At 34.8% G+C, this 121,896-nt stretch overlaps 1 protein-coding gene and 1 long non-coding RNA gene across 2 annotated transcripts; both read left to right on the forward strand.

Annotated features, from left to right (window-relative positions):
- Window positions 1-25,398: 25,398 nt before the first annotated feature.
- LOC117134938 lies at window positions 25,399-26,094 on the forward strand. The gene is made up of 5 exons (XR_004458924.1): window positions 25,399-25,568; window positions 25,624-25,669; window positions 25,720-25,784; window positions 25,842-25,936; window positions 25,996-26,094. It is a non-coding gene; the product is annotated as an uncharacterized LOC117134938 (long non-coding RNA).
- Window positions 26,095-57,030: 30,936 nt separating this feature from the next.
- Window positions 57,031-115,220, forward strand: LOC108604969 (AF4/FMR2 family member 4). The gene is made up of 6 exons (XM_033294502.1): window positions 57,031-57,439; window positions 104,623-104,922; window positions 104,976-105,092; window positions 105,866-106,183; window positions 112,121-112,977; window positions 113,014-115,220. The coding sequence occupies exons 1-6, from the start codon at window positions 57,403-57,405 to the stop codon at window positions 114,883-114,885; spliced, it is 3,501 nt and encodes a 1,166-aa protein (XP_033150393.1). The 5' UTR covers window positions 57,031-57,402; the 3' UTR covers window positions 114,886-115,220.
- Window positions 115,221-121,896: the final 6,676 nt, after the last annotated feature.

Here is a 121,896-nt window from a genome sequence, read left to right on the forward strand (position 1 = left end):
AGTTAATACACAGTTTTGTTAGATTTACTATGCGCACATTTATACATTAAATTAAATATTATACATAATTTTATTAAATTTAATATACAAACATTTATACATTTAATTAAACATAAACACAATTTTATTAAATTTAATGTACATATACATTTAATTATAATAATTTTGTTAAATTTAATTTTTTAAATTATTTTAGACTGAAGTTTATGATCAATTGCTTACGCATAACTATTGCTCAATATTTTTTTTAATAAACTAATTCAAAGCAAAGAGCCAAAAGCAGAACTTTGATTAATTTAATGCAATATATGCAATTATTTTAGCATAGCCGCTAAAACAATAAACCAAAGCTAACTTTAACTATATAAAAATATCATTGAATGCGAATAACGGCGCTTGGGTCTTCATTATGTGGGCGCTTGAGTGAGCGTTGCAACAATTTCTAGTGGCCACAAATGGAGTCTTGGGCGCACACACATGACTTGATTGAGTCTATATACATATATGTATCTACATGTGTGTGTGTGCGCATGTACCAAAAGCATGCATGTGTGTGTCTCTGTGTGTGTGTGTGTGTGTGTATCTAACGAAAAATACCATTTTCATACTCAACTGTACTGCGCTGGAATTTGAAATTGGCAAACCAAAAGCATTTCAAGCAAAAAGTGTTCAAATTGGCGCTAACTGTGGATGCCACACGCAAGCGAGCGACCAGCAGCAGCGTGGCAAGTGGCAAGTGGCAGTGGCAAGTGGCAAAGTTAGCTATGTGTGTGTGTTTTGTTGTTTTTGTTGTTGGGTGGTTGGCAAAAGTATAAAAAAGAAATAAACGCAACACGCAGAAAAAAGCTAAAATAAAAAAATATGTATAGCGAAGCGTTTGGCTGTGTGTGTGTGTGTGTGTGTGTGTAGTGCTTGAAATATATGTGAGCTTTGCCTTCATGAAATCAGTTGGAACGAGCTGTCGAATTTCAAATAAAGCACAAAGCAGCAGCCAAAGGACGATTCGAACTGCAAGCTAGCCACACTCACTAGGCTAAGTGTATGTATGTATGTGTGTGTGTATATGTGTGTGTGTGTGTGTGTGTGAGAGCGCGGCGCGTTGGTCTTATGCCAAGTGATTTATATTTTTGATATGCAAAACATCTCCGTACACATCGTTCTGCTTTTCAGGGGCGTGGACAAGCCCAAGCGTCGCATTTGCATTTACACACACACACACACACACACACACATATATATACATGCATGTATGTGTGTATAAGAGAGCGCGCGCGCACATTGGGATTTGTGCAAAAATAAAATAAAATTGGTTTTCGTTTTCTTTTTTTTTTTTGCTTGCTTTCTTTTTTGCCATCGCCATCGCCATTCAAATGACAAATATGCAAAGGACATAAGCATAAGCAATGCATAAAGGACAGCCCCTTCCCGCTCCCAACCCCCCTTAGTCTCCACCACGACTTGAGGTGCGTCGTGGCTTGATGCTTTTGTATGCCGGATGTGGTCGTTAGATTAATGCGCTTTGGATGCTTGCCAGCCAGTATATAAAATCCATATAGACTACTATATATACGGCCACACATATATGCTACCAATGTGTGTGTGTGTGTGTGTGTGTGTGTGCGTGTGTTTGTATTTGGCTTAGCTTGTCGCTCACTTGAGAGCGCAGTTTGCCTATTGATTGATGTTGATTGAAAATATTCACTACGCTAACTAATAAACATTAACCAAGCTTAATCTATTAGTTTGCAATAAAATAAATTAATATAATATAATAGCAAAAGTTATATATGTCTATATAAAATTTTACAAATTTCTATTATTTAATATAATACGTGAATTTTTAGCGACATATTTGCTTAATATAATTAACCGCATTAAAAAATTGAAAAATATTATTCTATATCTCTGAAAAATATTATTTTATTAACAAATAATAACAAAAAATAAAATACAAAAATAGTTTTTTATTTCTTTTATTTTTTATTTTATATTTTAAATTTTATTTGACTTTCAAATAATAATAAAAAAAAATTTGACTCTTCAAAAAATTACAAAGCTTTTATTTTATTTTGAAAATATTTATATAAATACTATAATCATATTTATGCAAATTATCAAAACAAGATTTCTTAAGATTACAACATTAAAAAAAAAAAACTAAAAAGCTCAAAAATATATTTTTATATTTCAATGTTATACTAATATATTTTAAATTTCATTTTGAAAATATTTTTTTTATATATTATTTTACTATCAAATAATAAAAAAAAATACAAAAATAATTGCTAAGATTCTTCAAAAAAATTACATAGCTATATATATTTTTATATTTTTTTGATATTTTAAAAATATTTCAAAAAGATATTTATTTTGTTTTAGCTCACACAAAAAAGAAAAACAGCAACGCTTGAAATATACGAAAAATATTTGAGGTTATTCAAAGCAGCAATTAAATGAATAACACAAATAAAAATAAATCAATTAATTAAGTATTTGTACATTTGAATAAAACGACTGAGCAATATTAAATCGAATAACTGCACTAAGCAAACTGTATACAAAAATATTTGTTGCAATTGATGTTTGCAGCCTAAGCCAATCAAAATATAAATAAAAGTGCTTGCTATCTACATTTGTCGCTCGCAGTGCAGTCGCCGTAGTTCAATAACCTATTTGCCAAATCCCATTTATTGGATTTTTGGAAAATGTTCTCAAATAGCCCAAACAACTCACTCGGGTGGGCATTGATGGGATTTTGGCGTTTCTGCTTTCTATTTTTCTTTTTTGCGCTGCTGCGGCCTGCGCCTCATTTGCATATGGATGCTATCGCGAGGGTGGACACACATATACATATACACAAATACATATATATATATATATATGTATATAAGCAGCAGACTTAAGCTAGCGAGGACATAACGAGCGATAATGCTAATGCCTTTATGGCGCACATATAAAATGTCCTGTTTTTGCTTTTTTGCAAACATTGTTGCTGCTGCTGCTGCAGTCGCCGTCTCAACCCTCTGGGGAGTGCGGGGCAGGCGGCAGGGGGGTTGGCATTGCAGCGGCAAAGTCAAAAGGTAGCGACGGACAAATAAGTAAAAAGGCAGCCAGGGCCGAGAGAGGCAGAGAGAGAGAGAGAGGCGAAAGGACTCTCGGGTGGTTCAACTGCCATTATATATAGTCAACCCCCGCGCACCACTTCCAAACAACACACACCACCCAACAGCACCCGCACCACCCACTCAACGAGCCAGCAACGTTTGAGCTTGTCTGGTCTGGCAAACATTCGCGAAATGAAAACAACCCCACCACACTTGCTCTGCTATGTGTGACCAGTGCGACCAACACACACACACACACACACACACACACAAAATACATGTATATGCGCTTTCGTTTTACTTTCCTTTTTGCCAACATTACTTGCGCCCTCGCCCCCCCCCCAACCAGCAACTTTTGTTCATATGTAAAAGGCAAGGGTGGCTAAGCTTGCTAGCTCTCTCACTCTTTCATTCGCTCTCTTTCACTCTTTGCATGTGCTTGTCATATGTGCAGACTTTGGAGCCGCTCCAAGTTCAAACTTCAGTTGTTGCTGCCACTTTCAGTTCGCTCGATCGGTTGCGATCTTCGCTTAGCTGTTTATAGCAACTTTTTTATAGCAACGATCTGCACATTGCCTACTTCTAGGCGCAGCCGTATGCGCAACTTAAGCTGCAATTTATGCTTAGCACATTTTAGTTTACTTTTATTAATTTTCTAATAATTTGTTTTCTATTTATTATTTTAACGCTTTGAACTACGCAGCGCCATCTGCTGGCCGTCAGCATGTTCCGTCGTTTGGCACTAGATGGCGCCAGCGACTGATTGGACACGCGCACATGTAAATGCCAATTGGAATGCTTGAATTAATCGCCAAACACACACACACACACACACACATGTGCATATATTTGGGGATGGTTTTTGCCTGTGGACACATGTGCTTTGCATGTGTGTGTGTGTCTGTTTGTGTGTGTGTATGCCTAGAACTGCGGCTAAGGCTAAATTCAAACTGAATTCTTTAAGTTTTTGCAGCTAAGCTAATGTTTGTTTTATTTATAAAAAAAAGTTTAGAAATTTTAATAATTCCATGCAAGTTATGCAAATAAAAATCACAATACATTAATAATAATTTTACTATTAAATTATTGATTTGCTATTTGAAGCTTTGCTTACTTACTTCAATTATTCGTATCAATATTCAATAATAATTAATACATAAATATTAGTTGTATAAGCTACAATATTTTATTAGTATTAGGTTTATGTTTTTTGTGCTAGTGGCTATTAATTAAGTCAAAATAAATTGATATATTAAATATACACATTAATTAAACTAATTAAAAAAAAATAGGCAATAATTTATTTAAAAAATGTTAAATTAGTAAGAAGTTTACTAACTAAATTAGATTAGTTTTGTATAGTTATTAAGCTATTAATTAAGAAGTTCAAATTAAAATCAAGTTTAAAACAATTGAAATAAATTGCAACAAATTGAATAAATAAAATATAAATGTTCAGTATTAAAATTAAAACGCAATAGAAATAGAATAGTGCGCCTGGCCCTGGACCAGGGCAGATGAAATTCTATCTGTTGCTGTTGGGATGAGATGAGAGCTCAGTGGGTCCAACGTTGATCAATGTACCGAGCATAACTGTACATTTGTCGGATCCTTCAAAACGAATAGCAAGCAACAAAAAAAAAAACCGAATGAAAGACAAATGCAGAGGAGTGAGGGGAGAGTGAGAGAGAGGCGGAGGAGGAGGGGCAGCATCCAAGCATACGATGAATGAATGCGGTCGGTCGCTCTCGGTTCGCGTTTCTTTAGGTCGCGTTTTTGGATGCCTAAATATAACGGAGCCACTTGCAAAGAGCGAGAGAGAGAGAGAGAGAGAGCGCCGCATATTGTGTGGATCCATTGAATACAAATTTTGTATAGAAGCAAAGAATAAAGAGCTGAGAATAAAGATGCTACGCATTTTGTTTGTCTCTGTCTGCATCTGTATGCGTGCGTGTGCGTGTGTGTGTACACACCCCCGCAAAGAGTGGACGCTCTATAACGGTTTCAACTTGAGCATTCCAATTCAAGTGACAATGATAAACATCCTGGCAGTTGCTTGTGTCCATCAACAACTGGCGCTACATAAAAATCTAACGAACTTGAACTCGAACTCGCGCACATCCTAAAACGATCACTAAGCCCCGCACAGCAAATGTGCCGCAATTTCAAGTGTCTTTCAACAATAACAACACACACACACACATAGAGAGAGAGAGAGAGACATAGATACAATACGCGTGCAATAATATAAACAGAAGTTGTGTCTACAATGAGAAACTCAATTAAATTACACGACCAAATGTTTTGTTTTGAAAAAAAAATTTTTAAAAAAAATACAATTAAATAATAAATTGCATAAAAACTAACTGTATGTAAAAATATTAATTAATGAATAAATCTTTTTGCTATGATTGATAATAAGCTGGATTAAAAACGCTTTAATTAGAGAGCAGAAATATGCTGAAATAATTTACTAAATATAATATAAGTAAAAAATACAAATTACATTATAATATTTTTTTGTTTAATTTGTTTGCTTTATATTTTAATTACATCAAAATTTAATTTAATTAGATTTTAACTCAATTCTAAAATAAAAGGAACACTTTAATAAATATTAATCTTTGATGAACATATTTTATTCCATTGTTCCTTTGGAATTAATTAAAATCTAATTTGAATTCCATACAAATCTACTATCAAAATTAATTTAATTTAATTAGATTTTCGCTCAATTCTAAAATAAAAGAAATAATTTAATATGAATGAATAAAATGCTTATAAATCTTGTTGCTATGATTGTTGATAAAATGGAATAAAAATCCTTTAATTACATTTTCATACAACTTAAATTAGCAGCGAGCAGAAATATACTGAAATTTATTTATTTTTAATTGTAACTTAATTAATTCTATATTACAATAATGTAGCCAGAGCAACAGAGGCTTTCAGGCTATACATATACTGCTATAAATTACTAAATATAAGTAAAAACTGCAAATTACGTTATAATATTTTTTTTGTTACATATTCTGCTTAATTTGTTTGCTTTATATTTGAATTACATACAAAACTGCTATCAAAATTAATTTAATTTAATTGCCATTTTAACTAAATTCTAAAATAAAAGTAACAATTGAATAAATATTAATATCTCATGAACATATTTTATTCAATTGTTCCTTTTATTTTAGAATTGATTAAAATCTTATTTTAAATTCTAAATTCCATACAAATTTACTTACAAAATTAATTTAATTTCATTAAATTTTAACTGAATACTGAAATAAAATTAACAATTGAATAAAATATGTGCATGAAATTTTAAAAAAATAATAAGCAAACAATGTTATTAAAAAAAAAGAAGCGCAGCAATTGTAGCAAAATATGTAAATTAAAAATTCTGTAATTAATTTAATAGTCTTGGGCAAATAAAAAAAAAGTATATCAAATTGTTGCGCTGATTGATTTAGAATTTTATTGTAATAATTTATTTATGTTTGCTTACAAATAATATTTAATTTAATAAGCAAACTTAATTATTAATTAGTTCAGAGCTTAATATATACGTATTTTTTACACAGAAAAGTAAATAAATTAATTCGTAGCTGTTAAAAAATTTCAAACTATTTTTAATAATATAAAAATATGCGAATTTTATTTGAAATGATTGTTATAATTTTTGTTCTAACATGCAAAAGAAAATTAATAACAATTAAAAGAAAAGTATTACAAGTAATTTGTTGGAACTATAACTTTTGTTCTAGAAATTGGCTGCTGCCAATTGCTGTGAGAGAAATATGAAATAATAAATGTAGGGGTGGGTTGGCTGGGCTGGGGTGGGCAAGCATTAAGTGCCTGGGAGCTGCTGCTGGATGAGCCGCTATGACAAATGCGTGCAGGACGACGAATCGCTTGACAAGTGGCTCGTTGTCCGTCACTCAATTGACGACGCTATCGATTTGCATATAGCAAAGACAATGGGCGGTGGCTGGGGCAATTGTGGCAATTGATTGTGCAACATGTCGGTTGTTGCAAGCGTCAAAGTGTGGGCAACGCTGCGTTTTGCCAATTAGCAGCGGCTGCAGCCACAACGAATGTGCAACAAAAGGCGCAGCTGATTGATTTTGATGTTGGCGAATTTGTATATATATATATGTGTGTGTGTGTGTGTGTAGTACGTGTTGCCGCTGCCAGGACACGCAAGGACCACCCGAGTGATGGGGGAGAGTTCGCTGGCATTGAAACCAATACGTCAAACGTGAGATTACATAAAAAACCGCAAAAAAAACATATATATATATATATATATAAGCGTAAACAAAAGGCAACAAATAACAAGCAAAACACACACGCTCAGGCTGAGAGCGAGCGAGTGCGACTGACCTTTGTCCTGACGCAAATACTCGTAAAAAACTAAGAAACGAGAGCTCAGAACTCAGGACTCAGGCCAGCATGTAATCGACATATAAGGATATTAAGTATTAATGCCAGCATATGCAGGCTCAGCTCACGTACGCACTGCTGCTTCTTCTTCTTCTTCTTATTGTTGTTGGCTGTGCTCTTCTTTATTTAAAAGAACTGGCCACCCAATGCATAAGCAGCGAGCGCTTGGAATGGGTTAAAATTTTGTTTTCGAAACAGCTGCAAGCCACGCAGCTCAATATCGTCATCAATATAGCAATATATCCATATAAATCAAGTGAATTCTGCATACTGCTGCATTTTTATATTTTTTAATAATTTTCATTTAAGCAAAACACATTTTAGTAAATAATTTAAGTGCTATACAAATAAATTTTACACAGCTCTTAAGCTTATAAAATAAATTTCAAACATGCAAATAGCTTGAAAAATCGTTTATATATATTTCTAGAATTTTAGCATATTTATTAACAATTTCTATAAATTTTTATAGTATAATAAAAAACTTTACTAGGCCATTGTCTCAATTTTCGCATAGTAAATAAAAATTATTGCACTACTTATTTAATTCATTTAATTAGCCAGCCAAATATATATTTATTCAAGTTGCTCTCATTTATTTTAGCTTCTGAAGTAATATTAATAATCATGTGAATAATAGACAGCAACTTTCTATAATAATATAAAATAATTCAAATTTATCAAAATAAATAATATTGCCGTACTTATTTAATTTATTTAAGCTCAGGCCACTTGCCACAAACAAAATAAAAGAGTAGCCTAGCCACATATATATTTATTTTTTTTATTGCAATTAATTTATTTATTTCGATTTGCATTCAAGCTGCCTAAATTTATTTTTGCTACTGCAGTAAATATTATATTTTATATTTTAAATTTAAATAACATTAAATAATTTAAATTAATCAAAATACAAAGAAAAATTAACTCATATCTAAGCTTAACATTTATTTGAGTTTAAGAATTTCTTTATTTTAAATTTTTAAAATTCTTTATTTTGTTGCATAACAACTGCGCGCACTAAAAAAATTTTATGTTTATAAAGAAAACTGCAACATGCCGCCGCCTGCCACTTACAGCTCTAGAGCTAACAACAACAACAAATTGCAACAAGGATTTGCAACTGTTCAGACAATTGGCCAAGCCATCGATTGCTCTCGGGGCTTAGGCATTAAACATAAGAGAGGGCGCACATTTTATTGTTAGTTACTTTTATTTTTTTTTTGTGTGGCAATTCAATAAAAATAAATCTGCAGCGCAAACAAATGTTGCATGCAACCTAAAACGGACAGCGGAGGGTGCATTGTCCACTGTGCAGCAAAATTTGAATATGGATTAGATAAATTGTGCGTGCGACGGACGGACGGACGGACGGAAGGACATAAGGCTATGACTTTTATTTTTGCATACGCCATAAACCGCACGCCCCTGCCCCTGCCCCTCTCCCACTCTTAGCCCGTATAGAGAGCGGCGGACGAGCGGGCAGTAAATTGATTTTAACGCCGCAGCGAATGCGCTCGACTGTCAATAAAACAATTTGCCGCTGCGTTGTTATTTCTATTGTTACAAAATAGACATAGACAATAAAATACACACACACACACACACACACCTTGGCACTTTTGTTTGTCCTTTTTTAGTTGAGCAAAGTCAAAATTTGGTTGCACATTTTTTGATGTTTGTGGGCAGCTTAGAACTAAAAATAGTAAAAGTAAGCAATAGTGAATGGGAGTGAGTTTAAAGGGGAGGGTTGGGGGAGCAAAATTTATAAATATGCTCAAATAATTTAGCTAAGACTTGATTTTTATATATCCACACACCGTAAAAGCATAAAAATTACATTGTAATAATTATTTTTCAATTTTCAACATATTTTCAAATATAATTATTATTGTTGAGTAAATTCATAAAGCTTAAAACAAAATCATTATTTTGATCAACAAAAATGAAACTCAAAAACAATGATTTTTATATTTTTCGCACAAAATAGAACTCAATATTAATTTACAGCTTCTGTGTTACATTTTTTCCACTCAAAGCCATTCTTCAGTACTAATTTTTACTTTTAAAAATGATTTATAAATAATTTAAAACCTACGCATTGCATTTTAGCTTATTTAACCAATAATAAGCATATCTAATTTAGTTTTCTCTGCTCAAATTTTTAATTAACCTTAATTTATTTACTTTGCTTTAATTTATTGTCGACTGTCCATAGTTCATATTAAATTATAATTAAAAAATACTTTGATAAATATTAAATAATTCAATTTATACGCAATACTTTTCATTGCTTTCTATTAAAATTTGTTTTACTTTTAAGTTTTATATAATTTTTATAATTTTTTTTGCTTATTTGCTTTCAGCTAGAAACATTTTAGTTAATTTTAATTTATTTAATTTGCTTTCATTTAGTGTCAACTCAAAAAATATAAAAATAATTAAATTTAAGATATACTTTACTTTTAAGTTTTATTTTTTAGCTGAAATTGCGTATTCAACTACAAATATTATAAATTATAATTATAAACTAAAATTCAATTTATACGAAATACTTTTAATTTATTTTTATTAAATTTTGGTTTACTTATAAGTTTTATACAATTTTTTATTTAATTTTTATGATTTTTAATTTTTAATATTTGTTGTAATTTAATTAATTAACTGAATTTGCGTTACTTTTGCAATTTTATGCAGCTATAAATATTTTAAATTATACATTTAATTACTAATGCCTGCTGCTTGATAAATAAAGCAAAGCTAACTAAACCTTACACAAATTGCTTGTCAATAAATGAATGTAAGCAACTGTACTGTAACTGTAAGTACACGCACACCAAAAATAGATCCACAGCCCTCACTCTCTCCCACTCTCTTCGCTCAATATGAATATTGGGATTTGTTTAAGGGGAATGGCAATGGCAATGACGGCTGGGGCGCATCAATGCAATGCCAGGCAGTGGGCCCCAGGGGCCGAGACACTGGACTCACATGCAAGACACACACACACACACACACAGACACACACACATGCTTATAGGCTTGTATATGGAATGACATTAAGTAAACAGACTCTCTAGCTGGCAAGCATGTCAATGTCAAACGCAGCTCGCCACATGGGCGCGCGCATTACTTGCCACACACACACACACACACATGCAACACACACACACATGTTCACTACAATGGCTGCGAGTGTGTGTAACGGGAAATGTTGTGAAAGATATGTTGTGGACAACGCAACAGGACGCAACGCATCCCAAACATTCAAACACACACACACACACACACTTATACAATTATGTTGTATACCCTAAGTTTAAGCAGCAAAGGGTATTTTATTTCTAGCACAGCTTTGTTTTATATTTTTTAAATTTTTATAAATATAATATTCATTAAGTGTAGAGTGAGAGAATAAATTTTAGTCTAACATCAAAGGCATGCCCCTATAATAAATTAAACCTAGGGAGAGTATAGCCTCAGTGAGGTCAACTATTTTTCATAAAATTATGACAAAAAACACGCAGAAGCGTAAAAAAAAACACAAACTCATTATAATGTTCATATAATGTTCATGTTGGGAAAAAAAATAGTCGTACATCTACCGAAATGGATCAAATGCACTCAAAACGCCATAAAAACTATTAAAAAATATGGAAAAAAAATCAAAAATCCATTTACTAAAAAAACCACAGAATTTTTGAGATTTTTTTTCTTATAAAGCGCTTCAAAAATTGTCATCAATCAGTCAAGAAAAAAGCTAAATTGGCAGCGCTGAGCCTCACCGACGTCCAATTGTTTTGCATTAAAATAAACATTGCCTAAAATTTGTAGCATGTTTAAGAAAATGTTGCAAAATATTTTTGCATTTTTTATTAACTAAAAATAAATACAATAGCATTAAAATATTGCAATTTTTTGCTTAGTTTAAAAATGTATGCAAGTCTTTAAAATAACTTTTAGTTTGTTAAATTTTAGTAGTTAAATACTCACAGAATTTATTATAAACATGCAAAAAATCAAAACTTAGCTGCTATTAGAAATAGCTTGAGAGCATTATAAAAAAATTTATCTTAAGCTCCCAATCTATCAAATTGAAAAACAAAAACTTAATTTTTTTAAATACTTTTAACATTTAACTGCAAATATTTTTTGTAATACATTTTCATTTATTCGTCGACTGCTCATAGTTCACATTAAATAAATAAAATAGATAAAATAAATAAATTGTTTAACGCTATTTTATGCATTTTAAATTCATACTCATAATTTTTTGTTATTTGTTTATACTTTGCTACTATAAAATATTAAAAACTCTGGTTTAGTTTACAATTTTTCTTATATTTTTTTTTTAAACTGATTATAATTAATTGTAATTAGTTCTCGTAATTAATAATCAAGCCTATATACCCGCTGCGCTTAGTTTCAAGTGCATAAAATCTTACGGATTTTTTAAACAGACACAAAGACTAAGTCGCGTGTAGCATCCTCACGGTCACTGTAGCATGATTTTTTCATCTTCTTCTGCTGCTGCTTGCTTGATCAGGGGGGGGGGCGGGGCGAGGAGCATTAGCAGTGCCAACGGATGCACATGTTTATTTTAGTCACTCACACACACACACACACAGGCAAAGAGACAAATGCATAACCGAAACGGTTGAGATAGACTCCCCCATATATATTTGAACATTGCCTAGCCTAACCCAGTCCCAAGTTCCAAGTCCCACTGCCAGCCAAAGTAGCAATAATATTTATCTATTTATAGCCCACAATATTTCAAATCGTTTACGTTCGTGTGATTCGTGTGGTTCGCTCATCACATGCGCCTGCCAAAGTCAAGTTCAGCGGCGATCGGAAATGTCAGCGACACTGCCATATATACAGTTAGCTATAAATGTGTGTGAGTGTGCGTGAGGAAAGGACAAAATGGTAGAAGGCATTTCTTTGATTTCAAACTCAAGTTTGATTTAGTATATTCAACTAAATTCCATTCCCAACTGCATTGGAATTTGTATAAAATTGAGTAGAAAATTTATTTTTATGTATAAATAAATTTAGTTAAAAATATATATAACATATCTTGCATTAGCGTATTTTAGTTGATGCTACAGACTTTTGAAAAATAAGCAAAACTTTGAATATTAATTACAATTTTAGCAAATCAACATTTATGATTATATATTATATTATTTTGTTGTTACTGTAAATGTAACTGTAATATTTAATTCCAGTCTTTTTAATAGACTAGCATAGATTCTTTCTACAAACCACAATAAATGTAGAATAAATTTGGAAAATCTTTTTTTTTCATTTATAATAAACATAATTTGAATACAGAAGAATAGCATATATACTTTACTCAAGTCAAATCGTATAACAAAGCCAAAAAAAATATAATAAAAATAAATGCAATAAATTTATAGATTATAAGCAAAGTCTACGCTGTATTTTAATAGAATATAAAAGATTAAATTATAGAATAGAGAAGATTCTTTGTCAAAATTGTATGACCAATTAAAAAATATTATACTATTGTATATTACAATAAGTTCCAATTTAAATACTTGCTCTAACTCAACTTTGCTTGTTTTTTTTAGTTATTATTATAAATATTTACTTACTTCATTTTGCATTAATTCACGATGAGAACCTAAAAGATAAAATATATATTAGTATAGTTTTGTTTCGTTATCAAACAAGTATAAGTAAAAAGTAAATAATGAAAAACAACTTTTACTAATAATAATAATAAGATCTTTGCTCTCATTTTTGTTCAATATTTAGAATTTTATAATATAATATAAATGATTCAATTTCAATTTCAATTTAAATTATTATATAATTTTAGAAGATTCTTTGTCAAAATTGTATGACAAATTAAAAAATATTTTGTATATTAATTAACAAAAAATTCCAATTTTAATTTAAATACTAATTTAACTTTGCTTTTATTATTATATTTATTATTATAAATATATTTACTTATTTAGTTTTGGTTTAATTCACGACGAGTAGCTAAAATAGAAATTGAAATTAAATGAGAAATTTAAATGAAATGAAAGCAACTTTTACGCTTGAGTAATGAATAATAAAAAGAGAAATTCCAGATCTTTGTGCTCAAAATTTAGAACAAGGTCTGTTTGCAATTAGTTTGATCTGCTGCTTTAGCTAGTTGCAAGCTATGCCCCAAAGTAACAGGATATGCAACAGATGCTCAAGGGGGCGAGGGAAGAGGTTGACAACTATATAAGACATGCATATATATATATATATATATATATATAATGCACGTGAGGGTTTCCATATATATTTATAAGTGGCTGGGAGCGTGTGACACATGTGTGTGTGTCCATTTGCTTGTTGTTATCTCCCCGCTCGACTTGGAGTGGAGCTCTGGCTGCATCCGCTTGCTAATGAGGCTGCCCAAGCGGGCGCAACTGCAACATGCAGCAGCAGTTTTGATTTATTTTTGGGCGTCTTACAATTCCCACGACGACAGCGACCAGCAGTTGAGTATATAGCATATATATGTACATACATATATGTAAGTGCAACTTCCTGCGGGATGCGCTTGCTGCTACCCGCGAATATTGAATAACCGAATATTTTATTTCCTCTTTACTTTTTTTTTTTTTAAATATGCATAAAGGTCGCCCAGGCTTGTCCAAAGTGTTGCACTGGGCGCAGTCAAAGGGCTACGCGAATAAAATGGAAAACCATTTACCCCTAATAAACCGGAACTAATAGAAAAAACTATGAGACACACACACACACACACACACACAGAGAAAAAAAGGTCGCAGACAATTTTTTATAAGCATTTGACATGGATCACATTGGCATATTCAATTTTTTTTTCTTTCTTTCCACTTCCCATCGCTTTTCATTAGTTGCCTATAATTTATTAATTTACATGGGTCCTTTGCATATGCAAAAAAGGGCATCAAGGGTTAAGGGTTCACGCCAGAGTTCGCGCATCGCTTGCCCCCACCCCTGGCCGCTGTTTGTTCTGTTTTTTATCAGTCGCACCAGCATCGGCCGCATCTTCAGGGTAACTTTATTGGGCAGCGCAGCTCACCCAGCTGACCCAGGATGCGTTTCCCAAATGCCACGACATTGTCAAAACCAAAACTTTTTCTAACCCCGCTGCGCTGGCCTTTTATTTTTTTATACATATATCCATCCATAGGTAGCAAACGTAGTTTCAAAATTAAACAACAACAATTTAGTGTTTTTTTTTTGAATCGAGGGGTGTTTGTGGTAGTTTGTGATTTATCTATGCATAGCTACAAATATTTCAATTGAAAATCACTTTGGCAGTCATCAAAGTATTTATGCTGGTTTCGTTCTTTGAATAAAAAGTTTTAGACGCAGCAGTGATTAATATTGAAAATAAAAAGCACAATTTATATAATATAAATAAAATAAAATATAAGTCTTTACTTGCTGCTCTTTAGAAATAGTTAGAGCATACTTGAGATTATTCCAAAAAAGTAATTTTAAAAAATTAAATTATTATTTATTTCAAATATATAGCATCGAATTATAAAGTAAATAATTTATAAGCTACCAATAATTTTCTCTTATTTAAATGATTCTAATCAATTATATATTTATTTATTATTTATTTAAATAAAAAGTTTTAAACAAAGCTGTGATTAATATTGAAAATAGCATAAATTCTATTTTTTGTTAGACTATATAATATAAATAAAATAAAATATATAAGCACAAGTCTTTACGTGCTGCTGTTTCGAAAAAATTAGAGCATATTTGAGATTATTGCAAATAAATAAATTGAAAAAAAATTATTATTTTTTAGATTAAACTTACTCATAGGCTACCAATAATTTTCTCAAATTTAAATTCTATATTTATTTATTTCTTAATGCCACTAAAATCATTAAAATCAAACTAAATTGTTAACTAATTTAAGTAAGCAAATTTACAATTACAATTTAAAATGAATTCAAATAGCAGCTTAGCCGTTTTTAGTGCTGCTTTTGTTTATCAAAAATAAAAAAAGGTTAACTCCTTCTCTTTCTCTTTCACTCCTGACTCTCATTGCTCATTAAATTTGTAACTGGCTTTGGCAATTTTCATTTACAAGCAATTGCATTTGGCAAATGTTGAAATCGATTGACTCGCCGGCAATTCATTAACTGACTGCTTAGCCCATTGTCCAGTTGAGTCTCTGGGCTTAAGTCTATTATTATTTTGTTATTGTTGCTTTAGCAGTTTGCAATTAAGGTGTAGATCCGTAGTAGGCTGCGGTTTATTTGATTTTGCTACGGCGTAATTATACGCACCGCCAAAGGACAAAAATATATAAAAAGGATACCTGAGCCTCTAAGGCAATTTGGGCTCATCAACGCACGCAGATTAGTGACGGGCAGAAAAGTGCAGGAAGTCCACTGACCGCAGTCTCATGACACGGAAGCGCTGACTTCTCTTTTTTTTTGGCAGCCAAGTGCTCGACCAGGCACCGCCTAACGCTCTAACGGTACCAGCTGTGCTATGTGGCCGGGCAGGTAGCAAATCCCAGAGACCCTGGCGCTGCCTATACGATGCGATTTGAAACTAAAACTGTGATGTGTTTGTAAACAGACTGCAAATAGAACAATAGGCTGAGGCTGAGGCTGAGGTTGAGTCTAAGGATCAGCAACAGGCACTTGCACTTGCCACTGCCACAGCCACGTCCTAGACTCATCAGTATGCTGTGCTCGGGGGCAGTTGATTAATGCCCTCGGACTTGGACTGTCCTGAACTGTGAGAACCAACCGGATATTGTGTGTGTGTGTGTGTGTGTGGACCAAATTTGTAACACACATGTTGCCTGCCCAGTCGACCAAATGGCATTTCCTTTACAATCAGTGCACACACACACATACACCTATAGATATATAGCCAGGCTATATAATTGGTTTCGGCTTAGATTTTCACACCGTGTCTGCCATATAAACTAATTATTGCTATGGCAACTATGTCAAATAGTAACTTGTTCGAGTCTATGTCCATTTAGTATATTATTGCTATAACTAATATATGACACTATAACCACGATAATTCGATCGACTCATTTATTAATTTGGCATTCGCTGATTTTTTCTACTGCAACCATATTGATCTAGTCTATAAGCTGTTTATTCCTATTTCTAGTCTATATGCATTTATGTGAATAATTTGTTTATTATATTTATAAGCATTAATTAACTTGCTTTAGCTAATTGTTGCTATATGATTTAGTTACTCGATTTATTATTCTCATATTTACTTACTTATTTTTATAATCATTTGTTAATCATTTTTAGACACAATTAATATAAAACACTGGCTTGCATGTTTATTCATGCACAATTACACACACAACACTGCACAATAAAAAATAAAAAAAACAAAAAGGAATTGATAATGTCGCGCGAGCGCATAGCGCAGAAGAGAGAGAGAGAGAGAGAGAGCAAAGGAGCAATACGAAGGAACAGCAGAAAAAAGCCTTAGATTTATGCATTTCGTCAATTTTTTATTTAATTAACACGTGCACTTACTATTCAAACTTTTGCACTAATTATATTACTCACAAACCAAAGAAAAAACAAAAAAAATGACAAGTTGAGCCTTTGGTGACTGCACTTTAAGCTAATATTTATGTATTATTACCTCTGAAAAAACAATAAACAAAACAAATTTGGCTACAATTGCTAAACGTTTACCACTCGCGACAAAGTTAACGGTTAATTACGAAACTATCATCGCGCCTAATCAATATGCAGCTGTTTAACATTCTGGATGACAGTCCATCTACATAAATGACGGCCCTAAAAATTGACGCCCTCGTTTTCGTTAAGTTTGACCGCGTATTTTCGGTTTTTTTTGTGTTAATTACATTAACATAGCGTAATAATTATATTATTATTATAGTGTAAGTTAATATATTTAGTGCAAATGCAAAACAAGTGCTTATATAATTAATAACTAATCAAATGCATTAATATATGTAAATCTAATGCGCAGTTTGCATATTTCCTGCATGCGCCGTTAGTTTAGTTCGGGCTCCTTCATTTCGCTTTTGTTCTGTGCTTTGCTGCTCTCTCTGCTCCTCGCTGTTCGTTGGTGTGGCGCTCGCGCGAATTTATTAATTGATGTCCGTTTCTTGGTTTTGTTTTGTTTTTTATTGTGCATATTGCAAAGTGTTAGTGTAATATTTAAAGTAATAGTGCAACTGCATAAATATGAGCTGCAAATCAAATTCATTCGCAGTCAGTGTTTCTCTTTTTTTTTTTCGTTTTCTTTATTGTGCTGCCGTCAACGCTCTCGCTAACAAACGGTAAGTCCCGTTGAGTTGATTTCTGTTTTATTCCTTTGAGCGCAAGTGTTTATAGAATTAGTCGCGTATGCGCTGAGAATATTTTCTTGCTTGGTTCTTTGCTCTGCTTTTCGCTGCTGCTGCTGCTGCTGCTTTGCTTGCGTCGACTGCAGTCGCTCTCGCTAATAAACGGTAAGTCCCTTTTGCACTTGTATTGGTTGCCATGGGCGCAAAATGCTTGCGCTTCTCAGCTTTTGTCCGCCTTGAGCTAACTATGCGCTCAGCTTTTGTCTGGCTAAGGACTAGGCAGCTTACCTTTTGTTCGCTCTCTCGCTTGCTCCAACTGCAATTGCAGTGTTTATTATTGAAGAAATTTTATACTCTCAGCAATCAGTTTGCTATTTTTAGTGGGAAAACTAATATTAAAAGGTACGCAATATTGCGCAATAATTTATAAGCAGGTAAATGCGCCAAGTAATCAATTGCGTGGGCAATGACCTCAGCAGAGGGTGAGCCGAGCCGACTGAGCAGAGCAGGGGCAGCCGGTAAATCTATAGTATCTGCTTTCTGCGCATTTGAGTTCATTTTTTTTAGTTCATTGTTGTCAAACTAGAAGAAAAGGAAACTTAAGACGCGCAGATATTTTTTTTCTATATATAGCGGTACCAACATCCTGTGCTCCAAGCACAACATTTCTATGGCAAAAAAATGGACCCGCGCTGGACGTGGGATGATGATGAAGAGCCCAGCGCGTCAGCTACTTGTGGCACATAAAAAAAGAAAAAACCTAGCGGTTTTTTTTTTCTCTCTAAATACAATGCACATAGTTCGCTCTCGCTTGCACGCAGGATACGCTATAGAGAGAGAGAGTTTCGCACGCCCCAGGCTGCTGTCGCTCTAAAAAATAGAAAACTAACAAAAAAGAAAGGAAAAGGCCAGGCCAGAGAGATAGAAAGAAAAACCACATGAAGACGCTGCCGATGATGATCATCTATAGCATAATAATGATCAGTTTTCAATGGTTTATCTGCTTAGTCTAGGGGCTGCTGCTGCTCCTCGCTTCGCTGCGCATTTCCAAAAAACACAAAATTGTGATTGATTTTAATTGGAAAGCAGAATGTACTTAAATAATATCGAGGGACATCTCTTCGTCTCTCTCTTTCTCTCTCTCTCTCTCTCTCTCTCTCTGTGCCAAATTGTCAGAATGTTGTAATGTGTGCAAAATCCATTAGACATGTGAGATCTTGTAGATGGGATTAACAGCTAAACAGTTGCTTAGCCTACGGGCCGCCTATACAAATACCCAACACATATCATTGAACTACTCTAAAAAAAATCTAAATAGCAAATATTTGTCAGGACATGTGCAAACATTTAGCTGATCCTTAAGACTGCCAGCTTAGCCCTAATCAAATTAATCTAATAAAATTAAGTAAAAATTCATGAATAACTAAGATAAGAAATACATTTTAGTTTTCTTTTTGTTAATTGCTTGCTTTTAAATTAATATTAGCATAATTACTCTAAATATTTAAAACAATCTGCTTTTATATTCATATGTAATTTGTTTTTTTTTAATTTAATTTTTTTTTAAATTTATTACATATTTTTGTATTTTTAATTTGCTAGAACTTTAAACATTTAGCATCATCTTTCTTTTTTTTTAACTTAACTTGCACATTTTATATAAGCCACAACCTATTTGCAGCTTTTTGGCATTGCTAGCCAACATTTCAGTTTGTTCAGTTTAGGCCAACTACACGTAATGTGACTGCTGTGAAATTCACGATTTCCCAGTTAGCTTAGGCTGACTGTTGCTTCTGCTCTTCTGCTTTAGCTGCTGTTGGTTCTGCTGCTTGTTGTTGTTGTTGTTGTTGCCGTGAGCAATGTGATTTCCATGGTTTTTGGGCGAAAAAGTTCAAATTGCTTGAACTTTATGGTGTACCAAATAGACCAGAGAGCGTTCCAGAGCAGACCCAGACTTTCGTCTTGCCCGCCAATTGCAACTGGACCAAACCAAACACACAGCATTGCAGGTTGTCCCTTCTTGGCACTAAGTTACACTCGGTCCAAATCCTAACTCAAGGGGTACTGCACTTTTTGTATAAGCCTAAACTTTTTATACAAAAATAACTGAAATTTCATAAAAATACTAATAAATATATAAAAACATTTTTTAAAAGGGCAAAACTTAATATTGAATAAAAATTGGATATTTTGTAGCTTTAAATTGCTTTTGAGAAAAGGTAAAAAAATTGGAATTGTATGTTTTTCAATTTAAAATTTTATGCTAGAAAAAAATTTGAAGCTTAATAAGAATTTATAAAATATTAGAGCATTATTAAGAAGAAAAATGCAAACAGCAGAATTTATTTTGAATTTTTAAGACAAACAATAAAAAAAAAATATTTATATATTTTTTTTAATTTTTTCTATTCAATTTTTTATAAATATTTTTATTTTTTTTTAAATTGTAACCTTAAAAAATAAAACACCTTTAAAACAAAAAAAAAAAGTATATATATATATATATATATATTAAAAATGTAAAAGTGTATGAGGAAAAACTTAGGGAAAATTCCGAAACTGAGAATCTTTTATTGGTATTTCTAGCAGCTAAAAGAATATTCCAACATTGAGAATATTTTATTCTTATTTCTAATAGCTAAAAACTCAAATTTGCAACAATACAAATATAATAAAATTACATATTGAAATAGTAAAGTGTGCTAAGAATTTGAAGTCAATTAAAAATTTAGTGTTTAAATTACGAAATTGTAGAAAACTGAATTAAAACAATCGTTTGATTGTTCTGAAAGTTAAGGTATTTGCAGCGTCGACTTGTTTATAATATTTTTTAATTTTAATTTTTATTTATTTAAAATGCATATTAGATATTTCTTCTTCTTCTTCTTTTTTTTTTTTTGGTAGACATGGCCTGTCCACGCTGACCAAGGGCCAGAGACCGACGCTGATGTTTTCGAGCATGAGCTACATTTGTTGTTGTTGTTTTGGTTTTGGTTTTTAGCCAAGTTTGCAATCAAAAGTCAAAATCTGAGGTGGCTAGCCTAAGAAAACGTGATGCAGTAGAAAATGCTGACGATGACTAGTTGTTGCATGCCCCATACGTCCCCCCTGCCCCACCCCACCACGCTCCACTCCGCCACTCTAAGCTGGCATTTAGCTTGGACAAGCTTTTACAGACTGACTGACTCACCAAACCAAATGACTGACTGACTGACTGACTGCAAGAGAGGAGCGTCCTAGTCTCTAACATGGACCTTAGCCATTAGCCAAATGGCACAATTGCTTTTATTGGCGGCAGCAGAAGCTGCCATGTGGCCGCTCCCGTTGACAACTTGAGAATTATGAACATTTTATATAAATTTTTGTTTTGTTTTGGGCTTGTCTTCTGCTGTGGCTGCTGCTGCTTCTTCCGCTGCCAATCGTCGCCTCGAGTCTATTTGTTAGTCTGCAGCTTTAGTCATTGTTGTTGTTGTTATTGTTGTTGCTGGTGTTAGATCTCGCACCCAAAACAGTGGCAATCCCAAACAGCAGTTGTCGCTGTTGCAGCATTTTGTGGCACAAGCTCAGCTGCCACAATCGGCTACATATTTGCTTTTACTTAAGTTATGCATACTTTTGTTGATTGCTTAAATATTCAATATTTTATGCTGAAATATTTTCGTTTTTGTCAGCTGATCTTTCGAAATTCGTTTATAATAATCAAAGCATTTTTTTTTAATTTTTTATAATATTTTTAAATGTGTTTACTTTTTATTTATATATTGGCGCTTTACTTACAATTTTTTATTCACCTTTTTTAAAATTTATTTATTTGTTTTTTATTAAGAACAATAGGCATAATAATTATTTTTGTTGCCTATTTGTTGTTTATGAATTTTTCATTTAACTTTACATTTTTATATAGATTTGTATATATTTTATATATTAATTATACTTATTATATTATATTAATATTCCATTTATTATTGATATTCATTTTATTTATTGATTTAAAGTTAATAATAATAAATAATATATTAGACTACTACTTTTTTAATGTCGTCTTTTGCTATATTCTATACATAAAATTTATTTAAATTGTAGCATTAAAGAAAAATATTATACACAGGCTAATTTTTTTACAGACTTAGAATTTTATATAAAATGATAAAATAAATAGAATCTATATAGTAAATTCAAATGAATAAAAATATTTTTAGTTGGCTTTGACACTTTTTGCGCTCTGTCTTTAAATATAAAATAAAAATAATAATAATAAAGACTTTCTACACCGTCACAGCAATCAGCGTTAACAATTATATTTCAAATTTTATGGCAACTTAACACTTTTGTTAAACATGCTTGGATACATAAATTGTCTACACACACACACACACACACACCTGTTGTTGCAGTTGCATTGGGGGCCACATTAAACAAGTATTTGCTGCTGCTTTTTGTTTCTTTTTATTTATTTTTGCAACTTGACTTGAGTTCAATGCCGCAGCCGCAAATGCAAATGTGTCAATAGCTTCAACTGGACATTTATTGCAATTTTTGGAGATGCTTTGCCATTTGCTTGCTTTGCTGCATGATTCGTTTTTTTTGCGGTCGCTGTTTTTGTTTTTGTTTTTGGCTGGGGCTACGCTCACTCCTAGTTTTGGCATGGCCCATGACCGCGCAGTCGCCGTTGCCGTCGCTGTTGCTGTTGCCGTTGCTGTTGCAGCTGGGAACGTTCAACTCGTGAGTGAATCTGGCATACAATATTTTGACAATTCAAAGGATTCTTCAGCTGCTGCAGCAGAGCTAGCAAAGCCAGCGTTCACCTTTTGGCGAGCGCGAGAGCTGAGCGGCAAGCGTTCCGTTAATGTTGCCAACGCCACCGCCACCGCCACCAACATCATCGTGCACTATGGAGTTGTGCAACCGATTGCTCTGTGTCTGTGTGTGTGCAACATTTGAAGCGGAGCGATTGTCGATTTGCGCGCACTCATCGCACTTGGGTGACGGGCAGCTCCAAAAAAAAAAACAAAAAAAAACCAAATCCTTTTGCCTTTTTCTATTTAAAGAATCTTTTTGTGTTGCTAACTATTTTGGCAACACAGACAGTCTCTTACCTTGGCACCATAATGTCGAGCGGCAGCATCATCATCAACATTTGCTGCATGCAACGGCGGCGGCGTCGGCGGCTTTAACACTTAGATCACTTGCAGCTTTCAGTTTGGGGCAGTCATGACTGAAGCGCAGTTGTTGCTGTTGCTGCCGCCTAAAACACTCATCAACATGTCGAACAAACAAGCTTGTTTCTCTCTCTCTCTCTCTTTCTCTCGCGTCTCGCTGTCTCTCTCTCTTTTTGACTAGCCATTGCTTGCTCGTGGCGCTAATGCTGCTGCTACATTAAAAGCTTGGCTGCTGCTGCTGCTGCTGCCGCTTAAGACAACAACAACAGTTGCAAGCGCATGCGCAACATGTCAGGCCAAGAGTCCAAGCGCTAGAACTGGAGCGCAGCAGATCAAATACTCTAACCAGCAAAAGAGTTGAAAGAAATATTTGAAATATTTATTTATGACATTTGTTGCTTTTCCCTTTTTTTTTTTGAGTACTTTTTCATTTAATTTTTGTTTTTTATTTTGATTAATATATTTAGTTATTTTCTATTTAAATTTTTTATGTTTTAGTAAATATATATTTTTACATTTCTTTTAATAACGAGCATTTTATTAGCACATTAATATTATTTTCTGCTTCTGCCTTTCTTTTTTAATTTGTTTGCATTTTTGTAGTTTTTGTATTTAATTATTATTATATTAAATTATATATGTATTTTATATTTTTAATTTTTCAAAATATTATTTTTTTTTTTTATTTATTTATACAATTTAAATACTTTTAATTGTATTATTATTTTTAATTTTTTGAAGTAAATATATATTTTTAAATCTTTTAAAATTATTTTATATATGTATTTAATATTTCTTTATTTTTTTCATAATTTACACTTATAGTATTTATTTAAATTCTTTAAAAAAAAATTGTTCAGTTTATTTTATAGTAAATACATAATTTTAGATTTTATTTATATATATGTATAACAATTTTTTAGTAATGAGTTTAATTTGTTAGCAAACATACTTTTAATTCTATATATTTATTTCCATAGAAACTTACTTATTATCTTTAAATAAATAGATTGTAAAAAATAATAAAAAAAATATATTTATTTAAATTGTTTTTGTTGCAATCAGCAATTTTTTTTTTTAAATTTAGTTTTGTGTTTTACTAGCATATGCTTACGTAAATAACTAATATATTTATTACAAAAAGCATTTAAAATTTTTAATTATTGTTGATGACCAAAAATTGTGCATTGCTCTAGCATTTTTAGTAGCAGCAACAAGAACAACAACAACAAGAACGAGAGCAACAACATGAGGCTGATGCTTACAATCTTTTAATGATCGTGTATAATTTACAAAGATGTGAGGACGGTTGCAGTCATGGCAGCCTACGTCACCTGACCTCAGAGACTCGAGACTCGACTGGCAATCACTCATTGCCAGCTAAAGAGAGATAGAGAGAGAGTGTGTGTGTGTGTGTGTAAGAGAGAGGCAAGAGGCGTAGCTGCTGCTGCTGCTGCTGCTGTTAGCTTGACTTTCAGTTTGTAAACTTGTGCATCATTCACCCACTAACTGTGGCCTGATCGCATTTCGCAAGCCTTAAAACAACAGCAGCAGCAGCAAAAGCAACAACAGCAACATCAGCGACAATGCGCTGCTCGTTCACATGCCACTCAAGAAATCGTGGCACTAAATTCTCTCAGCAGCAGCAGCAGCAGCAGCAGCAACACTACAGGTAGACTTAAAAGTATTTGCATTGACTTGTTGTTGTTGTTGTTGTTGTTGCTGGCGGAAGATGGATTTGAACGTTTTGGGCAATTACAATAGCTCAATTTGTTTGCCTTTAGTCGTTTGTCAATTGTTGTTGTTGTTGTCGTTACAACTGCAACTGTTGCTGCTGCTGCTGCTGCTGCTGCTAACTGCAGCTCAAACATTTAGTCGTTATATTTATTTAGCAGCTATACGAAAGCTACTTTTTAATTGCTGTATTAGTTACAGTGTTTTTGTTTTAATATTTTATATTATAAAAGAAATGAAATGTTATTCGTTTTATTTAATTTAGTTTAGAAATTATTTAAACTATTTTTTAATTAAATAATTTATAAATAAATAATTAGCAATTATTTAAAATTATGTTAGAATTTATTTTGTAAATTAAATTATTTATTAAGCTTTAAATTTATATTGAAATATTTATTTTAATTTTTAGGCTTGATTAGCTTATTTTTATTATTCGTATTAGTACAAACTAAGCCAACAAATTTTATTTTATCAAGTGATTAAATTTGTAAGGCAGTAAAATTTTGAGCTAAGCAAAAATCTCGCATCTAGTTTGCCTAGACTAACTAGACAAGCAAACATTTCCACATTATGCTGTAGCTCTCTAGAAAAATTCAGTCCGTTCCAGTCGAGAGTCGGAATAACAACACAAAACAAAAATTTCCAGTCGTACTAAAAATATTTATTTTTTTTATTTGGCACAAACAATATTTTTTTTGAACTGATTTGCTAGTAGTATATTCGCTATTCTCAGATGGTACCAATCAATAAATTGATTGCAGTTTGCATCTGCTTATTACTTCAATAATAAACGTAAGTGTATTTTTTGTTTTAATGCAAATTCAGCATTTAAATATTTTTTTCTTAGCGTGCCCATTTTTTTTATTGTGATTTTTGATTTGACTCAAATCAAGGTAAGTGCGTAAATTGATGTAAATTCAATTTAATAATTTTTTTTCTGCAGTTGATGTTTGATGCCAATTGGGGTCTATTTTTATTATGTTTCATTTGTTAAGGACTTAAATAATCGTAAGTGTGGCTTGTAAATTTGTAAATACAAATTTAATAATTTTTCTTCTTCTTAAGGTTGCTCTTGCGATGAAGTTGGCGTCCTAGCTATCAAATGATAGCAATTATATTTTTTGTTATGTTTAATGAATGTCGTTTGGGCTTAAATAATCGTAAGTGTGGTGCGTAGTTTAATGTAAATACAAATTTAATCATTTTTTTTTTACCTAAGGTTGCTCTTGCGATTTGACTGGCGTCCTAGGCTTCAAATGATATTCATTATATATTTTCTGCAAAAATAAATTGATTCAACTTGAATTAAAATCAAAAATAGTCTTGAAATAATTTTAAAAATTAAATAAAATTGCAGTTGCGCATAGGCAATGTTCACTGTGTGCTGCAGGCAAAAGAAAATTCATTTAGCGAATTTTGCAAATGAGGCGATTTCATAAATGCAAAGAGCGCAAAGAGAGAGAGAGCGGTCAGTCAAAGCGCCAATAAAAACAACAGCAGCAGCAACTGTTGTTGTTAGCTGCTGCTGCTGCTGCTGGCTGCATGCAACAGCAGCACGATGCCTGCCAAGGCAGAAGAACTTATTTGGTGTAACAATTATTTCGTGATTTAATTTCGACCTTTAGCGACCAATTTAATCGATACACACACACACACAAACACACATGCATAGAAAGAGAGACTTAGGCAGCAATTGTTGCTGATCTGCTTTGGCCAGGGAGTGGGCAGTCGACAGCCGGCAGGCAGCCAGCAACATGGGGTTGCGAAGGGGGTCGGCGGAGGGGGGGGTTCATAGCTGACCGACTATGCGCTTTGCATTGTTTTTGTTTTTGCACTGCCAGTGGCTGCTCAATCGTGCGCCAAGCCTCTGGCCCCCCAGGGCAAGCAGCCAAACAGCAGCAGCCGAAGCAGCAACAGTCAGCAAATCGCCAGCGTTTGCCCATGGGGTACCAAACATAGTAGTAGACCCAAAGAAGTTCCCACGTCGAAAATGTTGCATGTCCAACGCTGTTGCAAGTGCGCGCGCTGCTGCTGCTGCACCAAAAACTATTGCTATGCCTTTAAGGCGTCCAGCCGCCGCAGCAGCAGCGACAGCAACAGCAGCAGCCAATGTCCCCAGAAGCGTTTCGAGCGAAAAATTTAAATTTCGCACCGCAGCAACATCATCAACTTTGCTTTTGTTCTGCCTTGTCTTTTGTTTTGTTTTTCTCTTCTGCTTTTGCGGCAGGTCAGCAACTCGCTCTCTCTCTCTCACTCTCTCACTCAGTCTTTAACTCTGGTCAGCCGCCGACACGTTTATTGAACGCTAATAATTGCCATTGATGTTGAGCCCACAAAACCAGCTTCAGTTCCAGCCCAAGCTACAAAAGCTTCTTCTTTTGCTTTAGTCAGTGAGCCGCATTACAATTTGTGAAATTACATAAATCAGCTTTTATTTATTTATACATTTGTTACTTGGCCTGTTCTGTTATTTTTTTGTTGTTTTTGCAACGATTTCCCATTCATTGATTACTTATTTTCACAATGGCAAATATGCAATTGCGAAATTGTTGCGCCTTGATTAATGTTAATGCGATTCAATTGTGGTTTGCAGATTGCTCACGGTTATCGTTAATCGATTATTGTTTTGCTAGTAGGCAAAAGTTTGTTTGTGCTTTAGATAATTTATTTTTTATTTAAAATGTCGATCGATAACATCGATTAATGCTAAATATATCGATAATCGAAAATAATAAACAACTTATTTGTTGTAAAATGAAATATGCAATGAAAACTAGTGCACTTGCCTTAAAATTATGTTTAATGCATGTATATCGATATATTATTTATCGTTAATCGAAAATGATTAACAGCTTATTTGTTGTAAAATGAAATATGCAATGAAAACTAGTGCACTTGCCTTAAAATTATGTTTAATGCATGTATATCGATATATTACTTATCGATTGTCAGCAACTTTTTATAGCTACAGCTTAATACTTAGTTAGTTCATAAGCTGCTCTTAAAATTTGTATAATTTTGTGTTCAAATAGTTATCGATAACAACGATTATAAGCAATATGCTTAAAGTTCAACGTATTTATGGCTTAAGCTTAACTAAACTGCAAAATAAATGATGGGAAAAAGTCGTTATACACTAATAAGTAAGCCAGGCTAGCGTTAAAGCATTACAAGTGTGTAAAAGAAAGAGCAAGAGAGTGTGTAAGAGAGAGAGAGAAAGAACAACAAGCGCGTAGCCTTGATGCAATTTATGAACTTGTAGTCGGAAGTGATTAGACTTCAATATGAGGCGTCCAGCTCGCTCTCACTCTCGCCATCTCGCTCGCACTCTCTCTCCATCTCGCTCTTTGTCGTTTACGTGTGCGATTGACACGTTCCATGTGCACACACAGATTGCGATTGAAAGTTCGACTGATTGCAAAGGAGCAGCCAACAAAAAAAAAAAATAAGCCAAGCGAAAATTCATTCATGCAACAAACTATTGGGAAATCTTGTGAGTGCAACTGGGCTGCGGTGGTGGCGGCGGACTGCAGTTTTGGGGGTAATCGTGTCTGCCAAGGAAATTGAATGAGTTGTGCGCGTGAGCCACGATCAGCGGCTCAGGCTCAGGCCAGGCCAAGAGCCAAGAGCCAAGAGCATTTGCTTGTTGACTGCGTACAATGATCGCCGTCGGCTAGCCCCGACAGTTGCACTTGTTGTTGTTGCTGCTGCTGCAACACGAGCGTGTGGCACAACAGCAAAGCAAAAAAAAAAAAAATAAAAGAGCGGACGCATGCATTTGGTAATGAAGAATTATTGTGGCTCATTGTAAATGTCTCTAATTATGGTACATTAATCAATAAAATTGTTGCAACTTGTGTGTGTGTGTGTGTTGCATGCAGCTTAAATTATGTTTGACTGCAGCGTGCCACAGCGTTAGTTATAGTCTCACACAAATATATATATATATATGTTTGGCCAGATCGTGCTAGTTTTTTCGTAGTGGACACACATATGGGCGCCCACTTCTCACCCCACACTCCCCACACTGCTTCATGTCAAAAGCAAAACTGAAGCTTCAAAAACACTCGCAAATGTCGAAAGCTAAACTAAGCCTGAAATTGCGCGCTTCAGTTCCGCTGAACTTTCTTATCGCTCTTTTTTTTTTTGTTTTTTAATGGCCTAATATGTGTGCTCGTTTCTGTTTCTGTGTGTGTGTGTGTTGCGTCGTTTAAGCATTGACAATAGACCTGCGGACCAGGCGACGTTTTTGATAATGGCCAAGTCACTCGTCCAGGGCCTCAGCGACGTTTTGCGCGCTCCACTGACTGAATGAAAGTTCCTCTGCTTGTTCTAGTTGTTACTCTTCTTCTTCTTTCAGTTGTTGTTGCTAGTTACAAGCCGACAGAGATCACTTGAGTGTTTGAGTGCGTATGTGTGTGTGCGTGTGTGTGTGTGTCCAAAAGTGTACGTCATGCACATTTAGCCAGAGAAATAACCACATACTCATTACCAGGGCTGACGCAAATGTCATTTACCATATATCGCAAACATATATATAAATAATTAAATAATAATTTTTTATTAAAAAAAAATTTAAGAGTTTTGGCTAATGCAAATATTATTATTATATTATTATAAAAAATAATACTTTATTTTTAAAATTTTTTTAAACAAATATTTAATTATATTTTTTGACATATGAAAATTAAACAGTTTATTTATTGACTATAAATTATTATTTTATAGTTTATTTTTTTTTATTTTATAATCATTTTTTAATTTTTCTTTTACTAACAATTAATTTATTATTATTTTTGTACATATTAAAATATATTATTTTATTGCATACATTTTTTTAATATTAATTAATTAATAAAAACCCAAAAAATATTTATTTCTAACACTTTTCTCCTCAATGAATTTTTTTTTAATTTTTAAAAATATTTTTCTGTTCATTTTTATGTCAGTTTTTTTAAATTTATTTAAAATACAATTTTTAAAAGATCTTAAATTTTCGCAACTTTTAATATAAACAAGAAAACTCATGCTGAACATGTTTTCATTTTTTTTATAATAAATATTGTTGGTAAATCAGAAAATTAGTTTGTTGTTCGTTAGCCCTGTTGCCTTTTAGCCTAAACATCTTCCCTTTGTGGCAGCATATGCCACAAATACTGAGACACAGACACTGGTGTGTGTGTGCTGCACTCGTTGCTCATGGCCAAGGTAGATGACATGGAGAACCTTCTCTTCAGTGCCCTGATATCGCTTCAAAGTGCTGGGAAGGGGGAGGGCCTGGGGTTGCAACGCTCTTGGCGCTTTACTGGCGTGAAATTGGTTTAACCCACTGGTCACAATTGCACGCACACACACATACACACAAATAGTTTTGGTGCGCATTAACATTCACATTAACTGAGCCGCGAATGCGACAAGAGCAACCGACCAGCAGTTGAAGTCCAAAGCCCCAGCCCCAGACCCAGTCCCAGTCCCAGTCCATGGAAGGTAAAGCATGCACTTTGTTATCTTTGTCTCCATATCTCTCTACACACATGTGTTTACTTTATGGCTGTGTGTGTGTGTGTGTGTGTTTACTAGGCAATGTCCAAGCTCATTTCACATACAAGTTAATTTAAGTAAAGTCCAAATGTCATTGCACTTGCCTTTGCCTCAGCAACAATTATTTAAATACCAACTGCTGAGAGTCTATCACGCTAATTGCGTAGCTACTATATGGCTACTACTTTAATATCAGACTTAATTGGCGTACAATTATTTTGAATTACAATTACAGTTACAAATTTTCACTAGCTTTAGACATTTTCAAAATAATTCCTTTCAGAAATTTGCATTTCCTAACATGTTTATATTTTTATTGAATTTATTTTTTAAATTTTTCAATATTTTACAACAAAAAAATGCAGTTTATTTGCTAATTTTGTCTAATTATTTTTAATTTATTTCCAAAAAATTATCTTTTGTAGTTTTTGTTATTTTTTCAAATAGAAAAAAAAAAAATTTTAATTTCTACGTGCGTTATATTTTATTTAATAATTTTTTGTTGATAAATGCAATAGAAATATTTGAAATTATTGCTGATTTATTTCCAAAAAAAATCTTGTAGTTTTTTTTTTTTTTAATAGAAATAAACACAATTTAATTTCTACGTGCATTTTATTTTATTTAATAATTTTAATTTATTTAATAATTTATTTCATCATATTTAAAATTTTGATATTAATTGTAAACTTTTGTATTTTTTAGCTTTTTGTCATTAACAATGGAAAAAATGTAAGTTATATTTTTATTTATTTTATTTCTTGCATATTATTATAGTTTAAATTATAGACTTTGAAATGAACACTAGAACAAATATTTAAAAATGCTAAAAATATTATAAATTCAATTATTTTTGAAGCTTTATTTTAGCTGCTCTTAATTCTAAAACATTTTGATTTAAAATTTGTTTTATTCACTACAGAGCTGTTTAGCGCTTATTATATTAAAGTGTTTACTTTAATTAATCAATACTAAATTACTAAAGCAAATTAAATTGTTAGAGTCCAAGCCTGAGAGATGCTGGGGCACAGATTGAAGCGCCTTTCGAACTCGCAGCTTGCAGTCTCTGGCTTCAAAGATGAGCGATCAATTGACAAAGCTTCAGAGCGCCTTTTAGAGCAGACGGGCCATGGGCGGGGGGGGTCATGTGTCAGTTGAGATTTTTGGTGTGTGGGCAGCAGAACATTGCAGCCGCATGTGAGGCATATATATATATAGTCTATATATATAATCGTTAGCTAGCATCTGGGATGTGTGCCAAAAGCACTCGGCGGACCAGAGCGGAAGTCATGACTAGCCAAACACGAAGCGCTTGTGATGAGCGCTGAAAAGCCAAAAGTTAACTTAACTTGAGCCTCACAGCGTAACAAGCAGCAGCAGCAGCAGCAACAACAACATTTAAAATAAAAATCATTTCGAATAAGAAAGTTTTGGTAGTTTTTGTTTTAGATTATTTCAAGCAGGGCTGCATAATTTGTGTGCGCGTGAAAGTGAGAAAAGTTCCAATTACTTTTAGGATAAGCGCTTCACCCACATATGAACCGAACCGCTTCCCCGCCCCCCACTAACCAAATTTGTCATAACCACGCTTACGATTACGACTACGGTGATTGTAAAAAAAAAAAAAAAAATATCTTAAACATGACTGTATGACTGACTGAGCGACTGTCTGACTGACGCTCAAAGTGAATGAAGCCTCTGCAGCTTGCAGCACGAGCACGTTGCATGTATGTTGCTGTTGCTGTTGTTGCTGCTGCTGCTGCTGCTGTTGTTGTTGTTTACCGCGTGGCGAATTTCGCGCTTGTGTCCTAATCGTGCCACAGTTAGATTCGTGAGCTTAGGCATACATATGTCGCATGTAAATCATTTGACAATTTCGCAAATGCGAACAACTGCAGCTCCCATTCCCAACTTTCAAGCTTCTCTCACTCGCCCCCGCTCCCGCTCCCACCCCCTCCCCACGGCAATTGCCGGCTTAAATATGAAAAGTATGAAAAATAGCAACACTCACACTTTTGTCAAATTCCACTGCATATATTCGTAAAGTTAAGAATCGATAAGTTATCGATTACAGCAACATTTCTTGTTAAAATTGATGCAGTACTCAAAGTATGTAAAATGGAACTACTTAAACTTTGCTCAAGTTGCATACAATTAACACATAATAAGTAATCGATAGGCATATGTCATATTTATCGATAACTGTATTGTAATTTAAATTTACTAAAATTAAATAAATTCAATAAAATATAATAATAATAATAAATACAATAGCTTAAATATAAAAAGTCCATAAATTATCGATTTTAATAAGATTGCTTAACCAAAGCTGGAAAGCTTGAAGCACTCAAATTTCTGTAAAACTGCAGAGCATTTAAAATGAATAATTTATCGTTAACGATTTGTCATATATAATAATAAATATAATAGCTATTAAGCTATTATATTAATAAAGAATCAATAAATTATCGATTATAATAACATTTTTTGACGGAATAATAATAAGCACATCAATTTATGTAAAACTGCATAGTATTTAAAATAAATAAGTTATCGTTAACGATATGCCATATTTATCGATAACAAAACGGTTACACAGCAAATTCTCAAAATCGATAACTTAACAGCTCTGCTCAATTGCTGGCAATTATTAATTTCAACATTTATGTTGCGTTTGCCAAACGATAACATATCGATAACACGCACAGTTGACCTCTTGACCAAAACTCCAAATGCACAGCAAGAGCAGCCAAAGCTGCTGCCCTCAACTACTTTTCGGCTTTTGGCTTTCCCAGCTAGCGGGGCACACAGTCATCGCTCATTGATTGTCTGGTTAACCGCTTCCGTTTGGACTTTGGCAGGCAGACAGGACTTGGCTTTGACTCTGCATGATACGCTGGGCGCATTATTAATATTGTTGGGCAGCCAGCAGCAGCAGCAGCGAATTTCGATTGTGGTCGTCGTCTGCTCGTTGTTTTTTTTTTTTCTTTTAGTTTTAGGTTTTTTTTTTGGTTTTCTTCGTGATTTATTTTTTAAGCAAATTGTCGCCAGCGAAGCTGCGCCGCAAAACTGTCGCCAAATGGCTGCCATGTAACGGGGCCAATGAATAAACGACCGTGGGAGATATGGCAGGGTATGTACCGTACGGCCAGCGGCTAAGGCTGAGGCTAAGAGCGGGGCGCAGCCAAAGGCGAGAGACAGAGAGAGAGAGAGAGCGCTAGCTACCGTAGAGAGCTTAGCCCTAGCCACACACTGAGCGAAAATTGCATAGTCAAAGTCAGCAAATAAATATAGTTTAATTTTCATTAAATATTTCATCTCTTATTTGAAAATATTTCAAATATTCGCTTTGAATAATTTACATTAGTTTAAGCTTAGTCGCAATTTTTTTTTAAATATTTTTGCAATTCAATTTTGTTTTAAATTTACCAAAATTGATAAACATAAATTTTTGTTGAGCCATTTTTTTTAAATAAATTAAATTTTTATTTTTAAATAATTTACATTTCAAACAAATATTTAATATACTTAAATTTTTTTTAATATTTGATTATAATTATAATATTATCAAAGTATTAAATAATTGTTTTTAAATAATTTACATTTAAAGCAAATATTAAATTAGATTTTCAAATAAAAATCTAAATTATTTGAAAACAAATATTTGAATTATTTTCAATATTGCCACAATTTACATTAATTAAGCGTAACGTTGTTTTATTTTTCTTTTTGAAACTCCATATATTATTAGTATTTTATTAATAGACATTTATATTTGTTAACTATTATTTTTATAATAAATATAAAAATTATTTTCAAATAAAAATGTAAATTAATTGAAAACAAATATTTGAATTATTTTCAATATTGCCACAATTTACATTAATTAAGCGTAACGTTGTTTTATTTTTCTTAATTTTAGTTTTACATTTAAAAGTATTTTTTATAATATTTTTTGAATGCCAAATATTTGAGTATTTTATTAGTTTTACATTTATAATGCTTACTATTAATTTTCTAAGTAATTAATTTGTAGTTACTTTTGCTAAATTTAAAGTAAAGTGTTTTTGCTCAGTGTAGTTGCATCTAGAAAAGATTACCACCTTCCTGGTCGCTTGTTGCTTGGACGACTGCTGCTGCTGCTGCTGCTGCTGCTGCTGCTGCTGAGCAAATGTCGCATGTGATTTCCCAAACTGTTTCCACGCTCGCTGCCCACAACGGCAGTGACAACAACAACAACAACAGCAGCAGCAGCAGCAGCAACTAGCAGCGGGGACAACAGCGCAGGAACGTTGTTGCTACTGCGACTGCGACTGCTGCAGATTATCATCAAAAAGATCGGAACTTTGGCAAAGACAAACGAAGCAGAAGCTCGTAGCGTTAGCTTTGCAGGCAGCCGGCAACATATGTGGAGGAGCCTCCAATCCAAAGCCAAAGCCATTGCCATTGCTACGCTGGGCTGCCTACTAGCAATTGTTGCTGCTGCCGCGTCGCGTCGCCTCGCGTTATGCCCCATAGCTGTTGCAATGTGGCACAGAAACGTCGTCGTCGTCGTTGTTGTTGTTGTTGTTGGTGTTGTTATTTTTATTGTTGCTCTCTAAGCATTTTCGTGGCAAATTAAAGTCCAAGTGCGAGTCAAATTATTTCTTTACAAGTGACTTACTGTTTTCATTGCGTTGTTAACTGCTGGAGGGGAAGGGGGAGTGGGAGTGGGGGCGGCCACCCTCGCTTAATGTAACTTAACTGTTTAGAAATATTTATATATTGCTGTTGTAGGTGACGGTTGCCGCTACTTTTCCATTGTTATTACTACTCGTCTTGGCTGTTCGTTGCTGCTGTTGTTGCCTCGTTTAATCGCACGCCGGCTTTTGATGATGATGGCAGCAGCGGCAGTGGCAACGGTGACGACAATTATTAAAAATCACTCGAAATCTAAGCGAAGAGCGACAGAGACGCGCTTCAAATTTAAACACCGCGGCCAGGCGCATCTAACTACTGCCAGAACCGCCTCACTCCACCACCCCACCCCACCCCACCCCACCCACTCCACTCCACTCATATGCCAAGGCACTTGGCTAGAAAAATTGTTAGAAATTCAAGCAACAAACTTTCGAATTATTAAGTCACATTGAGTCAGGCCAGCAAATAATTACGAAATTGAACTTATTTTTATAATATAATTGAAAATTCAATATTTGAAAAAATAAAATTAGAACTTTGTCTTGTAATTTAATAAAATGAATAACAAAATATATACAAATAAATAAATATCAATAAATACTTTATGCATAAAACATTTCTTTCGGCATTGAACTAAATTCATACAACTCTATTTTGTTCAAACCAAAAAAAGAATAAGCAATTTAATTAAATAAATAAAATAAATGGAAATAAATGATTAATTTCTTTTACATATGCGCTCCACTAGTCAACACAAAAAAATAAATAGAAAGGGAAAAACTTTTTGAGTTGATTAATTAATATTTATAAATATATAAAATAATAGAAAATAAATCAAAATAATTAAATAATGGTAAAAAATTAATAAATAATTAAAAAACTATTTATTAATTTTTAATGCTTATATGTGAGCTTATGCAATATTAAGTAAAAAGCTATTCAAATTTCAATAAATAAAATAAATGGGGAAAGAAAAAAAAGTCAAATAGTGAAAATGATTTAGTAAAAAAATAAATAATAATGGTAAAAATTATAAATATTAAATCTTATAGTTTATATTTTATAGCTTATGCAAAATTAAGTTTATAAATATGTATTGCTTTAAAAAATGTACTCAATTAGAAAAAATAAAATGAATAAAAATTCTAATTTATTTATTCTTGACTTTTGCAAAGCCGGGAAAATATAAAAATTAATACATGTCGACAATATTTGCAAGGGCCCAATAAAATAGAAAAAAATCAAGTAAATAAAAGATAGCGCTCAGTCGAAGGGATCTTTATGGAGACTCATATTTCACAAGGCCTGGTTTGTCATTTGGAGTGTACGCATGCATTCTAAAAGCATTTAGATATTATCATGATTTATAGCTGACTAACTGTGTCTGAGGGTCTATAACTAGGCATACACAAATTATCTACCAGCACCATAAGATCCGTTGCTTTCTTGCATGGCCAGGTTATTATGCCGAGATTTGCGATAATGTGTGTCGTGATAGGGTTACGTCTTAAGATCCAAGAGACAGCACAGAGCCAGAGCGCTTGTGACTGGGCGCGCGTGCTTTAGCCCTCTTAAGAGCCGCAGAGTAGCAGCCGGCCGGTTCTCTTTTTTTCCTGGGTTAATGTTTCGAGCCATCCCTTTTTTTGATCTATCGACTCTGTCTCATGCTTATACGAGTTATGTTGTAGGTAGCTATATTTGTCTGGGCTTTAGGTTTTTACTGTGTTCTTTCTAGGACTGCTGCTGGCGATGCTTATCCCAGCTCAGCGACGCATTCAGGGCTTTTTGATGATAGAGCAACACTTGAGGCGAATACTTCAAAAATAGATGCCGGCTCAACTGCTATAGTTGCACATACACTTTTTTCGCCATTTGTAGACCTGATTGACAGCGACTGCTTAGCTGGCATGGGGGGACAGAGTATCAGAGAGCTAGGTGTCTGGGCTGAGTTATGCTAGCGGGTACGTGCATGATCGAGTATTGAGTTTGGAGTCTTAGACTCGTAGTGTGCACTCCACACCTTTGATGAGCGGTTCAGGGTCCCCATACAGTTCATATTTTCTAAATAATATTCACTTCATGCACAGTCTTTAGCTCATCTTTTTCTATTTCTTTTCCACTACTAGATGCATAACATTGCTCTTGGTCTGAGTTTATGAGTTGTTAGTGTGCTTGTTAATATAATATTGGTACCAGGCCTGTAAGAGATGTTCTCTTTATGGCCACGACCACGTCGTTGGATCAACTACAGACGTGTTAAGGCGCAGGTGAGACACAAGGGTAAAGTAACAGCGAGACATGTCTCAGCGTAGGCATATAAGAACTTGCATGCATTCTTTGCAACCAGCACATCCGTCTTCCGGCTGGTGCCGCTTTTGCAAATAACATATATCACAACCGAGAGAATATTGAATATACTTATTGATATGAGTGATATTTGAGCGAGAAATGCACAGGAATTGAGAGGGACCAGACTGGATATGAGAGAGAATGCGAAGAATAGAAGATTGCGTGGTGGAGTGTTTTAGCCAGAGCCACTCTGCCCCTCCACCCATTAACAGTTAACCAAACTCCATTCACAACACCACACACACACACACTGCAAACTTTTAATTTGCGCATTTTCAAAGGTGCAAAGCGTACAACTTGCTGGCCTATTGAAATATTTATGCCGGACACTCGCCAGCATTAAAAATTATGCTGCGATGGGAGGGGGTGGGGGTTTTAAATTAAATTTGTTGCTGCCCTTTTTAAAGCAGCAGCAGCAGTACTCTAAGCCTATAAAAAATGCAGTCATGCTCAAGCTCAGACACATCACTAGAACTCTTTGATCTACAGTTTTACAATCGATAGTATCGATAACAATTAGCTATGCATGCGAATTCGAACAACAATTAGATCAATTTTGAAAAACAAAAACGAACTTTGCGGCAGTCAATTTTTAATACACATACATATGGTATATACATATATTTTACTTGTCGAAATGCTCAGGTTCACATTAAATAATAAATATAAACGTTGAACTAAACTATTTAGTTAAAAAATTAAAAAAAAATTGAGCAGAAACATAAATTTAGTAATACAAATATATTACGCAATTTAAATAAATAAATAGCAAATATTTAAAATATAATATATGTAAATTGTAATATTAAAATATTATAAAAAATTGAATTAAAAATATATTAAAATATATAAAAAAGTTAAAATGAAATAATTACATTGCGTAAATAACTGTGAATAAGAAAAAATTTAAATATAAATAAAATTATTAAATGCATAGCAAATTTAATGCAACATATAAAACATTAAAATGCAATTTAAATACAAAATAATAAAATATTTAGAGTTTGAGCGCGCGCTCATCTTTTGTTTCAATCAAAGTGCAATATATTTTTTTAAACTCTTATTCCAAATATTCGCTTTAAATAATTTACATTTATTTGCGCTTTGTTGTTGCTGTTTTTAAATAACATGGGAAAAAGTACAATGAATCAATTAGATTTAAGAACAATAAATAACTATGAATGAGGAAAAATCAAAATATTAATACATAATAAAAATGCAATTAAAATACAAAGTCTTAAAATATTCAACTTTTGTTTCAATCACAGTGCTCAATTGAAATTTTATTGTTGATTAATTAAATAAGTTTTGGCAAAGCGCGTTATGTGGCCGATTTACATCTTTATATACGCAGAAATCTTTGCAGTCAATCTGTGACTGCGACGGCGACGGCGACTGCGGATGCTGCTGCTGCTGCTGCTGCTGCTGCTGCCAAGTGCTGCTCCCATATGTCTAAAGCGCTGGTTGGTAGTAGGAGCGTCTCCAGCTGCCTGCCTGCCTGGTGGCCACCCACCCACTCACATTTGCATGCTGGCCCTGGTCTGTGGCTCTGTGGCAATTGCCAAGCCCTGCTGATGATGTTGGTCAGCTGCAGCAGCGACAGCGACCGCGACGTCGACTGCAGCTGCGGCTAGCCCATGTGATTTTTTCTGCTGTTTTGCTGTATTTTTATATTGATGGCTTTTAGCAGTCAAAGCGAGCGTCGTTTAAATAATGAGCCATGGAGCACACAAGTCGAGGCGCAGTCCAGAACGTCCGCATTTTTTTTTTTTTTTATTGCTGCGCCCGCTCCGCGCCGCGCCGCTGCGGCTGCGGCTGCTGTCAGAAGCAAGTCATCGTTGGAAGACTTTGGTGGCTGTGCCTTTGAATATGGATGAGGCCCGACCCAGTTCAGATCTATGCCAGCTGCTCGCTCGCTCAATTGCTCATTTAGTCAGTTGGGCAATGTACAAACATATCGCTCTGGCTATATATGCATTACCTAATGATTGCGTTTGCCATGACTAATTATAAATCTCTGCGGATTCTGGCGAGCGCTCGGCTCTCGCTCTCTCTCGCTTTGCTCCTTGCTACAAAGCAAAGTGCCAAGTCATTGGATCAACAGCAGCAGCAGCAGCAGCAGCATCCATTTGCTCTCTCATACTCTCTGCTCAGTTCTGTTGTTTGTCCAAATTATGTGCGATTTCGCGCACTTTGACCTCTTGAGCTCTATGAATGGCGCAAAAGTCAACCAAAGGCAGCGTTGTCATCGTTGCTCAAGCGAGAAATTGCAAAAGGCAGCTGCTGCTCACACACACACACACACACACACACATACATGCGCATATGTCTTTGCTTTTGGCTTTGTCTGCACTTGAAATTGACCGAACGTAGCAAACGACTGAGCGCAGAACCAAAAGCTGCGTCCAGCTCCGCGATCCTCAAATGCCAAACTACAAATTTCAAGCTCAACTCGTTGTTGTTGTTGTTGTTCTTATTGTTGTTGCTTTTGTTTTTGTTTAACGCTGACGTTGATCGCCTCATTGGGTGACGTTAACAGTCCGAAATCAGCCGCAGGCAGTCGGCGCTTGTTTGACTCTTTTTTTTCTTATATATTTTTTTTCAAGTGTAGCTCTTCGATTCTTCTATATGTCATACTTAATGCTTAAGCTGCATTTTATGCATTTTTAGCAACATATTTAAGTTTACAACTAACTTTTTATTACACTATTTTATTTCTTTGTTAAGCTTAGCTGAAATTATTAAAATTTTAGTTGAGCTTTGCTTGAAAAAATTGCATAACATTTAAAAAAACGAATTTCATTTTTGCAGCTTGAGATTTTTAAATAAAGTGACGCTAAAATGTTTTAAGCATTATATGATTAATTTTAATACTTTTTATAATATTTGCAGTGATGAAAAAAAATATTAATTATTTTAACACTTTGAGCAAACTATGCAATCATTTTTATTGTTAAAGAAAAAATTATATTTATATAAAAAAATATTACATATATATTTTACATATTTTATATTTAGAAAAGATTATTAAAGATATTTTTTTTATATTTAAGATAGTTCATCTGTTTTCATAGTTTACATTTTTAATGTTGAATTTTGCGGCTAACGAATTTATAAATTTCTTAAAAAGCAACGCTAAATAAATAAAATATGCTTGTGTGTACTAAATTAAGCTACAATATAGATGAGCTAACAATTAATGAACTGAACTTATTTAAATTAAAGCGGCTTAAATGTCACAAGCATAAAATGTTATAAAATATTTTAAATTTATTAATAATAAATATAACTAGTTCATTTAATTATTTATTTATAAAAATATTTTTTTTTATTTAAAAATATTGAAAATGGTAAAATTTGCTAAACTGCTTAGCTAAATTAATTGCTAAAGCAAGAAATATAATTTGGCATTGCAGTAGTCAGTTTGCTGTCAAAAAATATAAACTAATTGATTGTGAGCATAAAATTTGAAATAATGAAAATCTTGTAATTGCAACAAAGTCGAAAAGTGTGCGACTTGGCATAAAGTTTTGCATGTGTTGAGGTCACAAAAGCGGCGCACAGACTTGACATATGTAAGCTATATACACATATATATATATATATATATAAATAAATGAGCTCATACAGCGCCAGTCGCTTGTCCAAGTCCAAGGCAAGTCCAAGTGCCCAAAAAGCAGCAAGAAAGAAAGAAGAAGAAGCAGAACACGAAAGCCAAAGCGGGGGGCACGCATATTGGTGCCATATGATTAGTTTTGACGCCGTCGATGCATGACAGACGAACTCGAAAGCGCCAGAGACTTTTCAAACTAAATCTTACGACGGGCGCAAACTCTCGGGCTTGGCAGTCAGACAGACAGACAGACAGAGCTACGAGCGCTTAACATCATTATCATCATCTCTGTGCCCATTGATGACCACGAAGTCAGGGCGTGGATCATGGGGCAGGCCTCGCCGCTTACAAACCAACTTTAGGCATGGGCGCGTGCACACCCAAAAACAAAACAACAAAACCCAAGTAAAGAGCCAAAGCCAGAGCCACCAGAGTCAAGCAATTCCCGCAGACCAAGTGCGATCGCTTACCAACTACAAAATTGTCGCAACCTACGCGCAGCAGTTGCAACAGCACCGCTCCCCCTCCCCCACCACCAGCTTACAAATGATTGCTGGGCGCTGATTTCTCATCCGTTTTGGCGTGTGCGTGAGCCACAGATGCAGAGATAGTTTTTATAGATATAAGCGGCGAATGGGAGCAAGACACATTCATATAAAAAATTATATATAAAAATCTGTAGGAAAAGAAAAAAAAAAAAAAATAAAACGCAAGGTACGCCTTAGCTCATTTGATATTCATTGATGTGGAGCAGCAGTGTGTAGATTATTCCCTGCTCTCCACCTCTCTCTCTCTCTCGCTCGAGCTCTCTTGCTCTCTCATCCATCATAGCATTTCAAACAGGCGCAAAAGGCACGGCCAAGTTCCAAGTTGCGTGTGCGTGTGTAGGACTCTCTTTCTCTCTCTCTCACACACTCAGTCTCTCTCTCTCTCTCTCTCTCTCTCTCTCTGTCTCTGTCTGTTTCTCAATTTAACAATTACCTCACCCACAGGAAATGCTTAAGCAGAGCAAGCCCAAAAACAAACGCACACAAAATTAATGTTAAGCCTCATAAATAATTATCAAAAATATTAAAATAAATTATTATGCGCAAAAAATAATTTTTATAAATTAAATGCATGCTATAATTAAAAAAGCTTGCATTCCAAAAATAAAATATACAATAGTTATAAATATTTATTTACATCTTTTTAATATTTATTTTTTACAAATATATAAAAACATCTGGCTACATAATTGTAATATAAAATTAATTCTAAGTTATAAATAAAATAAATAAATAAAATGACAATTAAAAAAGTGTTGAAATAAAATCAATTATAAAAAAAACATTTAATTGTATATATATTTGTAAAAATAAAAATAAATAATCAAAATAATAAAAAATAAATTGTTTGCCATAAATTATGCCGCAAAAACTTTTGCAATTTGTTACTATAAAAATAACAAAGTTTAAAAATCTTTACACACAAAATATTAAAATTGCATAAATAAAATATTAAAAGTAATGCATATAAATAAATGCTTTTTATACATTAAAATAAAATAAAAAAATTTAACAACAATAATTGAAACTAGTCGCTACTTTTAACTGACAAAACCTAGGCCTTACTACAAAATATATTAATTTATTAATAAACAATTGTTGCTGTTTGTTATCAACAGCTTTTGCTGTTGTTGTTTTAATTTTACTGCATTTTTTTATTTTTCTTGTCATGCGCCACCTTAACAAAAAATTTTTTTTTATTTCTGCCAGCACCCATTTGTCATTTAGCCAGCCAAAACATTCAGTCAAAGGCAGGTCCGTCCGTCCGTCCGTCCGTCCGTCCGTCTGTGCAGCCAGCAATTCATTCATTATGCTCGGGCCTGGCCAGAGAGCTATTCCGATTCATAGACTTTTAACAAAAAGCACTGTGCGTGGGCTGGCACGCTGCTCCTCTAAATAACAACAACAATGCCAGAGCCAAGCCAGCAACAACTCTAAAGAGCTAAAGAGCAAACAACTCAAGCTAACTTCGCTCATAATAGGCGCTGGCATAGCGTTGTTTAAAACTAAAAGAAAAAAATGTCTTTTGGCCGGGCCCTGGCCAAAAAGCAAAAAGACACACAGACTTTAAGCCAAAGGGATCTGCACACTGTGCGAAAAACTGATTAATAATTAATATTGAATGAATTCAATTCAAATCATATACAAAAAAATGTGCACATTTATAAATTACCACTGAATTTTGTGTTGTGTTAGTTCACATATTTATTTCATTTTCATATTTGTTTTTATAATATTTGCTTTTGATTTAATATTAAGTATACTTTAATAGATGTTAACAATTTATGAAAAGCGTGTTTTGAAAAAAGAAAAACAAAAAATGCAGCCATTGCCATTAAAAATACATTTAAATTAATATACAAACATCTTCATATTTATAAATTTGCACAGAATATTTTTTTCCCTTTTATTCTTATATTTTATTTTATTATTAATCGCATAAAAGTTTACATTTATGATGCATTCAGTTTTTATTTATTTATTTATATTTATTTTATTTAATTTTTTTATGATTTTATTTAGGCGTCTGTCAGCTAACTGTCTTTCTTTGCTGCATTTTTCAGCAAGCGCCATATTTATTGTTTTTTATATACGCTTGACACTTATGCATATATTTTTAATATTATTAAACAGCGATTAAAAATTAATAATAAAAAATATTATTATATTAATTATAAACTTGTTGACATAACTTCAATTTATTATAAAATCAGCTATATGAAAATTGTTTAAATATAATTAAAACAGCTAAAGCTAAAAATATTATTTTGCATATGTTTGGCAACAAAATTAGAATTTTCAAAATATTTATTTATAATTAATTCAATTAATTTGGCTGTAATTTGCCAAGTGTAGCTTAGCTTGGTATTTAAGTGAAGAACTGATTAATTGTCTCAGCCAAGCGCTCACCACTACAAGCTCACACACACACACATGCACACGTATAGTGCCCTTTACGCTTAATAGAGCACACACATGACTCTAACTTGGACTTGCATGCAAAGAGCGAGAGAGAGAGAGAGAGAGAGAGAGAGCTAGAGCTACACACATGGCAATGCCTTTGGCAATGCCTGCGCCTTGGAGTTCAGTACTTGATGCACCTCTCAGATTGCAATCAAGCGATATCCAAAGATATTGCAATTAAGATAAACCCACAACTTGAAAGTTGCGACGAGCAGTATTTAACCAAGTGCACTTTAGTTATATATACACCCCACCCCACCCCACCCACTGCTTGCCTAGGGCATACCTCTATTAGTCTACAGCCAAGTCTTGTTTGTTGGTATTTGTTATTGTCTCTGTTTTGGCAACTGTCAACCGTTTGCCTATTGCCAAACGTGACTGCAGTTGTTGCCCCAAAAAAAAAAAAAAAAAAAAAAAAAGAACAATGCCACTTAGCCCACATACCAAACAAATAATTAGTTTACTTTGATTTGAAATGCATTCAATTTATTTCTGCTTCTGAACTATTAAAATATAAACAATTACTTGAACGGCCAGTGTAATCCTGAGAGTTTGCAACTTTCTATTTTTCTGTTTCTGGGGCTGCATTAAATGCATAAATTAATTAAAATTAAACAAAATTCAGCTACACTTACGTTTAATCAACTCTAACTGAACTGAGGTGCAAACTGCAATCACATGCTGGAAATTGGTACCACCTCTGGTAACTGCTATATATATACAGATAATATATATATATATACAACAACGCGTCTGTGTTTTGTTTTGCTCTTTCTTCTCTACTACTATATGATGAACGAATAACAAAATAAATAAAACTTGTTCAAATTTCTTGCCAAATAAAATAAAAAGAAAACAAATATTTTAAGCACGACTAGAAATTTTTTAGACTGAATAAAATGTGTTGTTATTCCGACTCGAGACTGGAGCAGACTGAATTTTTCTAGAGAGCTAGAGCATAATGTGGCAATGTTTGCTTGTCTAAGTTAGTCTAGGCAAACTAGATGCGAGATTTTTGCTTTAGCTTGGAACTTAGTTAAAATTTAACTGCCTTACTTATTTAATATAATAATAAAGCTAATCACTTAAGGGGGGGATTTTAAATTTTACTCAAATATTTAAGAATGCCCACAAAAAGTTTCATTGTCGAATTCCCGATATTTCGGAAGCTATTAGGCAAATTTAAATTTATCATGAAAAAAAAACTACGAAGTGCATTTTCTTCGCTTTAATTAAAAAAAAAACTAAACAATTTTCAAAAATGAATTTTAGCTCATGTTGTTGCAAATTAATAAATCTTCTATAGATAAAAAAAAAAGTTTCAAAAAAATCAATTTAAAGTATCTTTACAGTGGATCAAAATATAATTTTGTGTTCAAAATCGACATCCGACCAAAACATTTTCAAATTTTAATTTTAAAAAATTTTTCAATTTTTGAAAATTTTTCAATTTTTTAAAATTTCAATTTTTTTTTTTTCATATAGATGAAGCACTAATTTCTAATGTAAGGCAATATCATTTTTTTGGTTTCCGATCAAAATTGCGACCTGTAGGCAAATAAGTAACCTCGGCGATACATTAAAAAAAAATTTTTTTTTATTTTGTTTAACCATATTTTAAGGCTCAAAAAAAATTTGGTTATGCTAAACTAATTTAATGCCTATAAAAAATTTTTTCGAAAAAAATAAAATTTTTAGTCTCCCCTCCTTAATAATAATACTCAAAGTTGCTTAATTCATTTAAAGCAAACTCATAAAAACTAAAATGCAATTTTTTATAAATTAAATCTTTATACTCTATATTAATTTTCTATTATTTATATAAATTCAAAAATTACTCAACATTTTGTCAACTGTACTCAGCGCAGTAAGAAAATAAAATGAAAACATTTGACTTGCATTTATGTATAAATAAACACGTGAACAAATTTTCAAGTTCACCCCCCGCTTTGGGGAAAACCAAGCTGTCTAGCGAACTGACGGCGGAGTGAGAGGGAAGATCGAAAAAGAGAGAGAGAGAGAGAGAGAGCGAACAAATGGTCAAAATGCTGGCAGCAACTTCAACTGCAAGCCATAGACAGAGTGTCAAGCGATCTGTTGATCTATGTAAAGATATATACAAGATGCTTAAAAATAACACACACACACACACACACACACATATATGTATATAGCATGTACGTTGGCATTACCATGGCCATTATGCCATACGGCGTGGCTCTTTGGCTGCTGCGCTACTCGGACTGGGACTGCGACTGAGACTGGGCGGGCGGCAGACTTGTACATATGTCTGCCATATGTTTGTCCATGAGCCGCAGCGGACGACTGTCTCCGTCTCCATCTCCATCTCCATCTCAGTTGCGAGCCGTGGGGCTGCTGCTGGCGACTTTGACAAAAACAAAAACAACTTTATGTATAATGTTCCCTTTTTGTTTTTTTCTTTCTTTCTGATTTTAGTTGTAGCAAGACCTCCATCGATCAGGCGACCCCAATCTGCAGTATCCAGCGACTTTTTCTTGTCAATGTTCCATTTGTGGACACACTTGAGTTTCCATTAATACGAAAAATAAATATATATATATATATATGTGCATACAGCTTGTGTATATAATTTTATTTTTTTTTTCCCATTTAGCATGCCATTGCTACTGTTTCCCATTGGCCTTGGTGTTGCTTCTGCTGCTTCTTCTTCTTCTTCTTGCATCTTCAAGTTGACACTTGGACAATTTCTTTGTTCCAGCAGCAAATTTATAAAATTACATTTGATAACAAACATCTTAGATCAACTGATATAACAGCATTTTATGAATCTATATTAGTTGATATTAAATATTGATATTTAAAATTAAATTAATTTGAAACTAAAATAAAACAATTTTGAAAATATAATTCAAATAAATAAATACATAAATTCTATAAATTTAAATTCTACAAATTTCTTAACAACTACAAAAAATTAATAAGTTTGCTAAGGGGTTAGATCAATTTTTTTTAATTACGCTTTAAGTCTTTTTTAATAAATTTAATATTATAGTAAAATATCAAATCGTAATATAAATGTTATATTTTAATATAAATAAATATAGTTTTAAATAATATATAAAAGAAATTTAGGTAAATTAAATAGATCGAATTGTGTGCGAAATAATTATTTATTATTAATTAATTTTTAATTAATTAATTAATTATTAATTATTTAGCTATATTTAATACCAACTATTGGTAGTGAATTTTAAAAAACTATGATTTAAATATAATTAAATTAATTTGATTTAAACTACAACATTTTTGAAAATATAATTCATATCAATTAATCCAACATTTGATACACAAATATAAGTACTATATTCTACAAATTTCTTAAGAACGACAAAAAATTAAAGTAATTGAACGATTTTTCTTAATTACGCTTTAAGGCTTTCTAATAAATGAATGATTCCGGGTATATTTGGCGATTAGTAAAAATTAATAGTAAAATATCAAATCGTAATATAAATGTAAAATAAATAATATTTTAATAAATATATAATAGTATTAAATAATACATAATAGAAATTTAGTTTTGAATATGCAAAATAAATAGATCGAATTGTCTTTGAAATATAAAACAAAATAGTAATAAAAAAATATCCAAAGGTAAACGAATAGTTTACAGATCCCTGCTGCCTACTTCAAAATGTCAATTGACAACAAAAAATTGTACAACTTTATTGTTTTTCATTACAAAAACAAATCTTGGGAACTGCACAAACCACAAAATATGAAAACATGAGAGCTGAGAGCTAAAGGTTTTCGATTTCACTGACGACAGGACATGTGGACATGCAACGGGACCACTTGAGATGTCAAGTGTTGACACTTGTGGCATTTTGGGAGAATTCAATTAGAGAAGCAAAAAACTAGAACAACGCAGCGCCGCCGTCGCCGCTGCCGCTTAGAAGTGCCGACGACTAGCGATGCCAAAGGGTAAGGCTACTTGTAAATTAAAACCACCGCGCAGCGCTCTTGAGGCCACTTGAGGTGCATATACTACTTTGATATAGTCTTAGGGTTTATCTCAAGGATACAAGCGGCGCAATTGTCGCCATGACGAAAATGTAAATCAGCTCAAAATAGCAAAAAGAAAATAAAAAGAATAACAGGCTTGCCTTTTTTTTAGGGTTTATTATTTTTTCTGTGTGTGTGTGTGTGTGTGTGTGTGGCAAGTCTTCAGGGCCATTGAATGTATAATCGATCAGTTGCTTGGGCTGTGCCCTGGGGGGGTGGGGGGTAGCTGGGGTGCGGGTGCCGGCCAACACGAGTTTGTTGGGTCATCTAAACAAAGCTGAGCGTTCGCTCTGGCTCTGGGCTCGAGGTCCTATGAGTTACGTACCCCAAAATGTGGCACTCTCTCGCTCAATGTGGAATATTGTTTGTTAAATCGATAGAGTTTTGTGTTCGCTTTGGTTTTGTTTCTTGTTTAGCGCGCGGCAACAAGCAGCAGCGTCCGCTTTGGCATAATATTTAAGTTAAGGTAATAGCTAACCACATGGCAGCCCGCAATTGGCCAGATGCCATGGCTACGCGGCTCCAGGGCAGAAGGCAAAAGGGCCCCAAGCCCACGGCCCTGGCCAAAAACGGATTGCGTCAATCAGCAATTTGTCAACGCGGCACAGTGGGCAAAAATGTTCAGCAAACAATTAAAATATCAATTTTAAAAAATTGACAAATGAAATGCATCATAAATCATAAAAAAAACTAAACTATTAACACACATTAAGCAAATAAATAGCAACTAAAATAAGCTCGTAAACAAATAATTGAAACTAAATTTTCAGCGAGCCAAAAATATTTTATGCATTTTAATTGAAATTGATTAAAGTTATATTTTTATTTCAACCTCGTGACGAATTTATAAATTTTTTATTTTATGAAAAAAAAAGTAGATTGTGCGTGAATAATACAATATTTTAAAAAATATAATTTTAAAAAATATTCATTGACTATATTTTATTTACTTACTCACTGAGTAACTTAAAATATTTTAAAAATATATTTTTTCAAAATATTTATTATTATTACATTGAATTTTTTTTTTATTTAATTTTTTTAATTTATTTTATTTTTTATTGATTTTTTTAATTTTTTTTTGTATTTATTTATTTAATGTTAACTATGAACAGTCGACGATAAAAATAAAATGATTGCAAAAAATATTTAAAAGTATCTAAAAATTAAATTATAAATTTTAAAGCTGCTAAAAGTATGATTTGCAATTTTATTGTTTTATTTTAAAATTATTATAATAATTTTTTTCTTAATTAAATTAACTTGGACTAAATTTCTGTTGGATTTTAATATTATTTAAATTTGTTAAGTGAAAATAAACTAATTGTGCTGCTTTAAATATTTTTAAAGCAAAATACATGTTTTTTAACTTTCTGCGAATTTTAAAATTCGAATACAATATTAATTACGTAACGTAAACGATTTGTGAGCGACGATTTGAGCTATTTGCTCCACTGTGCGGCGTAAAGCGCGCGGTTTGGTTGGTCGTTGGGCGGTTGCATCCTCTTAGCCGTCGTTTAATCGATCAACGGACAGCTTTTGGTCGCGTTGACATTAGGAGAGAACCTTGTGACCCGCAATCGATCCAACAAGCCAAACCAGCAGTAGCAGCAGCAGCAGCAGCAGCAGAAGAAGAAGCAGAGAAAACTGCTTCACGCGACAATTAATAGCTGGGCAATGCCTGGCACGCTCATAATTTAAGCCATCACTACCCACCCCACCCCACCCCGTTGGCTAAGCTTGGCTACAACGGAACGGTAGCTGTGCTAATGGCCACGCCGCTGACGCCTTTGGGGCATTTCGGCCAATTGCAATTGGTAAATTGGCCAGTCCGCGAGATTGGCGCGCAATCATGGCCTTAGCCTTAATGCTGCCTTTTGGCCCATTGGAGATCGTTTTGAGCGCTCGCTGGCCAATTTGCTTCGACACTTTCAAAGCGCTGGACATGCGCCGCAGGATCTCGCTGCTCTTAAGTTTTCAAAGACCAGTTGCAGTTGCTGCAACTGCCAGCAAACTGCAAGCGCAAAGTGCACTTCAAAAAAAAAAAAAAAGGAGGTAAAAAATAATTGAAGCAGCAGCTAATACTTGTTGTTGTTGTTGTTGTTGTTGTTGCTATACTCTGCCGCCTGCTCTGGCATATGTCACACTAGCAAGCAGCTCGAGTCTTGCCCACCACCCACTCAGCAACTTTGGCCCTTCGGCTGCGCGCTTTGATTTTTTGGTAATTGTCAGCAATTCGGTAATTTTATGTTGCAAGCCCATTGCGGCTGCTGCTGCTGCTTTTTCTACTACTTTTTCTCCAACTTAAAGTTCATGCAGTTTTATATAAAGTTAGGCGCGCTTAAAAATGCTCAAAGCGAGTTACAACTTTTATGCATTTACTTTATTTTAACTTTTATTAATTTTTTTACTTTATTCTATTTTTTATATATTTTATATGCTTTATTTTGATTATCTTTTAGCTTATTTTCTAATAAAAGTTTGAAATCGACTTAAAAAATTGTTGACAATACTTATGTATTTACTTTATTTTATTTTTTTTTACTTTACATTATTTTTTATTTATATAATATGCGCTATTTTATTTATGTTTTAGTTTGTTTTATTTATTTTCATGCTCTTATGCTATTAAAACTCTGAAATGAACTTTGGTTTACATTTTTTTTTTTATTATAATCAGCAGTTGTTAATTAATGTTTTAGCTTGTTTTATTTATTTTCATGCTCTTATGCTCTAAATAATTTTTATATTTATTTTCGTGCTCTAATTTAAATAAACTGACATGAACTTAAAACATTTTTGTATTTACTTTATTTTATTCACCTTAAATGCTTTTTTTTATTTATATGTATTATTATTAATTATTTAACAGCAGTTATTTATTTATGTGCGTAGCTTGTTTTATTTATTTTCATGCTCTTATGCTAATAAATAATTTTTTTTGCAGATTTTGAATTACCGAGATTGCTATGAAAACTAAAAAATTACATATAAAAGGTATGTTTTACTTATAATAATTTTTAATTTATTTGGCTTAAGTTTTTAGTATATTTTTGGAATTTTTATTTTAAACTGCTCATGAAAATTGTTTATATATTTTCTTTTATTTATTTAAAGCAACAACAAGTGCGCCAAAAATCTTTAAATATTTGTATGCCTAGATAAAAAAATTTTGAGCGTATTTAAAGTGCAGCTTTTGCTATTTACTTCAAATTTTTAGTTGTTGTTGTTGCTGCTGCTGTTGGTAGCTCTCGCATATTTTTAGTTTTTGTTTTTTAAATTCTCTCACATCTTGCCGACGACAATTGGCAATAACAACACATATGCATATATTATGCATTATTTATACAAATATATACTATATATATATATATATATGTATATGCAAGTTATACCTTCACACTCATAAGTGCAAACATAACCCCCCTCGTTCGCGTCTTAAGCACGCCGCTGCATAAGGGTAATTACAAGTGCTCCTTTTTTTTTCTCAATGTATTTTTTTATTTGATCTTTACCGCAAACGAATCTTAATACACACACACACACGCACACAGTCAGAGCTACAACTGTTGGCTGCTTAACCTTTTTGGTGGGGACAAACCTTAAAAGATATTTACAAAATATTTTTGCATTATTTATAAGCTGCATGTTTTACTATTTGGCAATCACTATTAAAGCTTATCAGGCATTTTTTCTTTGTTTCAAAATTATTGCATAGTTATTAGTTAAGCTTTGAGGGCAAGCGCACTCTTGTTGCTTGCATAAATAAATAATATTCTATTAAATATATTCCTAGCTTTGGCTTTAAGTTATGCAACTTGAAATTGCAATAATAACAAAAATAATTGCAATTATATAAAACTTTAATTTAAAGCGTTGTTGTTACATTTTGAATTCAGCTAACTATGCATTTATATAATTTTTAAAAAATATTCAGCTGAAATATATATTTTATAACTATTGCCATAGCAAATAATTGAAGTATTAGTAGTATTATTATTGCGACTATTCCAAAATATTATTTATTTTTTTTTACAAAATTAATTATTATACAAACTAATACAATAGCTAAATATGGTAAATGGATATTCAAAATAAATGCAATTAATTTTAGATAAACTTAGTTAAATTATTTTTGGCTTTTTTTCAATATTATTTAAAAGAAATCTTGCAATTAAATAAAAAGCTAAAATTTTTAATTATAAAAATAATGCAGCAATGATTTTTAATTACTTAAAGTAAAAATAAGCTAGCAGCAATAATTTAAATTACTGTTAACTATTTAATATACAATATATAAAAGTTCAAAGTTACTATAAAATAGTAAATAAATTTAAAGTTGATAATTTTTTTTAACGATTTCTTTTTTTTTTTTTCAATATTATTTTGTATTTAAAAAAAAAAAGACTTGCAATTAAAAAATGTACAACAAAATTAAATAAAAATCTAAAATTTTAAATTATAATAATTATGTAGTACTTGAAATAAAAATAGGCTAGCAGCAATAATATAAAATACTGTTAACTATTTAACATTAAAATAAATATAAGCCCAAAGTCAAAGCTAGTACTTAAATGAGTATTGTTTATTTTATATTATTAAGCAGAAATTAAACTTATGCATTTAAAATACATATATACGTATTTATATAATTAATTACTAACTTAAACTTTGCGGCATTGCTGTTCAAAAATTAGTTGAAGCTTTAAATTGAATAAAAATTAGAATGTGAATAGCTATGAGCTGCTCAGCTATAAAAACAATTTGATAGCTGTTTGGCTATATAGCGAGCTTATTATTGTTAATTGCTGCAAATCGAGCGCGACACATGCAGCAGCAATTGGTGATAAAAACATAAACAAATGAATGCGCATACGAATATGTTGGCATATGTAGGCCGCATGGACGGACGGACGGACAAAAATTTCGAAGCGCGCGGCGCGTTGCGCTTTGTCGGCAATGTGAACACGCTGGCGAGTCAAGCGACTGATAAGCGTATGGGGCCAAAGCGAACAAACACACGCACACACACACACATACGCACACGCACATGCACGAAGTTTTGCGCTCACATACGCGCGTCGTGTGACTCTCTTGGCCTATTGCTCTCTCTGTTGCTCTTGCTTAAGAGCTATAAGCGGGGGGGGGGGGAGCGCGCAAGGAGTATTCAGCGCCTCTCGCTTGCTCGCTCTTCTGTGGCTACCTGTGCGCGGAGAGTAAGCAAAGGTGAGAGCGCGTGTATGGGGGGAGCTGCGTGTGTGTGTGTGTGTGAGCGAGAGTGGGAAGTGACGCTAAACTGTCGAAGTGAGAGCAGGCGATGGCCAATCGATGGGACGAACGCGCGTGTGCGACATGTGTGAGATTCCAACTGACTGCGTATGCACATGTGTGTGTGTGTGTGTGCACATAAGCGCCAATACATATGCTATAGCCGTGGGGCAGCTGCTGCTACGTGAATGAGCGCGCGGGGGGGCGGCAATGGGTTAAGCTTGAGGTTAAACAGCGCTGCAGGCGCAACGCTGAGCTGTTTGCTCAGTGGACACTCATAAGCGCTTATGCATGTGTGTGTGTGTGTGTGTGTGTTTGTTGCTATCTCCTTCACACACATGCACAACAATTAACAATAACATTTGCAATAAAAACAATACGCATTCATTTTTGCGCCCAGCATCATCAGCTGCCACCCACACATATGTGCAGCTGCTTAGACTGCGGGCAGCAGCGACGTCGAGCGCTTCGAACATCGAACCGCAACTTGCAACATGCTGCATGTTGCTAAGCTTAACCAATCAAGCAGCCAACCAGCCCACCCACCCCCACAGGCAACAGCAGCGCTGCTTACGTCGCTGCTCGCTGCTGCTGCTGCTGCTGCTGCTGATTAATGTGCATTAGCCGCTGTTGACCGCGCCACCCACCCAAACGTCGCCTACTTAAGCTTAACTATGCATATGTGCAATTCTAATGCCACAGCTCCAATGCTCATATATAGACGCTATATACACACACATATGTATGTGTGTGTGTATGTGTGAGTGTGCCTATTGAACTGCCTGCTCATGTAATTGAAGCTTCATTTATCTGAGCAAAACATATATTAATACCCAACTATATAATTTATGGCAAAACACTTGTCAACAAATTTGAGCTTAGCTCAGTTCTCATTGCAGTTCTAAATATTTTTATTTTATTGCCTTGCGCTCAGTTTGCGCTTTAATATTCTACTTAATACTTTTGAAAGCTTTGTTTTATTTTTATTTATTTATTATTCAAAAATAATAACAATTATTTACAATAATAATAATTATTATTTATTTATGTTTGCTAAAATAAAAATTAGAATGTGAATTGTTATGAAAGTCTCAGCTATAAAAACAATTTGATAGCTGTTTGGCTATTTATTTATGTTTGCTAACTTTCGCTATTAGGCTCTAAAAATTTACATATTATTAGGTTTTTAAATATTTAATAATTAATAATTCATATTATAAATAAGTAATGAAATATATATAAATATATAAGTTCTAAATTTGACAAAAGACATTTTCTATTATCTATCTATAAATTTACATTACATTAGGCTTTTACTTATTTAAAAAAAAATGAGTACAATTTTTTTTAATAATAATAAATAAATATCAAAAAATGTATAAAATTTTATACTTTTACGAAAGTGCTAAATTTGACATAAGAAATTTTTTAAATTATATGACTTAATGCTTTATTTTTCTTTTCTATTTTAATTTTTTTTTTTAAATTAATTTATATGACTTAAGCTACCTAAGTTTCATTTTTGCTCTATTTTGAATTTTTTTTAACTATTTTAATTTTTTTTAATAAATTAATTGTTAAATTATACGACTTAAGCTACTGAACTTTCATTTTTTATTTTTTAATATATTGATTATTAAATTATATGACTTAAGCTTTAATAAAATGCATAACAAATAATATATATAAGTTAAGCGAAATTTTAAAATAGCTTAAAAACTGTAATCAACACATGTATGTGTGTGTGTGTGTGTGTGTCATGCCACATACGAATTGCAGTTGAGGCAGCCGCAACTCGAACTTGCCACAAAACAAGCAGCCGGCTTGGCTTGCTTGCTGCACGACACAACTGAAAGCGTTTTCTGAATGCTGCGGGGGGGTCGGCTTAGCGGGCGGTCGGGCGGGTGGTTGGGTTTGCTGACGCCGACGCTTTAGCGCGCTGACTGCGACTGCGACGCTGGCGAGTGGTTTGGTTGGTTCGGCCAAAGCTAGCGCCGCAGCCAGCGCCGCGCCGTCGACAGTGGCACTGGCAGTGGCCTCTTGTTGAATGGAAGATGGGCATAAACTAAGTTTAGTTTATTAGATGCACACGAGCAGTCGCGTTGCGAGGACGTGCCACAAAATACGCGGGCGCGACACAGAAACACAAAAATTACGTCAAAACTCAATAACAAAAAATACGTAAAATGTGCTAAGCCAAAAACAAAAACAAAATGAAATAAAAACAAAATTTGCAAAAGGTAAAAATGCAAATAAAAATATAAACAAAAAGCAAAAATTTAAAAAAAGAATAAACAAAATAAAATTTAAGTTAGTTGTTATTGCTGTTGCTTCAAATAAAAAAAAAAAAAAACAAACTTAAAGTCGAGGCGTGGCAGCGACAAAAGCTGCGCGCGCAGCTTGAGCTGCGAATTGTTGTTGTTGTTATTGTTAATAATAAAAGCCGGCAAAGTGACGGACAGACACATGTGTGTGTGTGTGTGTGTTTGACGCTGGCAGCGACGCCAGCAGCAAGCTCTTGGCTATTTTGCTTGCGCCAAGGCAAGTCAAGCATACGGCTGTATAGCTATCTCGCTTGCACACACATGTGTCCACCCCCACATACGCACACACATACAAACACAAATACACACACATGCACACACACATATGACGACCAACGGACCAACGAGTGTGCCAAAGCAAAGCAAATAAACAAAACTCAACCCACCACCACCCCAAAAGCCACACGTAAGCGTAGGCAGCGACGCTAACGTTGACGCCGCCGCCGACGCCGACGCTGCTGCTGTTGTTCAGATTGGCATTAAAAAGTGCAAAGCCCTAAAATGAAATTGAATTAACGGTAAACGCGCGACGCTGCGCTGCGCTCGAACAAAAATGAGAAAAAAAAAAAAAACACAACAGTCAGTTTAACAGTCAGTCAAGTCAGTCGCACGCAGGACATCGTCGCGTTCGGACCGACCGACCCCCAAAAACTAAATGCGCCTTGGCCATAGCCCAGCAGCTTTTGTCACACACTCACACACACAGGCACACAGACACAAGCGCATAAACGTATAAGCGTGCGCTCTCTCTCTCACATGCTTAACTAACTGTTTGACGAACGCGCGCTCTCTCGCTTCGTTTCGGCTGCGCGCTCTCTCGCTGCTACGCACTGTCGCTCGCTCGCGTCCAGTTGCTGCTTCGTTTTAAGCTTTCGGTTTGGTTTAGTTTTCATTCGCGCGCGCTCTCTCTCTCTCTCTCTCTCTCTTTCGCTCGCGCTCTGCTAGCAGCGCTGTCGCTGCCCATTCACTACGCTTGGCTCTGGGCTTTGGGCTCTTGGGTTGGACAACCGTTGGCAGAGTCAGCAAGAAGACGCGCTTGCCGCCGCTTGACGCCTCGCACAGTTAGCACAGTCGCCAGCCCAGAGAGCAGTAGTCCGCGTATTTCCGCCGTTGTTACCGTTAGACCCAAAATATAAAATAAATAAAAAACAAAAACAGACAAGCGGCAATAATAAATAACAAAACAATATTCTGTACTAGTATTTCAAACTGTTTGCTTCTTTTTTTTTTGTTGCCCAAGTGTTTCCAATTGGATTCGTAAAATGTAAACAACAACAACAACAACAACAGCAAGTGCATAACGGTTCCTATAAGAAAACAGCAACAACAACAACTGCAACTGCGTGTGTTTTGAATTTTTTTTTACGTGTTTGTTTTGTTTTTGTTTAAATGCTTGTCAATAATAATGTCAATGCTCTACTATTTTAATTACTTAAAAATAAAGCCAAAATGACAAGCAGAAAGTTTAGAAAACTGAAGCCAACCAAACTGAAGTTGGAACTCAACTGATCGATCGATTAACAAACTCCAAGTGCAATACAAAACAAATCAAAACTAACTGTAGTCTCTCTCCCAGCTTTAAGCATTATCTCTCTGTGCAGTGGTTAACTGTTTATAAGAACAGCTGTCTGTGAATTTTCTACGTCAAAGTTGCTTCTCGCATTTTGCATTTGGTGGCTTCTCTTCTGTGTTTTTTTTTTTTTTTGGTGGGCGCGCACTCGCTTGCCAAAGAAAAAGGAAAATTTTAAGAAGAAAGTTTCGAAACATTCTTTCCGGCAACTGGGAACTCAAACATGAGAATTAAAATGCCCGCAGTTCGAATTGCACAAGGTGAGTGATGAATTCCATTCCAATAAATATATGTATATATATAAAATACAAGCTGCCTAGACAATTTAAACAAATGCCGCTGACGGGTTTTCTGATTGGCAAATTGCGTAGACACCTGTGGGACAAGTTAAGTCTTAAGCTTGCAAGTGTTGCAGCAAATAAATAATATAATAAAATGAACGAAATAGAAAATGTGGCAAAGTGCAGTAAAATTTATTTTAGTGTAGCAAATATTTAGCATTTTATTTTTTAATGCATTGTTTCAAATATTTAGCAAGCATTAAAAATATATTAACAAATGATGACACAAGTACTAGTATTATATTTTGCAAGAAATTAAATCATAATTAAATGTTTAAACTTAAATACTTTAGTAATATACGCAAAAATTTAACTTAACTAATTTAATAAATACTGCTTTGATATATTTAAATTTAAATAAGCTTTAGCGCCAATAAATAAATTTTATATATAAATAATTGAAGAAAGAAGAAATTTGCACGTTTTATGTGTTAATAGCGAAATAACTAAAACTCGAAATGTAATATTTTAATATAAAAACACTTGATAGACCAAAAATAATAAATTAATTGAAAACAATTAAATTTCATTTTATGCTTTAATTGCTTTGCATATTTATCAAATATTTTAGTGTTTATGAGGATGAGTTAGGATGTCAAAAATTTGAGCAGCTTATGCGCCAATAATGAAGTTTTCAAACTTGAATGCAGCTCAATATTTTTCAAAATTCTAAATATATGCATATTAAAAAAAGTTTTTGAGCTATTAATTATATTTATATATATTATTTATATTTTATATAGTTTGCTACATTTGCTTACATATTTCATGTTACAAAATGCAAAATTAATTTGAGTATATCCAAAACTGCCTAACAAAGCGACTATTGATTTGCTTGTGCTAATGACGTATCAGCGCTATATATATATATATGTATATAGCTGGCCTATATCATATAGTTAACTGGTAGTTATGTTTATCGCTCGCCGATATCGCGCAACGTTCAACAAAAAAAAAATCAAAATCAAAGCCACGCTAAACGTTTAGGTGTGTTTTGCCATGATTTCTCAGATTGTTATGGTATTATTTTTTAGTGTTGGCGTGGCTGTAAAGTTAAGGTCCGCCTGGCGATGTTTATGGCAATTTTTTTTTTTTTTTTTGTTGTTGTTGGGCTTGTCCGGCGTAAATTTCCAGCTAAACAAAATATGGTCACGGCTAGTTCAAAGGCGTAGCTATATATATATCATATCAGCTATAAAAATATATATTATACATATTTTTTGGCAGAGATTTTTGCTTTATTTTCCACTGGCTCTGCTGCTGCTTCTTCTTCGTTGTCGCTCTATGCAATCAAACTTATCTATGGTCTGTTATCTAGATATAAACAACACCCAGGCGTCCATTCAGTTCAAGAGTCTGCAACTGCCCCCATGACGCACTTGTCAAACTAACCACCCCCACCCCACCTGGTAACCAATTCTCCAGCCTTCTCTCTCTCTCTCTCTCTCTCTCTCTCTCTCTATGTTGTACTCAAAACAGTTTTAATTGCCTGCAAAGTTGTTTGCCTTGTTATTGTTGTTACGATATAAAATATCGTTTCTCATTCTTTTTTATATTTGTGAGACAATCAAGGCAGCCCCCCCCCCCCAACCCTGCGCTGCGTCTATCTCAACTGCTGATAACTGCCTATATAGCGACTAATTGCCAACGGCAACATTTTCCCCAAAAAAAAAAAAAGAACCAAGTGTATTGAGCAGACAATTGCGCTTATCAATTGCCTAAAAAAAATTTTTTTTTTAGCTGCCACACCCACGCGCCCGCCCTCACAACTCACGCTCATCAGGTGTGGCAATTGTCTCTTGTCTTTTTTTCATATCATAATTAATTGCTACAATTTCATTATTAATTTTTCTGTTCTTGTTGTTGTTGTTGGCATCTTTTTGATCTTCGTTTAAACAAGATTTCGTCATGACGAGCGTCGAGTGTCGTCTTTTATTTTTTATCAACTTAACTTCCGAGAACAACTTCAATTGCCCAAAAATCTCTCTTGTCGTTGCCCTGTATTGCTTCAAATTCTTAGAATACAAATTTTAAGCTTTATGTTTTATTTTAAACTAAATTATTGGCTTATAATTCAAATATTTATAAGCGACTTATGCTCAAGTAGCTCAAAATTTCAAAATAAAGCGCACAAAATTTTAAATTTTATCAGTGTACATATTTTAGTTTATTTTTTAAATGTTTACTGCATTGTTAGCCAAAGTTTATTGCTGTGAATTAATTAGGAATAGTTGTATTGAAATTTTGAGCTACTTGAGCTACATTTAAGTCGCTTATAAATATTTGAATTATAAGCCAATAATTTAGTTTAAAATATAAATAGTTTGTAAAAAAAATTTGCTTAGTAATAATTATTAAATAATCGAAATTATGCAAAAATATTTTGATGGAATATTTTGCGAAAATTTTCAAGCTACTTTTTTATTTCAAAGAAAATTATTTTAATATTTCTGTGCTCTTTGGCAAAAGCAAATATTTTATGTTGATTTAAAATTCTTTACATTTATTATTCACCATTTAATACAAAAATTATTGTAAGATTACTTTAATTATTTGCACTATTTTTTTTTATAAATTCGTAATTAAAAGTAAAATTTTAGGCTCAATTGATTTCGATATTAAATGAATTTAAAATGTTTCTTTTGATTTCTAATTAATAAAAAATTAAGTGCAAATATGTAAAGTAATCTTACAATCATTTTTTGTATAAAATATTATATTGTTTGCTAAAATATAAAATATATATTGTTACAATTTGTTTTTATTTTTTAAGTGCTTGGCTAATTGTTTGCTTAACCCAAATTCAAAATATTTGCGCAAGTGTTTTTGTTATAAAAAAACAAACACAAAAGCTTTGGCTGCAGTTGCATGCCACATGCCACTTGCCACATGCGGCACAGGCTGCTTATTTTTCACCTGCCACTGGCCAAAGGCACAGCCCCAGGCACCGGCTCAATGGTTACGCTTGAGCAGAGTGGTCAAGAGCTCTGAAAGGGCTGAGAGCTAATCGAGCGGTACGTAGCCCTGGATCGCCAGCTGGCCTCGAAACTGTTAAATCGATTGAGCGTTGCCCACATTAGGCTATAAACTGTGGGCGTGTGTGGGGTGGGGGGTGGGGTGGGTTAGTCCTGGCAACTGTTTAGTTGGGCATCTTTGCATTCGGTTTTCTATTATTTATGCTTGGAGTTTTATAATTTGATTATCGACCAAACACACGAGTGTCCAAACCAAAGTTAAATGAGCGGCCAGGCGCATCGAAGGCGGTGGTGCTGGCTGGTGGTGCTGCTGGGTGGTGGCCTGCTGTGTGTGGTTTTGCGTCCATTTCGCAGTTGTTTATCTCACACACAGAGAGCGAGAGCTGCGCGCTACTGTTGCCAATTTCAGGCGTCATGGCAACCAAAAATAAAAAAAAAAACTCAGCACGCGCTTTAGGCCCGCGCCGCAGTTGCAATTGTTATAACAAACCTGCGCTACCACCCCCTGCCCCTGCCCCTGCCCCTGCCCCTTCGTTGCTCACTAATGGATAACTGTCTGCTTGCTTTGGGCTAGTTCAAGGTGCATGTTTAATTTTGTTCCACTGCGGGGCTTAACCTTGTGTGGCTGCATCGAAAGTGCATGTTGGTGAAAACATATTCACTTTGAAATTTATTAAAATATATTAATTTATTTGCATTATTATTTTAGTTTAAAATGTTCTATTAAAATTTGTATTTAAAAAAAATAAAAATAAACGTTCATTCTATTAAATATGCAAAACACAATTGGTTACGGGCAAAGTCAAAACGTTTGCTGTGTGTGCTTCAAATACAGCACAAACGAATTCTAAATACACTTAAATCAAGCGCTACTTAAAGTAAAATATAAAACATATAGCGCACTACTTGTTATAATAAATAAATTTAAAAAAAAAATAAAAAATAATAATTTATAAATTTTTGCGTCTAAGAAATGCAAGCAAATTTACTATTTTATTTATAAATTGTTAATTGTATGCAATTTTTCATTATAAAAACTGCAAGAAAATAAAAAAATCAAAGTTCATAACAAATATGTAAGCAAATTGTACAAATTAATAAAACTAGTAAATGAGTGTTACTAAATTTTATAATATTTAAAGTCCCAACTTGTCTTAAGGGTTAAAGCTAAAGACGATGTCAAAATGTTAAATGCATTTGAAATTTGTATAAAATTTTTCATTATAAAAACTGCAAGCAAATCAAAAACTTAAAATTCATAACAATATGTACGGATATTATACAAATTATATTATTGCGATGCTATAAAGTAACAAAAATAGTTAATGAGTGACACTAAATTTGAAAATATTTAAAGTTCTCACAGTTTGTGTGGACCACTGCAGGGTTAAAGCTAAAGACGATGTCAAAATGTTAAATGCATTTGAAATTCAACTTGGCAGTGGATTGAACCAAAATAAATTGCAACTTGCTGACTTCTTATATATACATATATATAGATATATTATATTTTTTTGGGGCCAAGCAACGCAGCGGGCAACGCGCTGTGGCTTGTGGGTGGGAACTCTGAGGGGGGGTGGTGCGACTGCCACTGGCAGCATAATCGCCACAAACACGCTGAACGCAGAGCTCAAGTTTGCTTCCGCTGCGGTGACTTTGCAGCTTCCCTCTTGTCCGCTAGAGCGGAGAGAGAGAGAGAGAGTGCGAGGTGCATCCGCAAGTTTTGTCGCAAGGCGGCTCTCATGTCCTTTTTGCCATATTCGACACTCTTGACTACAGCGGGCGGTCGCTCGACCAGCGCCAGCGACAGACCCAAGCTCCGTTATAACAGACACACACACAGATGCACATGCATGTGTGTGTGTGTGTATATTGCGATTCCGGCCAGGCGCATGAATTGTTTTGCACTTTCTTTTGTTTTAAATATATATAGACGACGCTTTTGGCTTTTGTTTGCACTCTCAGTCCACTTTTAATATTTCGTCAAAAATATACACAAAAAAGTAAAAAAGAAAGGCGAAGCCGTATAGAAAAAAAAGCGTACGAAACAAAGCGCCGCATGCAGTTTGACATAAAACAAAAATAAAAAGCAAAAACAAAAAAGAAACCCCCTTACAGCAGCTCATGTCCTTTAAGCACACACACACACGCACACACACACATGAGACAGCGCTCTATAGGTGTATGCGTGTGTGTGTGTGTGTAAATGCAAGTGAGATATGCTCAAACAGGATGCAGCGCAGCAGCTGCAGCCGTTAATCAGTTTTTTCTCTCTCTGTCTCTTTGCCCTGCTTAACTTTTGAGCAAATAATGTTAGAAAACGATGAACTTTGAGTTCAAATGCATAAATTTGGAACTGAAAATGCAGCAGAATTGATTTTGTATATAAATATAATAATTATAATGCAACAGCAGCCAAATAAATAAATATACAGCAATTAAAAAAATTTATAAAATAAATATATATAAAAGAATAATTGCATTTAATTTTATATATGTTAAAAATTAAATTAAAAAATATACGCACAGAAATTAGCGTATAATTACTAAGCTTGTGCTAGAAATGAATGTAAATTATAAAAAACCATTTTTTTAAATATTAAAAATAAATATACAAATATAAAAAAACATTTGTTCAAATTAAAAAATATAATAACGCCAAAAAGTTTAAAAATTTTCTATGAAAATTAATAACATTTAATTCAGAGTATTAATACATAAAATAAGGCGTTTGCTAGAAATAAATATATAAAAATGAATAACAATTTTTTTAATATTAAATTTAAATATACAAATAAAAAAATGTACAAATATAAAAGTTACAAAATATAATAAAGCCAAATAGAGAAAGGAATTTACTAAAATATTACTAAGATTAGGAATATCAGAGCTTAAAAAATTAATAACATTTAATTCTAGAATTAACAACTGAAATAAATGTATAAAAATAAATAATACTTTTAAATATTAAAAATAAATATACAAATTTAAAAAAATGCTTAAGCAAATATTTCGTTTAAATTGCAAAATATAATAACGCAAAAATGCTTAAGAATTTTACTAATCTACTTAAATAATAAAGTATGAGAAATAGCAAAGTTTCGAAAATTAATTACATTAAATTCAGAGTATTAATACATAAAATAAAGCTAAGTTTTAAATATTAAAAATAAATATACAAATATAAAAAAAATATTTTTTTAATTATAAAAACGCCAAAAAGCTTAAGAAATTCTAAAATAATAATAGATTAGAAATAGGAAAGTTTCGAAAATTAATAACATACAATTTAGAGTAAATTCACGCTGTTTAACAGAAATATAAAAAAACACACATAATAAAAATCAAATGTAAATAGCAAAGAAAAATGATTTTAAATTATTAAACAAACTGGGAATATATATTTAATTATTTCAGCTAATTGCATAGGCAGCTGTGTTTGTCGCTCGCCTTTGCCTTGCACGATTTTTGATTGACTGCGGTGCCTTGGGCAGCGCGCTTAACATGGCGTATACGCAATTTACAGCAAGTCAGCTGTTAAATGCTGAAAGAGAAAACCGTTTAAAAAATGTAACGCAAAGGAAAATGCAAAGAAAAAAAGGCCAAATGGGCAGTCAAGTAGCAAACTTAATGAATCTTTTACCAAGTTTGTTTTGACGCGCATATTTTTATGACATTGTCGTAGACGCCGCCGCCTGATGCGGCTGCTGGCGTCGCTGCTGCCGTCGCGTAGTTTGCACTTGGGCAAACTTTTCACTTTCAATAGCAGCGCGAGCTGGGGCAAAGGGCCGGCCTGGGCTGGGCTGGGCCGAGCCGAGCCGCGCCACCCACTTTTTGGCACCTTTTGTGTTTACTCAGCGCCCAAGCAGCTGTGGCCTGCAACAAAAACACAAATTTTCGCTTTTTTTTTTTTTATGCTACGCTTTGCGTACCCAGCGAGCAAAACAGAAGCGCAAAATTTATATATATATATAGCGTTTATATGTAAATAACTGAATGATTTGCCGCCCCTTTCGTTGGCTTAGAATTTTGCGCACGCGTCTTCGTTGGGCGCTAAACACGTGCCACAAGTCGTTGTTGCAACATGAGCGCCTAGCGCAGCTGCTGCCGCCGCTTCCGCACAGGAAATCGCCTCAAAAAAAATTGTAATAATAAACTAGCAAAAAAAAGCTGCCAAAATAGCTAAAAAAGTAGTTTTCAAGTCAATTGCGCCAGGCGCATAAATTAGGCAAACAAAAGTGAGGCAGGCAGCAGGCCACAAGACAAAGAGCGATCGAGAGAGGGAGGGAGGGAGGGGGGGAGGGGGGAGAGTGAGAGAGGGCAGCGCGATTTAGTGCCAGGGCCAAAGCCAGGGCCCGCAAAAGGAGGTTGGCGTACGCTCGCGCCTACGCAAAAGCCGAAGATGTTACCTAAAAATAAATACAAGCCAAACTAGCAGGAGAGCAGCCAACTTGCATATACACTTTGTATAAATCAGCAAAAGAAATGAATGAAAATATAAATAATACAAATTTATGCCTTATAATAATATATAAATAGTTGAATATTGGAACAATTCAATATTGAATTTCCAAATTAATAAATTAAAGCAAATGAATATAAATGAAGAACAAAAATATATAAACTTAAACATATAAATAATAACAATTTGTGCTATAATATTATAATATATGCCTTATAAAATTTAACTTTTAATTACTGTGAATATTAAATTAATAAATATTTGAATATTAAACTATTCAATATTCAATTTTCAAATTAATAAAGTAAATTAGCAAATAAAATAAAACAAATAAATGTAAATGAACAAAAAAATGGGTAAACTTAAACATATAATATTTTAATTATATGCCTTGTAAAATTTCACTTAAAATTATTATAAAAATAATGGCACTTTTAATTACTCTTAAATATATTTAAAAATATAATAAATTCTTGACATTAATTAAAAAAATATTCATATAGTATAAACTTAATTACAAGCTTAAAAATAAATTGAATAAAAAGCTAAAAATTAGTTAGTTTGCACTTAAGTGAAGTCTCAAGCTAAAAAATAAGTAACAAATTAATTTTTTTAGTTAGCATTAATATTAAGTATAAGCTACAAGCTATGGCAACATACACTTGCCATATGTTGTGCATACCCCGCCACTTGTTTGGGGTTTTGAGCAAACAAAGCAAAGTGTATGTCGAATCGTAGCTAAAGACAACTGGACTTAGTTTTAAGCGTTTTAATTGAGCAGCAGGCAATTATTATTATTTTTGTGCTGCGCTCATGCAGCCAGTTAGTCAGTCAGTCAGTGCGTCAGTCAGTCTGTCAAACAGTTTATAAATAGCACAAGGCGCAGATTGAAAACGCAGCCCACGCAAAAAGGCGCAGCAGCCAGCCAGAGATCTTCCAACTGCCAAGTCTGGTCAGCTGCTGAGACTGCGACTGCGACTGCGACTGCGACTGCGACTGCAACTGAGTCTAAGGTGTGCACTCGCTCTCTCGCTCTGTTGCGTGTGTGTGTGTGGGTGTTGCATGCAGCTACAAGCGCTGCGGCAATTCAATAAAAACTTCACAGCCAATGAACAGTTTTGGCATGTGACCAACAAAACGGACGCGTGCGGCGGCGTTGCAACAACGTTGCTGCTTGCTGGTGGGTGCGGCAAGAGCTCATGATGATGACGATGATGATGATGATGATGATGGCACGGTTTCTTCTTTTTGGCATAATTTAATTCAATGATTACTGATTTCAAAGACTCTGTAGACTACAACGCGTGCGTCTCTCCCAAGCACAAATAAATAAATCAATCATGGCACTCGCAAAAGGGTTACCCTACCCCCCTCTCTGCTCCCCCTCCCTCCAAGAATTCTCTCTCGCTGCCTGTGCGATGCGGCACTCCCCATTTCCGCTTTTGCGGCGGCGACACAATTTACAATTCCATTCGCAGTCAAGTCAGTCGCTTGCCCCAGCATAGTTACCATTATTATTATTATCAGCATATGCTTGTAATTATTACGATTAAGATGCCATTGTAGCGCACACCTTGAAATTCTTCTTTGCCTCCCCCTCCCACTCTCTTACTTCCTTTCTTTCGAATGCGCTTTGTCGCTTATTTGTTTAAATTGTTTGCATTTTCGGTCACCCAAATGCATTCCCTGCTGATTGCTCTGGTAATTGAGAGCCAGTTTGATATATGTGCATTGCTATATTCACACATACTGTACTTTAATGCACACACAGCTTATAGCTTTCATATTATACAGTTTATATATAAGATATACATTTATATTCAATTTACTCTTGAAATTATTTTGCTTTTTTTTAAATATTTTACTTTAGCGCAATGGATTTTTCAGCGCTATATATATATTATTTTAATACTATTAATTAGCTGGCTAGGCATACATTATTTATTCTTTTCGAAGCGATATATATCTAGATATTGTTTGGAATTTTTAATACAATTTAACATAAACAAATACATTCTGATTAGTTTAGTTTATTTAAAACTGTTGAGCAAACTAAATTTATTTATTTTTTTAGTTATGCGCTTATTAAATGCACAGCGCAAATATTTGAATTTGAAATATTTTCATTCTGCTAAATTAATTAATTTATTTGTTAGTTATGTTGAATTTTTTATGCAATTTAAAACAACACAAAACATAGGCAAACAGCTTGTATGTAAAAAATATATAATATTTTGAAAACAATTTATTTACATTTTTTTTATATTTTATTTAACAGGCAGCACTATTGTTTTAATTGTTTTATATGTCAAAAGCAAGTTTAACATTTATTTTTATAAACTTAAACATAAACTGGCTTTCAAACATATTTTTAGAGCTTTGCAAGTGTTGGGCAAAACATAGAGACTTGTATATATATTTGATGCGGTACACTCAAGTGTGTCAATACGGCAATGTTTTATGCAAATTTCCGGTGTTATGGCAGGCAAAGTAAAACAAATAAAAAAAACATATATATATATATATGTATATATATACATATATGTTGAAACTTTGTCATATTTCAATGGGCACGCGCGACTTATAAAGCGCTTGCTCGCCATTCGTTGCGGCCGAGAGACAACAGCTATAATTATATATAGCTGTGTGTGTGTGCGCAGTCTCCAAGACGCGCTCTGATCTTTGTCAACGCTTTTTTTGCATTTGCGTTGTTGCTTTTTGACTTTGTCTTCGCTTTATTGTTGACGCCTCCCCTTTTATTTATTCATGCAGTGGCGTTTTTTTTCCATTGTAGAGAGAGTTACAAAATTGTTAATTTACTTATTTCTTTTTGCGCGCGCGCTTCGCTCTCGCTCTGACGCTTTTTGAGCTTGCTGGGCGCTGGCCCAGCCCCAGTCGTTGGATCTCTCTCACTCTCTGGCTCTCTCACTGGCTGCTGAGCTTCGTTCGCAAAGCGATCGGCAGCGGTGCTCTCACGAGCAGGTTTCGTGCTTTGGCGCTCTCTGCTTTGTTTGTGGGACTGGCAAAGCAAGTGCGAGCGAGTACGAGCGAGCGCGAGAGCGTAGCTGTCTTATCTGCCGCTGGTATTACGGTTATTTATTTTTTTCTTTTTGTTTTTCGTTTTTGTCTGTTCGACTTCACACCTGTTCATTGACGTCGATCGAAAAGGCTTGCAATACGTTTGCCGTTGGGAGCCCCCTCTTGTACATTGTAATGCGCACTGCCTCTGGGCTGGCTGGCATTTTGATTGGCCAGACCTTGATAACTTTGACTCTGAGGCTGTGCCCAAGTCTCTGAGCTGCGTTTACAACAATTGTTGTTGTTGCTGTCGCTGCGTGAGCTGCGCGCTGGGCTCGGCCAAAGCTGCGTCATCATCATTTTTTTTTTTTTTTTTTGTCCGGTTTGGCCTTTGCGACCGATCTGCGCAGCAGCAAGCCTACAACAAATATAACAAAAACAATAATAAATTTTGCATTTTTTTTTCTTCGCTGTTGCTATTGTTATTGCCCATAGTACACAGCTGTATATACTTGGCCCATGGTATGTGTTTCGCCATTTTGTGTGCGCGCTCGCTTGGGAGTGAGACAACAAATTGAAAATTTGTAATTTTTTGCGCAGTTTGTTATTGTTTATGTTTAATGTCAGCAATTGTTAGTTAAGGTGAATACTAGAGTTAAAGCTAGACTTGATTTATTTATTTAATTTTCAATTTAAAATATTGCTGAAAATACAAAGCTTGCATAGTTTTGTTTAATAAGAATCGTCCTGCTTTTATTTAATATTTACAGCAATATTATTACGTATTAGGTTGGAAATACTTTAAATTAAAATCCTTTAAAAGCTTAAAAGTTTCATTTATATAAATATATGTGCACATAGCTTCCAAAATATTTTAATATATATATTTTTTAACATTTAATGCAATTCTTATTACATTTTATACTAAACGCGTAGACTTACTATTGGGAAATAATTATTTTATTTTATGTTTTAGTCAAATTTTTATTTATTTTGTATATGAAGAGCTTAAAACAATTAATTGAAGAACGCGCTTGAGTGTTAAGTTGAAGCAAGTGCTCGAGCACTTAATCCGCTTAACAAAATGCAACACTTAATCAGCTTGTGGTCAAGAAGGACTTGACTTAGTACTCGAAGAAAAATGCTGCATAAAAAGCCCAATTAGCAGCTATGGGAAGCCACACTGTAGCTTAAAGTTACAAGCAGCAAGAGTTACAAGCAAAATTGAAAGCTTGGCCGCATGCCAAAAAGGTTTTTATTTTAAAGTTTGAATTGCCGAGTGCAAAGGCCTAAGCAAAGGCAAAATTACTGTTGGGCTACTTGCCACCTTGCCACACACTACGCTCGTGTGTGTGTGTGTGCCACAAGCAAATAAACGCACACACACAGACACACAGACACACAGACACACACGTGTGTGCAGTTTCCGCTTGGCATATGTTAAAGGAATTTATGCATCAACTGCCGCAGACAGTGGGCACTGCCATACGCACTGCCATTGAGAGTGAGAGAGTGAGAGAGAGAGAGAGAGACTGAGGAGATCCTTTTTGGAGCAGCGCGTCGCTTTGCATCATCATTTAGCGCAGGCGAGCGAGCAGCGTCGCCATTGTTGGGGCACAAGTTGCGCATAATTGAAACATAAAACGCTTGGACACCAATTCACAAAAGCCAAGAAGACTTGAACTGACTGTCAGAGTGAGAGAGTGAGAGAGAGTGAAAGAGTGAGAGAGCGTCGAGCTGGCTCCCAAGGCAAAACTATACAAGGAGCAGCGACGACGACGACGACGACGACGACACCAGCCAACTAACAACTGCCAACTGGGGACTGAGTAAAGACCTAGAGCAGAGCGTGGGGTGTGTGGGGGGAATTTATGCATTGTGCGGAGGCCAAAAGAAAAGAGACAATTGTGTGTAAGAAATATGCATGTGCGTGTGTGTGTGTGTGTGTATGATTTATGTGTGTGTGTGCTGCTGCTTCGTCTGTTTGAATTGCTGTTGAAAGATTTGTTGTAAATTGAAGAGTGCCAAACCGCACATTTGAATATGCCAAGCTACAACTTATGTGTGTGTGTGCGTATGTGTGTGTGTGTGTGTCTGTGTGATTTGCTAATAAACCACAAATGACACCAATGTACAATTGTTGCAGCTGTCCTTTAAGCTCGAAACTCAATTTGATTTGTTGCAAGCTTCGTTCTATTAGCTTTGCTTTGTTTTTACAATAACATAAATTAATAAAATTAAATTTTATAATCTATAATAATTATTTATAACAACAAAGTTGAGTATATGCATTATATGTGCCAAATTATTTTAATTAATTTCTAAAATATATAAAAAATAGTTGAAAACTCAAATTAAAATATTCATTGATATAAAAAATATTTAAGAACTTGGATTAGCAATTAAAATATTGATTGATTTTAAGATATTCTTTAGCTTTTATTCAAATATATAAAATATAAAAAAATATTTAAAAACTTGGTACGTGAAATGTAGCAATTAAAATATTGTTTAATATAAATTTATTGCTTAAACTACAAATCAAAAGTAGCAATTAAAATATTAATGCATATAAAGTTATGAATAATAATAAAGCTACAGATTTCTTTATATATGCTCAAATTTAAAATTAAAAAAATTAAATTTATTTAAATTTGTTATTATTTGAATTTATTTATATATTTTTAAAACATTTCTTTGTTAAATTTAATACAGTAAAATAGCTGAAATTTATTTTCCTTTGTCATCACTGATAACTTATCACAGCTAATTTATGCCAACTAAGTGTTCAAGGTTACAATTTCTTTTGGCCAAATCCAAGCCGCAAAGTTCATCAATTTCCAGCAGCTGCAAGTTAAGCACTTTAACCAGCTTAAGTTATTTAAAACAAAAAAATAATTGCCCCAAAACATTTAATTGCTTCCAACTGTAGATTTGTCGTCGTCTTCTTCTTTTTTTTGTTGGTGCACAGCTGCTGAGCGGGCAAAGCTATTGATTGCTACCCCTTTTTGGAGCTGCTGCTGCACTTAAGGCGTCTGTCCCGCCGCCGCCGTCGCCGCCTGCGCCCAATGCCCGCAAAATTATTTTCGCCCATAAACTTTAGCCGCTTTTCAATTATTTCGACTTGCGCTGTTTTTGCTGCGAACAACGCTGCTGCTGCGGTTAAAGGGCGCAGCCACCCACACACACACACAAACAAGCACACACACACATAGCTAGAGAGCGTGGTAACAATGACCATGTACGTGGCGTTGGCTTTGGCTGCGCTGTGTGGATGCGTCAGCATTTTGTGTGTTGGAGATGCATTGCGATTCTCTTGACCTGCAGTTAAACTGCCGAAAAAAGCAAACAGACGCGGCAAAAAACAGACAGACAGACAGACGGACGTACGGACAGTGTGCATGCGAGTGCGAGTGAGATAGACAGGCTAGAGCAGCAGCCACTGTGGTGGCAGCTTTATGTGGCAGTCGGCAACATTCATTTGTTCCACGAACATTTTTGCCCCAAAGCTGCGGTTAACTTTGGCTCAAATTGCAGTCACCCAACACAGACGGTGATACGTATATAGAATATATATAATATATATATATATATATATATATACTAAGTACAGTAGTTAATGCCTATGTAAGCGAGCAAATTGCTGCTGTAAAAATTGCTTAAAAACAAATTAATTTACGTTAAGTTTGGCAATTTGCTTAGCTGATAAGTGCAATAATCGATAAGTTTGCTTATCGATAAATGCAAATTTGCATATGCACAGCTAAATGCATATGCCAAAATCGATAAGTAAAACAATCGATAAGTCGATAGGTTTGCGCAATTTGCACTGCAAATAAAATAAAATCTAGTAAATTGAATTTTCTTGCAAACAAAACTCTCTGCATATGCCTAAATCGATAAGTCATACCATCGATAAATCGATCAATTTGTGCAACTTGCATTTCCAATAAAATAAAATAGAATAAATTGAATTTTCTAGCAAAGCTAAACTCTCAGCATATGTATCGATAAGTGGAACAATCGATAAATCAATAAATTGGCATAAATGCATAGCAAACATTAAGCAACAATATTGAAACAAGCTATAATTTTATAAATAAAAACTAGCAAATAAATTAAATTAATTAAATTACATTTTAATATAAATAGCGCAGACTAAAACTTCATTTAACTTGCATTCCAATCAAAATAAATATCACACTTTATATGCTTTCATGTCAAGCGTTATTTGCTGTTGCACATAGCCAATGACTACTGTATATAGCATGCAGTTAGTTATGTTTTGCTGTCTCTGCCCCAATAAGTGGCGCAAAAACAGCGTCCAAGGTCCACTTTAAGCTCAAGCTGGGGAATGGGGTCTTCGACTATGATTGTTAGATGAGTTGCTTGTGCCTGCCATTGGCATTGGCTGCCTGCCCTGGCCTGGTCTGGCAGCACGAATCACTCAGTTGCAGCCGCATAAAGTTTACTGTTGCCGCCAGAGCGAACTCCTCGGCGCTGTGAGCTCCGAGCGCAAATAGAATCGACAAGACGTTGAAACGTTTTTATTGTGGCCAAAGCCAGCGGCGCAAAAATGCCAGCCAGACAGCCATATATATATATATATTTATATATATATGTGTGTGTGTGTGTCTCACATACGTGTACTATCAACATCAGCAGCAGGACACAAAAACTCAACTCCTAGGCTTTGGCAGCATTTAAGTGCCGCATCCGGCCATTGCCCGCCCCAAAAGCTGTGTCCATGTCTGCATGTGTGTGTGTGTGTGTGTGTGTGTGTGTGTGTGTGTGTCCGAGCAAGAGCGAGAGACACCGACATTGGGGCGCTATTGATTTTGGTCCGACAAGTCGAGACATGTGCGAGGATTTCACACACACAAAATTTTTGGGGTTGCATTTCGGCAACTGTAGCTTGCTATATATATACATATGTATGTGTGTGTGTGTGTGTGTATATATAAAATGGGGCGTGTGCTGTGGTCAGTCACACATGGCGTATGCGTTATAATGTCTGCCCTTTTTTTCGCTTGGCTATCAAAGCTGGCCCGCCCAGTTTGGCTGTATATTAAGCATACGCAGCATTGGCTATAAATTTCAATAGCTGCCCAAGCTTGTGCTTTGTACCAAAATATTTAAAGTCGGTTTGTAAACAAGAAGCCATTTAAATTTAATTTAATTTATTAAAATTCAAATTTATTTTATTTAGCTTAAGCTTAATTCTTTTACATTTATTTTTAAAATATTTTTTTAAATTAATTTAAGTAGCATAAATAATTGTGTATTAATATTCAAAATATACTTATAATTTATTTATGAATTTACAATATTTTATTTTAAAATAAATAAATGTAATAAATTTGCAAAATTTTATGCGTGCATGCATATATTTTTTAAATAATTTATTTTATTAGATTTAACAATATTTGTTATGTATTTTATATTACTAAAAATATTTTAATTGATTTTAATAGAAATATTTTTCAATTCAAAGAAAGATTCTAATAGTTAAAAATTTGTGGCAAGCAGTGTGGCAAGCGCAACCGCAGGCTCTAGCTAAAAATAGGCTGGCAGCAGTGCAAAGAGGAGATTTGGAAGGGGGGAGAGGGGGAAAGCGAACTGGTGTCACCTGTGTGGCTGTGGCGAAGCCATTTAATTGCCCATTGGCAATCGTCGTCTCTGCAGACTCGAAGATTAGCAGCTCTTCCTGCTGCTAATAGTCAGGCACATAAGCAACAATAACAACAACAACAACAACAACAGGCAGCAGCTATAGCGATCATATAACCCGCTGTAAATGAAACTGAATTATGTTTTTTACGCGGACCGGGAGAGGAACTGGGCGACAACTTTGACTTATTGCTGCGACAGATACAATTACAAGCGATTGGCTTTGGGCTTGGGCTTGGGCTTGGGCTCCGACTTGGCTTTTGCCTTGCGGTCACTGAATGAATGAATGACGGCATGAATGAATGAATGAATCGTATCGTGGAGGCAAAGCAAACACAACTCGGAAGCATTTGCGATTTGTTATCAACCGATGCCCCAAGTGGCAACTGCCAATTGGCAGGAGAAACCATATGCGACTTATGCTTCGGATCTTTTAGGATCATCGAACTTTTTGTGGTAGCAACAGCTTCAGTTCTTGTTGTTGTTGTTGTTGTTGTTGTTGTTGTTTCTGTTGCTGTTTTTATTGGTTTTTGGTGTTGATGCATTGTTGTCTGCCTTGCAACTCGCACTCTGAGCTCGCCTCCGATGCGGTTAACCGTAAGCTGTCTATAAATTATTAAAATTGTAACCATTATTCATATAGAATACAATAGATTTCATTTACGCTGCTGCTTCTTCTTCTTCTTCGTTTTTATTGCAACTAAAAGTTGCAAGCCACATGAACCGGTCACAAGTGAAGACAATTTCAATTGCCTTTGGTTTGTTTGTCCGTCTCTCTCTCTCTCTCTCTCTCTGTTTGCTTGTTTGTTTGTCTGGCTGGTCAGGCTTTGCTCATCCAGACGCCAACAAGTGACCAGCGCCCAGAGCTGAGTGGCAAACTATGCGTGGGAGCTTTGTTTCTATTTCATTTAAACTCAACTTGACTTTGCTGCCAAAACACACCTAGAAAACAAATATAACTGTGCCCATAGTTAACCCATGATGATGTCAGCTGCAGTTTTATAGAAAAAATAAAAAGTTTCAATGCCAAGTTTGGAGATTGTGTAGCTAACAAATTCGCTATTTGTAAATATGAAATAAAATTGCAAAAATTTATTATAAACTACAGAAAGTAACAAACGACAATTAACTTAATTTTATAAAATATATGGCACATTTAATTAATTAATTATCTTAATATAATAACAGTAAAATTAAAATGTCTACAAAATAAATTATTATACAACATAAAGAAAACTTATTGAAATAATAAAACCAAAAAAAGGTTCACTGAAAAATATAATATTAATATAATATAAATAATAAATAAAAAATTAAAATTTCAAAGAAACTAAAAAAGTGAATTAGTTTAATTATAATTTTTGATAAAAGTAAACTGAAAAATAATAAAAATATGTGGGATACATAATAATAAAAACAGAGACTAAAAAATTGCATTATTTTTGTTATAAAATGTTTTAATTTATTTTATAAAATATTAATACATTTTTTAATTTAATATAAACTTAAGAAATATATTAAATAAATTGGGTACAAGTTGCAATTAATTTAGCTACGCATAGACTTAAATATATTAAATAATTAATTGTAGCTCTATAATTTATTGCATTTAGTTAAACTTGTCTATAATTAAAAGCAAGCACTAATTAAAATTTACACGCTTATTTCTTTGCAGGTGAGTTCGACTACAAAATTGAATTTTTGTTACTCTTGCGCTTTGTCGCTCAATTGAACTTTGGTAGTAAGTACGGCTTTGAATTAATTAACACAGAACAATTTTAACGAGCAAACTATGCGGCGCTCTCTCAATTACTTTCGAGCCACAGAGTCATGTCAGCAGTCTAAAGTCTGAGTCTGTTGGCTACAAGCAGAGGAACTTGCACTGATTTTTCCATACACTTGATGTCTAGACTAAAGTTCGGTCGCGGCACTGGCATTTCAATCAGTTTAGAGCTGACAGAGACAAAGTCAAAGACTGCGAGTCAAACATGGCCCAAGAACATGGAACAACACAAACAACGCAGTTTAGTTTAGTTGGCGTTTTAATTATGCCAAAAGAGCATATGGAAGCTTGGTCAGCCTCGTTAGGCTATCTCGCTCTCTTTGCGTCTCTTTGACAACTCAATAGTTGCGGCATTTTGGCCTAGGCCTTGTCAAAAGTGCTGAGGGCCCAATGTCAATGTCCAAGCGCAGCTTGTCAGACTTCAGTTGCTGCTGCTGGGAAAATGTCGCTTAATTAGCAACATATGTATGTTGCTTGCAACATGTAGCAAAGAACATTTGCCTAATTAGTAGCCCCAGCCAGCCAGCCACCGAAACTGATTGATCGACCGTTGATGGACTCGCGGCGGCCAAAATGCCAATTCAGTTAGCTGATTTGTTTAAGCCGCTTGTCAGCCTCACTCACTCTCTTTCTCTCTCTCTCTCTCTCTCTCTCTCTCTCTCTCTCTCGCTCTCGCTCTGTGTGTTGCAACATGCCCCAAACACGACACGGCGTGGTAATGTTGCGTGCTTGTCTACACAATTTTCCAAAAATCCCAGCGCCTCGCCCCTCCCCCCCGCCGCAGCTTGACAACAACAAGCAGCGCTGACTAAGTAAAACAAATCGCAACTGCAAACCTTTGCTCTCTCGCTCTTTCGCTGTCTCACTCTCTCTCCCTCTCTCTCTCTCTGTCTCTCTGCTATGTGCTTAAATTATTGAAAGGTGTCAATGCGTGGCTAAGCTAACTGCCTGCCGCATTGACTTCCATTTTGCCGCAGTCGCTGTCACTTCCTTCCGCATGTGACACGCGTACAATGGGCCAAAGCACACAAACAAGTGCACACAAATTTAGGTTAGTAACGTTTACAACAAACATTTTTTAGTTTAGGTCTAAAAATGTTGTAAAATAAATTATTATATTTTATATAATTTTTATTATGTTAAAAATTCAATTTAAAATTAAAAAATCAATAATAAAAAGTGCAAATTTCTAAAAATTGAATACTGAATTTAATAAAAGCAGAGCAAAAGTCTTTAAATAATTATTGCTTAGCTCAACAATTAAAAATCAATAAAATAAATAAATGCAAGCTTATAAAAATTTTATATTTAATTTAATTAAAAAATGAGCAAGTCTTTTAATATTTTTGTTTAATAAAAAAAACCATAAAGTTAATTCCAAGCTTAAAATAATTTATATAAGAGCAGAAATTTATTTAAATTTTGTTAAAAATTCAATTTAACAATAAAAAAATCAATAAATTAAATTAATACAAGCTTCTAAAAATGTAATATTTATATTAATAAAAAAATTTTGTTAAGCTCAACATTAAAAAAAAACAATATAATATATTAATTCAAGTTTTGAAAAATTTCATATTTCATTTTGTGAAAAAAAAATATTTTAAATATTTTCTGCGCTTTGGTATTTTCATTAAATTTTTGAAATGCAACCAATAAAAATCTGAAATCAATATATATTTTTGCTAACTAAAATATTAACTGCTTAATATATAAATAAAATATGCAAAGCTGAATTTTCTTACTAATGCATTTGAAATATTTAATGATAGTTACGCATATTGAAATAAATGCCTATGCACAAATTTAAAGTAGCAGTAAAAAATTATGCCTAGCTTAGAAACTATAAATTTGCCTGAAAATGTTGCAGCTGCTGCCCATGGTGGCGGCAGTGGCGCTAAGCACGGCTAAAACCAATTGATATTCGGACATGGACACGAACGCAGACGCAGGCATGGACACTGATACGCACACACACACACACACATACAGACACGTATATAAAGTTGCTAAGTAGTGGTGAGTGGAGAGGGGAGGGGGGAGCATTTGTATTGAGGCTTGCGGCATGTTCGAGCTGCGGCAAGTGCGTGTAAATGCAAATGTTGTCAATGTGCAGCCGAAAATTGAATTGGGATACGTACTAGCAACTAAGTGGGGCAGGGGTGGGGAGCGGGGCGTGATGCTTTAGTTAAATGCGCGACGTTGCCGCAACCAGTCGTCCATTCAAATGAAATCCTTAATACAAATTGCAAAGTAACCGCGACCCGCAGCCCACTCGACGAGTCGTCAATGTAAATGCGACTGTTGCTGTTGTTACTGTTGCTGCTGCTGTTGCTGCTATTGCTGCTGATGTTGTTGCGGTCGACTAAGCCAAAAAGCAAATCAAGTTGCGCGCATGGGCCAGTTGTTGCTGTTGGGCGCGTTGGCGGGGTGGGGGGCACTTGGTTAGGCATTGAATGAATTCAATTGCCGACCGCAGACAACAGGCCGAGGGCCAAAGCTAACACGACACTGACGTTTGTTGTTGTTGTTGCTGTTACTGTTGCTGTTGTGTGTGCGCTTGCAACATCGAGTCGCATCGCATCGCATCGCTTCGATCTGCTGCTGTTGCAAGTTGCGCTTGTATGAAAAACACATAAATTAAATTGAAAAGTTGCGCTGCTGTTGGCAAAAATATTATAAATAAATATAAGAATTTAGCACATTTTTATAAGAAATTAATTATGCTATTTAATTAAAGTAAAGCATACAAATTATTTAAAAATTTATTAGCATTAAACAAAGCCTTTTTTTGTTTATAAAATTTAAAAAAAAATCAAGAGGTAATTTAACTATTATTAGTCATTAATTTTAAGCTGCAAGTTTTTTTTTATAGGATATTAATTATGTTTTTTTAAGAAAAGCATACAAATTATTTAGAAATTTTATAGCATTAAACAAGGTTTTTTAGTTTGTTAATAAAATTGAAAAAAAATCTATATGTACTTAAACTAGTATTAGTCATTAATGTTAAGCTGGAAGTTTTTTTTTTTTATTTTTAAAAAGCAAAGCATATAAATTATTTAAAAATTAAATACAAACTAACCAAAGCATTTTTTGTTTGCTTATAAAATTTAAAAAATATCAAAAAGTACTTAAACTAGTATTAAAATATTATTAGTCAAATAACTTTTTTTTTTTGTAATTAAAAATAACTAAAAAGTATTTCAAATATATTTTGTACAGATAGCAGAAAAAATTAATTAATTGAATAAATAGAAAATTATGCATTACAATTAATACACAAATTTTAGATCTTATAAAATAAATTTTTTATTACAATTTCTTACTATTAATATTTATTAAAAAAATTCAATAAAAAAATTAAATATAAATGCAAAATCGTAAGCATTAATATTAAACAAATTTAAGCGACGCTTTTCAATTGAATATCAACTATATGCAGCTATATAAAATAATTAAAAAATATTTAAAATATGTTAACTCGCTGCAAATTGAAAACGAAGCCTAAACTCGCATTTGTTGGGCTTTAATTTGAATTTGAATTTTATGTATTTGTATTTGTTGTTGTTATTTAAACTATAATGCAGTCACTTGACTGTCGCCAGTTTGAAGGCCTTCGATTGCGGATTGGAGCGGACGACGACGCCGACGACGACGCACTGCAAGATGCAAAAGTATCTGCAAGATGCACTCATGTGCTTTTGGTTTTGTCGTTTTTTGTTTTTTACTAATCAACGAATTTTATGTTTTCCCCCTTTTATTTTTTAAATACGTGCTCGAAATTGATTTGATTGATAATTTGTAAAATACATACACACGCCCGCCCAACTATTGCCACACCTACTATGCGTTTGAAACGTAATGCAAACAGATGTGGCATGCATAGAATGAGGCATGCAACGGCGGCGGCGGCGGCGGCGGCGTCTCTCTAGGTCGCCGTCCGTTCGACAGTCGGTCGATCACGCAGAGCAGCCGAAGCCGCCGCAACTTGCAACGCGCGCATCTTTTTCAAGCATCTGTGGCAGATACTTTTGGCCCAACTTGACGACTCTTCAACTTTCAACTTTTCGCTTAGCATTTGTTGCTTGCTGCGCTTTGTTTTACAGTTAGACTGCCCTTAAGGCCTGCCTGCCTGCCTGCTTGCCGCCTGTTGCATGCCACAAAATGTTGGCACGTCACAAGCCAAAAGCTTGCGGCTTGTTTGCACGCCTGCCATTCAAATGATGAAATTGAATTAATGCAACACAGCATTGAATGCTGCCCCTCTCGCTCTCTCTCTCACTCTCTCTCTCTCTCTCTGGCTTGAGACATTGACAGCATTTTGGTTGCCCATAGATCATCATGCCACATCATGTTGCAGAGCACTTCGCATATGCTGCTGCCACAGAAACTCTCAAGTGGCTTGCCCCCAAGTGCCCCCAGGACGACACACAGTGGTCCAGTGTTGCAACAACAACAACAACAACAACAAGAGCTCAGCTCAGTTGAGCTCAAGTCGCTCTTTGGACAGTCCCAGCTGCAGTCAAGAGCTTAATCAACAGGCTCGAGAGAAAAACAACTGCAATTAAATAACTTGCAGCGCTGCTTTATTTTTTTTTTAAATAGTAAGCAGCAACTTTTTAATTTAATATATAAAAAAAGTTATTATTATAGCAACAACTTTAGTTGCTAATGTCAAAAAAATTAAAATGCTGCATTGATGATAATTGTTTCATTTTACAATTAAAACAAAAATTAGTTGCAATTAAAAATTAATTATAAAATAAAGCATTAATTTCTTTACAAAAAATATGAGTATATTTAAAAAATTTAAATGCCAACTATTAAAAGCTTAAAAATAAATCAATGCGCCTTGCATAAATTAATTTTCAACTGTTTACATAAATTACTTAAACTATAGCAACAAAAAGTAACAACAAATAAATAATGCTGAGCATTTAAATAATTTAAATAATATTAGCATTTTAGCTTGCAGTAAATTACAAAAGTAATTATTATTATATTAATTAATGCATTTAATTAGTTAATTTATAATATTGCTCATTTTTTTTTTACTGCAAGTATCTGTAAAATAATATGCTTAGCAATTTAGTAGTTAAATGCCTGCAAAAATATTTAATTAATAATTTAAATAATTTAAAAAAATATATAGAAATATTTATGTAGCAAATTTTTTTTTCTAAACATTTTTTTTTTTTATTTATTTAAACATTGCTTGCTTGCTTTGTTTTTTTAATAATTTTGAAATTAAATTTATTTATTTTATTAAATTGCATATTAAAAATGAATAATATGCTTAGCAAAAAATATATAATTAATAATTTAAAAACATATATTAAATATTTAAGTAGCAAATTTTGCTTTTGCTGTAAGCTTACATATATTTTTTTATTTTATTTAAAAATTGTTTGCTTATTTTGCTAATTTTTAAGTGTAATTTTTTTTATTATTAAATTGCATATTAATAAATTGCTGCTAGCAATGAATAATATTTTTAGCAATATGCTAAATGCCTGCGAAAAATATGCAATTAATAATTTAAAGAATTGTACGCTTTATAAAAAAATATTCAATATGCTGTATATTTTTTTAAAAACAAACAAAGAGCCAATGTGAGCGCTGTTTGCTCTAAATAGAAATTATCTAGCCTAGGGCTGAGCTCATTTTCAGCTGCTAAGCCGTTGAGATCTAACGCCCACTGGCTGCCCCGACCTTCAGTAGCTGCAATTGTGACCTATTTGCGAGGTTCCCATGACACCTGCTCGCCAGGCAGCGGCAGCGACTGCGGCAGCGGCAGAGCGACTGAGGCAAGTGCCGTTAGGCAAAAAACGCATAGAAACTGAGGCTCTAAGGTTGAGGTTGACATTCATCAATCAGCTGCATGTTCACACAGTCCAAAAAGCAACACACACACACACACACACACACACATACAGAGAGTTGTTGCCACAATGGGCTGCAGCAGTTGTCAACGGGTCGCTGCTCTGGTCTCTGGCCCTGAGTGTGGGAATCTGTTACCCTTTCTCTCTCCTTAGGCAAATACAAAAATAACTTTTGTTGCAACAATGCAACTGTGTTGCAAGTACTATTGCCAACTTGCCACAGCAGCAGCAGCAGCAGCAGCAACATAAAGCGAGCGCTATGGACAACTTTGCCCAAAAACACTTTCCAGCTTGGCAAAGCGAACTGTAGGGCGGGGGGCGCTGGGGTTGAGCATCAGGTGCATTGTCTTAGACGCGCCCCCGCATAACTAAAGCGAGAAAGAGAGAGAGAGTGAGAGAGAGAGCGAGCGAGCGAGAGGCTGCTGCAGCGAACGTGTTTCTGTCCGTGAGATAATTTTCCATTTTTCCAACTTGAAAAACTAACTTGTTCGCATTTGCTGCCTGTCAACGCTTTGGACTCTCTCGCTCGCTCTCTCTCGCTCTCTCTGTCTCTTTGGCTATTATACCTAATTTCATTTTAAATCAGATCTACGCCAACGCCAAATAGCAAACCGTTAGCCTCTTTAAGGCTTTAGGCGCCGTGGCCGTCAGCGCTTCAGGCCACAAAATGTGCTGCAACTGCTGCTGCCACAGATCGCAGCCAGCGCAACGCGACCGCGACCAAGACCAGCGACTAACCCAGGGCAGTTTTAGGGCCATTGTGTTGCATTATTTTTTTTTTTTTTTGCTTGCTTTTTGCATTTTCTAGCTTTAGTTAGCTCTGGCTGCCGTTTTATTTTCTATTTGTTATGGCTTTTCTCTTAATTTGAGGTCGTGAGAATCATGGCTAATTAATTGACTTGAGCTGACTGACACACACACACACACACACACACACACACACTGAGAGCTTATGTGCCCACTTGTGTTTAGCTTCGGCTTCCACTGGACTCCACTTTGTTCAAAGTATTCAAGTCAAAAATTATATAGCTTAAAATTTTGCTATACAAATTTAATTCTACGCACTTAATTTATATTTTTTAAGATTTAAAATTTGCTATAAAAACAACAATTACAACAAAAAATGTCTCATACATTTTTAATAGGCTTAAATTTAAAAAAATAATATAAATATTAATTAAATAAAATAAATATAACTTAAATTTAAAAAAAAAATAATGCAAGCATAATTGGACATTAGTTAAATATAATACATTTATTTTGTTTTAAACTTTTTACATAATGTAATAAAAATAAATTCAAAAAATTAAAAAATAATGCAATCATATTTAATTGCTACAAAATTAATTAATATTGAGCATAAATTAAATATAATACATTTATTCTGGCTTACATCTTTTAGCAAAATGTAATAAAAAAACATAACTTAAAAAAAAATAAATATTTAATTGCTTCAAAATTTACTTAAATTGGTCATAAATTAAATTTAAAAATTTATATTTAAGTAAAAAAGCAATAGCAAACTCAAATATTAAAAAATGCTAAAGAAAATAAAATAATATTAAATATGTTATATTTTTTTTAATCTAAAATTATGAATAATATGCAGTTCCAAAATTCTTAAATATTTTATATGCATTTTTTAAAAATAAAGTTTAATTTAAGTAAGTAAATAGTTGAATATAAGATCTCAAGCTATTAGTATATTATAAAATTATGTATTGAATGTTTAAAAATTATAACAATAACTTAGTCAGCTTGCAGTGCTTTCTAAACTGTGAATAAGTATTTAAGCTAAAAATGAATGCAAGGCGCTGCAATTAAAAATTTTAGTGGGGGGCCCAGGCACTTAAGGCTGGGAAGGGAATTGCATGTGGCAAACGCATGTTGCGCCAAAATAGAACCGTTAGAATTTACAGCAAGCATAAATTAATAATTAGCAGCAGCAGCAGCAGCAGCAGCAGAAGCAGCAGCGGCAAATGCAAATAAATTAAGCGAAATGATGAGAACCAGCTGACGAAGCTTTTTGGCCACGTGTTGCACGCGAAGCGGCAGCGCCAGGTGACCAGTAATGACCTCAAGAGAGGGAGCGAGAGAGTGAGAGAGAGAGCGAGCGTATTAAAGGGTCGTCGCTGGTGTCTGCATGTGAAAAAAAAAATGTTTACGAGTGGCAAAAAACAAAAGCAACTAAAAGTTCGCATAACTGGAATTAAAGCAGCGCCACACAACGGCAAATGCAACTGCAACTTGCAACGTGCAACTGCCACTGAAGGTGGCAGCGGCGGTGGTGGCAACATTTGCTCGTGTGGGTAGCGGCGAGTGCTAAATGGGGCAACAAGACGCTGCCACACATGCAATGGGCACCAAGTGTTGCTGCCACTGCCCAGCAGCAGCAACATTGAGGATGAGACTGCGACTGCGGCTGGACATTGACGTCGTCGGTGTGTCGAGTCGAGTCAGTCACCTCGCCACAACCAAAATGCAGCAGCAGCAGCAGCAGCAGCAGCTACAGCTAAAAAAATAAAACAACAAACTGGCAACAAAAAGACAATGGTGGGAATATTCTCATATTAAGAAATCGCGCGATCTGCAGCGCCAGTTGTGTGTGAATGTGTGTGTGTGTGCATTTGTATTTGTATTTGGTGCAGCAGCAACGGCAGGTCAACCCAAAACACCGCCCACTGCACCCGCCAGCAGCACAAGCGACGACGCCAGCAGCAGCAGCAGCAGCAGCAACATTCGTGGCAAATTCGCAACGTGTCGTGGTCGTGCCACTGTTGTCATGTCCGAGAGTGTAACAAAGACCTCGCTGCATAACCTCAAAACCCTAGCCCCGCCACCCACTGCAGTGCAGCCACCCACGCCCGCCGCTTGAAGCGCAGCAGCAACATTAAGCAGCAGCAACAGCAACAACAACAGCAACAAGCGCTGCATAGCGGCAACAACAATAATTGCATTACACATAAAAATAAATTGTAATGAACTTAAGGAAGCGACAGCAGCAACAACAACAACTACAGTGGCCAATGTGAAAATCAATGCGGAAGCAGCAGCAACAAGAAAGGGCAGCAACAACAACAGCAGCAGCAGCAGCAGCAGCAGCAGCTTTCTTCATTTCACTTCAACTCGCTCAACAATCTGAGAATTCAACTTTTGCCTAAATCCAATTGTCTTAGCCCCAAGCGCTATTTGCAGTTAATTGTTGTTGTTGTTGTTGCTGCTGCTGCTTATTTTAATATTAACACATGCAACTAGCTGCAGCTTTAAATTAGTAAAATATATAAATCAATTTAGCTAAACGCTAAACTTTGCTGCAAGCATCAAAACTTATAAAAATTTATTTATTTTAATTTTTTTTATGCATTTATTTATATTTTGTTTTCATTGTTTTTAACTGCAATTTGCTTAATTTTAGCTATATATGTTAAAATATATTTTTTTTATATTTTATCAAACAAATAAGCATAACAAAATAATAAAATAAATAAACTAACATATAATTGCAAATTAAATAAAATATTATTAAACAATTGGCTGACAATGTTCATCAAATTAGCAAAGAAATTAAACTAAATAAAAATGTATTTAACAAATACGCATAACAACATAATAAAATAAATAAATAAACAATTGCAAATTAAATAAATTAATGTTGAACAAATAATTGAAAATTTTCTTCAAATCAGCAAACCAATTAAACTAAATATTATTTTATTTGATAAATATGAATAACAACATAAAAAAAGAAATAAATAATTGCAAATTAAATCAAATAATGTTAAACAAATAAGTGCAAAAAATTAAAAAATATTATTTTATTTAGTTTAATTATAACAAATATTTGAGAATTATTAGTTTATTTTTAATTAGTGCGCATACAATTTGTTCAAAATTTATTTATTTTTTTTGTTTGACTCAAAGTAAATCATGTGCCAAATTCTAGTTTATTTTATATTTAAGCGTAAGTTATTAGCAATTTTGCCCAATATTTTAAAGTTTTAATTAACACTAATAATTGTTATATAATAATTGTTATTGCTATAGCTTGGCTGCTAAAACTGTAGACAGTTTGTTAAGGGGGTAGACCTAAAAATCGCCTTTTTTTTCGAAAAATATTTTGATAGGGAAAAAACTGACTTAACTCAACCAATTTTTTTATTTTTTTTTTTGCTATAAAAAAATATCGACAATGAAACTTCGTTAGTGAAACTTTTTGTTGATATTCTTAAATATTTGTGGAAACAATTTAAAGCAAAAACAAATTCGATTTTTTCAACTTTCTAATTAGTTCTCACCCCTTTAGTCGAAATCTTCACATTATTTATCGTAGCTTTCAAACTTGAAAGCAGCAAAAATATCGTTCGGAGCGTAAACTTGACTGTCTAAATATTTTAAATAAATTTTATGCTTAGATATAAGTTTTGCTACAACTGAATCGCATCGCTTTATGAACTAAATGTTTGCTATTTAATTAATTAATTACATTGAGTCATGCAGCAAACTTAGCTTTGCTCTAGTTACGATTATTCTCATAAATTGAATTTAAATATAAATTTAAATGATCGCTTGGCGCTTCATTGCTGCTTACTTTAATTTGCTTGTCTACTACTAATTTAGAATGTTTATAAACAAACGATTGGGCCACTCGGCTGTCGATCATTGGCACAAAATGAATTCACACACACACACACACATGTGGAAAGGACACCTGCAGTTTCAGTTCGACATACAATTGAGCTGATCGACTGGGGATTAAAAAAGATTTTCCCACAATTTTCGGCGCAGGAACAAGTCTAAAATTTCATTAAACTGCAACTACATGCGCCCCCCTCCCCCCCAACCAACCAACAAAAATCGTTGCTTATCCCATTACACTAAGCGCATGTTAGAGTGAGAGAGCGATAGCGAGAGCGAAAGAGAGAGCGCAGCGCACTTGTTGGCAGCTTCAAATTTCAAGCAGCAGGGCAGACAATGAGCCAAAAAGGACAATGTCCTACTTGAGTTGCTAAAAACGCGACACACTGTTGCCTGCCCCAAGAGAAAGAAAAAAAAAAAAAATGCTGCACAATTAGCCGTCGACGTCGACGTAGCCGCCGCTGCGTCTGCAACGCGAAAAACTGCACGCAAAAAAATAGGCAAAGCGCATTTGTCATGGGAAAACGCTGCAGGTGCGCGAGAGCGAGATAGATAGCGAGTGCTGCATATCCTTGTTGAGTCCTGCACTACATCGCATCGACAGTAATTGAATTGATCATGATTTGCCATTGTGTTGTTGCCTTCGAGGATGCAGATGCAGTTCTCTGCTCATTCTGCTTGCCTACCTGGTCTGAGTCCTGGAGCCTGCGAAATCGCCAGCACAATGACTGTGCGCATTTGCTGCTACCAATTTTTATATTTTGCAACGTGTCAACTCTCTCTCTCTTTCACTTTCTTTTCCTTCTCTTTTCTCTCCTTTGTTATTGTGAACTTTATTGCCAGCGCAGCGTTTTTTGGTGCGTGAGAAAAAGGATTAACGCTTTTGTCGCCTAACCAAAGATGCTGCGCATATCCTTCTATGTCTGTGTGTGTGTGTGCAGCTGTTTTATATCAACTGCAAATTGCGTTGTCCTTTATGCGAACGGATCAATTAGAATTGCAGCTTGACTATTGCAATTTCTAAATAATTTCTTTTTTTATTGTGCATTATTTTGTTTGAATTCTAATTGCTGATTTGCTTTAATTACATTACGTTATCTACTTTTTTAATAGCTGCGTAAAAAATATTGTAAATATAAAAACAAAACAAATTATAAATATTTATTTTAAATTTTTTTTATATATTTTTTGGTTGCATAAAATTGTTTTAAACTGCAATTTGCTTGATTTTTATAAAATTAGTATTCTTTTATTTAACAAATACGCATAACAAAATAAATAAATAGCCAAATAATTAATTAAAACAAATGCTTATATCTGCTAAGTATTAATTTGTTTAAATTAATACTTTATAATTTGCTTTAATGATATTAAGTAGTCAATTTTTTTTTTTAACTTTTGGCGCACAAAATTTTACTTAATTTGTTTTAATTACATTAAGTAATTTATTTCTTTAGCCAATTTTTCAGCGCAAATATTACAACAATTTGTATATAATTCTTTTTGTTAATTTAATCAGCTTTATGGACTATTATAATTTAATTTGCTTTTGATTTTATATAATTTTTTTACATTAACTATTTTAATTTTAATTATTACTCATTTGATCATTATTATAAATGAGTTTGCTTTTAATTTTATATATATGTTTATTTTTTAAAATTTTTTACATAAAGTATTTATTTTACCAATTTTTTATTTCGTTTAATCATCACCAATTAAATGGCTTATGATTTTGTTCTTTTATTTTCCATTATTTGTTTTTCTTTTCTTGATAGTTTCGCTTTGTCTATTTTCTTTTTTTAAAACAGTTTTTAATAAGTGAAAAATCTTAATAAATTCATTTCTGTCTAACACACTTGTCAAATTTTGTTTTATTAGTTTTTATATATTATATAAATTAATTTTTTTATTATTACTCAAATAATTCTTTGCTTTGTCTTGAGCGACAAAAAGTTGAAAAATAATAGGAAATTTGAGCTGCTCTTTGTCTAGAGCGTCGCTAATCGCGGCTTAGATCAGTTTTAGCCAAGATTTTGCTGCTATTATTGACCAACTGCTAAGCTTCTCTTTGCTGCTGCTGCTGCTGCTGCTGCGTGGCATTCAAAACTTAATCAATGAAATCAATTGCCAAATGTCAACGACAAAATTTTCGCATGCGCTGCCAGCAAATATACATATAGATATATATATACATAAGCTTTGAGTGTGTGTGTGTGTGTGTGTGGCTGGCGCTCTACCCACTCGACTCGAAGATGGGCTAGAGTCTGTGGCCTGGGCTTGAGCTTGGATTGGAGTCTTCGACGTTGTCGTCTGCAAGTTCTGGGCCAAACCAGCAGCGATAAGCATCAAGTTCTCACGAACTTTTATTGTCCTCTCTCCTCCACTGCGGAGTGCAACTTTTAGTTGCACGCTGCTTTATTGGGCGCCGCAGTCACGTGAATTACGTGGGCACAAAACGTGCATTGAACTCGACTCCAACTTGGTTTAAAATTAAAACACATATTGACAATTAATAAAAGCAATAGAAAGGCAGTTGCAGCTGCTTTAGTTTTGAATTTTGAAATGTACAAAAATTGAAAATTCAAAGCGCATGCGTAACAACTTAATTGTTGTTGCTGCCACACACATCAATGTGGCATGCGGGGCATGTGGCAAGCAAGAGTGCGGCAAGTCTAATTAAATTGTTAAATGAAAATTAGCTAAATGTCGAAGCCCTTTACCCCTTTTGCTGCTGCCCGCATATTGCCCATGACCTAATAATGCACACCTAGCAGCTATCTCGCTCACTCTATCTGTCTCTTTCTCTCTGTCTCTCTCTCTCTCTATTTGCTGCTTGGCACAATTCGTTGCGCAGATGCATTTTGTGGCCAAATGTAACAATTTTGATTAATGAATTTCGTTTGGGCAGCAATCTGTGCAGTTTAGAGGGTTGGGCCAAGTTATCGATAACTTTTAAGCGCATCAAATTAATGATGTATGGCTTGATTTAAACAAATTTTAGTCACTTTAATTGCATATGCAAAACAAAGCATAAGCGATATCATGTATTTATCGATTGTTAGCATATCGATAAAACGTTGAAGTCTGTATGCGCTTTATAGCCAAGTGTTAATTAAATGTCAGTTATTTAGTTTATTAATATAGCTGAAAGTATAAACGATAACATAAAACTATCGATATCAAACGATAAACGTTGACGGCAAGTAATCGATTGTTGCATTGCTACATTTGATTTTTTACTAACTAATTTGAGGCATTGACGGGTATCGATAAGTATCGACTTTTCGCTCTTTCAAACTTTCAAATTGCTTTGATGCCATCTCATTTTTCGCTGAAATGATCGATAACATTATATTTCAAATAGATTAATACATATCAAGCGATAAACGATAACAGCAAGTAAACGATTTTTGCCATGTTATGCATTTGACTTATTACAAAACTAATTTGCAGTCGATAATTATCGACTTTGCGCTTAATAATTTCAAATTGCTTTGCTGCTTACACTTCTATATCATTCATCGCTGCTGCTCTTCGTTGTTATCGATACTTATCGTTTCATTAGCTCTAAATTTGCTTTGCTAAACTTTGTTTTGCTTCATTGCTTTGCACTTTACATTTATTGCTTATTGGTTATCGATAAATTGCAACAGTTGCTGCGCTCATAATTCACTTGAGGCTCAACCCAACAGCTGTTGGGCCTTTGCTACACTTTTTTCAATTTATTTTGGCTTGTGTGGGCTACGCCCGCCCAACTTCATAATTTATACCCAAGTGTCCTTTATTTTTTATTTGCCTTCGCCACTTTGCGGCTTTGGCTGCTTCTTTTTAATTTCAATACGATTGCCATCAGCACTCAATTTATATTGACTGCCTACAAATAATATTTATCGATGTGTGTGTGTGTGTCCTTGTAGTCCTTGCAGAACAAACGTAGCCGCTACTGCTACTGTGGGCGTTATTATTGTTGCTGCTGCTGCGCTCTGCGTTGGTCAGCAGCAAGTTGCGCCCACACAATCGCCAGGACACTTTTGTTCTGCCACTGTGTGTCCTTGTTCGCTCTATGTCTAAGTGTGTGCGTGTGTGTGTGTGTGTGTTGACTTGTTTGTTAACATTGCGTTGTGTTTATTGCTTATAAATCACATGGCCTGGCAGATTGCATCCAGACAATGATACGCCCATTAGTCCTGCCTGGCCTCATAGACAGCTACAGGTCCTGCGGCAGTTTGCTATTTAATCTAGGCTCATATAAAACATATTAGTGTGTAATATAAATAAACAAATACTGCAAGGCTGTTGCCAAATCGCTTTATAATAATAACTAATTAAATTATTTGAAAATTATTTTTCTCAATGCAAAAAATATTAAAAAAAATTGCAATTAATTTTGAGCACTTGAGCACTGCAATTTAAAATAATAATAAAAATTAATTTAATAATAAGTAACAACAGATCTTATAAATCAAAAATATTTCATTACTACGTTGAATAATTAATTTTTATGCTAATAAATAATTTTTTAAAGAGTTTTCTAGAGGTTGCCATGAAATTTTGTAGCCCAAGCCAAAGAATTTGTTTTTAAAAATAGCTTACAAAATATTGAAATAAAATATACTTGCCTAAAATATTGCTTCAATATAAAGTACGATTTTTAATTGGTATAAATTTAAATAAAACGTTTAGTAAACCATTTGTACTAACAATTAATATGCTGAAAATATAAAAATTAATGCTGCAAGCAAAATTAATATGTTGCAATTTATTTGGTTGGTCAGCAATAAAAGAAAACTATTACAAAAAATATTTAAAAAATTTAAAAGTATTTAAAAATTAGGCTTTTGTTTTTAAATTGGATAATCTGATGGAAACATTCGTTGCAAGGATTGAGGAAACCCCAAACAGTTCTGGCTTAGTATTAATTATAAATAGTTAAAATGCATTGTTTATTAATAAACGTGCAGGCCGCTAAGTTGATAACAGCATTAAGTTTGAATAATTAGTTAGTTAATAATTTGTTTGCTTGTTGTTTATTTAGATTTGTTGCTTATGAAAATTGTTAACTAATTATGAATGCGGCGCACGTAAATCAGAGAGCTTGTAAGCTCTATTGCTATCTCGCTCACTTGCTAAGCTGGCCGGACACGTTCCAGCGGCCGCAGATGGAGATGTCAACTGAGTAATTGTGGCTAGGGCCTAGACTTACTTTTTTTTTTTTTGAATATTTTCAAACAAAAGGTAGAAAGTTTTTTTTTTTTTTCTTCTTGCTTTTGTATGAATGGCCAAGTGTAGCAGCTAAGGGATTGCTGCTGGCTGCAGCGTGAGAGAGAGAGGGGAAGGGGGTAAAGGCGTTGGCGTTGCTGTTGCACATGTGTGTGTGTGTGTGCAGCTTGTGTTGCAGCATTGTTGCCACGGCCAGTTGCACAATCTGCGTGTCAATGCGTTTGCCTTGATCCCATCAACTGTGAAGAGAAAGACGCTCCCAAGAGACCAACACACACATGTGTGTGTGTGTGTATGTGTATGTGTGTGATCGTTTGGCATGTCCAACACACACACACACACACACACATACACAGTGGACAACGTGCAGCTATTTTTGGGCACTTTGTCTCCATCTTTCGTTTGCGTATCGCAGCGTTCGCATCTCAATGCTTTTGTATCACTTTTGCTATATCTGCCTCTCTCTCTATATATATCTTTAGCTGTATCTGTATTGTTTGCTGCTTCTTCTTCTTGTACGTGCGTTTGTCCAGCCTGAGACTGTTGCTTGGACCTGTGTCCACGTTCAATGACAACATTTCATCATCATCATCATCTTCATGATCAGAGCAGCGCACCTTAACAATAATTGTCAAAAATAACAAAATAACAAAATGTTGACGAGCTCTGAGCTCCGAGCTCTGCGCTCTGAGTCTCTGAGTCTCGCTTTATTATTATGCATGAGACTCAGGTCCCAGCCTCAACTCTATGACACGTTTATTTTCATTTCAGTTTCGGTTTCTTTTCTTTCATATTTTTTGTATATTTTTCTTGCTTGGGAATTAGCAAAGCAAGCAAACAATAATTTATATTAATAGCCGCACTAGCCTTACATATATCAAAAAATACACTCAAAGCATTTTTGTACTCAAATATAGAATTCTTTACTTTAAATATGTTTTATTAATTTATATAACTAGATTTATATATATAACTTGTTTGAACTACACAAATATTCAAAAGAATTGATAAAAAAAATTATTTACTAATAAATTTGATAGCTAAAAAAAGGATTTAAATTTCAAAATTCAAAGAATAAAAATATTGAAATACTAAAATATTTAAAAAAAAAATAAACATAATGCTTAAACTGAAATACAATTTTTTTAATAACGCAAAATAATTAAAAAATTGTTTATTTTTAAAAATTTTGCTAGCCAAGCTTAGCTAACTTTTAAATACAATTGAATCAAATAAATTAAATAACACTCAAATATATACTAAAGCATATTTAATTAAATAATTTAAATAGCAATATACAGCTTTAAATAAATAGCTGAATTTTTAAAGCAAAAAGCAGACGTATCAACATTTTGCGTTGATTTAATTATTGTTCTAAATTATTTTGTAACTATAAAATATTTGCAACAATTTTTGCAACAGTTTTTTCATTTTAAATATGCACACACTTCAAAATATAAGTAAAGCAATTTAAAACTAAATAAAAGACTTTTGTAAAAATTAATATTTTAATTTAATTATTGCGCAGCAATATTTTGTGAGTATAAAATATTTGCAACAATTTTAAAAATATTTTTTTTATAATAAATATGCACAAATTTCAAAATATAAGTAAAGCATTTTAAGACTTTGCTAATTAAATAGTGAATAAATACAAAAAAAATGTTCAAAACCGTTATAAATTATAATTTTTTATGCTGCCGCTGTTTCCTTTAAAAAACTTGCTCAAAAACCGTTAGCCACAGCCTGCGAAATTAGCATATGAACAGTTACTTTAAATTAGAGTCTTTTCTATTAGAAAAAATAGTGAAAAGTGCGCAGTTCTAGGATTTCTATCTGCAACACGCATTGGTAAACCCGAAAAAATTATGCAAGCCCAAAAAAAAAAAAACAAAAAAAATTGTATACTCAACTTACAATTGGTTAAGCCCCTAAAGGGGTAAGACATAAATTTAACGTTAAAACAAATGCATTACAATTTTTTTTTCGTAGACTTTGCTCATTTAAACGAAAACTATGGAAATTGTAGTAAGGAAAAAAATAAGGAAGTGAACGGAAATTATCTGCAAGACAACGGAGACGACAATTGCCCGTCTTTGAGTTTCCTGGGGTGGCGTGTTTTTTATATTCCCATTTTTTTTTCACATATATGTATATATCATTGTTGAATTGAATTAAAAAAGCGACGGTAATCAATGCACAGCCGGCGAGGGTCCTGGGTACGTGTCCTCGTCTAAATCAAATGCAAAATCTTGTCTGCACACACACACACACACACACACACACATGTGACAAAGCGCTCGCTTTACCTTTTTTTTGGGTTCCCCCTCTGCATATTTCATATCTTGGGAAAATCTTGGCCACCACCAAGGAATCGCGGCAAACCTGACAGCTAAAAAAAAAGAAATACAATGAAGCAGCGCAGACAACCACACAACACACACACATGCGGACACACAACGGGACACACATAAAAAATTAATATAAAAAAAAATTTGCATAGAAAAAAAAAACACAACAAGGACGTTTCAAATGCCGTTACAGGCAGCAGCTAGGGGTAGCGCCGTGGGTTACCTGATCTTCGAGCAGGACACACACACACAGGCACACACAGGCACACATGGGGTTGCAAAACAAAAAGCATTTCCTTTCTTTTTTGCTGCTGCCGCCGCTTAAGGGAAAAACTTAAGGAAAATTTGCAGCCGTTAAGGCGTCGACTGCGATCGGCAAATTGCATAAAAAAATTGCAAGCTCGCCCCTTTTTGCGTCACACACACACACACGCATTTTTTATGTCAGCCCCTAAGGTCCTGTGTACTGCGTCCTGGCGTTTGAATGCCATTTGATTAAGCTGCTTTGGGTACGCTGCTGCTGCTTCTTCTTCTTCTTCTTCTTATTGTGCCGCTTGTTGTTGCTGCCTGCTCAACTGGCAGGACATTAGCAGCATCCTTTTACGCCACGGCGCCTGCGCCTGCGCAGCTGAGGGTAAAGATGTTTTTTGCCTGCAAGAAAAAAAACGCGCGCGCAAAAAAACAAAATAAAAAATAAAAACAAGCAGCAGCAGCACAAAAAATTGAATTCATCAAAATTTTACCCCACGTAAAGGATTAAAAAAAAATACACACACACACACACAAAAGAGTTGCGGCATCCGCTCGCAGTCTCTCTCGCTCTCTTTTGCACTCGCTCTCTCTCTGTCTCTCGCTTTAGCTATTATTAGTTCCAGATTCCTTTAGCGCTACTAAAATTTCTGTTGCTTGGCCGACACACTTATTGCGCAGCATCCCATGGACCAACTCTCTCACTCTCTCTCGCTCTCTCTGTCTTTTCCTTTGTTGCCTTTGATCTTCTCTTTAGCGCTGCGCACATGCTGCTTGCCCCTTGCCTCTGGCCTCAGGCTCAAATCGGGGGCAACAAACTTTGTTGCGCAATGCGAAATTTTTAAGATTTTTCTTAAACTGCCAGCTTAGGCTTCAATTCATTAAATTAGTGAGCAACTTAATTTTTTAATATAAAACTCTACAAGTTATTAATCATATGAAAATCAAACTAAACAAATACTCAATAAAATAATAAATTACTATTACTATTAATTCTAAAAAATTTAAAAGCATAAATAATAATTATTAATCAAATTAATCAAAGGCTTACGCTCAAATTTTTAGCTCATGCACTTAATTATTAATTTAAAAAAATTTAATAGCATATATAAAAAAAGTATAAAATTTGTGCTAAAATTAAAATTATAATTTGTAGAGTTTAAACTAAATAAGTAACTCAATAAATGCTTAAAACCTTTAATTAAAATTTTGTAGAGCAATTAATAGGAGCAAATTAAATAAATAGTTTGTAAATAAGCCAAAAAATACTTAGAACATTTATTTAAAAATGTATTAATAAAAGCAAATTAAATAAAAAATTGCGCAACAAAATTTTGTAATGAAATAAATTTAAATATTTAATATAATAATTTAATAAAAAGTAATAATAAAATGAATGAAAAATAAATAAATAACGTGGTAGAAGCGAAATTTGTTATATTCAAATTTATTAAATTAAAAACAAGCGCAGAGCAACGTAATAAATAACAATGCAATTAATAATAAAATTTATTTATTTAGTTTTAATTGTAAGCTAGAATTAATGCTAATTAAAAATAATGTAGCCAGAGTGTAATTATTAATAATTAATTAAATGCAGCAATATAAAAAAAAAAACAAGCGTTAAAAACTAATAATTCCAATTGGCCAAAAAAAATGAAGCAGGCTGTAAACAGTTATTGTTGTTGTTGCAACAACTCAATTTGTGGCAAGCTGCACGCATGTGCAACAAGCTGAAAAGAAGAAGAAAACACTAAAACGGACAAAAGACAGAAGCAGCAGCAGCAGCAGCAACTAAAATAGAGTAGAGCAAAGGAAGAAGAGAGAGCGCCAAGCAGCGAAGCCAACGCTGACAGCGACGCCAGCGCCAACAGCGACTGAGACAGCGACTGAGGCAAGCAGCGGCCAAAGGGAGTCCAAAAATGCAAAAGATGTTTTCATCCCCCTTTTTGCTGCTTAGCGAGGTCCAGCCAAACACACACACGCACACACACATGTGTGTGAATGTGAATGTGAATGTGTGTGTGTGAGCGAGAGGCAAAGAGCCTATCCTTGCATACACGTGTGTGTGTGTGTGTGTGTGTGTGTGTGTATTTTTTTTTATAGAGCGACCCAAGCAGGGTCAGCCTCAGTCACAGCCTCAGTCAACGCACGTCCATGTGTGTGCGCGTCTGTGTGTGTGTGTGAGCAGAGCGACCGGCAAATGAGTTCGACGGTCGGTCGGTCGAGCTGAGTGCCAGGAAGACTTTCGATTGTCAGTCCACGTGAAGCCTCTGAGGGGTCAACAACACACGCGCTCAGCCCTCAGCAAAAAAGCAAAAACCCAAAAAATTTATTAACGACAATTTACGAAAATTCGAAAATCGAACAGTCGCATTTACAGTCGTTGCAACGTTTTTTTTTTTTTTCTGTTACAATTTTTGAATTTTGTTCACACCACGCCAAAGGACAAAGGATTACCTAACTAAAGCGTGAGCAGTGCCTTTAACAACAACAACAACAACAACAACATTGTGATGTGCTAAAAACAAAAAAACAATAACTAAACGCATTATTTAATTGTTTAAAAAGTTTGTTAAAATGTACAACAAAATGCTGTCGATCAGTGAGGATCATGGATTCCGTTCGCTGAGCCGTAAGTTGCAGCCACTAATATTAAAACTTATCTATCGGTGCTAGTTTTAAAATTCTACGAATTCTTCGTTGTATCAACAGCGGCCTCAATTCTCGTCTAATTTTTTGATAAGCAACTTTTAACGTGAAAAAAAAAAAAATAAATAATAAGCCCGCACCCACACGTAGTCGAGACTCTATATAGATCGTCATTATTTACATACGTACATTGTACGTCCGTCTGTCCGTCCGTTTGCTTTCTTTTCTACGCTGTGCGTTGTTTCACTTTTGTTTTTTTTTTCTTTTTGGGAAATAAAACAAACCGTAAAATGCAAACACAAATACAAATATTTTAGCAGCAACAATACAGCGACCTCAAAATGTAACCAAATACAAACTGACATTACAACAATGTTGCAAGTCTTATCAACAACAACAACAACAACAACAACAACAAGCTCAATTCATGCCACTTAGACAAACAACAAGCGCTGAGTTCTTTGAGATCCCGCACATTGTTGCAAGTTGCTCAAAATAAAGTTAGTTACAAGTTCTTTTAGCATTAGCTAGTTTATAAATTCTTATAAAAATAATTAAAGCATTTGTTTGCTAAAAAATATAATAATTTTTTTTTGCATATTTTATGCCACAACAAACTCAAATTAATATTTGGCTAGCTCAGCTAATTTTAATGTCAAGTTCATTTAATTTGTCAAACTAAAAAGTAGAACAAGCTTAAGCGCATTTAATTAGTGCAGCTAGTTAGTGTTAAAAAATATTTAATATTTTTAGTCAATTTGTAAAATCAATGCAAATTTTATTAGTGTGCATTACAAATATATATATATATGTTTAAGCGAAACTGAAAAATAAAAAGTTTAATTAATATTTTTATTGCATATTTACTGCACAAATAATTTATTCAAAACTCACAATAATTTCTTGGCACAGCTATATGTTTTAATAATAATAATGTAATTTGGTGAACAGCTCAAAACCAAACTTTAAATTTATGCTCGCCCCGCACTCTCTTTTTTTTTAAGCTACATCATTTTAATATCTGGAGTTCAAGTTCAAATTAGTTATTTAATTTAAAATCTGCACTTTATGATTTGAATTTAGCGAGCACGAACATATAAATGCTCATTTATTTAGAAATTATTTTAATAAATAAAAAGAATATACACATTAATTTTATATTTAAAAATATATATATATATATATATATATTATATATATGTTTATTCATTTGTTATTTATTTTATTATTATATATTTTGGCTGCTCACATCTAAAATTAAATGCAACAATAAAAAGCATAAAATGCATTACAGCAATTCAATAAAAATTAGCTGTAGAAAAAAATAAAATGCACAATTTATTACAAATGTATTTTTAAATTAAATACAAAATGTAAACATTAATTTTATAATTTAAAAATTTATTAAAGGAACTTAATTCAATTGGCTTAATAAAATAAATGCAAATGTTTATATACAAAAACATACAAAGTAATACTGCTTATATTAATAATAGTTATTTTAATAACTGCACACTAACTTTGCTTATAGATGTGCAAATTTTAGTGCTAACTGCAAGTTAAAAAAAAAAAAGAACAAACTGAAGTAAGAAATAATTTTCATAGCCTTGTGCTACAAATTTGTCTGCTGGCCTGACTGTTGCTTTGTATATGGCAATGGCTTATCAGCGTCGACAGCCCCCACCACCCCCACACACCCACACACCAACACACTGAAAAACTGTTAAATGTAGATACAACTTTTTGTGTGTCCAGCTTTTGGCTTGACAAGGCGGCATTTTGCAGCTTTAACCAAAACATGCACGCATTGCTTAATTTATATATGTGTGTGTGTGTGTGTGTGTATGCATGTGTGTGTGCTTGGGGTACAGTTCTTATATTTTTTTATTGCTTTAATGCCTGCGCGCGTTTGGCTGCCAGGCCGCCTATATTTGCATATGGCTCATGCAGTCAACCTCAACCTGGCGGACTGTTTGTTTGTCCAGATACACACACACACACACACACACATATATATATGTATGCATGTGTGTGTGTGTGTGTATATGCGGGTGTTATCAGCAGTTGGCGCTGGGCTTTTGGCTTAGCGTTTGCCTTGCCTTGGGAGCAGCACCTGGCCATGCACGGCCTGTCAACAAGAGTCTAACCAGCGGGCTAGCTTGGGGAATCACACACACACGCACACACACACACATGCATGTGTGTGTATATAGCAGCAATTGTAGGCAGGCAAATAAAACCAAATTTTGTATGCTAAAACACTTTGCTGCCAGCCCAAGCTAAAAAAAAAAACTGAAAAAAAACTAAAAGGGAAGCCAACATTGCTGCTGATAAGGCACCCACACAATATATATGTATATACATGTGTGTGTGTGCCTGTGTGTTTGTTATAGTTTCAGCTGCTTGGCTCACATTCTTTTTTACACGTAATTTGTTTAAAACAAATTAAGGCGATCGCCGCCGTCGCCGCCGACAACTTTTAACTGCTTCACAGTCTTTTTTTTTTTTTTTGTACAGCTGTCGCTTTGTCACTGTCACACACACACACACACACACACTGTGACTATTAACTGTTATCGTTTGGTATATCAGTCGGCATTTGCTTAACCTTTTTTTTTCACTGTGTGGCCAAAACAAAAAGTTTATATATGCAAACAATAAGTATATATATTTAACAACAATAGCGAGACAGCCAACAATACAAATGTAGCTCAAGCAGTTCATTTAGCTCTTTCTTCATATTTACTCAGCATTTCTTTAAAGCAACAACAACAACATTATTAACTATATGCACAATTTTGAGCAAAACAATTTAACTCATTTATTTTTTAGTGTTATGCTAAACTAAAGGTTTGGTTTATAAAAAAAAAAATATAAGCTCAAAATTTAGCAGCTATTTGCTTATTTAATTTAATGATTTTTTCTTACAATATTTGCTTCAAAACTATTAACTATTTTTTCTATGAATATATAAGTTAAAAATGCTATTTTATTATAAGCTACAAAAATCTAAAAATATCAAAATATGCATAAAAATAATTATATTGTATTATAAAATATTTAAAAATTTATGCATCGATTTTTTAAATAAAAAAAAAAAGCGACTAAAGCTTTTTAATTGTTTAATTTATACCTCATGCATTTTTTAAAAAATATTTGCCTGACAAAATATATTAAATATATTTTTCTATTCATAAATAAGAAGAAAGCTGCTTTATTATTATTTACAAAAATTCAATATTTGAAAATCAATTTAGTTGCTATTTACTTTAGTTTGCTATATATTAAATATATTTGATGTATCAATAAATTATAACTTATAAAAACAACAAAAAATGCATAATATAAAAATTTAATTTTATTTGTATTAATTGCATATTACCAATAACATTTATAAGTTGTAATTTAATAAAGCAATAAAAATGAAATGCAGGCATATTAAATATTAAATTTTGAATGCCTACTTGCCACATATTGTGGCTGACCTTAAGCTAGCCACAAAGCACAAAAAGTAAAAAAATATTAAACAAGCTGCTGCTACTGCAAGCAAAATGATTTTTCAGCAGTCGCCATTTTTCATTTCACTGGTTGTGTGTGTGTGTGTGTAGCAACTAAAAACAGTCGAAGCATGTGTGTGTGTGTGTGTGGCATGCGCCTGGTTTTTATGGCTAAAGCTAAAGGCAAGCAACTCGCAACTGGCCTGGCCCATAACCTTTTCGGCCATAAAGCGTGTCCTTAGCCAGAGCAGCTACATACAGATGTGCGTGTGTGTGTGTGTGTTTGTGTGTGTGGCATAAATTAGCACAATCAACGTATTGTTTTTGGGGCATGCCACGCCCACACACAGAGAGCGAAAATAAGTTTTTGTGGTTGCGGCATTGTGCACTCAATAACATGAAAATGTTATAAATAACAAAAATACGAGCTAAACAGAAACCAAATACACACATGTGTGTGCGTGTGTGTGTGTGTGTGTGTGTGTGTGTATTTGTTAACTGCTTGAATTTCATATTTGTTTCGTCTTGATAATTTGCGCAAAAGTCCTATTAATATGTTAATTCTTAATTGTCCTACTTTAGTCAAGACTCACACACACACAGACACAGACTTATGCGCATATTAATAGCCCAAAGGCAAGGTTTACTTTCTTTTTTTGCATTATGCGTGCGTGTGTGTGTGTGTGTGTGTGGCATGGCGGGTGGGCAGCTGCTGGGGGTGGGGACTTAGGCAGGCTCGTAAATATTCTTAAGCTGCCGCGGTTTACAAATCGACGCACTTCAATTTATTTGCTGCTGCTGCTGCTTGGGCGTGTGTTTTGCTCTCTCTCTGCCCTGCAGCTCAGCAGTGGGTGGCTGCTGGGGGGTGGGGTTACGGCTTTGAATTAATTACATATATGCTGCAATCGCCAAATGCGACAAAAGCCACGAGATGACATCACAAGAGCGACTGTCAAAATTGTTGGCACTACAAAATGCAGAAAACTAAAGCAAATATTTAGCTTAATAATTTAGGCATAAAATAACTAAGTAAAAAATATTAAACTAATATTTATTAATTAAAATATGCATTAAAATGTGCGTCAAAGGCATTTACAATTTGTTTTTTATTTAAGTGCTATAAATTGAACTAAAAATAAATAGGCACTAATAAAATATAGGACAGCTATAATTAGGATGAAAATAAATATTTGCTTAGCAAGTCAAAAGCATTAAAAATAATTTGTTAAAATTTGTGCAGCAATAAAAAATATATTTAGCTTGAATTTAATGCAGTAAATTATTTGATTAAATAAATTATTTATAAAAAGTGCTTACAAATATTATTGCTATCAATCTTAAAGCAAAATAAATAATAAAAAATATATATATGCATAACAAATATATTTAGCTTGAATTTAATGCAATAAATTGTTTGAAATAAATATTTAAAATTAGCTAGCTGCAAATCTTAAATCAAAATAAATAATAAAATATATATTTGTACTTGCTGCGAGTAAAAAATATATTTAGCTTGAATAAACTGTTTGAAATAAATAGTTTATAATTTTTTAAATAATTTATAAATATTTTGTTAGACTAAAAATTGTGTGGCCTGCTAATTATTTAAAGTAATTGAGTTGCAATTTAATATATAGTAACATATGTGCGCCTTTGTTGTTGTTGTTGTTGTTGTTGCTGCCGCTTAAAGCCAAATTGAATAAGTCTTAGCATTGAGAGGGGGGTGGGGTGAGAAGGAGGGCACTCAATAGAGCTTAACAGCCGAAAGCTTTGATTATGCAGCAAGGAGCAGCAGCAGCGCTGACAGCTCAGCTGGTCAATTGTGTGTCCTTTTGATGCTTAACCCTTTTGGCTTTGCTACGCTGCATGTGTGTGTGTGTCCTTGCGTCCTTTTGTGCCCTTTGCTTGCACAGATAATTCAATTTATGAGCTCTGACTTTTATGAAATATGCGCAAATATCAATGTTGAACTTTAACACACACACACACACACAGACACACACATACAAACAGTTACAGTGACTACCTTATGTGTGTTGACACTTGTCAGGCGACTGTCAACGCAGTGTCTGACATTTGACAGTTACGCACAAAGTTTTTGCTTTTTTTTTTGGTTTACACCCTTTCGTTTCGCTTTCAACACCTTTCAATGCAGCAGCTGGCACTACCCCCACCCCCCCACCACTCGTTTGCAATATTGCAGCAGCAGCAGCAGCAGCAACTGCTGTTGACTGACTGCAGCTCTTTGGCTTGTCAATTGTTATTTGTTTTATTTTCTTTTCGGAATAACTATAAACTAATCTAATCGCTTGCACAAATAAAAAGGCAACGCCCTCGCCCTCGCTCTCGCTCTCTCGCATGCTGTCTCGCTCTAGCATGAGCAGGTAAAAATGCCAAGCTGACTACCTGCCACACTCACTGACCAATCCAAACGTTCCGAACTTTAATTCATGCCCAGCTAATTTTACGCCAATCAATAACAACAACAACAACAACAACAGCAGCAGCAGCAGCATAAATAATAATAATAATAATAATAGCGACAACAACAGCTACAAATTACACATAAATTTAGTTGCGTTTGGCTACAATAAAAAAACGAAACGAGGGCGACAACATATTTTTTTCTTTCTTTTTTTTTTGCTGCTGCCCACCCAGTCAATCAAAAAATTAGTAATAGATACACACATGTGTGTGTGTGTCTGGACCTTGGACCTTATTGTCACCCCGTCGCAGGACAATCAATTGATAGCGACAACAAAAAAAATTCCATAAAAAATGCGCACAAAGGCCAAAAAGCTGAGCCAAACGCCTCGGGGCGCATTACACGCTGTTCTCACTTCACTGTCTCTGTGTGTGTGTGTGTGTGGCACAACCGCAAATTGTTGCAACTGCCCAGCTTGACAAGTGCGTCAATAATTTAACAATTTATTGCGTGTGTGACGTCAGCTAATTGAGCTAGAGCTGTTGCTATATTAAATATTTAAAGCCTGGCAGCTTAAATAAATAATTGCAAACATTAATGCGTGCATTAAATATATAAAAAAAACAGCATTAATTTATTTAGGCTGCAGCTTAAACATTAAGTTTTAGACAATTGAAATGTTATAAAAAAATTTTTAAAATTAAAGCATAAATATTTACAACTAGTACAAGTAACTTAAACAAATTTTAATACAAAATTCTGCAAAAAAAAAAAAAATATTTCATTTATTTTTAAGGCTGTTCTGCAAATTTGCTTATAAATAATTTTAATATTAAATAAATGAATTAGTGCAGGCAAAAAATTGAATAATAAAGGTTAAAAAAATTGTATATAAATATTTATAAAATGCATACAAATTAAATAAGTTATGTATTGCTTATAAACTAAAATATAAAAAATAAATGTTGAAATGAAAATACACATAAATAGAAAAATTAAATATAAAAAGGAAAATTAAATATGCATGAATAAAAAATGTTGAAATTAAAATACAAAAAAAATTGAATCATTAAAAATTAATAAGAAAATTTTAAATTTAAAATATTTATTTATTTATTTACAATTGCTTCGAAGACATTATAAAATTGTAAACATTTAAAATTAAAAAGCAAATTATATAAATAATATATGCATTGCTTATAATATTTTTGTTTTGCACTTAAAGCAAAATATAGAATAAAAGCAACTTTTGCTATTGCTAACCAATCAATGATTTATGCTAATAAGCTACAACTTTGAGCTATATATATATAGAGCTATAATGATCCCTGGTGTGCTTGCTCTCTAGCGCTATCTCGCTCGCACACTGTCTTTGTGTGTGTTTGTCATATAGCCGCAAGGCAACTTTATTTATTATTATTATACGAACTGAGCGGAGAGCTGGTCAATCAAAAAAAAAAAAAAGAAATACAAGCAGCAAAAGTTTGCTATGCTTTTGCTTTCTTTTTGTTTTTTTTTTTGGTGGTTTGTGGGTTGCTACGCCCTTAGGGGCGGCTAACTACAGCGAATGCGTAAAAACAATTCAACAAATTTGGCAAGTTCATTGCGTTGCGAATTAATTGCGAAGTGAGGAGGGGCGCTGGAATTTATAGACACAGAGACAGACATGCAAATAAATGTGTTCGTGTGTGTGTGTGTGTGTGTGTGGTTAAGCCTAAGTGGGGTGCTGGCTGCTGCTGCTGAGGGGTGAACTTAGATAATGCGGCATATATATTTTTTTTCTATAATAAATTTAAGTGCAAGGCAAAGCAGTTGCAACTGCCGCTGCTTATCACAAAGAGCATTGAGCCCTGGTATGTAAATAAGTGTGTGCAGGGCTGGGGTGGTGTGGGGTGTGCTGCTGGTCACACTCGTTCGCTCTATCTCTAGTTCTATTTGTTTGCCTAAGCCCAAAGCCGCCGCGGCAACTGCTAAAATCGAAACAATTAAACGAATCGATAACATTATCGTCGCCCCCCTTCTTATGCACGGCCCCGTCTGTCCTTTTAAATAGTCGTGCCGCATAAATTATTCATAGCCAAGCCGCACACTAAATTAGCGCAATTGCTTTGGCTTAAATTGCTGTTGGCCAACATTGGTTTCGGCCATAAAATTGGCAACAATTTATGCCGACAAAGTTCAAATAGCAAATAACGCGCGACAATTACAGTTATTTTGTGTCTCTATTGCCAATTTGTACTAAAACTTTTCTCTTCTCTCTTCTCTTCTGCTGTGCAGATTCCGACTCGACAGAGAACGATGCGGTCGCCGCTCAGGACATTCTCACCTGCGGCGCCTGCCAAAAGGCGTTCGCACTCTCGGACATTGTCCGCTTCATCCAGCACAAGGTGGTGCAGTGCAACAAGGAGAACTACGGCCAGTGCACCACCCAGGCGCCCAGCATGGATCGCGACGCCGATGAGGGCAGACCCCTGAGTCTGGTGAATCGCCGGCCATCGATATCGGCGCCCATCACATGCCGCAAATCGGCGCCCGCCGCCGCCGGTCCAGCGGCCCGCCCCACCACACAAACACAAGGCACGCCCCAAACAGTCTGACGGCCCGCTGCCGCCGCCGCCGCGCTCCAGCAGCCGCCGCCGCAGTTGCCAACAGCGCCGCCAGCGGCTCTCGCATCCACACACCGCCACCCAGTCCCGCCGACCTGCTGGCCGACGGCGCCAGCAGCACGCCCAAGCGCCTGGTAGACGGTGAGTTAACAAAAAATATTAATAATGTTAAATAAAAATATTAGAGCAAAAGTTTTTTTCAATTTATGCAATATTTTTAATAACCAAATTTATTATTGTTTAATAAAAATAAATTCAAACGCATTTTGCAAGCTTAGCACAATTTAAATATATTTAAAAAAATATTTAGAGCGCTGAAAAATTATTAGCAATTAATTTAAAATACTAGCAAGACCAACAAATAATTTGCATAAATATTTTAATATAAATAAAAATTATTTTAGTTCTTCAAACAATTTAAAAATATTTTTAAAGCATTGAAATATTTTCTCAACTATTTTTTGCATATAAAACAATTTAAATAAATATGTGAATACAACAAATATTTAGCAAATAATTTTCAAAATATTTTTGTACACATTTAAAATGCTAAACATATTTTTATAAGCTGCAATACTTTTAATTTTAATATTTTTAAAATTTTTTTGAACACATTTAAAATGTTAGACATATTTTTCTAAGCATTATTTTGAACTTTAATATTTTTATTATGACTCAAATCATTTTAAAAATATTTTTTAAGCAGAAAGCTGAAATATTTTTATTCATTATAATTTTTATTATGACTTGAAAAATTTTCAAAATATTTTCTAACACATTTAAAAATATTTTTTTAGGCATTACTGCTTAATAAATTGAATTTAATTTAATTTAATTTAGCTGCAATAAATTTAATTTTAAAATATTTATTATGACTGCGCATTTTATTAAAATCAAAATATTGTTAATCACAGAAAACGACAATACAACACCCAAGGCCGATAGCGAGGTGCTGACCAGCGACTCGACGACTCCGCTGGAGCGTCACAGTCCGCGCATTGAGTGCGAACTGGATGATGATAAGCCCAAAGTGAAGCAGGAGCCGTACACAGATGATGAGCCCATGCCACAAAGGCAGCAGCATCAGCAGCAGCAGCAGCAGCGCGAAGAAGAAGAAGAGCAAATGCCGCTGGCTAGAGTGGGAGACGGCAGCGGCGTCGGCGTCGATGAGCCGCTGGCCAAGCGACCCAAAATGGAGCTGGTCGATGCTGAGGCCAACACGGTGCATACAGGTGAGCAGAAAATTCTTGCCGCATATTTGTGTTGCATGCAAATTAAAATTGGAGCCCCTTTATGGGCTGACCAGCGCAGGCAAAAAATGTTTATTAGATTGAAAAATGTTTGTTTGTTGCGAAAAAATGTGTTTGATGTGCGTTGATCGGACCGCGAGGCAAATCAGTCGGCGCGCGCGATAAGCTGCAGCTGCATTAACACACACACAAACACACACACACACATATACAAATTTGAAAAAAAGTGTATATTGCAAAAAAGAAAACACACACGGCTTTGTCTTTGTCTCTGTGTGAGCTGTGAGCACATCAAAGCGAGAGCTGCTGCTGATAACTGCAGCCAGGACAAAAAAGGACACTCGGACATGCACTGACAATCGACTGACTTTGACTCACTCTCTCACTCTCTCTCTTTCCTACGCTTTGTTGATGAAAAGCCAAAGACAGCAGCAGCAATAAAAAAAAAGAAAAAGCAAAAATCTTTGTTAGGGTTGAGAGCTCTGACGCTCAGCTGCGGGGTTAAAGCTTTGCCTCGAGGGCAATTTAAAGGAATGTGTGGCAGGCAGCCAACATAACCACTTGACTGGACAAAGGGACAAAAGCCAGCAACTGGACTTGACACACGCACAAAAGCCTTTGACATTGTTTGCTTTAGGGTTGTTTGCTCTGCTCTCCTCGTCGCGTTGGCTTTTCAATCGGTCAGCTCAGCTAACTAAGCGAACCGACTTGACCGCGCCACGTGCCACATGCCACACAAGGTCAAAGTTCGTGTCACGCGTGTTCGCCTCATGCAAATCAATCGCATCAATTTAGCTGCCAACACCTTGAGCTCAGCTCAGTTCAAATTAATTAAATAATCATAAAATTAAAGTAAAAATCTACGCTTAATAAATTAAATTCAATTATAAATGAGCTCCAAAAATAATAAAAAAGCATAAAAAAATTGCAAAACTGCAAAAAATATAAAAAAGCTTAAATAAAAATTTAGCAAAATGCCTAATAAATTAATTTAAATTGTATTAAAGCTCAGAAAATATCAAAAAAGCATAAAAAATTTGCAAAATAAATTTAATAAATATTTATTAAATAATTTAATAAATCGCGCGCTGCAAATAATTTATAAAATATTTTTAAAAACATTTATGCACATGACTGCTTTTTTTTTTTATTATTATTTCAAACATTTTACATATGAGTGCATTTTTTTTATTTTATTTTGCTGCTACAAAAATTAATTAGCACAATTAGTTCAAAGCTTGAAGCTTAAATGGCAAAATGCATTAAATTAATTGTAATGTATGGCATAACTATTGCCATCTCGCTTGCACACTTTAGCTGAAAACTGCTTTAATTGCAATTAAATGAAATGCAGCAAATAATGTTTTGACGCCTGAACCTTTGACACCGGTTCATAGCATTTAACCTTGAACTTTTATTGTTGTTTTTTATTTTGTTGTTATTTTTTTTTTTGTTTTTTTCGTTGTTTTTGGGGCTGACACGCGCTAAAGTTGTTTGACTTGTGACAATGCCAAAGCTGTCAGCACTTCAAACTGGCGCATATACGAAAATGAACGTTAACCGGTAACAGTTACCGTTAGCCGCGTTATATATACATTTCCAACTTCCATTTGGCGCTGTAACTGTCGCGCATTAATTACGATCCGGCGTATAAAAGCAACGAACAATGCGCAATTGTTGTCCATTTGGTAATTATAAATATGGAGAGTGACTGCTGCTATGGCTACCACCCACACACACACACACACACACGCACACATACACATACATACGCTGCTGCTGCTGCGCTGACGTTGAAAAACTGTCAACAAAATGGAAATATTTGTTGCATTTGCCTGTCACAAAATTTTGCGATGTTTGCTTTATATTTTTTTTAACGCTGTCAGTGTATGCGTGTGTGTGTGTGTGTGCTTGTTAATTATCAATTTGCAACTGGCGCACTTACAAATGCGCAGCATGTCGCGACCACAACGACAATGAAACACCATCAAGGCAACAACAACAAAAGCAAAAGCAAAAGCAAAAAAAAAAACAGCAAAAAAAATAGAAAACAGGTAACAAGCATTGCATGTGCTGGGGTTAAAGCTTATATGGATACTTTTCTTTTTTTTTATATATATGTATATACTACATGTGGTTGCGAGGTCAAAAAAAGGACAATGCGTGTTAGTTGCCAGTGGCGTAGGCAGCAAGTTACAAAAAGCAAAGGGGCTTAAAAGTAATGAGCATGCAAAAAAAGAAAATAAATTTGCAAAAACTGAACAGCAATAAAATAAAGCAATGATAATAGTAAAAGAAATTTAAAAAAAAAATGTATGCTTTTAATTTAGCTTTAGTGTTGGAGAAACTGCAAGAATAAAAAAATAATTGAGGCTGTCAAATTAGATTAATACTTAAATAACAAACTTAAAAGTAATGAGCATGCAAAAAAAAGACAATGAGCAACATGAGGGGGATTAAAAATATTTTTAAAAATTTATTTATGTTTTTAATTTAAATTTTGTGTTAGAGATGCAATAAAATGCAATTAAATAAAATGTAGCAATAATGGAAAAAAGAATGCAAGTTGCAAAATTAGAATGAATTTAATTTTTTTTAAGGGGGTTTAGCTAAAGCTATTTAAAGAGGTTTTGAATAGCTAAAATAATAATAAATACTATATAAAAATGAAAAAAAAAATTGAAATATGCAAATAGTTGCATTTATTTAAGTAAGGCTAATTATTAAACAAAGAAAAATAATTAAAATATGCAAATAGTTGCATTTATTTATTTAGTAAGGCTAATTATTTAACGACTAGTAAAAAGTTATTTATTTTATTTAAACCCCTCCTTTGGCTGTTGAACGCCGCCGCCGCCACTGCGCATTTGGCTGACAACTCAACTCAACACGCATTCAATTATTGACTCATGCTGGCACTAAGCCATGAGCATTAAAGTCCACCTCCCCTACACTACACCCCCTCCCCCCTCACTGTTGCCTGCGTCTTTCCAAATCAATGGCTAATGCGCGCGCCTCATGCAATTTCACGTGCGGCCCACAAAAGGATTAAGCCAGAGACAAACAATGCATGAGTGCAAAAAAAAAAAAAAAAATGAAAGAGAAGCTGCGCACACCTTGAGCTCAAAAAGAAAGTAAATGATAAAAATAAAGGAAGAGCAGCTGCTGGACAAGTGAATGCATTAGACACTCACACACACATGCATACTTGGCTGGTGGGTGGGTGGGGTGGGGTGGGGCTGTCTTTTATTTTGCTGCTGCTTGGCGCACTTCCTGGGCTCCACTTGCAGCAGGCGGTCAATTTGGCATTTCCTGTTCTTTAGCGCTTCCCGTCTGAGCCAAGTCAAGAACAAAAGCCGCAGCAGCAGCAGCAGCAGCAGCAACTGGCAGCTGTGTGTGGCACTTACGACAATCAGAACGTGCCACAGCGTCGAGTGCGCGTCTCTCGCTTAGGCGTTTGGCGCGTGCGCAACTCGCGGCTACCTAAACAACTGCCGCACGTTTCTTTTCATTTTTTTTTTTTTATTATTTTTTTGCCTCTTTTATTTATCATTTTAGTTTCGTTAGCCGATCAAGCGTTGAGGCAGCAACCCTTAACCCTTGCCAGCCATCGACTGCTTGTTTATCTGTCAGATTCATTTGCATTTTCTGTTGTGTGTTGTCTGCCTGCCCGCATCCTTTGCTCCTGCCCTGCCCTGCCCCTAGCAGCCCTTGCCACGAGTTCATGCACAAATCATGTTAAGCAGCCGCCGCTCCGCTCACCTTTGACAGCTCGCGCTGCAGTCGCTCGCGCGTAACCAGCAATAATAAAAATTAGAAGAAAAAAAATAGGCACAATTTTATTGAAAAGTGTAAAACGCATTAAACGTTTTTCCTTTTTTTTTTTTTGTGAAAAAGCAAAAGTGTTGCTCGGAAATTTACATTTCCCTTTGCCACACTTTTCATTTTCATTTTTGAGCCCCTCGCGCACTTTTATTGCTGTCGTAGTTTAGTTTTACTTTTTTATTTATGCGCATAAACATCATTTGTTTTTTTATTTTTAAAATATTTGCATTTTGCTTTGCTAAACTTTAAAACTAATTTCATTGCTAGTTTTTAAATTCGAATTCAAAAAATTTAAAGTTTCTAGTTTGCTTTTGTTCTATTTTAATTTTTTTTTTTAGATTTTGCTTTTTCAAACAATTTCTTTTTGTTTTGTTTATTGTTTGCTTTAACTCACTTTTAATTTTATTTTTAGCTGAACATTTTACGCTAAACTGAATTGCTGCTTCTTCTATAATTTTATTTACTTAACGCTGTTTTCTTTATATTAAAATAATATTTTAACTTCAATTTTCCATTTAAATTTAAAGTCTGTTTGGGTTGTAGTGGCGACTGCTTGGGGGTTGCTTTATATATTGTTTTTTTTTTTTATGGCGCCTCATAATAGTTGCGCATTAACACCTTGTTGCCCACATGTGTGTGTGTGTGTGGCTCAGGCAATTTTCTTGTAGCACACTTTTCAGCGCCTTCAATAGTCGCCCTATGTATTTTTTATTATTTTTGATTTTGCGGCTAAGCGTAGCGAATTTCGAATTTCACATTTTTCATTTTACAGCCAAGAATTCGCATCTGTTGCCCACCCCACACCACCTTGCAACTGTCCCTGCACCTGCCCCATGCCCATCCCGGCGACAACCCAATCGCCCATAATAGCCTCAATTGATAGTTAAGCACACATGTGTGTGTGTGTGTATGTGTGTGTCTGCTTGTAATTTCCTGCCGCAGGACATGTGATGTGCTCTCGCCCATCAGCGCTTTTGGCTGCTTGGGTGGGGTGGGGTTGGTTTGGGTTTTCCATTTTTTTGTTACTTTAGATTTTGATTTTTGGTTTCCGTGGCAAATTAACAAACGACGCGACAAACCACAAGACAACCACACACAGACACACAGACGTACAATTTTAAAGTACAGTAAACAGCGCCTATGTAATGCAAATAATAAAAAATAAAATACAAGCAGCAAAATTATATGAAAAATTCATAGTCATAAATTTACTTTTATTAAAAAATTTGAATTAAATGCTATAAAAATATAAACAAATTAAAAAGCAGTTAAGCATAATAGTTAATTTATTATATGCATATTTAAATAATAATTAATTGAGTTTCAATTGCATAGAAAAATTCAAAATATAAAAAGAAATAATTCAAATTGTTTAAAGGGCAGGCACAAAATTAAATAACAAAAATATAAAAAAAAATACAAAGTAAAACAAATAGTTATTAGTATAATAAAAAAAATTAAATTAAAAGCTTAAGTAATAAAAATATATAAAAATTAATATAAATGCTCATTGCGTTAATAAATTAAACTAAATTTAAAGCTTAAAAAGTAAAAAATTAAATTAAAATCTTAAATAAAAACAAAAGAAATATAAATATAAATGCTAATAAATTAAACTAAATCTAAAGCAGCAGCTTAAATTTATATAAAAAAAAAAACAAAAACAAATGCAATTAAAAATAAATTTATATGAGGCGAGGAAGCAGCAAAAAGAATTTGCGGCAATTGCAGCTTAGCGAGTGACAACTGTAACAGTGAGCAGACAGACAGGCAGACACATGTGTATGTGTGTGTGTGTGTGTGTTAACTAGCTAATATCCTTGTGGCAAGCTGTTGTTGCTGCTGCTGCTACTGGGGGGTGTCCGCAGCAATTTGTATGCAATGCACGCCAGCAATATAGCTGAAGCACGTGTGTATGTGTGTGTGCGTGTACGTGTGTGTGTGTGTTGCCAAAATCAATAAATAAATAAATGACAGCATTTCGCAGTCGCTTCGCTAGCTATTTATTAATAATTAATAAACGCCAAAAGTTGCCACAAACTGAAACTCATTTCCTCTCTCGCTCTCTCTCTCTCGCTCTCGCACTCATTGCAGAACCCAGCAACTACACCTGTTCCACCTGCAAGACGCGCTACAGTTCGGCATGGCGCCTCATTCAGCATGTGCAGCACTCACATGGCGTCAAGATCTACGTGGAGTCCAGCGGACTGACTGTGGCCACGCCAGCAGCCATAAATGCGGCAGCAGTTGCTGCCAGCAGCAGCAGCCACAACAACAGCAGCAGCAACAACAGCAACAGCAACAGTAGCAATTTGAGCAGTCCGCAGCGCAGTCTAAGCCCACAAGTGGGCGTGCCGCTGCCGCTGCAAGCGCTGATGGCGCAAGCTAAACGCAGCAGCAGCAACCAAACGACAACAGCAGCAACAGTTAATACAAGCAACTGCAGCAGCAACAGCAACAACAACAACAGCAGCAGCAATGCAAGCTCGCCCAGCCAGCAGCAGCAGCAGCAGCAGCAACGTGCACAGCAGCAACAGCAACAATTGCAGCCACAGCAGCAGCAGCAGCAGCTGCGTCATCATGCGCTGCTGGCGCCACCAGAAGCGCTGCATGCAAATCCGTTTCAGCTGCTGCGCATGCCGCTGCCGCCGGCGCTGGCGCCAGGCAATGTAGTTCCTAATGTCTCGCCGCTGTTTGCGCGTCACACGCCCGCCGATCATTTTCGCATGGAGCAGCTGGTGAGCGAGCAGTTTCGTCAGCATGGCTTCAATTTGGCAGCAGCAGCAGCAGCCGCCGCTCAAGCGCAGTTCAGTCAGCAGCAGCAGCAGCAACACTCGCCCACAGTGGGCGTGGCAGTAAATGTTCCTAGTGTAGCCGAAGCGCGTTCGCCCAACAGCAGCAGCAGCAGCAGCAGCCAGCGTTTGACACCAGCAGCAGCAGCAGCAGCAACACCCACCCAACAGCAGCAGCAGCAGCAGCAGCAACCACAACAGCAGCCACAACAGCAGCCAACGCCAGCAGCAGCAGCGCTGAGTCCTGCAGCTGCGCTAGAGCCACAGCAGATGGATTTTTACTCGCAGCGATTGCGTCAGCTTGCGGGCACAACAAGCCCTGGAGCTGGCAACATTGTTAACTCGAGCTCGCCGAGTCCACGACAAAAGCAATCGCCGCGCTTTGCGAGCCCCACGCACAGCAGCAGCAGCCAACACAGTCAGCAGCCAGCACAGCAGCAGCAGCAGCAGCAGCCAATTGCAGCTGCAGCGTTGACGCGCCCACACTCGTTGACGCCGCCGGAGCGTGAAAATGGGCAGCAGTTGACGCCACGCGCGGCCAGCACGCCGCCAAGCAAAGCGCCAGCAACAGCAGCAGCAGCAGCAGCAGCAACAGTTTGCACGCTGCAGGAGGAGGCAGCGCAGCTGAGCTGCAGCTACTGCGACAAAAAGTTTCGCTATGAGCACAATCTGATTATTCATCAGCGCACGCACACGGGCGAGAAGCCGTACAAATGCACGGCGTGCGACTTTGAGTGCTCGCACATACAGAAGCTCATGAAGCACATGCGCGTGCATCGCAGTCCGGCGCAGGAGCAGGATCTGGGCAGCAATGCGGACTCGCTGGAGACGAACGAGGACAATGGCGATGACAGCGAAGTGGAGGAGGATGAGGAGCTGGAGGCCGAGGGCGAGGGCGAGGAGGATGAGGAGGACGAGGACGACTGCGAGGATGTGGACTACGAGGCGGAAGATTTGAGCGTCAACAATCGCATCGATGGCAAAAGCCAAAGCCCCAAGACGCAGGGCAGCAGCTCGGGCGCCACCTCGCTGGTGGGTGAGCTGATGGACAAGTTTGGCCTGTCCAACATTGCGCAGTACAGTGAAGCCTACAAGCAGGCGCTGCAGGAGTCCGGACGCAAGGAGGCGGCAGCTGTTGCTGCTGCTGCCGCCGCCGCTGCGCATGTTGACAACAACAATCGCGCTGCCAATGGGCTGCCAGTGGCAGCGCTGCGACTGCGCGATGAGTTTGCTAAAAATTGCAACATGTTTCAAGCGCAGGCAGCGGCGCATGCAGCGCAGCAGCAGCAGCAGCAGCAGCAGGAGGTGCCTGGCGCAGGCGCTGCCGGCCAAGTGCCGCTCTTCAATCCATTTCCCAATCCCTTTGAGCTGAGCAAGCGCATCAAAATGGACGGCGGCGACTGGTGGAGCATGTCCAGCGCTCTGCATCGCAACGAGGCGCTGTTTGAGAATCTCAAGCTGAAGCCGCTGGGCCTGGGCGGCGCCAACTCGCTGCTGCAGGGACCGCTGCTCAAGAAGGAGTCGCGCCAGCGCAACGACACCTGCGAGTTCTGCGGCAAGGTGTTCAAGAACTGCTCCAATTTAACGGTGCATCGACGCAGCCACACCGGGGAGAAGCCCTACAAGTGCGAGCTCTGCAGCTACGCCTGCGCCCAGTCCAGCAAGCTGACGCGCCACATGAAGACGCACGGACGCACCGGCAAGGACGTCTACCGCTGTCGCTTCTGCGACATGCCGTTCAGCGTGCCCTCGACGCTGGAGAAGCACATGCGCAAGTGCGTCGTCAATCAGGGCAAGGCCGCAGCAGCGGCTGCCAATGCAGCGAATGCGGTGGCCGCAGCGCAGGCAGCAGCAGCAGCACAGCAGCAACTGCAACAAGCAGCAGCTCAACAGCAGCAGCAACAACAGACTTCGCCCAGCTGCGCTTTGGGCGTGGGCGTTGGTTATCCGCCGCAGTTTGTGGGCGGCCACAATTTGTCGCTGGCTGGCAGCGTTAGTGGCGATAATGATTCCAATGCTTCGTCCAGTTTGCCAGCGCATTCGATAACGCTCAAGGAGGAGGCATGACTTTTTGGCAATTGGACTAGCCCAGCCACGTTCTATCGCCGCCGCCGCCGCCGCCGCCACCTCCGCTGCCGCCAACACAAGCAACGCAGCAGCAGCAGCAGTCGCAGTCGCCTCGCAGTCGCCTCATGTCGCGCATCTTTTAAAGATTCCGCCCCCCCCCACCCACTGTATATACTTGTTTCACACTCCCCCCCCCCCTTCCCCTTACTGCTTCTTCATTTCATATTGCAAACTTTTTAAAAGCTGCAGGCTTAACTCTTACCACACGACCAGAGGCATTTAATACCAAAGCAATACCGTTATATTAATTTATACACTTCCAATCAAAGTGTAAAGCGCACAATTTTTTTTTTTTTTACATATTTATTTACTGCAAACAGACACATTTTCTTTCCCAGTGTATTTATAGCCTGTAAGCGCAACTTTTTTGTATAAAAGTTCGAAACTCTAATTATTACGTATACGTACGTTTATCAGAAAAAAAAACAAAAATATACAAAAAAAATAATGAAATTTCAAAATCCAGCTACCAGTGAGCTACAAAAATAAGCAAAAACTTATATTAAACTATTTTAAAACATAACTATTATAATATAATGCATTTTTTTGTGTGTATTTAAGCTACGCGTATTTGTTATGGCTCTTGTACATTTTTTAGTAACTTGTATTATATCACACATACACACACATATATAGCATATATAGTATTTTTTACATTTCAGTTCTTTTTTTTTTTTTTGTCTACACTTATATCGTATATATAACGTATTTTTTTGTCTAGTAAATAAACTATTGTAATTTATAATGCGCAAACTTAAACACGAAAATAATCAAATTTTTTTACATACATAAATAAATCTAAATGTAAAACACACAATACCTTTTTTTTAAGCCAACAGTATATATATATATATATATTATAAATTTAAGCATATGTATTAATATTGAAAATTATTAACAGCAGCAGGCAAGCAAATGCGCATAAGTAAAAAATTTGTACGTAAAAACTTCAAGGCAAGCAAAGCAATTAACAAAAACATTACAACAACAACTAGATTTAGAAGACTGAGGAACGTACATACACATACATATATACGCTCACTATATATATATATATATATAGTCATGTATATATGTATTTGTTTACTTGCTAGCAAACAACAACAACAAAAGACAACAAATGAAAAACATGAATTAGGACATGAATTTTTTTTTTTAAATGTATTTTTGCTGTTGATTTTCGTTATTTGATGCATAAACAAAAAAAAAAATTATTATAAAAAACATAAGAAAAAAACATTTTTTAATTAATATTTAATAATTGTTTTTAGTACAAATTTTTTTCGCTGTTTCAAAATTCATAAAGAAAATTTGATCTACTTATACGGTCTGCACACAAAATTAAAATTAGTTTAATATTTGTTTCTATAAAGAAAATGTTCTTTTTTTTTTTTAATGCGTTTGCTTGGTTTTTAAAACTGCAAGAAAAAACTTAAATTACTTCTAATGTTGCCGCTTTGAAGTGCCAACACTACAAGTAATTTTTATTTTTTTTTTTATATTTTTACACGAGCATACTTAAAGTTATCTATGTATATTGCATATACATAACTATATACTATAATTAAATAGTACATACAACACTGCAAACTGAATAAACACAAACAACTATGAAAAATAGTTACAACACTGTTTTATTTAATTTTTTTAAATTTTATTATTTTTTTTTTTTGAACAGCAGCATACATTTTTGGAAATTTTGCAGGCAAGCACATGCTAACTAAATGAAAAACAAAAACAAACAAAAAACCTATCATAAAAATTTAGAAAATTTAATATAGCTATAAAAAAAAAAAAACAAAAAACTTTATATAAAACGCAGGCAGGCAACAAAACCAAAAAAAAAAAACGTAAATTGTTGTAAATTGGCCGTACAATAGCGTAAAATGTGCAACTATAAAAAAATTATAAACAAAAAACTAAAAAAAAAAAAATATTTTTCAAATGTGTGTAATTTTTTGAACATAACAATAATAAATACAAAAGCAAAACGAAACAAAAAAAAAAAAAAACAAACACTTAAATTAATAATTAAAAATAGTTGTCTGTGTTACAAAATACGAAAAAAAATACATATAAAAAAAATTTGCAAAAGTGTAAAAACCAAAAAAATTATAAAAAAGAGAAAAAAAAAGAGCAAACAAGTTTTATTTATGGAGGGATGATCGTGCTATAAAATTTATGGCAAGCAGCGGCGAAAAGCAGGCAACGAAACTGAGCGATCGTGCAGAGTGCAACACAAAGCACGCCAGATGGCGCTAGCGGGAGCGAGCAGGCGAGTTCAGTGTTCAGTGACTGCCCATTGGCCGCAGTTGAAGCGCCCACGCCTCCAACTGTCCACACACTCGACCAGCGCAGTGACCAATCCGAGCGGAAACTTCAATGCGCAATTTCTATGACTCACACACACGCACATATGAGTGTGTGTGTGTGGCACATATGTGTGCCGCTGCTGCGTTAGCGCAAGGCAGCGCTGCTAACGCTGACAGCGACGCTGAGCGCCAGCCACCCCAAGAGCAAGCAACTCGAACTTGTTGCAAGCAACTCGAACTTGTTGCAAGCAAACATGTTCGAGTTGCCCCAAAGCTAATTGCAAGCTGACCAGCAATACATATATATAAAAAATATATCAATATTGCCTAAAAGTATATAAAAATATATATATTAAAAAATATATATTAATAAATATGGTCAGTATGCATGTATTTATATATATGAAAGAAAATATTAATTAATTAAATGGCAAGTTGATCAGCTAGACAAAGCTGCTTTGTATATATGTATAAAAAAAATTACTAATAAATTATTTTACTAAATAATTATACATTTTAATATTAATATTGCTTGTTGATATGCAAAAATATATATTAACAATATTTGCATGCATCAAAATGAATATTAATATTTAAATGCATAGAAAATATAACAAAATGAATAACAAATTAATTGCTAGTTGCACTACTTTAAGTTGACATCAATGACATTTAAGCAGCTTGCCTTGAACTTAGTCAAAGTTGTCCTTCAACGTTACTGTTAATTGAACTGTAATAAACGCAGTGAATGATGACATAAGCATAAAGCAAATTTTATTAGCGCTTCTTTTAAATGCCAAACGATTGCAGGTCATTAAAGCTGCCACTGCTGCTGCTGTTTCTGCTGCTGCTGCTGCTAGCGACAGCAGTTGCAATTGTGCAGCAAAACAAAAGTACGTCTGATGCAAGTGCACCCAGTTAGAGCTAACAGCGCATAGAGAGCGAGAGAGAGAGAGAGAGAGAGAGAGAGCGAGTGTGAGACTGAGCATCATTGTAGCTGCTTGAGCAAGGTGGACAAATGGATTTTCCAAATAAACGCAGCATTGACAATGGACGCAAGCAGCAGCAGCAGCAGCAGCATTCGCAACGCATTTGTTTGAAAAAGTAGCAACAACAACTAACAGACAGACAGACAGACAAAAGTAACAGCAACAGCAACAAATACAACAAGAGCCAACTGGCAACAGGAAGAATGCATGGAAACCCACGGTAAAGTTAGAGAAGTCATTGAATGTCAGCCATGCAGCAAGCGACGCCAACACAGCTCAGCCACCCACCAGCTACTCTTACTACTTACTGCTTGTGTTTGTGTTATACACTGCAGCAAAGTTGCGAGCAGTGTGTTTAATTTAATTTCATTATTTTACCAACGACCTTCAAGACTAAAATGTTATTGTTTTCATTTTTGCAGCTAGCCATAGAATACAACAGAATATTCTAATAAGAATCACGCGATCATGTCAGACAAAAAAATAGCATTGCCTGCTTTTGAGCGGCATTAGGTGCTCTATTGCGTAACGTGGAAAAATTCCGCTGCATAAGCCGAGGGGCAGCAAAATACATAGCGCTGCAATTATAAAGAAAAAATAAATTAAATAACAGCAAATAATGCAGAACCAAGTGACGACAACAACAATTTATATAAAAATATTCAAACAAATACAATAGCGCAGCAAACAAAATCAACAAAATCAGCAGCAACAGCATTAAAAGCCACAACAACAAAATTATAAAAGAAGAGAATTACAACAGCAACAACAAATACTGCAAATGCAACAACAACATTATTATGCAACTAGCAACATATTGAAAGGTAAGTAGCCCCGCAGTCAACTAAACAATTATCTTTAAGAGGCTTTGCTGCTGTTCGCATTCGCATTCGCTTGCATTTTGATTTAAGTAAAAGCAGCGAGCTAAAGTTCAGTTATATTTGCTATATGCTATAACAATTGCATGCCCAGCTTAGCTAGTTATTTCGCTCAGTGTAGCGCAGCTACATTTGCCGTTGCCCACACACATTCGCCGGCTTAATGATTCTTTTATTCATTATTTTTACTCCTTTTTTCGCTTCTGCTCATGCACATGTGTGTGTGTGTGTGTGCATCGTATGTGCTTTGGACAGCGTAGCGCATTTAGCCAGAAAGACTTTGCAACAGCAGCGGGAACGGGAGCAGCAGCAGCAAAGGATAAACCGCTGGGAGGTCGCGCTGGTCGCTGAGCCGGCGGCGCCTGAGCGGGGGCAGCAGCCTGGGAAGCCTTGGGGCTCTTATTAACGAGCCAGTGAGCGAGTGAAACGAATGCAACACACACACACACACACACACACACACACACTCCCCTCTCCCTTGCTCGCTGCCGCTCAGTCGCTCTTTGCTTGGCTTTGGTTCGTGTCAGCGCGAGTAGAAAACAATGTAAGGACAGTGCACTCCACACGCTATTTTCACACACACACACACACACACGCAGACAGTCGCGGCAGAGTTTTGTGGATGCAGCGCAACTGTCTCACTCTCTCTCTCTCTCTCTCTCTCTGGGTCGGCTTGGGCTTGGGGCATGCGGCAAAGTGATGGAGCCAGCCAAAGCCAAAGCGCCACAAAGGTTCATGGACAGCCTGAGTGTCCTTAGCCCAGGCACAAAAGAAAGGCTTAAGTTTCCATTTGGTCTCTAGAGCACGATATTCACACACACACACACACACACACGTAGAAAGAGAGTTACAGATACATATGCATATGTGTGTTTTATATTTGCCACTGCAAACAGCAGCCAGGACTCTCGACTAAGGCGAGTCGCCTGTGCCTTCATTTTAGCACACACTTATTTATTTAATTTAATTAACAAATTTTGCATAGCTAACAATTTATATGTTTAAACTATATGCGCAGCATTTAAAATAAAAATTAGCATTTGCCATATTTACATTTATTTATGCTTCAAGCTTTATTTATTAAGAATTATGCAATTTATTTATTTAATAATTTTTACACATTCAACAATTAGCAATTTAAATAGATTTATTACAAATTATTTAAAGCAAATTATAATACAAAATTATTTATGCTTAAGTTTTTATATAATTAATGCATGCATAATATATTTTTATGTATGTATTTGCTATATATTTATTGCTATTATATAAATATTTATATAAATTCATTATGAGCACTTTTAGTTTAGTTAAAGTTAACTACAAATAATTCAGCTTTATTTTATTTTTATATATTATTTTAATTATAAAATTAAGCGCAGAGTATGCTTAAGCCACATAAAAGCTGCAACTTGCAATGTGTTAGTGTGTGTGTGTGCGTTTGTGTGTGTAGCCGTAGACATTTGTTCTTTGACTTTCCTCGCTTTCCGGCTTGCCCTTCCCTTGACTATGCAGTTCGCTTAGCTTAGCCACAAGCACACGTATACATTTACACACACACACACACAGCCATATGTATACATATTTATATATGTATGTCTCTAGAGTTACAGTCAATGCATTCGAGTTAGCAACTTTGGCTATTTTATGCGCCTGCTTCTTGGTCCGTAGCTAATTAACAATTGACCGCTGAACAACGTAAAGTGAATATAAATAAATAAATATTTATTGTGCTATATAATTATAATTTTATATTACTATGCACAACGAAAAAGATTAAGATATTTAATATAATATATACATAATAAACAAACAAATAAGTAAAGCTATGTATAAGCTTTTGTTTATATAAATTAACATATAGTACAAGTATATTTATTATTATGAATTGAGTGAATATATATTACCAAATATTAAATATAAAATTAAATAATTTAAGCTGTGTAACGCTTGAAATTTTATTAAATTTATAAAGCTAATATTAGTTTGAATAAGTAAAGTAATATAATTGATATTTCAGTTTAAAATGCTAATCGAGTGTAAAATGTACTCAAGCTGCGCTCAAAAGTAGGCAATAGTCGGTGTGGAAAATTGCGAGCTGCTGCTGCTGCTGCTGCTGCTACTGCTAAAACAAATGTTTAACATTAGTAGTATGAATAAAAAAGAAATGCCATTATGCTGAGCTAATGCTAATGCCTGATCCCCAGCGACTGACCATAAAACCCAAAGGCTTAAAGTGGAAGCTTGACGCGAACGCCCCAAGCGCCGCCATATTTAAACAAGTATGCGTGTGTTAGTGTGTGTGTGAGTGTGTGTTTGGTTAGGGCGACTGCCAAAGTGGGTGGGTGGGGGGAGACTTAGTTTAAATGTCGTTGTCACATTTGTGTGCGCCATGTTTTGCAATGATTTCAATTAAAACATCAAGCGGCTAGCGCTGTCTCTTTTTGCTGCCATTTGGGAAACTCGCTCTGCTGCTTCCGCTTCGTTGTTGTTGTTGTTGTTGTTGTATACGGGCAACTGAATTTTGTACAAACCGCCCGCCACTTGGAAATTATTCAAGTGGTCAGATGGTGTTGTTCATTATATCCCATATAGTCGATGTTGTTGTTACTGTTGTTGTAATTGCTTTGGGGTTGAAAAACCGAAATACAAATATATACAGAGACTGAAGTTAAAGAGAGAGAGAGTGAGAGAGTGAAAGAAAGAAAGAGAGAGAGCGCAGCGGGCAGACGGCGTCCGAACTTTGGCTAAGTTTAGCAGTCGCCGTCACAC

The sequence above is a fragment of the Drosophila busckii genome, chromosome X (genome assembly GCF_011750605.1).
Source record: "Drosophila busckii strain San Diego stock center, stock number 13000-0081.31 chromosome X, ASM1175060v1, whole genome shotgun sequence".
Lineage (NCBI taxonomy): Eukaryota > Metazoa > Arthropoda > Insecta > Diptera > Drosophilidae > Drosophila > Drosophila busckii.

Bases quoted from the DNA above. Each gene is read 5' to 3' on its own strand.
- LOC108604969 (XM_033294502.1), top strand. From the start codon at position 57,403: ATGAGAATTAAAATGCCCGCAGTTCGAATTGCACAAG. The intron at 57,440-104,622 runs GTGAGTGATGAA...TCTGCTGTGCAG, and splicing joins CGCAGTTCGAATTGCACAAG to ATTCCGACTCGACAGAGAAC. The intron at 104,923-104,975 runs GCACGCCCCAAA...GCGCTCCAGCAG, and splicing joins CCCCACCACACAAACACAAG to CCGCCGCCGCAGTTGCCAAC.